Consider the following 144179-nt stretch of genomic DNA (forward strand, 5'->3'; position numbering starts at 1 on the left):
ATGGATGCCTATGTTTACACACAGAGGTTTCTAGGATAAATTATTAGTAACTGGTTTGTCTAGATACTAAAATCAAGAATAATTAATCTCCTCATGCTAGCTGCCAGGGTAAATACTGAAAACCCCAAACTAAGATACCACCAGTTTGGAAGGATTGTTGGAAAATCTTGAAGATACTCAAAACATACTGATGTAATAATGTCCTCTCATTTATTGGGAACAGAAAAAAAGTATCCCCCTAAGATATGGACATATGAAATCCTAAACATCCTCTTCTGATACTTGAGTCTACTTTCGCCATATTAGGATATTTGTGGACATGTTGATCTAGGAGGAATATAAAGGATACTTCTTTAAATCTTAAACTAAGTAAGGCTGAATGATGTAAAGTAGAAACTGTTCAGAAGAATTGGTTGAGAAATTACATATCCACCTCATGGCAGAACTGTATAACCAATCAATTTTAAATCTTCATACAAAAATGCATCTCATAGTATATAGATATCAGGAAAAAGGCTTTGATTTATGTGTCTATAACTAAATATATGAATATTCTAATCTTTACCATTCCTCACCATGTTTTCTCTAAATTCTATATATTATGTATGAGGAAGGATAATTCATACTCAAAGATAAGTGAAATACATTAAAAATACCCAGTAGAAAAAAATAATACTTCATTTAATAAATGGGAGATAGATTTTTCATATAAAAAATGGATTTGGATGTGTGTGTGTTTCCGTGTGCATGTGCGTATACTGAATTGGGAGTGGGCGCTTTTGGGAATGTGTTAAACGTGACTTGTTTGACTTAGAGAAAGTGTCATTGTACACGTGAATGAATTTGTATGTTTTATTCCATAGAAAACTTGCACCATTTTGTAAAGTGGCACATTTTCATTCCAAGGTATGTTTAATCACCACAAAACTATAGTTGTTCAAAACTTAAGTTTGAAAATGTATAGCATATGCAAAAGAGTTAACATAAGTTAGAGAATCTATAGCATCTTAAAACGGGTGAAGGCTTACTGTTGCTGACAAGTACATGAAAAGAGCTATACAGTTTTCAGTTCTCAGAAAAAGAGAAGAAAAGGGGGTATCATTTCAGGAAAAAAATGTACTAATAAGGCAAATTGGTTATCCCTGAAAATTTGTTCTTGTGAAAGTGCTGGATATTTGTATTTGGATTTTTACATGTGAAATAATCTGTCAATCTTAACCCATTTTCAATGTCTGAGCTACACATTAATTATCTTTGGAGCTCGAGTTTGTTGCAGCTGTGTTCCACCTGTCAGTTCAGTGTTTCCGGTTGAAGTTCAATGTATTAGAGACACTGTGGCTGCTCTCTCTTTGTCTGCCTCTTCTGGCCCGTCTACAACTCTAAATAACCACTCCACTCACTCCACTTAAACGATCACTGTCCCTTACCCTTTTCTGCATACACTAACAGAACTACCTATGATTGTTTTTCTGAGTTATTTGCAGTGAGCTGAGCTAATGAACTAAGAATGAGTCAGTGCTGAATATCTGTATCAAATACATATAGGCATACTCTGCTTCTTCCTTTCCTGGCTCAAAGGAAGCTACATTTTTAAATATTTGTGAAAATAAAAACTTTCTTAGATAAATGATTTGCTTTTCATTTATAATTTTTGAATGTGCTTGACTTCAATATTGTTTGATATTGCTACTATAGTTGTATATTAGCTGTTTTTGTCTATGAGTTATTGACATATTAACTCCCATTTTCTTTTCCCAACTGTTCTCAGATGCTAGTAAGCTTATGTGTACATACTTCAGAAATGTTCCATTCTACACACTCATGAAGGAGAACTGTGACATACCTAGGAAAACATAAATGTTTTAAAGTTTTGTTTCTTTAATTGTGTGAAATCTGAGTCGGGTGCCTCAGCATAACCTGTGAACTTGTTAAAAATGCAGAATCTCAGATGCTAACCCAGATCTACTGAATCAGAATCTGTAGTTTAACAGGATACCAAAGCGATTTCTATACGCAAGAAATTGAAAAAGCCCTGATTTAAGTCATACTGAAATTGGACCACTGTGTAACAGTTTTATTTGACCTGTTGCTGGTAATAGTTTGATATATCAGCAGAATAACTTAAGAGAACGAAGCTATGTAAGCATACTGAGATGAGAAGAAATCCATCAGACTTTAAAATTTGCTATAAATATTCTACTAAGTTTTGTCATTTGACTGTTGAACTTGTAAATGCTATTTTCAGATGGTAGTAGAACTATCTATATGGCAGAGTAGAGGGTGAGATAGTACTAACTTTATACTCTCTAAATTTTCTAGAATGTGTTCTTTGATCTGCTTGACAATATTCATGACAAATATTCATATTTACTGCATGTAAAGTAGCAGATAGGTCAGGGCAAGTAAGAGATATTAACACCGGAGATATTCCCCAGAATCAGTCTACATAGTTGAGGACTATGGTCATTATGAAAAGATGGGTCTACATGAAAGGATAGGAAATAAGTGGTGGGTCGTTTTATAAACTCCACCTCCTAAATATTAAAGAGGAGAATTTTAGTTATTGGAGACGTCTGAGGAACTGTCTTAAAATAGAAATCTGGATTGTGAGAAAGTATTAAATATCTTCAGATTTTGATAGAGACCAGGGAGCAGGATTCTAAAAATTTTCTTTCTTCTGAAACTTTTTTGAAATATTAACATACGTTAGTGTTGCACATTTTTCCATAGATATCTGAATAATCATTTAAAATTAAAGGTCCTATAAGATTGTGAGAATTATCTGTATTGATCATCAGCGACTTCCTTTTGCCCATCCCCATTCCCTTCCCACCCCAGCCTGCCACCAGCACACATGTAGCATGTTTCTAGAAGTATAAGGAGGGGTATCAGTGGAGTAACCAACTCAGTGGGCAGTTGAGTCACTAGGATTCAGAAATTTCTTCTACAAATAATTTCTTGCTGAAATGTGTTATTTTTCTGTATTATTTATATTTGCTGTGTTATTAATGAATATTTAGCTCTGGTTCCAGTTGAAGATGGCAACATAGGAAGATCCTGAACTCAACTTCTCCCACACACAGTTCAAATCTACAGCAGCATAAGGAACAATTTTCTCTGAATAAACTAAAAACTAGCTGATCAATTCCATGAGACCCACAAGGGCACAGAAAAACTGAGAAATGACTCTGTTAAAGGGCTCACATGCTCAGGCTCACCTCCCCCAGGGCTAGGTACAGAAGCAGCAGAACAAGAGGCACCCAGACTGTATATGAAAGAGGCTCATTTGCTAACTTTAAAATGTCAGACTGAGGTGCAGGCATCTCATTTAGTACACATATAGGCGCCTGCTGGCATACTTTTGTGGGACAGAGGCTGGTGACACCATCTTCACACTCTTCCTCTGCCCTGTTCCAGCAGGTGGGTGCCACCTCCCCCTCCCTCCATGAGCACCATGCTTATGCACCTCCTCTGCCCCATTCCAGCCAGAAGATGCCGATTTCACACTCTCCCTCTGCAGTGCTAAGAAAAACCACTATCTTCCATAATGGAGTTTTACATGAATTTAATAATTCAGTTTTTATACCTGATGCCCTGGGTTTAGAGGATGATTCCCAGGGGATACCCCTCACCTGGCTCTAGAGGCCAGAGGGCCTTGTGCTCCTGAGTCTCTTGGGACTCTAACAATCAGAGTGACAGTTCTTGGCAGACTACCATGCCGAGAACACTGCACAAACAAGAGACTGAAACACTCCCATTCTTTCTGTGATAGAGGCGTATTTGCTTGCCCTGGATCTTTGACCTGAGGGGCATAGGACCTGAGTCCTATGGACATACTCTCAGGGAACATAGGCTGGTGAACACCAGCTCAGTTTTCTCCCTCTGCCTCACTATAGCTCACTGATAACTTCCAGAAAAGAACTATTTTACTTGTCTGAAGCCCTGATTTTTGCAACTTCCATTCAGAGCACATCTCCAGAACACTTGGTTTTGGAGGCCAAATTGGCATAAAACTATGATCCCACCAGACAGTATAAATCTGCATAATTTAAGAGCTGCAGCATAATTTAAGAGCTTCCAATCAGCCTGAATCTAAGTCCTTGGTGAGTTCCTCCTATTTGGGATGCTGACAGGTCTTGCACACGTGCAACTACTTTGAGCTATTAAAAATAAAATAGGCTGCTTGAACAATCACAAATGTGTCAGAGAAAACCAAGAGCTAGGGCACAGATGAATGATATGGTTCATTTCCTACACAAGACCCCTCCTTTAAGACTGAGAAGGAGGGCTATTACATCTCATGCACAGAAATCAGCACAGAGAAAAAAGCAAAATAAAGGAATATGTTCCCCCCAAAAGAACAAGATAGAACCTCAGAAAAAATCTTCATGAAATGGAGATAAGTAATTTACCTGATAAAGAGTTCAAAGTAATGATCATAAAGATGCTCCTTTAACTCAGGAGAACACAATGAGAACTTCAACACATAGAAAATGTAAGAAAGTACAAAATAAAAGTCACAGAGCTGAAGAATACAATAATTAAAAATACACTAAGGAAAATTTAACATCAAAATAGACAAAGCAGAAGAAAGGATCTGTGAACTCAAAGACAGGGCAGTGGAACTTACCCATCAGAATACCAAAAAGAAAAAAGAATGAAAAAAAAACTGAAGACAGTTAAAGAAACTTATAGGACAACATCAAGTAGACTAACATTTGCATTACAGTAGTCCCAAAAGGAGAAGAGAGAAAGAAAGGAGCACATACCTTATTTGAAGAAATAATGACTGAAAACTTGCCTAATTTGGGGAAGGACACAGACATCCAAATCCATGTATAAAGAGAGCTCCAAAAAAGATGAATCCAAAAAGATGCTGATCAAGATATATTTTAATTAAAATATTAAAAGTAAAAGACAAGGAGAGAATCTTAAAAGCAGCAAGAGAGAAACACCTTGTTCCATACAACAGAACCCCCATAAGACCATCAGCAGAATTTTCAGCAGAAACTTTGCAGGCCTGAAGGGATAACCATGATATATTCAAAGCGCTGAAAGAAAAAAAAATTTCCAACTAAGAATATTCTACCTGAAAAAGTTATCATTCAGAGGTGAAAGAGATAAAAAGTTCACAGACAAGAAAAACCTAAAGGAGTAATTTGCAGATGATATAATACTCTACTTAGAAAATCCTAAAGCTGCCTCCAGAAAACTACTAGAGCACATCAATGAATTCAGTAAAGCTGCAGGATACAAAATTAATATACAGAAGTCTGTTGCATTTCTATACACTAACAATGAAATAGCAGAAAGAGAAATTAAGAAAACAATCCCATTTACTATCACATCATAAAGAATAAAATATCTAAGAATAAAACTAGCTAAGGAGGGCAAAGACCTATGCTTGGAAAATATAAGACATCAATGAAAGAAACTGAATACCACACAAACAGATGGAAAGATATACCTTGTTCCTAGATTGGAAGAACCAACACTCTTAAAATGACCATACTACCCAAAACAATCTAAGATTCAATGTAATTCAATTCAATTTGGTAGATTAATTCTATCAAATTACCTATAGCATTTTTCACACAACTGGAACAAAAGATTTTGAAATTTTCATGGAAACACGAAAGACCCCGAATAGCTAAAATAATCTTGAGAAAGAAGAACTGAGCTGGAGAAACCATGCTCCCTGACTTCACACTATATTACAAAGCTACAGTCATTAAAACAGTATGGTACTGGCACCAGACACATAGATCAGTGGAGCAGGATAGAGAGCACAGATATAAATCCACGCAATTATGGTCAATTACTCTACAAAAAAAGGAGGCAAGAATATACAATGGAGAAAAGACAGTTTCTTCAACATGTAGTGCTTGGAAAACTGGACAGTTACATATAAAAGAATGAAATTAGATCATTCTATAACACCATATACAAAAATAAATTCAAAATGGGTTAAAGAGCTAAATGTTACATCAGAATCTATAAAGCTCCTCAAGGAAAACATAGGCTGATCAAACTTTGACATAAATCATGGCAATTGTTTGTGGATCCATCTCTTAGAGTAATGGAAACAAAAACAAAAGTAAAAAAATGGGACCCAATTAAACTTAAAAGCATTTGCATAGCAAAGAAAGCCATAAACAAAAGGAAAAGACAAACCATGGACTAGGAGAAAATATTTACAAACGATGTGACTGACAAGGGCTTAAATTCCAAAATATAAACAGCTTATACAGCTCAATATCAAAACAAAAACAGAAAAAAACAATCAAAAAATGCACAGAAGACCTATACAGACATTTCACCAAATATGACATTCAAATGGCCAACATCCAGATGAAAAGATGTTCAACATCGTTAATTATTAGATAAATGCAAATCAAAATTACACTGAGGTACCACCTCACACCAGTCAGAATGGACATCATTAAAAAGTCTACAAATAATAAATGCTGGAAAGAGTGTGGAGAAAAGGGAACCCTCCTACATTGTTGGTCAGCATGTAAGTTGGTGCAGCTACTGTGGAAAACAGTATGGAGGTTCCTCAGAAAACTAAAAATAGAATTACCATATGATCCAGCAATCCCACTCCTGGACATATATCTGGAAAAGACAAAAACTCTAATCAGAAACAATATGTGTTTCTGATAGCCCAATGTTCATGGCAGCACTATTTATCATAGCTAAGACATAGAAGCCACCTAAATGTCCATCGACAGATGAATGGAGAAAGAAGATAAACACACACACACACACACAATGAAATATTATTCAGTCATAAAAAAGAATGAAATAATGCCATCTGCAGCAACATGGATGGACCTAGAGATTATCATACTAAGGGAAGTAAATCAGACAGAGAAAGACAAATACCATAAGATACCACATGTGGAATCAAAGAAATTATACAAATAAACTTATTTACAAAACAGAAATAGACTCACAGACATAGAAAACAAACTTATAATGACCAAAGTGGAAAGGGGTGGGGAGGAATAAACTGGGAATTTGAGATTAACAGATACACAATACTATACATAAAATAGATTAAAAAACAAGGACCTACTGTATAGCACAAGCAACTATATTCAATGTCTTGTAATAACCTAAAATGAAAAAGAATCTGAAAAGAATTTATATATATACGTATGTGTGTATGTTTGTGTATAACTGAATCACTTAGAGGTAATGTGAAACATTGGTAAATCAACTATACTTCAATAAAAGAATAAAAAATAAAAAATAAAAATAAAACCAGAAAAAAATAAGAAAATAGACTGAAAAAAAAGTCAAAAGAATAAATTATCACTAAACCAGTCTTACAAGAAATGTTAAAGAAATTTTTTAAATGAAAAACGGGTGCTAACTAGTAACAAAAAAACTTATGAAAATATGAACCCCACTGGTAAAGGTAAATATTTACTGAAGGTAGTATAAAGGTTGAAAGTCAAAAGTAGTAAAAATAACTGTAGCTACAATAATTACTTAAGGGATATACAAGATAAAGACGTAAATCTGACATCAAAAACATAAAGCCAGTGAGGAGAGTAAAAATGTAGAGCTTTGAAATGTGTTCAAACTTAAGCAGTTATCAACTTAATATAGACTGTTATAAATATGTTGTTATATGTGAACCTTTATAGGTATGTTATAATGCTGTTGTATGTAAGACTCATGGGAACCACAAAACAAAAACCTGTAATAAGTTAGGCCAGTATACTGCCTAACTTAGGTGTATACTTAACAGGTGTATATAGAACATTCCATCCCAAAGCAACAGAATTCACATTCTTCTCAAGGGCACATGATCTCGAGAATAGATCATATGATAAACCACAAAACAAATTTTAATAATTTTATGAAGACTAAAATCATATCAAGCATCTTTTACAACAATGGTATGAAATTAGAAATCAATTTCAAGAAGAAAACTGGAAAATTCACAAATATGTGCCAATTCCCCAACATGCTACTGTGCTACTGAACAAGCAATGGGTCAGAAAGTAAAACAAAAGAGAAATCAAAAGACATCTTGAGACAAACGAGAATGGAAATACAAAATACCAAAACTTACTGGATGCAGCAAAAGCAGTTTTAAGAGGGAGTAAATAATGACAAATGCCTACTTCAAGAAATAAGAAAAATCTCAAACAACCTACCTTCACACTTCAAGGAACTAGAAAAAGGAAAAAAAAATGAGGTTCAAAGTTAGCAGAAGGAAGGAAATAAAAACAGAGCAGAAATAAATGGAGACCAAAAGACAGTAGAAAAGATCAGTAAAACTAAGAGCTATGAAATCAGTAATCTAAAACCTCTCACTAAACAAAAGTTCAGGACCTGACAACTTCATCAGTGATTTCTATCAAGCATTCAAACAAGAATTGATACCAATCCTTCTCAAACTCCTTTAAAAAATAGAAGAGGAGGAAACACTCCAAACTCATATTACAAGGCCAGCAAAACCATCATACCAACACTAGACAAGGAAGCCACAAGAAAAGAAAATTACTGGCCAATATCTCTGGTGAATATGGATACAAAAATTCTCAACAAGATATTAACAAATCAAATTCAACAACACACTGAGAGAATTATGCACCATGATCAAGTGGAATATATTCCAAGGACACAAGGATGGTTCAACATGTGCAAATCAATCCACGTAATACACCACATTAACAAAATGAAAGATAAAAAAATCATGATTATCTCAATAGATACAGAAAAAGCATTTGACAAAATTCAACATTTATTTATGATAAAAACCCTTAACAAGGCTAGAGTAAATACACCTCCAACATAATAAAGGCCATTTATGACAAACACACAACTAACATCATTCCCCATGGTGAAAAGCTGAAAGACTTTCCTCTAAGATCAGTAACACGACAAGAGTGCCCACTCACACAACTTTTATTCAACATAGTGTTGGAAGTCCTATCCATAGCAATCAGAAAGAAAAAGAAATGAAAGATACCTAAGTTGGAAAGGAAGAAGTAAAACTGTCACTGTTTGCAGATGACTTGATATTACATAATATCAAGTCCTAAAGACCCTACAAAAATCTGTTAGAACTAGTAAACAAATTCAGTAAAGTTGCATGATACAAAATCAATATCAAAACTGTTCATTTCTTGGGCTTCCCTGGTGGCGCAGTGGTTGAGAGTCCGCCTGCCGATGCAGGGGACACGGGTTCGTGCCCCGGTCCGGGAAGATCCCACATGCCGCAGAGCGGCTAGGCCCGTGAGCCATGGCCGCTGAGCCTGCGCATCCGGAGCCTGTGCTCCGCAACGGGAGAGGCCACAACAGTGAGAGGCCCGCGTACCACAAAAAACAAACAAACAAAAAAACCTGTTCATTTCTATATACTAATAACAAACTCTCAGAAAGAGAAATTAAGAAAACAATCCCATTTGCAATTGCTTCATATTGCTTCAATTCCTACATAGGGATAACTTAACCAAGGAGGTGGGAGACCTGTACACTGAAAAATATGAGACACTGATGAAATAAATTGAAGACGTCACAAAGAAAGATCTTCCATGCTCATTAATTGGAAGAATTAATATTGTTAAACTGTTTATACTACTCAGCAAATTATAGATTCAATGCAATCCCTAACAAAATTCCAATGGCATTTTTCACAGAAATAGAGCAAGTCATCCTAAAATTTCTACTGAACCATAAAAGGCCCCGAATAGCCGAAGCAATTTTGAGAAAGAAGAACAAGGCTGGAGGCACCATACACCCTGATTTCAAACTATACCACAAAGTTATCGTAAGCAAAACAGTACATCATTAGCATAAAAACAGACACATTATTAATGGAACAGAATAGAGAGTACAGCAATAAACCTATGCATATATGATCAATTAATTTATAACAAAGTAGCTCAGAATATACAATTGGGAAAGAATAGTCTCTTCAACAAATGTTGCTGTAAAAACTGGACAGCCACATGCAAATGAATGAAACTAGCCCACTGCCTTACACCATACACAAAAATTTACGCAACATGCATTAAAGACTTGACTATTAGGCCTTAAACCATAAAACTCTTGGAAGAAAACATATGCAGTAAACTCTTTGATGTCAATCTTGGTGATAATTTTTCGAATTTTACAACAAAAGCGAAAACAAAAGAGTAGAACTACATCAAACTCAAAAGTTCCTTCAGAGCAAAGGAAACCAACAAAATAAAAGGGCAAATTATGGAATAACAAAATATTTGCAAATCATATGTGTGATAAGGGGTAAATATGCAAAATACATAAAGAATAAAGAACTCGTAACACTGAATAGCAAAAAACAAAAACCAATCTTGTTAAAACAGTGGCAGAAGATCTGAATAGACATTTTTCAAAAGAGATACAAATGGCCTAACAAGTACATGCAAAGATGCTCAACATCGCTGATCAGGGAAATGCAAATCAAAACCACAATGAGATCTTGCCACACACCTATTAGAATGGCTGTCATCAAAAAGACAAGAAATAACAAGTTTTGGCAAGGATATGAAGGAAAGGAAACCATTGTGCACTGTTGTTGGAAATGTAAATTGAAGTACCCACTATGGAAAAACAGTTGGAAGTTTTTCCAAAAATTAAAAATAAAAATGCCATAAGATCCAGCAATTCAACTTCTGGGTATTTATCTGAAGAAAACAAAACCACTAATTTTGAAAGATATATACATTTCCCATATTGTTGCAGTATTACTGACAATATCCAAGATCAAGAAACAGCCTAAGTGTTCATTAATGAATGAATACAAAAAGAAATTGTGATAGAAATATACATATAGATAGATATATGTATCTATCATCTATCTATCTATATATATATAGAATGGACTATTATTCGGCCATAAAAACTGAAATATTTCCATTTGTGATACCATGGATGGACCTTAAGCACATTATGCTAAGTGAAATAAGTCAAACAGATGAAGACAAACAGAGGATGATCTCATTTACATGCAGAATCCAAAAGGAAAAAAAAAAAAGCTCATAAATACAGAAAACAAACTGGTGGTTTCCAGAGGCAAGGGGTGGGGGTAGACGAAATCAGTAAAGTGTGTCAGAAGGTACAAACTTCCAATAATAAAGTAAATAAATCCTGGGGATGTATTGTACATGATGATTCTAGTAAATAATACTGTATTGCACATTAGAAAGCTGCTAAGATAGTAAATCTTAAAAGTGTTTATCACAAGAATAAAGAATTATAACTATTTATAGTGATAGTTGTTAACTAGACTTATTGTGGTGATCATTTCACAGTGTATAATAACATCAAATCTTTATGTTGTATACCTGAAACTAAGGTAATGTTATAATGTCATCCCTAGGTATCTGCAGGGGATTGGTCCAGGACCTCTATGGATACCAATTCCCCAGGGATGCTCAAGTCCATTACATAAACTGGCATAGGGCCATTGGTCTTCCATGTCTACCATTTGTATCTTCCTATTCAACCAACCACAGACTGAACTCCAAGTTTGGTTGAATCTGTGGATGGGGAACCCATGGATATGGAGAGACAACTGTGTGTCAATTATACCATTTACAAAAAAACTGTATTTAGCACTGCTAATCAGAGAACAAATAACAAGTACAGATGAAACTAAGTGTAGAAGCTAATGTGACTAATTACAGTAGAGCATTTGTCAAAAATAGGAAGGGATGGAAATATCAAGTATACATGAGGCAGTATGTGTAAAGTGTTACATTTATAGGAGGTATAGAGGTACAACATTTGTGCCATCAGTATCACACTGAAAAAACAAAAACAAAATCCATGCTCTCCATCAAGTCACTGGTTGTCTACAGCTGTGGCGATACTTGCCCCTGTGTCTCTCCAATACAACGAGAGAAGATTTTGACACCAAGCACCTTCTGTATTTTTGGCTCCCTTGTTCCTGAATCATGTACTTCAGGATTAAGGTATAATAGGGCTTTCACCCTGCTTGCACCCTGTCCTAAATTTGTAAACCTACCCCACATTTCTCACCTAACTTATCACTGTGTATTTTAAATTTCAGTTTAAAATTATGGTATTTAATCATCTGAAGCTCTGAGATTGTTTTGTTCTAAGACCACTGGGATAGTGATTGGAAGTGTACTTGGAGGACACTGTTGCATCAAGGTCATTTCCTACACAGCTCTGTAGTTCCTATTTCAGAATCAAAAACAAGTTTCTATTTATTTATCAATAGAATAATTTATCATGCAAAATATGAAGAAAATATTCAACAGACTTGTTACATAAACAAAAAGTTACAAACAGTATATTCAGTCTAAGGCCCAGATGGCAAATAATTTCTTTCAACAACCATTTGATAGTAATTGCCTGAAATCATTTGGATGAGAATGATTTAAACTTGTTGAGAAAGATACAGTCTCCAAGATCTATGCAGATCAAAGGCTGTTAACAGTTAGCAAGGTCTATCATGAGAAATGTTAAGTAAGAAAATTCATGGATCCCTTGGGGAAGGAAAAACCGCTAAAGGTAACTATGAAATGGGCAAGATGATGTGTGGCTTTAACCATTAACATCATTAAATGGAATAAAAATTTATGGTCAACTAGTTTAATTCACTGTCACACTGTAGAAATATTTACAAACAAAAACTATCGAAGTTCAGCGTATACTGATAGTAGGGTTCATTTCTAAACATTAAAGCTCCATGTTTGACTCACTTTTATATACACGCTGAATAAAATATTTATTATTGATGAAAATGTGCATAAGGTACTAAAACAGGAATCAGCAAACTTTTTCTCTAAAGGACAAGATACGAAATATTGCAGGCTTTGCAGTTCATATGGCCTCAGTGGCAGTTGCCCTACTCATCTCTGTCACTGCAGCACAAAGCAGTCGTAGACAATACCAAACAAATGGGTGTGACTGTGTTCCAAGAAACATCTATTTATAAAACAGAGGGTGGACTAGAATTGGCCCACCTGCCACAGTTTGTTGATCCCTATACCAGAAGGTGCTTAAAATTTGTAAATCTTCATATCGTGAATAATCATTTTGCGTGGCTTGGTTAGCCCCAAAGTTTCCTATAACACTACAGTTGTACTAACCTATCATAGCTATGTAAAGTATATGTCATGAAGAATTGGGGCTACATGAAATAGATACTTTTCAACTGACTGAATTGCTTTGCCACACCAACAAAGGAACTCTTGACTTTCAGGATTAGGGACCAGTGTTACCATCTGAACAGGGCTGCTCTGCTTGATACAATCTGAATGATTAAATAAGGAGTGTTAACCATATCTTGAATTGGTGGGGCTCTCCTAGTTCAAAACTCATTTGCTCTCTTCTCATATATTCTTTATACTTGTTTGACAATAAGATTTTGATCTGCTTTTCTCTTTATGGGTAGACATTTGCAAATTCAGGCTTTTAATATTTCAAAAAATTGTTCTTCAGTAAAGTATTTTATTATTTTTTTTCTTGTTTCTATTGTGAATAAATTTAAAACTCCAAATCTCCTTTCTCTAAATGTGATGGATAGAAATTTGGTTGTGGTGCCTGGGGTTTGAATTCCAAGCCCACTGCTTACTGTTTGACCTTAGGAAAATTAATTAACCCCTCTATGTCTTAGTGCCCTTATCTGTAAAATGAAGATACTGGTACCTAAATCATGGAGCGGCTTTGAAGACTAAACAAGTTAATTCATGTCAAGTGCTTTCCACAGTAAATGAAAGAGTAAGCACTCAAATGCTAATTAAGACCTTGTAACTGTGGTAGATCATAGCATCTATGAATTGATTGTCTAGTAACTCATATTTCTCCTCTGTCAAAATTGGTAGCCCTGGAAAAATTACTCAAATTAATCAACTTATGGAAAAAGCTGAAAGTTTATTATTACTACATTATACTATTATATCCTGGATTTGAATTTACCCTAGTTATAAGCTAGTAAGCTACCTTAAAATGTACATGGATGTTGGCAGAAGAGACATGACACTCCTGGGAGAGAGACAAAAATTCTCTTATAGCTCAGTAAAAAGCTTGAATATCAGCCTATTTGCTTTCACTTCCCTTGGACCTCAAGTCTCACATGGGAGGTGCAACAAGGTCAAATCGTTATTGTGCACATAGTGGGATTGTACTGCAGATCAGGAAAACTGAGTTTCAGGGATCTACCACTTGCACAGCAAGCAGTAAGCAAGGCCTCTTATGGTTTGGAGGGCAGGAGTGAGGCATTGTATCATCCCTCCAGGTTCACCACTGAAAACATAAGCCCAAGGAAAGGCCCACATAATAAGCGGTTAGGTCCTGTCTTTCTTGGCACACCCAGAAAGACATGTAGGAAAACAATAAGCTCAACAACTACTATTTCTTTCATTTGTACACCAGGCCCAGCAGTGTGTGATACATTAATTTTTCTTTACTCTTTTTAGCTCTATGATAAACAGCTTGGTAAACTTGGGTTTAATGGCTTTAAACTGATTTCTTCTTGGAATGTTTTTCAAGCTCTTAATGTGCTATAAATCTCCAAAAAGAAAAATTTACTGTTCAGTGTTTCCCAAACTTTTATGACCATGGGTTTCTTTTACTTAAGAAGAATTACTTACAAATACCAAGTGCATTTTTCAAAAGTACTGTTGCTGTTGCTATTCTGCTTGCTTCTCACTATTTCCTGATATTTTAAGAAAAATCACTGTAATACACTTAATCTGTTCATGAATATACAGTGCCAAGGTCTAGTAGTTTTCTGGTGACATCCTTAAGATTTTCTATGAATAATATCCTGTCATCTGCATCAATTAATTTGGTAAACTTACAGTTACAAAATTAATATAAAGAAATTTGTTGCATTTCTATACACTAACAACAAAATAACAGATAGAAAAATAAAGGACATAATCCTGTTTACCATAACATCAGAAAGAATAAACACCTATGAATAAACCTAGTTAAGAAGGCAAAAGACCTGTACTTGGAAAACTATAAGACTCTGATGAAAGAAATGGAAGATGAAACAAACAGTTGGAAAGATATGCCTTGTTCTTGGATTGGAAGAATTAATATTGTTAAAAGGACCAAACTACCCAAGGCAGTCTAGAGATTCAGTGTAATCCCTATCAAATTATCAATGGCATTTTTCACAGAAATAGTAAAAAAAAATTTTTTTTAATTTCTGCGGAAACACAAAAGACCCCAAATAGCCAAAGCAACCTTGAGAAAGAACAATAGAGCTGGAAGAATCAGGTGCCCTGACTTCAGACTATACTACAAATCTACAGTCATCAAAACAGTATGGTACTGGCACAAAAACAGACACTTAGATCAATGGAACCGGACAGAAAGCTCAGAATAAACCCACCCACCTATGTTCAATTAATCTACAGAAAAGGAGGCAAGAATATACAATGAAGAAAAGGCACTCTCCATAATAAGTGGTACTGGGAAAACTGGACAGCTACATGTAAAAGAATGAAATTAGAACGCTCCGTAACACCATACACAAAAATAAACTCAAAATGGATTAAAGACCTAAATGTAGGACTGGATACTATAAAACTCCTAGAAGAAAACATAGGCAGAACACTTTTACATAAATCACAGCAGTACCTTTTTGGATCCACCTCCTAGAGTAATGGAAATAAAAACAAAAATAAACAAATGGGACTTAATTAAAGTTAAAAGCATTTGCACAGCAAAGGAAACCATAAACAAAACAAAAATACAGCCTACCAAATGGAAGAAAATATTTGCAAACAATGCAACCGACAAGGGATTAATTTCCAAATATACAAACAGCTCACACAGTTCAATATCCAAAAAAAAAAAAATACACAAAACAAACAACAACAACCACCCAATCAAAAAATGTGCAGAAGATCTAAACAGACATTTTTCCAAAGAGGACATACAGATGGCCAACAGGCACATGAAAAGATACTCAATATTGCTAATTACTAGAGAAAAGCAAATCAAAACTGCAGTGAGGGATCACCTCACACAATTCAGAATGACCACCATGAAAAAGTCTACAACTAATAAATGCTGGAGAGGGTGTGGAGAAAGGGAACCCTCCTCCACTGTTGGTGGGAATGTAAATTGGTGCAGCACTTACGGAAAACAGAATGGAAGTTTACTTTAAAAAGTAAAAATAGAATTGCCATATGATCCAGAGATCCCACTGCTGGGCTTACACCCAGAGAAAACTATAATTTGAAAAGACACAAGTACCTCAATGTTCTTAGCAGCACTGTTTACAACAGCCAAGACATGGAAGTAGCCTAAGTGTCCATCAACAGATGAATGGATAAAGAAGATGTGGTATGAACACACAATGGAATATTACTCAGCCATAAAAAAGAATGAAATAATGCCATCTGAAGTAACATGGATGGACATAGAGATTAACATACTAAGTGAGGCCAGTCAGACACAGAAAGACAAATATCACATGACATCACTTGTATGTGGAATATAAAAAATTGATACAAATGAACTTATTTATAAAACATAAATAGACTTACACACACAGAAAACAAACTTATGGTTACCAAAGGGGAAAGTGGGGGAAGGGAGAAATTAGGAGTTTGGGATTAAAATATACACACTACTATATATAAAATAGATAACCAACAAGGACCTACTGTATAGCACAGGAACTATACACAATATCTTCTAAGAACATATAATGGATAAGAATCTTAAAAAGAACATATATATGCATAGATATAACTGAATCACTTTGCTGTACACCTGAAACTAACACAGCATTGTAAATCAACTATATTTCAATAAAAATTATAAAATTAAAAAGGGAAAACAAAACTTATAAAATAAAGTACCTAAGGCAGAAAGAGGTACATGTAAAGTGCTCAGTATTTGAAATAGTTGCCTTTCCTATTCTGTGGCTTTCACTGACATGCTAACCTTAATCATCTGATCATGGTAGTAACTGTATTGTTTTATTAACTTTTTGTACCATATAACACATTCCTGGACTACACAGCTACCATTTTTAAGTGAATGCTAAACATTCTTTTAATTCCCTGCTGTAACTTTCTGAAATTCTTCTCTTGCTCTTACATGTGGGATATCTTACTAATGATTATTCTTCCTTTACATTCAATACAACCTCATTCTGTGGCAAACTCTATTCACCATTGTACAATATTTATATTACTCTATCATGACATTCAGGAGACATCAATCGGTTAACATCGTGGCAATTTTGCTCATAAAAAGAAGTTAAGGAGTGTCATAAGCTGTGGCAGATACAGTGGTAGCCCCAAGTATTTTGTCCATTCCCCTTCATCGGTCAGAACCCTACAATTAGGAGCAGTTATGCAATAAATTCTGGTTGACTGTCCATGGATGGAAGCGCCACAGAATACTTCTGAAGCACAGGAAGTGCCTCAGAAGCACTGCAGAGCATCCAGGTTCTTATCAGCTGCTGCTACACCTGACCACGTGCAGACGAGATGGTGGGTTCCCATCAGCTTGACTTCCTGGGTGACCGTGTAGAGCACAGCCCCACCAGCTCTCAAGTGTGAGTCATGTGTTATGAGAAAGAAATCAACTATTTTTGTGTTAAGCCATGGAGATTTTGTTAAGTTATATTATCATGAAAAGAAAACCAGTTTTGAATAATAAAAGGGCCCCCCCCCAAAGCTAGAAATTTTTAAAGCCACCAACAGCCTAATTACTCCTTGTGTTAATAAATTTGGAAACCTTGAAGGTGCTTGTTATTGAGAATTAAGATACCCTGTAGTAATGTTTACTAAATGGTGTCCCTTAGAACACTAATTCTTGGGTATAATAGATACTATATGTAAAAAATTGGTCTGCTGGAGAAATATTTGGGAAATACTGCAAACTAAATAGCCCCCTTGAAGAGTCACTAAACATATAAGCATGATATATGTTCCAAGACACCAATATTTCTTTAATCCAATTTTCTAAATGTAAGCATGGAAGACAGTGTTTTCTATTAAAAATTTGGGGTATCCAAGTGAAATAAAATCTATATTCACACAGAAACCTGAATGTAATGTTTATAACAGCTTTTTTCTTCTGTAACCACCAAACACTGGAAACAACCAAGTGTTCCTTCCCTGGAAAATGGATAAACCAACTGTGGTCTATCCACACCATGAAAGAGCACTCAGCCACAGAAAGGAAAAAAGTGCTGATACACCCAACAATATGAGTAAACTTCAAATGTGTTACGCTAAGTGAAAGAAGCCATTCTCAAGAGGCCACATACTGTATAACAACATCCACTTGCATGATATCCTAGAAGAGGCAAAAACTACAAGCATAGCGAACAGATCTGGGTTCACCGGGTTAGCACTGGGGCGGGCTGGGGGGGTGGGGGGCACAAAGAAATTACACGGGTGCTGGAAATTTTCTGCACGCTGTCTGTGCACGAGACTCTAAGAACCTAGTCTATGCATGTGTAAAAATTCATCAAACTGTATACCAAAAAAGTGATTTTAACTGTACGTAAATGTGAAATGTTTAATTCCTATCAAAAAACTTAAAATACTAAAAAAAATATTTGGGGTAGTAACTTACAGAATTCCAGTTTGGAAAAGCCAGCATGAGGAAATGTTTAGTACTTCTTTTCAACAGGGCTGCTAAGTGATAGAGGGACTATGCATCTTTCATATATTTCAGGAGCTCCAGATAAATGCGTACAATATAAGGAAGATAAAGAAGATACATGTTGGCTCAAAAAAGAACCCTCTTTACTCCCTAAGAAAATGCTTGGATGGAAATTAATGAGGACAACCCTCAACTTCTGCTGGCAGCAGTCAAGTTCCAAACTAGAATAGATTATTTGTGGGAGTGCCTAAGGCACCTGAACCTTAACTTCCTAGTCATGACAAAAATTTCCTGTTACATATAAAATTTTGAAGCAGGTGAGCAAAGGGAAGTACAAGGTGCAACACACAAAAACACACATGTGCATGAATACACGTGCATATGTACATACAAGGATACATATGAGTGTGAGGTTACATAGGTATGTGTATATAGATAAGATCATAAAAATGACTTCTTCCCCCTTCTTGTAGAGAGTTAAGTCAGCTTTGCAAAAGTTCAAGTGAAGATTAGGTCTGCCAACATTTTCAGCAGGCCCATGAAATTTACATATTAATCTGGCCCTGCCCACATGAGAGCTATCCACATATACAAAAGTGCTCTCTCTTTAATCTGTCTTTTACACACAGCTCCTACTGCGGCTTCTATAAAACATGTGGATAAGTTTATTTTATATCTTTAATGCAGTAGGTTTACTTTCATTCTGTGGTTTGATTCATTAAACTACATCGTTTAAGTCTAAATTTTAATGACCCTGATAGTCTACATTTCATCTTTAATGGTGTCCTTTAAATTTTCTTTTAAAGGTGATATCAGTAACCTCCATTTTAATCACTCAAGCTTTCACTGGCCTTACCATACCCTGCTATGTCTTGTGCATTCAATATTCTCTTCTTAAATTATGTACACATGTTTTTATTTTTACCCTTGCATGTGAAGACCCTGCTCACAATACAAAGCAGGTATAACCTCCCATTGGTGTAATATTTCTATTAATGAACAAAGCAGCGATTGAAGAAATATGTTTGCTTATGTATATATGCACACAGACACACAATCATGTGTATTATGTATGTGCATAAATACCTGTGTGTAAATCTCTATGGTTAGTTACCCAAAGGATTAAACTGATGAAACATATTTTACCTTATGGTTTTACACTGGTAACTAATGTTTTGAGATACTTTACAGTGTATGTGTACAGGGTATGTGTTACAGGTCTTTAGAATGAATTTTATTTGTTTTATTTAATCTCAAAATAATTCTATTACTTGCCACTTACAGAATGCTGTCATTGTTCATTCCTTCTTTGTTGTATATAGATATCATTTTCTTTTCTAATATCAGGTTATTTAAAATTGTTATTCAATGTGTACAAATGTCTTGAAAACAATATGTAAAGTTGGTATTGATCAAGAACTCGTTTATATATATATATATTTTTTTCTTTTAGAATAGAGTATAGGTTCCTCAGTCAGTCTATCTGGGTTTCAGTCCTTTTGCAAATATTAGCTGTGTGACCTCAACTAGTTCTCTAAAGAACATAGTAAGTGGTATGATAGGTCAATGAGATAACATACGTGAAACACTTATTTGGACAAATGGCAGATAGTAAGGTCCCAATACATGTTCACTCTGTTACTGTATCATCACCGTAATTTATAGGTCTTTGCTTACCCATGTAATTCATAGGTCTTTGTTAGAATTGCAATGCATATAATATTAAAATTCTTTTCATTTGCTGGACTGTAAAAAAAATAAATGAATCTCTTTATAGACTTTATCTACTACATAGAATCTATTGGCTTGGCCCAAAAGTGCATTCAGGTTTCTCTGTAAGATGTACGGAAAAAAATAAACAGAGCACTCTATGACATAAATCACAGCAAGATCCTTTTTGACCCACCTCCTAGAGAAATGGAAATAAAAACAAAAATAAAAAAAAATGGGACCTAATGAAACTTAAAAGCTTTTGCACAGCAAAGGAAGCCATAAACAAGACGAAAAGACAACCCTCAGAATGGGAGAAAATATTTGCAAATGAAGCAACTGACAAAGGATTAATCTCCAAAGTTTACAAGCAGCTCATGCAGCTCAATATCAAAAAAACAAGCAACCCAACCCAAAAATGGGCAGAAGACCTAAATAGACATTTCTCCAGAGAAGATATACAGACTGCCAACAAACACATGAAAGAATGCTCAACATCAGTAATCATTAGAGAAATACAAATCATAACTACAATGAGATATCATCTCACACTGGTCAGAATGGCCATCATCAAAAAATCTAGAAACAATAAATGCTGGAGAGGGTGTGGAGAAAAGGGAACCGTTTTGCACTGTTGGTGGGAATGTAAATTGATACAGCCACTATGGAGAACAGTATGGAGGTTCCTTAAAAAACTAAAAATAGAACTACCATACGACCCAGCAATCCCACTCCTGGGCATATACCCTGAGAAAACCATAATTCAAAGAGTCATGTACCAAAATGTTCATTGCAGCTCTATTTACAATAGCCAGGACATGGAAGCAACCTAAGTGTCCATCATCAGATGAATGGATAAAGAAGATGTGGCACATATATACAATGGAATATTACTTAGCCATAAAAAGAAACGAAATAGAGCTATTTGTAGTGATGTGGGTGGACCTAGAGTCTGTCATACAGAGTGAAGTAAGTCAGAAAGAGAAAAATAAATACAGTATGCTAACACATATATATAGAATCTAAAAAAAAATGGTCATGAAGAACGTAGGGGCAAGATGGGAATAAAGACACAGACCTACTAGAGAATGGACTTGAGGATATGGGGAGGGGGAAGGGTACGCTGGGACAAAGTGAGAGAGTGGCATGGACTTATATACACTACCAAACCTAAAATAGATAGCTAATGGGAAGCAGCCGCATAGAACAGGGAGATCAGCTCGGTGCTTTGTGACCACCTAGAGGAGTGGGATAGCGAGGGTGGGAGGGAGGGAGACGCAAGAGGGAAGAGATATGGGAACATATATATATGTATAACTGATTCACTTTGTTATAAAGCAGAAACTAACACACCATTGTAAAGCAATTACACTCCAATAAAGATGTTTAAAAATAAAAAAGATGTTACGGAAAAACCCGAACGAACTTTTGGGCCAACCCAATACATATAGCTTTACGTTTTAAAATTTAAATCTACCATATGACTTGGTTTTCAGCTTAAGGCTTGTAGTTATTCTCTTTGACAAAAGAGGAAATCAGGAATATGATGACTGTGTGCTGCCCAGTTCACAAAACCCATTATTATTAATAAAGCTGTGGTCAGAACTCGGGCCATGTGATTCTTCTTCTAGAACTCTTATTATGTATCTGTCATCTGCTACTCAAATATGTTGGGATATTTACAATTACTCAACTTACTCTTTTACCTCCTTTACTTCACAAGTGTTAAATTCCATGAATCAGCTTATCTAGAAATAATGTTATAAAGGATTTTCTGAAACCATACAAATGCTAGACGAAAGTTTGTTCACTATTTTTCATATTCTTGGAGAAAGACTTTCAAAACATGACACAATACTTAAAAGGAATTACTGTGAAAATTAATGGCATAAAATTTGAAAATTTCAGTAATTTATAAAAATACAATAAAAATAAACTTTGAAATAGTCAAAAAATTTTTTACTTGTCAACTGTAAGAAGGCTTACTAATTAATAAGGAAGGGATAAACCCACAAGGGGAAAAAAAGATATTATCATTAATATTTTAAAATGTAAATGCCAATATAATTAAGAAAATACGTTAAACTTCACTTAATTAAATATTTACCAATAAATGCTAAAAACTTAAAGTGCAGTATAAACCAGTGTGAGTGATGTATGGAGAGAGGCATTTTCACACATTGTTGTTTACCTGTATGAACTGAAATTTGGTAAAACTCTCCCTATCAAAACAAAGTACGTACTTTCAATCCAGAAATTTCACTTTCTGCTTACTAGTGCCCAAGCACATAAACAAAACTATACAGGCATGAATTTTTAGCATTGTTTTTGTAAGATCAGGGAACTAGAAAAATCAAAAGTTTCATTAAAAATGATACTGGTCATTTAAAAGACTACTACATTTATTATGGACTATTTTTTAATAATGGAAAAAAAAAGAGAGTTAACACTATCAATGATATGAGAATATCTCCAAGGTACTTGATATTAAAAGAGGCAAGTTGCAGAAAGTATGATTCAGTGTATGTAATAGTCCATACACATATGTATATAAGTTTAAAATTCTTAAAATTAATGGAGGGTATGAGGACACACCTGACATCAGTCACTTCTGAGGAACAGAACTGGTGGTTGAACAAGACTTCTCATTTTATACCTCTAAACAGATGAAACTATCTCCCCTCCCATGAAGCCAACATTCTAGTAGATGCAGAGACAGGACAAAAAAAATAGGTCAAATATATGTCAGACAGAGAGACGTAACCTCCAGGAGCTATAGCAAAGAGAGAAAAGGGGAAAGGGACCTATGGAAAGGGAAGCACTTTGTTGCCTCATAATCAGGCCCCTGTCAAGTGTTGCACACAGCTCACCTCAATTAATTCCTATTATGATTCTCTTATTTAGTTTTCTCCATTTTCTGATTAAGAAAATATGAATAAGTAGTTATTTAACTCCTAATCCCCAATCAATATAACTAGTGTTGGTAACATCAGGAGTCACTTATGTCTGTCTGTTTCCAAATTCTAAGTGGTCTTTCAGAAGAAAAAGAAGAGCTCCCAAAGCACTGTGCCTAAGCTGACTTTAGCACGTTGACAGTTTTAGCTTTCACTCCACTGAATTTGTCTAGTGCTCTGGTGGATTTACATAAGGCAAGGTATACCCTCATAAAAAATATCCTTTCAAACTATTGCACATACACAATCTTTTTAAAGTGGAAACCCCAACATACATTAGAAATGGGTACAGCATTTTTCTGCCTTATTGCTCAAGCTGAATGTTTTGCTCAAAATGTAAATATATGGTTGCAGACCATACTAGCTCTGCATTTTCCGGGTCTTGTGTGCTAAGCTACTAAGGAACTGCTGTCTATGGGACTGAACACTTAACAGCTGCCTTTGGGAATGTAAATTTGATTCTTTGGGCTGCTCAGGGGAGGGTGTGACATTTTCCTCTTCAGAGACAGAGGACTGGATGGCATTAGGCCATTGATTACATAGTGATCCAAGTAAATTCAGTGTCAACTTATGCATCTATTTTACATGTATTTTCTTCTGAATCACCTTTCTCTAATAGTCTTCATATTTTCATTATCATTTAACTATCCTTTCAATATGTTTAAGATATGCTGTTTAAAATGGCATCTGAACTCCTGTGTTGGTGGGCTGTTTCTGAATTGTCACACTGGAGGGTCTGCATATGTGTATTTGTGAGAATTAAGGCTGAGAAGGAAATGTATCAAAGCAGATTAAATACAATAAAATAGACATTCTTAATCAAAATAATTATTAAATTAGCCTTTATACTACCTTTTTTTTTTTTTTTTTTTTTTCTTTTTTTGCGGTACGCGGGCCTCCCACTGCTGTGGCCTCTCCCGCTGCAGAGCACAGGCTCCGGACGCGCAGGCTCAGCGGCCATGGCTCACGGGCCCAGCCGCTCCGCGGCATGCGGGATCCTCCCAGACCGGGGCACGAACCCGCGTCCCCTGCATCGGCAGGCGGACGCTCAACCACTGCGCCACCAGGGAAGCCCTATACTACCTTTTTTACTAACATAACAAAGATAAAAGGTCACAGATATAAGGAAATCATCTTTTTAGATTACCTAAAATGTCCATAAGTTACTCTTCTTAAATGAAAAGCATAATGAGATTACACAGGTCAGTTCTACTTTATCGTAATTAAGTGGTCTGACATTGGAAAAAAGAATCTCAATATACCTAAAATTTTTTTATAACTTATTAATTTTACAATAAATGTGTCATTCAAAATACTCTGGAAAAATAATGCAACGCTTGAGGAAGAAGAGTGCTTTGGATTCCTTTCCAGTTGTATTGCACAGCTAGCAAATGAGAGGATCCAACACATGCCCAGAAGTGACAGCACAAGCAATCCAATGAGGACTGGTTTAAATATGACCTAATGAACTAAATGTATTTCTGCCTGTTACTGTTAGGTTGTCTTTCAAGGCTGACTTAGAAGTATTTATTCAGCTGGTCAGAATAAATACAGAAATATCAATTCAAATAAATTCAAAAATATCAATTCAATCTATCTGGTCTATTGTGTCATTTAGAGCTTCTGTTTCCTTATTTATGTTCATTTTGGATGATCTGTCCATTGGTGTAAGTGAGGTGTAAAGTCCCTCACTATTACTGTGTTACTGTTGATTTCCTCTTTTACAGCTGTTTGCAGTTGCCTTATGTATTGAGGTGTTCCTATTTTGGGTACATATACATTTATAATTGTATCTTCTTCTTGGATTGATCCCTTGATCATTGTGTCATGTCCTTCCTTGTCTCTTGTAACATTCTTTATTTTAAAGTCTATTTTATCTGATATGAGTATTGCTACTCCAGTTTCTTTTGATTTCTATTTGCATGGAATATCTTTTTTCCATACCCTCACTTTCAGTCTGTATGTGTCCCTAGGTCTGAAGTGGGTCTCTTGTAGACAGCATATATATGGGTCTTCTTTTTGTGTCCATTCAGCAAGCCTGTGTCTTTTGGCTGGAGCATTTAATCCATTCACGTTTAAGGTAATTATCAATATGTATGTTCCTATGACCATTTTCTTAATTGTTTTGGGTTTGTTTTTGTAGGTCCTTTTCTTCTCTTGTGTTTCTTGCCTAGAGAAGTTCCTTTACCATTTGTTGTAGAGCTGGTTTAGTGGTGCTGAATTCTTTTAGCTTTTCTTTAGCTTTTGTCTGTAAAGCTTTTGATCCCTTGAATCTGAATGAGATCCTTGCTGGGGTAGAGTACTCTTGGTTGTAGATCCTTCCCTTTCATCACTTTAAGTGTATCATGTCACTCCCTTCTGGCTTGTAGCGTTTCTGCTGACAAATCAGCTGTTAACCTTATGGGAGTTTCCTTGTATGTTATTTGTCATTCTTCCCTTGCTGCTTTCAATAATTTTTCTTTGTCTTTAATTTTTGCCAATTTGATTACTATGTGTCTCGGCGTGTTTCTACTTGTAGAAACACAAGTAGAATGGGACTATTGGGACTTGCTGTGTATGTATGGGACTTGTTGGGACTTGCTGTGCTTCCTGAACTTGGTTGGCTATTTCCTTTCCCATGTTAGGGGAAGTTTCTGACTATAATCTCTTCAAATATTTTCTCTGGTCCTTTCCCTGTCTCTTCTCCTTCTGGGACCTCTATAATGAGAATGTTGTTGTGTTTAATATTGTCCCAGAGGTTTCTTAGGCTGTCTTCATTTCTTTTCATGCTTTTTTCTTTATTCTGTTCCGCAGCAGTGAGTTCCACCATTCTGTCTTCCAGGTCACTTAGCCGTTCTTCTGCCTCAGGTATTCTGCTATTGATTTCTTCTAGTATAGTTTTCATTTCAGTTATTGTATTGTACATCTCTGTTTGTTTGTTACTTAATTCTTCTGGGTATTTGTTAAAACATTTCTTGCATCTTCTCGATCTTTCCCTCCATTCTTTTTTTGAGGTCCTGGATCATCTTCACTATCATTATTCTGAATTCTTTTTCTGGAAGGTTGCCTATCTCCACTTCATTTTGTTGTTTTTCTGGGGTTTTACCTTGTTCCTTCATCTGGTACATAGCCCTCTGCCTTTTCATCTTGTCTATCTTTCTGTGAATGTGGTTTTTGTTCCACAGGCTGCAGGATTGTCATTCTTCTTGCTTCTGCTGTCTGCCCTCTGGTGGATGAGGCTATCTAAGAGGTTTGTGCAAGTTTCCTGATGGGAGGGACTGGTGGTGGGTAGAGCTGACTCTTGCTCTGGTGGGCAGAGCTCAGTTAAACTTTAATCCACTTGTCTGCTGATAGATGGGGCTGGGTTCCCTCCCTGTTGGTTGTTTGGCCTGAGGCAACCCAACACTGGAGTCTACCTGGGCTCTTTGTTGGGTATAATGACAGACTCTGGGAGGGCTCATGCCAAGGAGTACTTGCCAGAACTTCTGCTGCCAGTGTCCTTGTCTACACGGTGAGCCACAGCCACCTCCTGCCTCTGCAGGAGACCCTCCAATACGAGCAGGTAGGTCTGGTTCATTCTCCCCTGGGGTCACTGCTCCTTCCCATGGGTCCCGATGCGCACACTTTGTGTGTGCCCTCCAAGAGTGGACTTTGTTTCCCCCAGTCCTGTCAAAGTCCTGCAATCAAATTCCACTAGCCTTCAAAGTCTGATTCTCTAGGAATTCCTCCTCCAGTTGCCGGATCCCTAGGTTGGGAAGCCTGATGTGGGGCTCAGAACCTTCACTCCAGTGGGAGGACTTCTGTGGTATAAGTGTTCTCCAGTCTGTGAGTCACCCACCCAGCAGTTACGGGATTTGATTTACTGTGATTGCACCCCTCCTACCGTCTCATTGTGGCTTCGCCTTTGTCTTTGGCTGTGGGGTATCTTTTTTGGTGAGTTCCAGTGTCTTCCTGTCGATTACTGTCCAGCAGCTAGTTGTGATTCTGGTGTTCTCACAAGAGGGAGTGAGAGCACATCCTTCTACTCCACCATCTTGGTTCAGGGCCCATCCAAAACAAGTTTTAAGTTGTTATATTTGAAAAACATAATTTAGTGATGTATATTATTGTTTTATATTATAGATATCTATAAACTTTTTTCTATTACATATTTTTACCTCCATATATTCTGATAGGTTGGAAATGCACAAGTATATTAAAAGGATTATGGTAAGTTCAAGAAAAAAAATGTGTTGGAGATCTCCTAATCTAGTTATTTAAACATTTTCCACAGAGCCCTTGGGTTCTGTGGGGATGACTTAGAGCCCAAATGAGATGTGACTGGAAGGGGAATGGGCCATAGTTCCCACTTTGACCAGAATAGCTGTTCTTTTAACTATCTTTACATATTGGGATCACATGTAAAATACGTACTAGTCTAATGACCTTCTGTTTCCACATGATGAAACACAACCAGATTTAAATGACTGGTTTAACTAGCTTGGATGTGTATCTGCATTTTACTCATGTATAGGGAATCATGGCTTTATAAACACACCTAGATATCGTGTAAAGTAAGAGTGTGAAAAGGAACTTAATTAATTTTGAAAGCTAAATTTCACCACTCATATTCAACCTGTTGTTGTGTTAATTACACTCAAAACTCTAAAACTGAGTTTTATGGGCAGATACTGTATTTATTAGGTGAGGAAGATTGAGTATCAAAAGAATAATAGTGTGTGGCTAGTGGAAAACAGAGGTGTCTGATCTGATTCCCTATTCTAAGGAAAAATGGAAAGAAGACTTATGGATAGAATAGGAAATTTGTGATACTCACTCATGAGTTAGAAAATGTCATCCAGGTCTTGGCATTCATTTATGGTACAAGTATATATTCTTGTAATCTGAAACTGTTTTAAAGTTTCGTAGTTCACATCCCAGGAAATTTTACCTCTGGGTGATGGCTTTTATTTTTTTATTTTTTATTTTTTTATTAGTTTATTTTTGGCTGTTTTGGGTCTTCATTGCTGCATGCGGGTTTCTCTAGTTGCAGCGAGCGGGGGCTACTTTTCATTGCGGTGCACAGGCTTCTCATTGTGGTGGCTTCTCTTGTTGTGGAGCATGGGCTCTATGTGCGCGGGCTTCAGTAGCTGTGGCACACAGGCTCAGTAGTTGTAGCGCATGGGCTTAGCTGCTCTGTGGCATGTGCGATCTTCCCGGACCAGGGATCGAACCCATGTCCCCTGCATTGGCAGGCAGATTCTCAACCAAAGAGCCATCAGGGAAGTCCCTGGGTGATGCCTTTTCTAGGTGGAGTTTCCCAGGGAACACGGCTGTATCCACACATGGGAATAATTACAGATTCCCTGGGAACTTTCTCTGTTGTTCTGAACTACGTATTGGAGATGCTTTTTAGAGCTCAGCCTCAGTTCCTACCACCAGTGCAACATAGTGCAAAGGCATACTGCTCATTCTAGAAACACTATGAAGATATGACAACAAAAAAAGAAACAGAAAAATTCTATTCTTCCTTCTTTCAAAGAAAGCCCACATGTAGATATACTCACGAATTCTACAAAGGAAATAGAATTTATGATCTATGAACTGATAGGATACAGCTGATATCCCTACAGACTCAAGAAAAGTATGTGATTAGTGATATCTTAAAACATACTTTTTACTTTCTCTACTTGACATAAGTCTTAATAATTAATTTTCTTTCCAGCACCTTTGTTTTCTAAATTTAAGTACTTTAAACAAGCAGTAAATTACTACAGACATCAATATCTTGTCTATTTCTACGAAGAAGAAACAATAAAGAAAAAAGTTTAATCTAAAATTAGCAAATAAAATAAATTTTAATATGTAAGATGCTGCATTGTTAAGAAAACCAAGTAAGCAAGAAAAAATTTTACTTGCTATAAATAACTGCATTTGAGAGAAAAGTGGGGACAAACCACATGTTTTGGTTTTTTTTGTTTGAAGATAAACATAAATGGAAAAGCTGTTGAATAGGATGTGCTGAGTAACCTGAACTTTCTTCTTATGTACTCAGTGCATGCCTTACATAATGTGTTTGTCCCTCTTTTGCTTCAGGTGAATAAAACTACAGGTGACCCTTGAACAAAACAGGTTGAAACTTCAAGGGTCCATTTTTATGCAGATTTTTTTCAATAAAAACTACAGTACTGCCCAATCCACAATGGGTGGTTGGTTGAATCCATGCAGAACCACGGATAAGGAAGGCTGACTATATAGTCATAATGTGGTTTTTCCACTGTGTACAGGGTCCGTGCCTATAACCCCTCTGTGTTATTCAAGGGTCAACTGTATTTATAATTTTGTAGTATGAAGCATAAGGTTAAAGTATGATTATGATAGCAATACTTATTCATGGTGACAAGGCACTGAAGCATAATAAATGTACCCAAGTACGGTAATCACTCCCTTATCCATGGGTGTCGTGGGGTACCTTCCAAGACTTTCAGCATGGCCCTGAAACCATGGATAGCACCAAACCCTAAGCAGTACCCCTTATTCAAGATTTTGCTTTGGACAGTTTTAGTTGCCCTCAGTTGACCTTATGTGACTGTGGGTAACTGAAACCACAGAAAGCAAAGCTGCTGATAAAGCAGGACTACACTCATGTGAAATATGTTCCCTATTCTTAGAGGGAAAAACATGGAAACTTACATCAAGGTAATAAAAGTGAGTCATGCAGTTAAAAACTTGAAAAAGTAGATAAACTCAATCTTTTTCTGTTGAAAATATCAGTACACATGTGCAGGAATGTTAGAGTAACTCTTGTATCATTGCTTATGCATCATTCAGAGTTAGACTAGGAACTGCCTAACCATGCGATTCAACACAATAAATTATTGACACTTCTGTTTTCTGATGAACTTGACTCAACAGCAGTGGGTTGTGTACACTGTCACTTTAGTTTTAACTTTAAAGCAGACAGAGTCTAGGCAGTACGCAGGTCTGCCCATGATTTGATGTCTCTCAGCTCAGCGTTCTTAGAAGTCATAATAATGAGTTTTCAGGTTTAAAGAGGGAGGCACTGAAGAACGTGTTGCCCCCTGGGTTCTCCAGTGGACTTTCTTGGGACTCTTTGCCCCTTGGGACTCTTCCCTCTAGTCCATGGGGATGCTTGAATAAAGGAGAATGATTCTGGTAAAGGTCAGATAGATTGTCAACTAGGTGATGGCATAGAATCCGAAAAGTAGCAAATATACACACGTATATCCATATTAGCAACAACCAAATTATAATTTTTAAATCATTTTATATTCCATCTGTCAGAACTGCAAAGGACATCGGGGTCTCAGGGTTGCCACCACTGTTGTAATCATAGTCACTCTGCTTGGTCTTCCGTGTAAGAATTTGAGTGAAGAGCCAGTTCAGCTGCTTAAATTAAAAACTACAGATCTCATCTTAGCATCTTGTGTTACACATGAGGAATTTGAGGTATAGAGCCATTAAGTGGCAGCATATCAGGCTTTGGTTTCATTTTCAGTCTACCAGTCTCAATTACACCAGGTTGGATCCCTTTATTTTAATGACCACCTTAGGTACAACTTGAAGGTGAAAACTGGGGAATGTTCTATGAAATGGGCATTCAGTAAAATATTACTTGATAAGCTCCCCTGAATATGATCACTTGTATGCAGTACAGGACACCTGGGTGACATTCTCTACTTAGCAATTACAATGATCGTTTAAAAGATTATGTTCCACGAAAATTTTCAGGTGCTGTACAATTATCTACCTGAGAATATCTAGTCATTATTATCAGGTTTACATAACTTGTTCCATCGCATTATGACAACCCTGGCCAAATCCATAGGAGGTAGCCTGTTATTCTTCACCCTCCACCCCCAAGCAATTAATAAAAAGCCCACCCTACTTGCTCAGTGACACATAAAATTCCACAGGAAAAATAAGTCACTTGTTTAGGCTTGTGAGTTTTTCACTTACAATGGAAAAAAAAAAAACATGTGACACTCATGACTATTCAAGCTTCTTAGCCACCAGGACCTCAGTGTGAATCAGTTTGTTTATCCTGACTTACAGTGAAACAGGTAAAGGGAAATCCTAATAGATAAAAAGAGTAAAATATTAATAAACTGCCATGAAAATTTTTTATAACATTTGTCTTTCTGCATTTTGGGGAAACTCTAATTTCCCTTATTTTCTTAGCTATGCTGGTAATAATTCTGAAAAACTAAGTGGTTCCTAAAGTGGAAAGAAATACTAATAAATTCATAAGAGTGGTGTTTCTACCACAACAAAGCTATGGAGAGAAAATCTGAGGCCATAACAAAATATAATTTTTATTACTATATTTGCAAGGTTGACAAAAATATTATGTGTGCCTCTTTTTTGTCTATAGCCTCCATTCTGTTGGCATTTTTGTTTTTCCTGGCCAGGGGCATTTTGAAGTAGGGAATATTTGATTAAAAGCTACAAAGCACAATCTGCTTATCAATGTCAGGTCAACTCCATTTAAAAAAAATCCTGTTGCAACCAAAATAGCTCAAATGAGTATATTTTCAAATATTAGAATAATAAATTCTTTGTTACAATAGGATCTACTCATTCCACTAAAAGTTTTCTTGCCATCTTTATGAAATAAGCATATATCATATAAAGATACCAAAGATAAGATTGACTAGGTGAAATACATACTGACACCATCTGGTTGATTTTAACAGAATTGTCATTAATCAGTTGTCCATGACAAAATGAACAATACTGCACTAGAATATGTTAAAATATATATATTTGAGATTAGTAAGAAAACAAGGCCTATCACAGAAACTAGGCATCCACTACCTTAAATATTTTCTTCACCATTTATCCCCTAGGCCTATATTGTCCCTCCCTCCTCTCCTCTCCTCACAGGTAACCACTAGTTTGTTGTCTATATCTATGAGCCTGCTGCTTTTCTTTTTTCACTACTTTGTTGTATATTTTAGATTCCACATATAAGTGATATCATACAGTATTTGCCTTTTCCGTCTGTCTTATTTCACTTAACACAATGCCCTCCAAGTCCATCTATATCACTGCAAATAGCTAAAAAAATTCTCATGGCTGAGTATTTATTCCTTTGTGAAAATATACCACTTCTTTATCCAGTCATCTGTTGATGACCACTGAAGATGCTTCCGTATCTTGGCAACTGAAAATAATGCAGCTATGAATACTAGGGTGCACGTATCTTTTCACATTAGTGTTTTTGTTTTTTTCACATATATAGCCAGGAGTGGAATTTCTGAGTCATATGGTAGTTCTATTTTCAGTTTTTTTGAGAAACCTCCACACTATTTTCCACAGTGGCTGCACCAATTTACATTACTACCAACAATGAATCAGGGTTCCCTTTTCTCCACATCCTCGCCAACATTTCTTATTTGTCATGTTTTTAATGATAGCCATTCTGACAGGTGTGAGTGATATCTCATTGTGGTTTTGATTTGTATTTTCCTAATGATTAGCAATGTTGTATATCTTGTCATATGCCCATTGGCCATCTGATATCCTCTTTTAAAAATGTCTAGTAAGTTCTTCTGCCCATTTTTAAAATAGGTTGTTAGGTTTGGGTTTTCTTTTGATGTTGAGTTGTATGAGATGTTTATATATTTTTGATATTAACCTCTTATCCATGGTCATAGCATTTACAAATATTTTCTTCCATTCAGTAAGTTGTCTTTTTGTGTCGTCAATCTTTCCTTTGTTCTGCAAAAGCTTTTAAGTTTCATTAGGTCCCATTTGTTTATTTTTGCTTTTATTTCCTTTGCTTTTTGAGACAGAGCTAAAAAAATATTGCTGCGATTTATGTCACAGAGCGTTCTGCCTATGTTTTCCTCTAGGAGTTTTATGATATCCAGTTTTAAATTTAGGTCTTTAATCCATTTTGAGTATATTTTTGTATATGGTATGAGGGAGTGTTTAGTTTCATTGATTCTCATGAGGTTGTCCAGCTTTTGCAACACAACTTGCTGAAGAGAATGTCTTTTCTCCATTGTATGTTCTTGTCTCCTTTGTTGAAGTTTAATTGATCATAGGTATGGGTTTATTTCTGTGCTCCCTATTCTGCTCCATTGATCTATGTATCTGTTTTTGTGGTAATACAATACTGTTTTGATTACTGTAACTTTGTATAATTCTCTGAAGTCAAGAAGCTTGATTCCTCTAGCTCCATTTTTTTTTTCCTCAAGATTATTTTGGTTATTTGGTGTCTTTTGTGTTTCCATAGAGATTTTTAAATTATTTATTCTAGTTTGTGGAAAATGCCATTGGTATTTTGATAGGGATTGCACCAAATCTCTAGTTTGCCTTAGGTGGTATTCTCATTGTAATAATATTAATTCATCCAATCCACGAACACAGTATATCTTTGCATCTGTTTGTGTTGTCTTTAATTTCTTTCATCAGTGTCGTATAGTTTTCCAAGTACAGGTCTGTTACCTCCTTAGGTAGGTTTATTTCTAGGTACTACATTCTTTTTGACGCAATGGTAAATGGGATTGTTTCCTTAATTTCTCTTTCTGATAGTTCATTGTTAGTGTATAGAAATGCAACAGATGTCTATATTAATTTTGTATCCTGCAAGTTTACTGTATTCATTGATGAACTTTAGTAGTTTTCTGGTGGCATATTTAGGATTTTCTATGTATAATATATGTCATTTGCAAATAGTGACAGTTTTACTTCTTCCTTTCCAATTTAGATTCCTTTTATTTCTTTTTCTTCTCTGATTGGTGAGGCTAGGACTTCCAAAACCATGTTGAAGAAAAGTGGAAAGAGCGTACATCCTTGTCTTGTTCCTTATCTTAGAGGAAATACTTTCAGCTTCTCACCATTGAGTATGATGTTAGCTGTGGTTTGTTATGCATGGCCTTCATTATGCTGAGGTAGGTTACCTCTGTGCCCACCTCCTGGAGAATTTTTATCATAAATGGATGTTGAGTTTTATCAAAAGCTTTTTCTGCATCTATTAAGATGATCATATGGTTTTTATTCTTCATTTTGTTAATGTGGTGTATCACACTGTTTGATTTGCAGATACTGAAAAATCCTTCCATCCCTGGAATAAATCCCACTTGATCATGATGTATGATCCTTTTAACATATTGTTGGATTTGGTTTGCTAACATATTGTTAAGAATTTTTGCATCTATGTTCATCAGTGATATTGGCTTTTAGCTTTCTTTTTCTGTACTATGTCTGGTTTTGGTATCAGGATGACACTGGCCTCGTAGAATGAGTTCGAAAGTATTCCTTCCTTTGCAATTTTTTGGAATAGTTTCAGAAGGATAGGTGTCAATTATTCTCTAAATATTTAGTAGAATTCACCTGTAAATCCATCTGATCCTGTACTTTTATTTATTCGGAGTTTTTAAATTATTGATTGAATTTCATTACTCATAATTGGTCTGTTCATATTTTCTATTTCTTCCTGGTTCAGTCTTGGGAGACTGTATCTTAGAACTTGTCCATTTCTTAGTCTAGCTTGTCCATTTTACTGGCACACAGTTGTTCATAGTAGTCTCTTATGATCTTTTGTACATCTGTGGTGTCAGTTATAACTTATGCTTTTTCATTTCTGATTTTACTGATTTGGGCTATTTCTTTTTTTTCTTGATGAGTCTGGCTAAAGCTTTATCAAGTTTGTTTATCTTTTCAAAGAACCAGCTTTTAGTTTTATTGATTTTTTTTAGTTTCTATTTCATTTTTGTCTGCTCTGATGTTTATGATTTCTTTCTTTCTACTAACTGCAGGTTTCTTTTTGTTCTTCTTTCTCTAGTTCCTTTAGGTGTAAGTTAAGATTGTTTAACTGAGATTTTTCTTGTTTCCTGAGGTAAACTTGTATTACAGGAAACTTCTCTCTTAGAACTGCCTTTGCTGCAAAGCACTGGTTTTGGATCATCATGTTTCATTTTCATTTCTCTCTAGGTAATTTTTGATTTCCTCTTTGATTTCTTTAGTGATCCATTGGTTGTTTAGTAACATATTGTTTAGCCTCCACGTGTTTTGTTTTGTTTTGTTTTGTTGCAGTTTTTTTCTTGCAGTTTATTTCAAGTCTCATTGCACTGTGGTCAGAAAAGGTGCTTAATATAATTTCAATTTTCTTAAATTTACCAAGGCTTCTTTTGTGGCCTAGCATGTGATCTATCCTGGAGAATGTTCCAGGTGCACTTGGAATGAATGTGTATTCTGCTGCTCTCAAGTGGAATGTTCCATATAATCAATTAAGTCCATTTGGCCTAATGTGTCACTTAAGGCCAGTGTTTCCTTACTGATTTTATATGTGGATGATCTATATGATGTAAGAGGGGTGTTAAAAATCCTCTATTATTATTGTGTTATTGTCAATTTCTCCTCTTATGTCCATTATTATGTGCCTTATATGTTTAGGTGCTCCTATTTTGGGTGCATATATATTTACAACTATTATATCTTCTTCTTGGTTCGATCCCTTGATCATTATGGAGTGTCTTTCTCTGTCTCTTATAACTGTTTTTATTTTAAAATCTATTTTGTCTTATATAAGTATTGCTACTCTGGCTTTCTTCTGAATTCCTTTTGCATGGAATACCTTTTTCCACCCCTCACTTTCAGTCTGTGTCTTTAGATCTGAAGTGAGTCTCTTGTTCACAACATATATATGGGTCTGTTTTTGTATCCATTCAGCCATTCTGTCTTTTGGTTGGAGCATTTAGTCCATTTATATTTCATGTAATTATTGATATTTATTTATATTGATATTTATGTTCTTATTGCCATTTTATTAATATTTTTGGATTCATTTTTGTAGGTCTTTTTCCTTCCCTTCCTCTTTTGTTCTCTTCTCTTGTAATTTGATGGCTATCTTTAGTGTTATGATTTATTCTGTTTTCTTTTTTGTGTGTATATGTATTATAGGCTTTTGATTTGTGGTTACCATGTGGTTTTTGTATAGCAGTGTATATATACATGTATGACTGTTTTAAGTTGTTGATCTCAATTTCAAATGCATTTTTAAAAACCTGCATTTGTATTCTCCTCCTCTCGTGATGACTTTTTGATATCATATTTTAATCTAGTTATTTTTTGTATTCCTTAACTGCTTATTATTAATTGCTTTTAATTATGTCCAAACCATATATTGATATGCTTTTGAATAAGAAATAAGTAACTGTATTTTGTGAGAGTATATTTACAGAAGTAGTTGCACTCTGGTTAATATTCAGAAAAGTAAAATGATATTTCTTATACATAACTTAAACATAATTGTGTTTAATACTGATACAGGAATATTTGGCAAAACTGGTAAAAAATAATTTTTTGTTTGCTAAACTGCTTTTTAAAATATGTGTAATAATATATGATTGTCTTATAAATATTGATATTTCCTACTGATGAAGTTTTATACTTGACTCTTAAAAAATATTTTCAGAAATGATATATAGGACATACCCCAGTACATGCATAATAAGTTGACTATAGTTTTAACTAAAAATAAAATGACTTGGTATATAGACTTTGCACAACAAGCCAAAATTTAACTCAATCCTAGTTCTTTCTAATTCAGCTTCACACTCACCAACTTTAATTGATAAAGAGACAGAAAACTAGGATAAGGAGTAGCAGATCTGCTGAAGTCCTAAACCAGGGATGGAAAATTCAAATTTCAAGTGGCTTCAAGGGTTTGAAGACAAACTTAACAAAAAATTTTGAAGATGCCAAGAAGAAGATAAAGTGAAGAGAGGGACTACTGGAATTTAAAAGTGTGTGCCTTCCTAAAGGCATGTGTGTTCATTTTCTAAACCTAATGCTGGCCAAATAAAACATATCTGAGTGCTTGCCTCAGCTCTCAGCGTGGTTCAGATGTCAATGGTCTAGATGTTAGTAAGCACAGTGCACACTGGAGAACAAGAACTGGTTCATAAAATGGGCTAGACTACCAACTTACACTGCAATTTCTGTTCCTGCCAAGACCATTATCTGTCTCATCCATGTTTGACAAATAAATATGTAGATTTAATTTCAAATCAAGTTTCTTAGGACAAGAAGTTATTATTTTCCAATGCTTTGTTTTTGTTGCTTAGCTAAAATGCTTATGTTTTACAGTTTAAATAAATTGTCTCATTGTACCATTACAGCTGTTGTCTCAGTATAAAAGACAGAAAAATAGGACATTTTAAGGTACACTTTCTATACTTGCCTGCTATATTGGCTTAGTAATAATATAGTAATTTCTATCTTTTCTGTTACTAACAGATTGCCTATCTTCAACTGTATACATTTAATTGAAAAAAATATTATAAGTTGAATGCCATCTCCTTCCTTGGAATTGCCAGATTTCTTGATACCATTTTTTATACAGTTCAACAGAGACATACAGGTGATGGTGAGGTAACGGTTATCTAATGGTGTGACAGAGAATTGTCATTGCTCAACACACTTCTTATTCTATAAACTGTGCTTCCCTTCTGAATTTTCTGTGTAGAGAGAACAGGGTCAGTTCTAACACACAGACTATAACTTATATTATGGAAAAGTTTTCAGAATAGAAAAGTCACAACAATCTTCCAGTGCATAGCATTTTACATTAAGACTATTTTTTTCTGATACATAATTGATGATCAATAGCTGAATAGTGAACAACTATATTTTTTTATTATTATTAAACAATATTATACATATAGATTCTGTTAGATGGCAGGAGAGATGCAGGAGAGGTGCTAGCATCTATTTTAATAGTTTAATACTTATCTCTAAATTCACAATGGCTAATCCTGAGGAAATAAGAGTTTTCAGACATCAGAAATTTGCTTTTGTATAGAGGCTAAGAGAGAATAAAATAAATATTTATCTCGAGAAATATAAGTTTTAACTGGGGAAAAGCAAATTGTAAAAACATATAGAGACCTATGAAACTCTATAATTGAATTCTAAAGTATAGAATATGGAAAAATAAATGTTATTTAGAAAGAGAACTTTCTCAGAGTACTCAATAACTTCAGGAAGAAGGAGAGACTTGAGTTGAATTTTGAAGAATAAAACTTTGAGTGTCCAAAGTAGACTGCAGTAAAAGTGTCAAAGAACTGGTTAATACGATGGATAAAGTTGTGGAAATGCAACTAAATGTGATGAGGGAAGGAACAATGTAGAAAATGTGCCAGAAATACAGGATTAACAAGAGAGATGATTAGAAAGACAACATGTGGTAAGATTTAGGTAGTTTTGAACATTACGCAGAAGACTGTAATTAATGACATGATAGACAATAATAGTTGGTGTATGTTTTCTGGTAGGGGTTAGATATAACAAAATCTGCATTTAGAGATTGATATCAAATATAATATATACTAATATACTATATATTAAATAATTAATTTAGTGTTATTTAGTGTTACTAAGAGCTTCATATATACAAATTCATTTAATCTTCACAAGTATCTATGAGAAGGTACTATTATTTTACCCATTTTACAGTCACATGACCTTAAATCAACTTGCCAACTCACCTAGCCAAAAAGAGGACGAGTCAGTTTCCAAACCTAGGCAATATGAAAGGAGAGACTTGCTGATTTACACAGCTTTGTACTCTGTAATTCTACAATAGAAAGTGTTGGAAAGTGAGGAGACCAAAAACGGGAAACACCAATATAGGACATGACCACTTTCAAGGAGAATTTAAGACTCCCTTTAGAAAGATCTTTGCACAGTCTGCACATAACAAAAGGCACTCTGGTCTAGCGTGATGGAGTACATAGAACTGATGGGTGATGGGATGCAGTGGGATAGAGGGACTAAACAGGGAGAGAGAGGAGTAAAAAGAACAACTGCAAAATGTCCAACTGAGTTATTGATAGAACTGTATACCTTAGGAGAAAAAGAGAGAGGTTTTATAAGTGGTTTGATATGAACATCAGTGTATGTATCAAAGATCAGAGCTCAGATTTAATCTTTACTATAGAGATTACAGATAAAACTAAGCAGTAGATTTGCTTTCTAAAGAGTTTGAATGTAGAGACAAAGGACTGAGAAATTAGCACACATCTCTGAGTTATGTGCAATCCCAGAGAGCAAAGTGTCTTACCCCTGCCTCAGCAGCACTTAGGTTACTGCTGTTATTTTTACAAATGTATACAAGTTTTAGTACTGAGCAGATTTTGTTTACCACTGAAATCATTGCAGATTACTTGCTTCATTTTATGGACTAATACCAAACTGAGAACGTTATTACCTGTATAAATGTGCCATTAAAAAAGAAGAATTAAATTGCTTAATTTTAAAAGATCAGAAAATCATCTCATGTTGTTATCTAATTTTTAAAGTATAGAGTTGGGACTCTATGATGCCCTCTCATTCTAAAAGATGGCACCTTGACACTGGCAGTTGGAATAGCCTAAAATGGTCCATATATTTTACTTCATATATTTTACTTCATATATATATGTATTTCTTTACTCTTTATTTCCAAGGAATGTTTTTTTAGGGACTTCGTGCTTTTTATGCATTGTATGTGAAAATTTCTTTCCCAGTATTTTAGACTATGATTCCTACTAGATTTGTATGGACCCAGCAGGTTTATGCAATCTTGCTAGATAGACTAAAAGTCAATGGTATGAGCTATCACGAATGTGGAAAGTAGAAACTACCAAAGGACTTCAGAAAAAGGACAAAGAAGGGAATTAAAGATTTCTTTCTCTCAACATGCACAGACATACATATACATAATTCATACACAAGAAAATTTTTTGAACATGGGAAAACTGCTTGTAATTGGTCCAAATCAGAACAAATTTTAGTAGTGAGAGGAGAGGATGAATACTGTTTTCAGTATGTTTCTACTTTTTTAAGGAAGTTTTTATTTCACTAGATGGGGAGTAAATATTAAAATGATTAAATGACAGAAAAAGAATTGTCATAAGATTTTACATGAGCTATTTCCACAGGACTGGTTTAGACAGTAATGTTAAGAACAAAGTAGTGAAAGCAATCTGGGAAGTAAATGAAATGAGAGTTCTCCCTAGAAAGGGTGGATAGAATTTGTATAATAATAGTAGCCAATGTTTATTGAATGCTTATTATACGCTAACACTATTCTCAGTGCTCACATTTATTAATTCTTATAACAACCTATGAGGATAAATATTTAATTACTCCATATTCTGCTTATTTTGACTTTCAAAAATACTAATTTTATACAGTTCAACCTAATATTAATATTTTTATTATACCCATTGTACAGATAAGGAAACAGAGGTACCAAGAAATTAAATAACCTGCCCAAGTTTAAATGGTCAGCATGTGACCAAATTGGGGATCAGACTCATAGCAACTAGTTTCATTGTTAACCACTTCACTCTAGGCTTTGAGTAAAGAAGCCAATGTATTTGATCAGGCTGGGACTAGGACAAGGAAATCTACTCAAAGATTAAAATCTGCTGTGTATGATTCTGTTTCTTGGAACTCTATAAGAGCCTTGAGAAATGGGATATATATATATTTTTACAAATGTATTCTATACACTTCACGCATAAGAAGATATTAAATTTAATAGTTACACTAAAGTTGACCATCACGTTGATGAGTACTGTTTTCCTGTAACAGCAATAATGAAGTGACCATGTGACTAGACAGAAGATACTATTCTCCCAAACATCTGCTTTCAAATTAATGTAGCAAAGAGAAGTTTCAAGGTAAATGGCTTTCAATGCAGCTGCAGACCATGCCACATAAGAGTCATCAGGCTGGAATCCAGTTATTACTAGGGCTGGATAATCTGAACATTTAAAGTCAGGGACACATACTGATGTACTTCTCAGGCAAGTGAGAGGATCTTAAATTATATTACTTTTTCTGTACACATACTTATCACCTTTGTACTTCAAATTTAGTGAAAGATGTGCAAAATAGACCAGATAGCCCAAGGTCAATTTAAAATCAAGGCCTCTTAAATTCACACAGGACATAAAAACTTTTCCTCCTTTTAAAACTAAAGGAACTGGAGATAAAATTAGTCTTAGTACTCAAGTAGGCCAATACAATTTTCTGATACATACGGTAGTGTTACAATCAGAAGAAATTTATTTCTGTTCTGCTGCTTCAATATTTTTTTGTCTCTGAACAAATCATGGTATTATGGAAACTACACAAGATTGGAGTAAAAGGCCTGATTCTCCATTACCTACTACTAAATTGTCATACAACACTGAATCAGACATCTGTTTCTCTAGGACCCACTTCAACCTATAAAAAAAAATGGATGGGGTTAGATGACCCTATCTCTAACAGCTGATAATTCATGCACTGATTTCAACTCTTTGTGTTTCAACTTTCCCATTTAAAAAAAAATATCTATTTATCTATCTATCTATGTCTCCAGATGAACAAACAAGGCAAAATGATTCATGGCATTTAGAAGAAAAAGCATGATACACTTATGATGCCTTTTGATATTAAATGCACAAGCATGATAGTTAGGGAGTTTTCTGTCCTGCCAAGTACATTCTATCACAGTGCCTTTTCAATATAAACATACATTGTGTTCCTCTCATTAAAAACTGAAATAAATATGTACCTTCAGAGGTACATGATAAACACTTAATATTGTATTAGTCCTTAAGATTCTATAGTGTGAGAGTAATCATGTGTATGTGTGTATGCTCATGTGTGTTTTCCCCTCATAAAGTCTCTTGAAATGGGTAAATTAACATAGCTTTCAGCTTCCATATAGATTTCAGCTATAACACTCTGATCATTTAGGGTAAACATCTTTACATTTAGAGGAATAGCAATAATACTTTATCTATGTGCAATTCTGTCTTAATTTTGGGCTTGCTATGGAAATAAGACATTTTAGGAGCAAATAAAAAGATTTCCAAGGACAATTGCTTGTAAAAATTAAGAAGGTCTCACATTGCTTTAGCAGTTCCAATGTACCCAGTGTAAAAGGATGGCAACAGCACAGGGTTTCGTAAAGGCATTATACCCAATGCCCTGTTCTTCTCTAAGGATTCCCCTTATTTTCTACATTAAGCAATAAGTAAAGTATCCTGAAGACAGCTAACTCAATTTGAGTTCTACCAACTAAGTGCAGAGATGACAGAAACAAAAAAATTAGTAAAAACACGGTGTAAAAGAGGACCAGCCTAAGGGTCAGAGACTAGGATCCTCGTCATGATTCTACTTCTAGGTATTTGCCTGGTTACCTTGGGCCAGACACCTGGTTTCTCAGAGCCTCAGCACGCTTTCCTAGAAAATGTGCTAATGTTCAATGTCCTTTCCTGATCCATCATTCTATGAATTGATGCTTGCAGGTGAAGGAAACAAAGAAATCAGATTGTCCCTGTATTCATGGGTCTGATTAGGGTTCATTTTTTGTGAAATACTTTCCTTCCTCTTCTTCTAGCGCTAAGGTAAGTTGGAACTTTATACCTGGGCATCCCTCCCAAGGTACTTACTTGGAAACACTGCCTGCTACAAAGTCACCTTTGTCTGCGTTAGCTACTAGAGCTCCAGAGGCTTCCTGCCCAGAGAGTGAAAGCCTTGCAAGGAATCCAGGAGAGCATCTATGATAACTCCCTCATTTTACAGATACTGAAATTGACCCAAGGGGTTTGGTGACTTTCCACTCAGTGCCAGCTCCTGAAGCACAGGAGAGATTTCTAATGTAGGGTTTTCTGATTCTGTCATTGGTATTTTTTTGTTTGTCTATCATTACTACAAGGGGCATGAATTATTTTAATGGATTTCACAAAAGAATAAAAGGAAAATTTCCTTCATCCTTTTATCTAAAAAGTAGTAACTTAATTGTACTGAATTAGACTGTTGTAATTTTTGGAAACAGGTACTAACAGGTTGCTGTAAATATACTGAGAATTAGGGAAGCCACACTGAGCAGGATTTTGAAGGAGAAAAGTCAAATTTGTATTTTTCTTAATCTAACAAATGTTAAGTGACTTCCCCCTGAAGTATCCAACTTTTGAAAAAAGAGAAAAAGCTTCCAATACCACTAGATTTTTCTCTGTTTTTCTGTATTGCCTTCTCAGTCCAACTCACTGAGGGCAGAAGTTAATGTTCAACCTGATAAGAACTTTTTGGAAAAGATTTAATAAAATTTCCTTAGTAAATTGTGAACTCTCACATAAAGTCACTCTAAAGCTTGCCAACGGTTGGCCTTACAATCAACAGACATGTCTGCAATATTACACACAGATTCTCTGTGTGAAAGATTAACTAAAAGAGATTGCTATCATAATTTGTTGAAAACATTTCTGTTGCAAACATATGGCAGGTTACAAAGGTTCTCATGAGCAAGATACTTGAGCTTAGTCCTTGTATTGAATAATTAAAGGTTTTAAACTCCAACAAGTGCCCGTACCTACTACAAAGAAATAACCCAAACTTGTTTTCTTTTTCATAGGAAGCTGTCCTTGATGAAGGTACAATTGCTTTTAAAAATTGGGTTAAAACAGGCACAGAAGTTTACAGACAGTTCTGAATCTTCGATGTGCAGAATCCAGAGGGAGTGGCAGTTAACAGCAGCAAAATTAAAGTTAAGCAAAGAGGTCCTTACACGTACAGGTGAACGAGTCCCCATAATAAGTGGCACTCTTTCCTTGACCATATGTATTTCTGAAAAAGCTTCCACTTGACAACTGCCATTGTATTGGAATATACTTGTTATTTTCTTACCATTAATATACACTGAAATTTTTGTTTCTGCCTATATAAAACCCTAATCTAAGGATTTAATGATGATAAGAAATATATATTTTATTATGAATTTACCAGCATCAATTAACTGCCCTACATTTAGGAAGTTACAGGAGTTTTACACTTGTGGCATATATTCTCAACAAGTCTAAAATATGCATGCTAAATAGAAAAAAATCTATCACAATTTTACAACCAGAGCACTTTAAAATCCTAAAATTGAAAGCGTAGGTTATATGAGTGGTTCTCCAAGGGTGGCTCCTGAACCAGCCACATCAGCATCTCCTGGGAACTAAGTAGAAATGCAAATTCTCAGGCCCCACCTTAGACCAAATGAATCAGAGACTCTTGCTTTGGAGCTCAGCAATGAGTTTTACAAATACTCTGGGGGATTTCAATACACACTCAGTTCTGAGAACCGCAGCATTAAACTGATTCTACCTAACTACAATACCTGCTAAGGACTTCTATTCAAACTATTTTCCAGGTCTTAAGGGTATTTGTATTTATTCAATAGTTTCATTCTTATATTTTCTTCAGTACTGAGACTAAACAAGCTATACCTTTATCTTACATGCCTTAACAGTTTAATAGACTTTTGAACTCATTCTTAAACTATAAGAACTAAGGGAAGATAATTAGCCAGAACTTTTCAATTGTAAATTTAAAAAACTGATACCAGGGGATTTGAAGTGATTTACCATATTCATACAAACTTAGGACTGATATCTCTTAGACTGTTGAGTACATTTTCTTCTATCTAAATTTTAGACTATGTGTCTTTTCTAACTATCAAAGTAAGGAAAGGAAAGATTGAGGTGCTAAAAACACTAAACCTAACCAAGGATTAGGAATACATTTATGGTGCCCATATGGGAACAGAGTTAAGTCCTGCTATATCATTTGTCATACAAATATGTGATTTTTCCTCAAGAATAATTACAACTAGTTATACACTATGATCAAGCATTATTACAAAATTTCATATTTATAATGGTTTCTTCTAATTCATAGTTTAACTTTCTTATCTGCTTCAGATATTCTACAATTATATAATTTCTTTCCTTTCCATGTATTAATATGTTTCTAGATTGACAACTCACACTCAAATATAATGAAATAACAGTAGTTGGAAGGGTGATGCCTGCTGCCGCAGCACATGATATGTAAGCTGCAGAGCACCTTGGTACCTATTCTGTTCTAGTAATTAACCCCACATCTCCTTGTCTTCAGGCACAGGTCTGCGACTATTCACAACTCTTGTCAAAGAAGACTTGGTTTTCATTGTTACAGAAAAAAATCTTACCTTCAAAAATATTTTTATTTTTTCAGGGTCTTATAGTTCTATGTCATTATCAAAAGCCTATATGAATATCTTGTTCAAAAAATGTTGTAGCTACGATGTGTACCTATGAAAATCTAGAATTCACATATGACCTAATAAGAATCTAGGCATAACTGTTTAAAAATCACAACTCTGTGAACTGACCACATGCAAGAAAAGAGAATAGTTTCTAGAATTTGAGAACTCATCACAGTTTTTGTTTAATTTTTTGTTTGTTTGGAGGGGTTATGATTTTACCTTTAAGGATATTAATTGGAGAATGGGAAAACATAAACATAAGATTGAATCCTGTCCTAGTCTTGCTTGATAGGTTATATAAATTGTATTCTTAGAGGCTTTAACCTATCTCTATCTGGGATGAAAGCAGGGTGGGTTAGATATAATTGATTTACTTGGAGAAGCAATGAACTGAGGGTTAGAGAAGCTGGATTGGCAGCTAAAGTACATAAACAATAAACTCCTATTTACATGACAATGTTAAAGGAAATTATGATCAACTATGAGTCATCTTCTCTCATGATGTCAGCAAAACAGAGTCCTTAGTGTCCGCTTGGATGCCTTAAATAATGGGAAAACGACTGTTTACTTTTCAGAAAAAGTTAATAGTTTGAGAGTCTTCCGCGTGTTGAGGTGATCCTGCCTCTCCACCAGTTACACCCTGAACTCAGTTGAAATTCTAAGTGGAGGAGGATGTCTCTCCTCAAACAGAACCACAGGCTTATTTGGCTTTTGGCTGCTAAAGTGAGCTTGATGAAACTTTGATTGACAAGATGTGACATGGGGCAAAGCATAAAATTGCCTGGATTGAGATCTTAATGATATATATTCCAACCTAGACCATTTCTGTGAAGACCTGGTACCTCCTTCAGAATATTCTCAGATTCAACATAAAAAATAATAATAATTTAAGTTACTTTGCTTTGACAGGCATACATAGAAAGCAATACTGGGCTAAATCTGAGGCAAATTCCTCCCTTTGACCTTATTAACCAACACGTTCTAAAAGCTGTATATATTCTCATTTTTAAACCAAAAATTGAGTGATGATGTTCTCTCTTTAAAAGTACATTCTAAGCACAGGCCTCAGTTTGAAGGATTTTTCCCTTAGTGAGCGCCATCTACTGGTATAGCGTTTTAAGTACAACCAAGTAAACTAGAATTTGGGTCACAATTATTTTTGCTATTATTTCAACTACTACATATATATCAATCTTCCTGAAAATTACAGTCTTTTAATTTTAAATATTAATAATATGTAACCTAAGTTTAAAATACAATTATCTAAGAGAAAAGAGTAACTGACTACTAATAGACTGTCCTGGCTGCTGTTTCAGATTTTTATATTCTTTGTATGTCTACAGTACTCCAAGAATAGTAAATAATAAAGCTTTGATGAAATTATATTAGAAATAAGATATTTCTATCTTTTTGTGAATTCCCTTTTTAAAGAATATGAACAATTAATTTATTTATTTATTCAAAAATATTTACCATATACCAGACAGTGCTTGGGGATACAAAACACACATAATACCTATCCTATAGGAATTTACTTTTTTATTATACCTGATTGAAATCAGGTCAGGTTTTCTTTGGTTTGCTTTGGTTTTTACACTTCAGTTTCATGTTTTTTCAGTCTTTACCTTAGTTAGATAACAACAGATATCTACTGTAGCCTCACAAAGCAGACATTCAAATATATGATAGAGCAATGAATACCCTATTTCATCTCAGTAAATATCTTGTACTTGCAAAAGATTTTTTTCCATAATAATCACCCTTCACCTCATTCCTAAAAAGCAGTTGGTATTTTCCAGGAGCTTAGAACTAATACAGTATACAGTATATGGGGCAGGGATAGAGAGGAACTGATCTCCAAAGTGGAAATTGTATTCCATTAGCTATCTTTAATTCTCATTAAAATACTGGAAATTATGGAAAAGCCAGTACAGGAAAGTCTGTGCACTTTGAACAGTCTTTCTAATATAAGAAAACGTGCTCTTACTGTTCCCCTGTTTAAACCTCTCTGCTGTCTCCTCCTGACTCTCAGGATAAAAGCTAAACATTTAAGTATGGGATGCAACCCTTTCACGTTCCAGATGTTGCCTATTACAGTCGCTTTATTTCCACCACTCTCCTTACTCCTTAAACCAACTATATTGAAACATCTGCATTTCTAAAATTACACCTGGTTCCTACTTCTTACCTAATACATGCTATTTTCTATGCTATTTTACCCAACTAAACTTCTCTTTGTCATTCAGACCACTTATGTGGAATTGTATCTTCTTTTTTTTAATTTTTATTGGAGTATGGCTGCTTTACAATGCTGTGTTAGCCTCCACTGCACAACAAAATGAATCAGCCATACACATGCAGGTACCCTCCCTTTTGGACTTCCCTCCCATTTAGGTTACCACAGTGCATTAGGTAGAGTTCCTTGTGCTGTACAGTAAGTTCCTATCAGTTGTCTATTTTATACATAGTATCAATAATGCATATATGTCAATCCCAGTCTCCTATCTTGTCCCTTATCCCCACCACAACCAACCCAAGCCTGGGTTTGTTCCTGTTCTGTGTTTTCCCACAGAATCTGTGTAACCCACTATAATAACATGTATTCCCTCTCCTCTGCTAGGCACATCTAAGATTCCTCTTCTCAACTTTGCTAGAGGTTCAGCATTGGCCTACTGATCATTTTAACCTACTTGTTTAGCCTAATTTCTGACATAGTCTATGCATTCAAAAATTATTTGTTGCATGAATAAACAGCATTTGACACTTAATGTTCACTTGCAACAATTATTTTGAATTTTATTTACTTTTGTTTTTCAGAGTTTGTTATCTAGCCAAGGAAAATATAACGTGGGACTCTGAGACCCACACGGTCTCTTTCCTACAGCCCAACGGTACCATCTTTGAACCCTCACTGTCAGTTGGAACCGAGAATGACACTTTCACTGTTCTCAATCTGGCTGTAGCAGTGAGTAGACAAACAGCGAAATTACTGGTTTTGAAATACTCTAGAATCCTCTGTAATTAATCTCATGATTAGAACTATCATTAGATATCATTTATTTTGTCATTTTTATGAAAATGTGTTCTTACGGCATTATTTTGAATTATGGCCCTTTCTTTTATTAAGCTAAATTCTAGTATTTTCCATTTATTTATTAAAAATCTGATACTGCAATTGGTGTCTTAAACCGTGATTTCATTTTTGGAGACTGCACCCCATCTCTATCCAAATGTATTTATTCAAGGAGTACTCAATTTACTTATCAAAAGATCAAGCTCTTCTATGTTTCAAAAGAGAAGTTTGAAAAAACTATTGTGGGGCTATAAGGAGCCATTCTTGAGCTCGATTCCACACCCTATTACTACTACAGTTGGTGTGTTTTATCCTGTGAGTACCAAATATGAATGTCGATATTGTTAGACTTTAACTGGATAAATATGGTGGCATTGGCAATTCATAATTTTATTATTTAGTGTGTATTTCTGATCTGGGAATACATATTCTAATTACTTAAAAGTCTCTATCTCACAGGAACTCAGCTATACTAGTTGGGAAAATTTATGTATCTGAATTTAACAATTAAAATTAAGAAGCTGACATTTAATCAAGTTTCCATTCTTTGACAAATACATAAATTGTCTAAAATTAGATGGTAAGCTGGTAAGGCTTTGAATACAGTTTTGGCTTTGATTTCCTATCTATAAATAATCAAGCTTAATGACATATATTTGTGTTAAATGTATTTATCATATCATTCCTGCTTCTCTAGACCTCTTACAAATTTGTTTTAATGTAACCTTAAAAGTTACTCAAAATTTACATGAGAATGATAACTCAGCAATGTCATATGTTCATAAAATTAGTTGATATGAACTCCTAGTAATCTACAAATGTCATGAAATGGCAGTTAGGAGATTTTTAAAAATGTGAACTTGGTGATATATTTAGTTATAGCTTAACATTATGAGTCACGAATAGAACAAGATGACTACTGAACTGAAAAACTGAGTATGATTTCACTTGTCACTATATGAGATATTTGTTATATTTTCTAATTCATTGCTGTTATTATATTTTAGATGGTTTTTAGGATTGCAAGCTTATATATCAATTAAATATAAGTATAGAAAGCCTTGAGGAATAATTAATTCATTTACTATTATTTAACTCAAATACTCTTCTTTCCTTGGCTAATTCTGTTTTTAATTCTATGTACCTAATCTTTAGTAACCACTTATTAGAGATCATAACATTGAGAAAACTTCCAGAAATCTGTCATTGTTCTCGTAGGTTTTGTTCACTATCCCCTCATCTCAATATAATAGGAGTAGTGATCACAATGGCCTTTCTGGCTTAATTACATCAAACAGTGCTGGAGTTCGATCACGTCAGTTTCTGATATTTATTTTCTACCTTTGTCTCAGCATCTACAGCTATTTCTAGGCACCTTTTACATTCTGTCTTTTTAAAATGTGGAAGACCAATAATTTTAAAACTTTATTGCATATATATTTCAAATCACATAAAATAATTATGAACAACCAGTGTTTGAGAAATGCAAAAGTGAGTTAATTACATATTTTATAACTTGGAAAATATGGCTTGTTCTAGAGGTAATTTTTTCTTGTACATATCTTTTCAGACCACAATACTTCAGATGGAGTTTATAAAGTTTTCAATGGAAAAGACTACATAAGCCATATTGCCATAATTGACACATTTAAAGGCATAAAGTAAGTATTCACACAAAGTGTGTGTGTGTCACTAGGATACTCTAAGGCAGGCAAGAAACTTGTTTAACAACTGGTAAGGCACAGGCACCAACCTATGAAACAGATCTGCCTGTATCTCAGTCCTAGAAACTCCCGTTCTGCCAGGCGTTAACCCTTTAGTTGCAACGACCGGTCCTACTAGTGCATAGGTGCTGAGTATCAGCCCCACTTGAGGGTTGACCTTTATGCACAGGGTCTCTTACATAAAGAAATCTAAAGGGACTACTTCCATCCCTGCTGCATAACCAGCGTTATTGTGCACTCATACAATTACATAACTGCAAATGAAAAGGAAGAAAGTCAAAATGTCAACTTATCATCCAACAGGTAGGAAAATATATCTTACTGTTGTTTTATTTCTTTACTGAGCATGAAATATAAAAATTGTTCATTCCAGGGACATGACTAAATATGTCTATAAAGACGGAAGCTAAATGAATCCATGCCAATGCTTTCATGACTTTCCCCTTCAAATTTTTCTTGAAATAATTTTATATATTGATAACTCAGCTTTTTAAAACTTTATCAATATGAAAATGGAATTACTATGTCCTGCTCTAACATTGACATATTAAACTTGATAGAGAGCATGCCTCCTGTGAAGTAGCAGTAGAATGAGATATGTTCATATAGCCATGATTTCCTACTTTTCCCTAGCTCCTGACTGTTTATCTGGAGACACCTAATTCATATGTCTAAAATAGGAAGAATCCCAATAAATATCAAGAAAAAGCCTTTTCTCCTCAAAGTTAAAATGAGTTTTACATCAGTGATTTCTTGATGAAGAATAAAGTAATCAAAATCATAAGAGATGAAATCTTTTTATTAATTAAGTAACCATTACCTCACACTGAGTTCCTATCTAAAATTTGCATAAAACATTTAAATACTAACTCATGTAACCCTTTTTCTTCTACAGAGTCCATAGTCACTTTTTTTTTTATAGAAAAGTCTAATGGAGGAAAACAAACACTTCTAAATGCTCATTTTAGGGGATATCACATAGTGTTTGTATACTGACGGAAGTGAGAATTTCTTCCATTTCAATATCACAGAGATGTTTTGAGGAGAGTTACTATATGCTCCTAATTGGAGTAAGAATTTCACATGAGTTTAAGATTATGATAAGGTTAATTTAACTGACCATGGCAAGACTGAGCATGATTAATAGCTTACTCTGTTTAAAAAAGAAGCAACAGCTTGCCTTGACATCTTACTGGATGGTATGTTAGGAGTTTGAAAAACCTGTTTTCCATCATCAAAAAGTGGCAAACTATCTCTACTGTTATATGTATATATACCAGGAAACAATACAAACATCTTAAGTAGATACCAAAGTATAAATTAATAAACTTTGTCCTACTTTAATGTCAGTTCATGCAAGAGTTAAAAGAGGGGAAAAGTATAAATTGATTATCTGCATGTTTCCAATAGCTATTGATCAAACATCTGCTTCTTTCTGTCCTCCTCCACACTGCCCTCTTCTCCCTCATACTGAGTTTGCATCAGTTATCCACTTAATATTTTCCTCCTATTCAGTTGAACACTCAACATACTATGATACAATCCACTTCTCCCATTGCAACAAAAAAAACTTAACGTAAGAAGAGATCTAAATTTCTGATAAATATTTCTCAACCTTTTTTGAAGAACTCTGGCTGCTCCAAATTGTTTCTAACTAACAACATTTGGCAGTTTTTATTTTTTAATCTGGCCATTTAATGGTAACAGGCACTTCATTTATCTCAACAAGATGAAAACTTCAAACAAAACATAGACCAAATGATTTAGAATATTTCTTAAACTTAGCATTTGTCACATCTAGTCTAATCAATATTTATTATTTTAGCAGAAGTACTGAATTATAATAGACAAAGTAATGTGATATGGTGTTCTTGGAATGACAATGTTCATTTCCTTTTTTTTTTTTATTTTTTATTCCTAAGGCATGTCTCTTAGTGGGCAAGCGATTGTGACATGATTAATGGTACAGGTAAGGGCATTTCTTCTGTGGCAATAATCACAGTGAAATCACCTCCTTTCTCCCATAAATCCACCATCGTACCTACAATGTTCTGGAGGGGTATGCATTTACCTGTCTTTATATCCCTACAACATAATTCAGAATCTCTGTTCTTATACAGGCTTAGTAAATGTCTGTCTAATGTGACTGAATTTCTCAAGATTAACCACTGAGGATAAACCTTTACTGCACTCCTAGGGAAATGTTTGCTTTGTAAAAACTTTACTTAATTAACTGCCTTCCTGGCTGCAGAAGTAAGGGGTTAGAAAAACTTAGAGTAGTAGTTACTGTTCACATGTTTTGTATATACTGTATAGATAATAATTTAAAACTGAAAGAATTTAAAAATCAATATAATTAAAAAAGGTAAACATACATCCAAGGGGAGGTTTCAATATGAAGTAGAATCAGTGAATTTCCAAGTAGAGCCATCTATTTTGAATAAGATGATCAGAATTACAGAGAAAAGAACAACAGAAGCAACAAAAACAAGGTTACATACGTACTAACCAAGGTACTAACCATGAAAAATGTATGCACAAATGAACATTCTGAATTAGAGTTGGGAAGAAAGAAGGTGCTATGAACTTAGATTTAAAGTATAGTTAGATCCAACTTATTATTCTCCTTGAAGAAAAGCAAAGTACACATATATCTATTAGTTTAAGAATTAAGGTTTAAAAAGCAAGGGGAATCAAAATGAGGTAATTAAAATCAGAGGCGAGCTTTCAGCTACTAAGAAATATCAACAGAAGCAGAGCATAATGTTTACAAAGCCGGTGAGGCAATACTTTATAGGAAAATATATAATGAAGATGAAAAATGTTAAAACAAAGTTATGTAAAAAGTAGGGAATAAAAAGGAAACACAGGGAATGTTCATTTTCACAAAGGTATTGCTGAGTTTTGCATGTTTAATTTTGTTAACACTCTTCTAGGAAAAAAAAAAAAACAGCAAAACCACTGATTGATTGATTTGCAGAGCTTAGAACCATGGGGATGGGTGAAGAAATTCCTTTCCAAGTGATGCATTTCTGTGAATAATGTCCCAATACCAATAAAGGTGTCCCAATACCACTAACTTTAGTAATTTCCTAAGAATAAACTTCAATCCTTCGATACAGAGAAAAATATACTGTGCTTCTTTTAAATAGTATTTATCATGAGTTTAAAAAATGTATTTAAAAACTTTGCCCAAAACTAAGAAGTAGTGAAGTTTTAAAACAGGAATTGGAGGATTCATTAATGACCATAATATAAATATATGAGCATCAGGCATGAAGTTAAAAGTATCTAAGAGGAAAATAGAAGTAAAACAAACAAGGAGCAGGGGTAGTTTGGACAGGCCAGGGACTCAGACAATCTGTGTAAGAGAGACTGTTGGTTATAGCACTAGGAAAATAGACTGATAAAATGGAAAAATTCCAACATTTTTATCATGATTTAGAAGTACTTCCTATACCTTCTTTAATAAGCTTAAAGAGACATAAAATGAAAATATTGATTTACATTTGAATGTATTTTTTTAAAAAAAGAGTCCTGCTAGTATCCACTATCTTACGGTCATGACCTTTATGGTGTCATTATGACATACTTTATGGTGTCATTATGACATCATCTTCGATAATACTTCAGGTGATTTTTAAGGCTTTTTGATGTATTATTTTCCTTTAATGGCTAAGGTGTTGGAAGGCAGTTGTAGACAATGCCCATCTTACTGTTTTGAACAAACACATTCAGTGGTGGCTCATTTTACTGATATTCATTTGTGGAGTAAATGGAGGAATTATCTAGTTATTTCTTCTTATATCCAGTGTGTGCCACGGATCTTAACAATTGTAGAGGTTCAATAAACTCAAAAAATGCCCATTTTGATGTATACATTTTCAAACTATTTGCATAAAATTCTGTTTAGTGAGAGAACTTCAATAAATGATTTAAAAAACATTAATCAGCATAAGGTTAGGTGAATGAATCACAATCGACAGTAAGAACATTTACTAAAAGAACTTGTAAAGGAAGCTCAAGGTAAGGAAATTGCCACTCTACTGATTGGATAGAAAAACACAATCACAGTTTTAAAAACATGTGATTTTGCCATTGTTTTTTTTTTAAACTTTCATTTATTTTTAAGGAGTGGGAAAATTTAATACAAAATTGAATACCATTGAATAGTATAGTACACAGACTTGTTGAATATGGTAGCAGCTAGTAACCTGTCACTATTAAGTACCTGAAATGTGACTGGTACAAACTGAAATGTGCTATAAGTATAAAGTACACACTGGATCTTTAGATTTTGTTAATTTTTATATTGATTATACATTAAATGATATTATTTTGGATATACTGGGTTAAATAAAATATAACTGATATTTTTATCAGTTTTAAATGTGGCTACTGGAGGATTTAAAAATTACATGTGTACAAATTTCTGGGTTGATTGGCTGGTAAGATTGCAGGATAGAAGGACGTGAGCTCACCCCTTCTTTCAAAAACACCCAAATCACAACTAACTGCTGAACAACCACCACCAAAAAAAAAAAAAAACAAAAAAACCAAGAGACTTTCAAAAAAGATATCCTACATCCACAGACAAAGAAGAAGCCACAACAAGACAGTAGGAGGGGCACAAATGCGATAAAACTGAATCCCATACCTGTCAGGTGGGCAACCCACAAACTGGAAATAATAATACCAGAGAAGTTCTCCCTCAGGATTGAAAGTCCTGAGCCCCATGCCAGGCTTCCCAGCCTGGGGGTCTGGCAAAGGGAGAAGGAGACCCCAGAGAATCTGGCTTTGAAGGGCCATGGTGTTTGATTGCAGGAATTCCACAGGACTGGGGGAAAGAGAAGCTCCACTCTTGGAGGGCACACACAAGGTCCCAGGCACACCAGGACCTACAGAAAAAAGCAGTGGCATCATATGACTCTGGGCCAGACCTACCTGTTAGTATTGGAGGGCCTCCTGCTGAGGTGGGGGGCAGCTGTGGCTCATGGTGGAAACAAAGACACTGGCAGTGGCAATTCTGGTGAGTACTCATTGGCATGAACCCTCCTGGAGGCCGCCATTTCCTCCCCAAGGCCTAACCTGATCCAACAGTCTGTAAGCTCCAGTGCTGGGACGCCTCAAGCAAAACAATGAAGAAGGCAGGAACACAGCCACAACCATCAGCAGACAGGCTGCTTGACGTCTTCATGAGCATGGCCCTGCCCACCAGAGGGACAAAACCCAGCTCAACCCACCAGTGGGCAGGAACAAGACCCTTCCACCAGGAAGCCTGCATAAGCTGCTTAGACAGCCTCATACACCAAGGGGCAGAGAGAAGAAGCAAGAACTACAATCCTGCATCCTGCAGAATGGAAATTGCAATCACAGAAAATTAGACAAATGGAATGGCAGAGAAGTATGTCCCAGATGAAGGGACAAGATAAAACCCCAGAAGACCAACTAAGTGAAATGGAGATAGGCAATCTACCCAAAAAAGAATTCAGAGTAGTGACAGTGAACATGATCCAATATCTTGGAAAAAGAATGGAGGCACAGATCAAGAAGATGCAAGAAATGTTTAACAAAGAACTAGAAGAACTAAAGAACAAACAAACAGAGATGAACAATACAATAACTGAAATGAAAACTACACTAGATGGAATGAATAGCAGAGTAACTGAGGGAGAAGTACAGGTAAGTGAGCTGAAAGCCAGAATGGTGGAAATCACTGCTGCAGAACAGAATAAAGAAAAAAGAATGAAAAGAAATGAAGACAGTCTAAGAGACCTCTGGGACACCATTAAACACACCAACGTTCGCATTATAGTGGTCTCAGAAGGAGAAGAGAGAGAGAAAGGACCCAAAAAATTACTGGAAGAGATAATAGCTGGAAACTTCCCTAACATGGGAAAGGAAACAGTCACCCAAGTACAGGAAGCACAGAGTCCAAGGCAGGATAAACCCAAGGAGGAACACACTGAGACACATAGTAATCATATTGACAAAAATTAAAGACAGAAAAAATATTAAAAGCAGCAAGGGGAAAACAACACATAACATACAAGGTAACTCCCATAAGATTATCAGCTGATTTCTCAGCAGAAACTGATTCAGCTGATTTCTCAGCTGCTTTCTCTGCAGGCCAGAAAGGAGTGGCATGACATATTTAAAGTGATAAAAGGGAAGAACCTACAACGAAGAATACTCTACCCAGCAAGGCTCACATTCAGATGCAAGAGAGAAATCAAAAGCTTTACAGACAAGCAAAAGCTAAGAAAATTCAGCATCACCAGACCAGCTTTGCAACAAATGCTAAAGGAACTTCTCTAAGTGGGAAACACAAGAGAAGAAAAGGACCTACAAAAACAAACCCAAAACAACGAAGAAAATGGTCATAGGAACATACACATCAATAATTACCTTAAATGTGAATGGATTAAATGCTCCAACCAAAAGACACAGGCTTGCTGAATGGATACAAAAACAAGACCCATATATATGCTGTCTACAAGAGACACACTTCAGGCTGGAGTAGCAATACTCATATCAGACAAAATAGATGTTAAAGACTGTTACAAGAGACAAGGAAGGACACTACATAATGATCAAGGGATCAATCCAAAAAGATAAAACAATTGTAAATATATATGCACCCAAAATAGGAGCACCCTAATATATAAGGCAAATACTAACAGCCATAAAAGGAGAAATTGACAGCAACACAATAATAGTGGGGGACTTTAATACCCCACGTTCATCAATGGACAGATCATCCAGAAAGAAGACCAAAGGAAACACAGGCTTTAAAACACAAATGAGACCAGATGGACTTAATTGATATTTAGAGAGCATTCCATCCAAAAGCAGCAGAATATACTGTTCCAAGTGCACATGGAACATCTTCCAACATTGATCACACACTGGGCCACAAAATGAGCCTCAGTAAGCTTAAGAAAACTGATATTATATCAAGCATCTTTTCCAGCCACAATGCTATGAGATTAGAAATCAACTATAATAAAAAAAAAACTGTAAAAAAACACAGTTTGAGGCTAAACAACATGCTACTAAACAACCAATGGATCACTGAAGAAATCAAAGAGGAAATAAAAAAAATACCTAGAGACAAATGAAAATGAAAACCTGACAATCCAAAAGCTATGGGAAGCAGCAAAAGCAGTTCTAAGAGGGAAGTTTATAGCAATACAATCTTACCTCAGGAAACAAGAAAAATGTCAAATAAACAACCTAACCTTACACCTAAAGCAATTGGAGAAAGAAGAATAAACAAAACCTGAAGTTAGTAGAAGGAAATAAATCATAAAAGTCAGAGCAGAGATAAATGAAATAGAAATGAAGAAAACAATAGAAAAGATCAATAAAACTAAAAGTTGGTTCTTTGAAAAGGCAAACAAAATTGATAAACCTTTAGTCAGACTCATAAAGTAAAAAAAGGGAGAGGGCTCAAATCAATAAGATTAGAAGTGAAAAAGGAGAAAATTTACAACAAACACCACAGAAATACAAAGAATTATAAGAGACAACTACAAGCAAATATATGTCACTAACTGGACAATCTGGAAGAAATGGACAAATTCTTAGAAGGGTACAGTCTCCCAAGACTGCACCAAAAAGAAATAGAAATATGAAAAGACCAATCACAAGTACTGAAATTGAAACTGATTAAAAACTTGCAAGAAACAAAAGTCCGGGATCAGATGACTTCACAAGCAAATTCTATCAAACATTTAGAGAAGAGTTAACACCTCTCCTTCTCAAACTATTCAGAAAGTTGCAGAGGAAGGAATACTCCCAAACTCATTCTATGAGGATACCATCAACCTGATACTAAAACCAGACAAAAACACCACAAAAAAAGAAAATTACAAGCCAATATCACTGATGAACGTAGACACAAAATTCCTAAACAAAATACAAGCAAACCAAATCCAACAATACATTAAAAGGACAACACAACATGCTAAAGTGGGATTTAACCCAGGGATGCAAGGATTTTTCAATATCCGCAAATCAATCTGTGTGATACACCATGTTAACAAATGGAAGAATAAAAACCATATGATCGTCTCAACAGATGCAGAAAAAGCTTTTGACAAAATTCAACATCACTTATGATAAAAAAAAAAAAACTCTCCAGGAAGTGGCTATAGAGGTAACCTATCTGAACATAATAAAGGCTATATATGACAAAAATACAGTTAACATCATACTCAATGGTGAAAAGATGAATGCATTTCCTCTAAGATCAGGAACAAGACAAGGATGTCCCCTCTTGCCACTATTATTCAACATAGTTGTGGAAGGCCTAGTCATGGCAATCAGAGAAGAAAAATAAATAAAAGGAATCCAAATTGGAAAAGAAGAAGTAAAACTGTCACTGTTTGCAGATGACATGACACTACACATAAAAAATCCTAAAGATGCTACCAGAAAACTACTAGAGCTCATCAATGAATCTGGTAAAGTTGCAAGATACAAAATTAATACACAGAAATCTCTTGCATTTGTATACACTAACAAGGAAAGATCATAAAGAGAAATTAAGGAAACAATGCCATTTATCATTTCATCAAAAAGAATAAAATACCTAGGAATAAACCTATTGAAGGAGACAAGAGACCTATACTGTGAAACTATAAGATGCTGATGAAAGAAATTGAAGATGACACAAACTGATGGAAAGATATACCATGTTCTTGTATTCAAAGAACGAATATTGTCAAAATGACTATACTACATAAGGCAATCTACAGATTCAATGCAATCCCTATCAAATTACCAATGGCATTTTTCACAGAACTAGGACAAAAATTTCAAAATGTGTATGGAGACACAAAAGACCCTGAGTAGCTAAAACAATCTTGAGAAAGAAAAACGAAGCTGGAGGATCAGGCTCCCTGACTTCAGACTATACTACAAAGCTACAGTCATCAAAACAGTATGGTACTGGCACAAAAACAGAAATATAGATCAATGGAACAGGCTAGAAAGCCCAGAAATAAACCCACAGACCTGTGGTCAATTAATCTATGACAAAGGAAGCAAGACTGCACAATGGAGAAAAGACAGTATCTTCAATAAATAGTGCTGGGAAAACTGGACAGCTACATGTTAAAAAAAAAGTGAAATTAGAGCATCCTTTAACACCATAGGCAAAAATAATCTCAAAATGGATTAAAGACCTAAATGTAAGACCGGATACTATAAAACTCTCAGAGGAAAACATAGGCAGAACACTCTCTGATGTAAATTACAGCAATATCTTTTCTGAGCCATCTCCTACAGTAATGGAAATCACAAGAAAAATAAATAAATCCTAACTGAACTCAGAAGCTTTTGCCCAGCAAAGTAAACCATAAACAAAACGAAAAGACAACTCACAGAATGGGAGAAGATATTTGCAAACAATGCAACCAACAAGGGATTAATGTCCAAAATCTTCCACAGCTCATGCAGCTCAATATCAAAAAAACAGGGCTTTCCTGGTGGCACAGTGGTTGAGAGTCCACCTGCCGATGCAGGGGACACGGGTTCATGCCCCGGTCCGGGAAAATCCCACATGCCACGGAGCAGCTGGGCCCGTGAGCCATGGTTGCTGAGCCTGTGCGTCCGGAGCCTGTGCTCCGCAACGGGAGAGGCCACAACAGTGAGAGGTCCGCGTACCAGAAAAAAAAAAAAAAAATCATTAAATATCAAAAAAACAAACAACTCAATCAAAAATTGGGCAGAAGATATAAATAGACATTTCTCCAAAGAAGACAAACAGATGGCCAAGAGGCACATCAAAAGATGCTCAACATCGTCAACTATCAGAGAAATGCAAATCAAAACTACAATGAGATATCACTTCACACTGATAGGAATGGCCATCATCAAAAAATCCACAAATAAAGCCTGGGGAGGTTGTGGAGAAAAGGAAATCTTCCTACACTCTTGGTTGGAATGTAAACTGGTACAGCCACAATGGAGAACAGTATGGAGGTTCCTTAAGAAACTAAAAATAAAGCCACCATATGATCCAGCAATCCCCCTCCTGGGCATATATCCGGAGAAAAACGTGGTTCAAAAGGATACATGAACCTCAATATTCATTGCAGCGCTGTTGACAATAGCCAAGACATGGAAGCAACCTAAATGTCCATGGACAGATGAATGGATAAAGAAGATGTGGTACATATATACAGTGGAATATTACTTGGCCATTAGAAAGTATGAAATAATGACATTTGTAGCAACATGGATGGACTTGGAGATATCATACTAAGTGAAATAAGCCAGACAGATAAAGACAAATACCATGTGATATTGCTTATATGCAGAATCTAAAAAAAAAATGATACAAATGAATTTATTTACAAAACAGAAACAGACTCACAGCTTAGACAACAAACTTAGGGGTTATGGTGGACACGTAGTAAACAATGGAGCGTAGGAGACATACAATAAACACCCACATGCATGGACCCCAGCAAGTGAGCAGCCTTTCTCTCCAGGATTAAGCTTTGGAAGATTGAAACTTTATGTTTATTTCATTTAAATTGGGCAAAAATAAAGGATTTGAGGGAGTCATATAAATATTTAGTCCATAGAGGAAACTAACTATGAGAAATGTCTTCAATATAAATACTCTCTGGTAGTTCATAAGCAAAAAATAATCTGAGAAGCTTCTGAAAACAAAGATAAGAATAGCTCATACTCAAGTACAGTTCTGCTAAGCCTTAAAATTTCCCAAGATTTTTTTTCCCTAAGATTTAAGCATGAATTCTAACAAGATTATATCTAATTTTTGTAAGTTAAAGCAATGATATAAATTTAAAAATAGGAAAAGATGGATCTCCAGAATGAAGTTCAGTTTCCCAGAATGAAGCTCTTTCTTATCTGTGTTTAGATCATTCTATGCTGTGTTTGAAGGCAAAATTGATCTGATAGGAATCCCTGTGTGTAGATTCATTTTTCCATCCAGGGCTTTTGCATCTCCACTTCAAAATCCAGGCAACCATTGTTTCTGCACAGAAACAATTACCTCCAAAGACTATACCTTATATGGTGTGCTAGATGTTAGCAAATGCAAAGAAGGTGAGTACAAGTTCTCAGTGTCACTATCCATGGCATAATTTGCATTATTCTTTAAAATGTAAACTTCACCCGGGATTCCTTTCCACTAGAAATTTAAAGTGAGAAAGCAATAAGGGCAGAAAGTTAGGGTGATGGTAGGATATTTTTGTTCTGATTTTTGTACCGCTTTCAAGCTCCCAGTTGTTTCAGTGTTGCAAAACTTAGTTACTGTTAGGTAAAACCATACTGATATTTCCCTGTGCTACTTTGGATAATATAACTTTAGGTCCTCCATGCATTTTTTAATTGGATTATTTATTTTTTTGAGTTGTGTGAATGCCTTGTATATTTTGGATGTTAATCACTAATGGGATATGTGGTTTGCAAATATTTTGTCCCATCCCATAGGTAGCCTTTTCATTTTTGATGGTTTCCTTTGCTGTGCAGAAACCCTGTGCTCCTTTTAGATTTAGGGTAAAATGAAAATAGTTCCCAGAATACTTTTTGCATCCCAATTTATCCAGCTGACATTTTTCTAACTTTTTCTACCCTAGAAAATGGTAAATAAAAATAAGTATATTTCAGGATGTCTCTGAAAGAAGAATTGACTCAAACACGAAATTTGGAGTCTATCTTATTTTGCTCACCTCCTTCATGTTGGAGTTAGTGTGACTAAAGAGAGAAAAACCTCTTCAATAAATTCTCAGTCCATAGACATATTACTGCCTGAAACATGAAGGTATATGGTTGTAACTTTGTGTTCAACAGCTAAGCTTTGCATATTTAAAATAAACACCAAAGCGATGAACAACAGACATCAATTGACTGGTTACTAGGAGAAGTTTAAACTTTATTTTTGTTCAAAAGTGATTAGATGTTATAATCTTCCCTTACCCTGACCCTCCAATTAGTATTCAAAGCCAAATTTGCATTTCTTTTTTAACTTAAAAAGCTTTATTTTCAAGGAAATCTTTTCTGAGAGGTATGTGTAATGAGGAAAATGATTTATCCCGATTGTCTGTTAAAACTTGTTTTCAGGAAAACCTGTGTACATTTCACTTCCTCATTTTCTACATGCAAGTCCTGAAATTACAGAATCTTTTGAAGGCTTAAGTCCAAATGAAGAAGAACATAGTATGTACTTAGATGCTGAACCTGTAAGCAACTACATTATTGATCTGATTTAATACTGTTTTCTAAAAATGAAGGAAAAATTATATTAGCTCCATTTTCTCAATCATATTTATTGATCATATTTATTACATCAAAATCTTGATAAATTACTTACTTTTACCTCAATGAAAATTACATTGATCTCTTCCTATTGTTGCTTATGAAATGTCACAGTAATTCTAGCCTAGGTTTTTAGCATGTGGAATTTTATAGACTTTTTAATTGTTCACAGGTCAGGGAAAGCAATGATGGAATGATTCTAACTGGCTTAAAACAATTTGGTATAAATTACAATTTTATGCTCATTTTATACTTAACTACAAGCATTGCTTTTATGAATTGACACTGTAGATTACAAAGGATTAAAAGAGATTTTATGGGTATATGTGTATTTGAGGCAAGATCTATTATACTTAGTGTCAGGAAAAAAATCTATTAAATTTCCAATAGTGTAACAGTTTCACCTTTTAATTTATTTTAATATTCTCCTTTTCAAAATTTAAACGACATGCCAGAATTTTAGCAGGCATGTTTCAGTTTAAATAATGATAGAAGTAGTATTATAATTATACTGATGATTCACAGGTTCTGGCTGATATATGGTTGAACATGCATAGCTCAGGATTTAAATTGACTGTATGAGTTCTAGGTAACAGTATTGTTGTTGTTGTTGTTGATCCTCCAAAACCAGATCAGAAAAATACCACAAATCTAACTAAAGCTTAGACACGAGGCTGGGAAAAGGAATTGTGTGCGTGCATGCATACGCATATGCGTATACATCTGTATATGCACAGGCATATACAAATAAAATTTAATTATGGAGAGTTATGTATGTGATATTTAATATGTTCAATTAACTATTTAATAAATTTCATAAGTTTCAAGTAGTACAGTTTCACCTTAGGTTCTACATAACAGTAAAAATAAATTTTGGATTTATAAAAGACTTTTTTTTTTAAAGGAAGTGGGTAATTATTTTAGTTTGTTCTCTTTTTAGGTATCTGGATTTACTTTATGATTTGAAAAACAGCTGCAGATCAATATACTGGTTAAGCCAGCAAGAAAAATTGAGTGAGTCTCTTGAACGAGCTTCATTATGATTTTTAGTATTTTCTTCTAAGAATATGAGTATATCTATGAAAGGAAGGGGAAAGAACATAAAATGTCAACTTCTCTTTGGCTTAATGTCATTAAATAATTATTAAATGCTTGTAACTTTCATTTGTAATTTAGAATTATATATATTTTCTATTGAAATGGTATTTACACACATTTTGGAATGAGTATATGGTGGCATTGCTCATTTTGCTAGCTGTCCAAATATTTCCATGACCATAGTTTCTAGAATTCATATTTTAGTTTCCTGGCATAATTTGTGAAAGGGAAAATATATGCTTAGAAAAAGTTAATTTAATTAGAAATCTGTATTAGAAAGATTTATAAGAGTGAAAGATGTCTGAGAAACATCCATATTAAAATTTAAATGATTTATTACAGGGAACAAAAATTAGTTGCAAGAGCAACTAATTTCTGAACATTCATTTACACTAGTAATTACTAACATTTCTGTTATACATGTGTAATGTATTAGTATAAATTTTCATAATTATTTTCAGTGTATATAACAGAGCATTAAGGGGTCTGACACAGACTATATGATGCCTGTTCTTTGGCTTAATGAGGTTAGTATTTTTTAATCTATTAGTCACTAAAAACAGTAAACTTCTTTGTATATAGAAAAAGCTTTTGATGTTTGAAAACTGAGTAAGTATGTATAGTATTTGAAGTATGAGTTTCCATTACCCATATGGACAAGTTCATACATTATTAATTATATAATTAATTATTTTGAGAGAACCAAGACACACAGAAATGTCAGGATTATGTTAGATTTCAGTGTTTTTATTTTAGAATGACAAAGTACTTCCTATCACTTAAGATTATTTTCATAATGCATCTATTAAACACTGTTTCTTGTCATACTGCCTGTGATGGGAAAGAGGCAAACGTGAAACTCCAAATAACTCAATGTGAATTCTGACTGCTAATAAAAGCCAACCAAGTTTATAAAGACCAGGTCTGAGTAGGTATAGGCAGTTTATCTATTACCTGACAAGATATTTTTAGTGTGAATCATGGAACTGATTAGGCACAGAATTAGGACACGCATTTCATAAGCCTTTAGAGGAAGGAAACTGTTGATATTTGCCATTTCCCTCTGTCACTAGGAAACATCATTTGGAAAACTGGAAAATATTTCTGTAAGACCATTGTATTGATCAGTGAAGCCAGTGTATTGAAAACTGCTATATAACATGTTTAAAGGGAAGAGGATTATATTTCTCTCTCTAAATATTCCACCTTGGCATTTATTACCTTGTTTGACATGCAAAAGGACTTCCATTGGTTTGTCTTACAGATAAAGACGACTAAAATGTATGCAGTGTTTTGAAAAAAGACTGATACATAAGTGGAGGGTTTTGACTATTTTGCTCCACTAAACTACCCAAATAATGCTAAAAATTATTAACTTGATTACAGACTGGCACCATTTGGTGATGAGAAGAGAGCAATGTTCATAAATCAAGTGACTGGAAAAATAAACCTTCTTGGTCTGGTAGAAATGATCTTAATGAGTGTTGGTGTGGTGATGTTTACTGCTTTTATGATTTCATACTGTGCATGAAGATCAAAGTAAAATAAGTAAGTATATAACAAAAATTATATAGAGCTTCAATAACAGTAGTTTATATATTAGCTGTTTTCATTTTATCAAAAAGAGGTTATAAATGAGGCTGCAAATATTTCTGAACATATCTGGTCAACTAATGTTTTTAATACATCTGTGAAGTTTTGAGATGCTTAATGTAAGTTAAAATATAAATGAAGGCTGAATGAGTAATAAGGCGTATTAATATCAAGCATATCACTATATTACATGTTTATTCTGGGAGGAATGGGCTAAAATATGAAATTGTCTCCCTTGAAAAGTTAGACTGTTGCACAAAAGCTATATATGTGCTAACTTTTCATTTCTTGATTATTTCTAGCTAATTATTTTAGAAATCACAAACAATTTATTATGTCACTGACTAGGAAAGGTTATGTAAAAATGAAAATGGTAGATATTTCGGGAGACTGAAATTTACAAGAGAAAAGAAAATAAAAAGCAAAATTCAATAACCTAGAAATTAATGAGAAATAAAAACTCAGTAAATGATAGAGATAAAATAGGATAAATATGCTATTTTAAAATGAAGATAACATATTAATACAGAAACAGGATTTTAGCATATAGACATGCCGTCCAAAATCACGGTGTGCACCCTATATGTTTAAATGTGGATGCCCTGATGAATGATTACAATTCATGAACTAAAACTGAACACAACAGTACAAGAAAATTGAAGAAAAACAATGTTCAACGCAGGAAAACTGAATTACTCAGAGTTTACAGGAAAAAATCAGGTAAATGTGGACAGTAGGAGTTTTAGCAAAACTGTAGAGGTGGTTCAGGCCTCTGTGTTTTAGACATTACTGCCTGTGGCCCCTTGTACATAGAGGAATGACTGTCTGACCTTATCTCCCCTAAATGGAAGCCTTTCTTTAATAAACATACGTGGAATAAGTATGGCCTGCGGGGGGTAATTTTCCACTTAACCATAGTTTCCATCCTTCCTCCCTTCCTAGGAACCTCAAAAAATATATACAAAAAAAAAAAATATATATATATATATATATATACACAATCAAAATAAAAGCAATATACTTAGTATGAAAATCACAACTTTATAACAAGTCTTACACCCAATCCAAAAATGGGCAGAAGACCTAAATAGACATTTCTCCAAAGAAGATATACAGACTGCCAACAAACACATGAAAGAATGCTCAACATCATTAATCATTAGAGAAATGCAAATCAAAACTACAATGAGATATCATCTCACACCAGTCAGAATGGCCATCATCAAAAAATCTAGAAACAATAAATGCTGGAGAGGGTGTGGAGAAAAGGGAACCCTCTTGCACTGCTGGTGGGAATGTGAATTGGTTCAGCCACTATGGAGAACAGTATGGAGGTTCCTTAAAAAACTACAAATAGAACTACCATATGACCCAGCAATCCCACTACTGGGCATATACCCTGAGAAAACCAAAATTCAAAAAGAGTCATGTACCAAAATGTTCATCGCAGCTCTATTTACAATAGCCCGGAGATGGAAACAACCTAAGTGCCCATCATCGGATGAATGGATAAAGAAGATGTGGCACATATATACAATGGAATATTACTCAGCCATAAAAAGAAACGAAATTGAGCTATTTGTAATGAGGTGGATAGACCTAGAGTCCGTCATACACAGTGAAGTAAGTCAGAAAGAAAAAGACAAATACCATATGCTAACACATATATATGGAATTTAAGAAAAAAAAATGTCATGAAGAACCTAGGGGTAAGGCAGGAATAAAGACGCAGACCTCCTAGAGAACGGACTTGAGGTTATGGGGAGGGGGAGGGGTGAGCTGTGACGGGGCGAGAGAGAGTCATGGACATATACACACTAACAAACGTAGTAAGGTAGATAGCTAGTGGGAAGCAGCCGCATGGCACAGGGATATTGGCTCAGTGCTTTGTGACCGCCTGGAGGGGTGGGATAGGGAGGGTGGGAGGGAGGGAGACGCAAGAGGGAAGAGATATGGGAACATATGTATATGTATAACTGATTCACTTTGTTATAAAGCAGAAACTAACACACCATTGTAAAGCAATTATACCCCAATAAAGATGTTAAAAAAAAAAAAAAAAAAACAAGTCTTACCCTACTTCCAATCAGATTACTGACTGTAAGCTGTCTTATACAGAAATTCTGGAGCTGCCACTGATAATTACTGACCTTCTTTTATGCACCAAAATTATGCTGTTTTACATGAATTATCACAACTAATCTCTAATAAAATTTTATGTTTCCAATAGCCAGGGATTCATCAGCAACCATTCTATTTGAGACATTCCAGAAAATTTAAAATTTTAACAGTGAAAAACTGTCCATTTTCAAAATGTGAATCTAATCTAATATTAAAAAAATAAAGTGGAACATTTGGAACAATATTTGTGAGTATGTGAGACTGAGAGCTCGGGCCTAGGAAGGCAACTCAATCTTTTGTTCTGATGCTTTCTGCCTATATTTATTCACTAAAAAAAGGACTGAACAATTCTGCCTACAATCCTTTGAACAGAATATATTCAAAATGCTAATCTAATATATTCACATTATAATGAAGGAAATACTGCATCACCTTTAAAACCTGTCATTAGTCAATTAACAGATAAGTTATGATTAAACAAAGTAATTCATATGACTGTTTATATAATAGATAGAAAAGATTATCCACTTAAAAGCCAAATTACAACAAAACCTTGTTCTAGTGGGAAAATATGTTTTTCAAAATGAAGTATAGTAGTTGTAAAACTTTTCTGATACTATTCTCTACTAAAATTATATGATCTATTTCATCAGTGCTTAATGAGCCCTGAATGTCCAATATCTTGGGTCTCTATGTGGCTAAATTAAGGTGAAAGATTGAAAACTTTCTAGAGTGTCTTTGTCAACAAGTATATTGACTTGGCTTAAACATTTGACAGTTACAAGGAAAAGTTACTGCTCTTTACACAATGATTTGCCTCTTTTTTTCTTTACAGATAGAGAAGAACACTGTTCTCTGTAGATTACATGATTTACTAGATTTAGAAGAATCACAGGTATAGATTTCCTTAAACAAGCCTCAGTTTTAGTATTGTTATAATTGTGCCTTTGGGCAGACTTACACACAATTGAAAAAATAAGGAAATGGGTGTACAAGAGGGAATAAAGCAAAGATGGTGGAGCTAAGGTGTGCTTTTACTCCATGAATCACAAAGAGAGTAAGCCAATAGTCCTTTCGAAAGTAGCAGTATATACACCGCTAAATGGAGGATGGTCTGAAGGGACAGCAAAGAGTGGAAATGTTCATCCAGAGCAGATTTAACGAGCTACCCCTCCTTATCTGGCCAGACGCAGCTCTTGAGAGCTGGGAAGCAGCCTTCCTTGTATCCTGGAATGGGAAAATAACTGCCTTATCCATGAAGTTCATCAGAATTTTTCTCTGTAGCTTGAGAAACTGGGCTAACTTATAGAAAATATGATATCTTATATATGTAGAGAATTTGAGTATTACCTGTTTTATTTTTTCACAACTTTCTGATAAGTACTAAGTACTTACCTCTCTTCTACTTTCCAGGAAGCAAATGAGTCTTCACATTCATGCACCAAATACGTCAGGACCATTCTTAATATCGACCTACAAAATGAAGATTTGTATGCTTTATTTTTGCAAAACACACCTTATCTTATAGTTGAAGAACTGGGGGCACTTTTTTTTTGCACTGAGCATCAGCACATTTCTAAAGGATTATTAGGATGCCAGTGAAGTCCATACTTTGAACAAAAATAGGTACCTTTTAAAATTCAACAGGTACACACAATCGAATTGATTTAAGTTGCTACAGACTTCACTTATTCATGATCCCATTATTCTTACTTGGTATTGATTCACTAATTAATTCCCTGCTGGCAAATTTGGCAGAGGAGTAGGCAATATAAACAAATCCTGGACCCTGAACTCTTGTCTTCCTCATCAAAGAGGAAATAGCATTACCTTCATCAGTGCCCCTGCAACACACAGACCCCAGGACTGTCAGGGCATTGCATTTCACAAGCATCAACTATTTTGAAAGACATTTAAGAATGGTAACCAAATGTTTGGCCTATGAACCATTTATTATACATTACTTAAGTTTCCTTCTCTATGGAATCCTTTGTACAGCATCAGTAGGCACTATAACCATGCTCTTTACAAGAATATGGCTTATATTTTTGTCAATGATTCTGCAAATGGACATGTATAAGGACTTTGTCATTTTCCATGTTCTGCAGCTCTTCTGGAAAACTGAGTAGATTTTGATCTTTTCATTCAGTTGCATACAACTTATGCTTGGCAACTTCAGAATGCTGTGCTAGTATTAAGAGATATAAATGATAATAAAGAAATTATTGTGTGGAAGAGTACAAAGTGTAGAATGTGCATTCATAGTTATTTGTTGTAATATTTCTTTCTTTCATAGTAACTGCAGAAAGACTGGTTTCAATCATTAAAAGATGTCCTTTCTTAAATCCCTGTGCTTTGCCTAGTTCCTGTTATGTCACAAAACAGTCTAATTTTATGTCTGCAGTAGTCTATTTGAACTTTTATTTCTTTATGCATCTATATTCTTTTCTGAAACATTTTCTTCTGAAACATTCTTTCTAAATTCACTCTTGACCACTAGGCTAATTTTTAAAGCAAGTTGGGGGAAAAGGAATAAAAGATACCTGGTTACAGCTTACCAACCAAGTATCTTTTACCCCTTGGTTTCATCCTTTTCAGCAGCAGGACTTAAGCTCTAGACTGTGAAGGATAACCCTACTTTCTTCAGCAGGGGTTCACTTTTGGCAGAGATCACGAGTTCTCCTAAAAAGCTCCCCATAGAAAGGGAAGATGGACCACATTCTGTCTTATGTTTTACAACCAGAAATTTATAGGACAAAGTATTTGTAACTGATTTGTTTGGCTACTAAAATCAAGAATAATTCAGTCTCCTCATATTAGGTGCCACAGTAAATACTGAAAACCCCAAACCAAGATACCACCATTTCCGAAGGATCTTTGGAAAATCTGAAGATACTCAAAATATACTGATATAATGTCCTTTCATTTAATTGGGAGGGGAAAAAAGTATCCTCCTAAGATATGGACATGTGAAATCCTAGACATCCTCTTCTGATACTTGAAAGTCTACTCCCTTTGCATTAGGATATTTGTGGACATGTTGATCTAGCAGGAATATAAAGGATACTTTTTAAATTCTTAAAATAAGTAGGGCTGAATGATGTAAAGTAGAAACTCTTCAAAAGGAGTGAGAAATTGCATATCCACCTCATGGTAGAACCATAAAACCAATCAATGACTCAGATTTTTAAATCTTCATACAGAAATGAATCTCATAGTATTTATACATCAGGAAAAAGATTTTGACTTATGTGTCTTTAGTATTATTTAACTAAATATATGTATATTCTAATCTTCATCATTCCTCACCATATTTTCTTTAAACTCTAGAAATTATGAACAAGATGAAAGAAAATCCATACACAAACATTAGTGAAATACATTAAAAACACCCAGTAGAAAATATGATACTTTCTTTAAAAAATGATAGATTTTTTAATGAAAAATATATTTGGACGTGTGTGCATGTGAGTGAGTGAGTGTGTGTGTGTGTGTGTGTGTGTGTGTGTGTGCGCACGCACTGAGATGGAATGAGGCACTTTTGGGAATGCATTCAATGTATGACTTGTAGTTTGCCCTACAGAAAGTGTAATATAGCATCTGCAAAGGCGTTAACACAAATTAGAGAATCTATAGCATATTAAAATGGGTTAATGTTTACTCTTGCTGACAAGTACATGAAGAAAGAGAATAATGTACACAGCTTTCAGTTCTCAGAAAAAAAGAGGATTTCATTTCAGTAAAAAATGTAGCTATAGGCAAACTAGCGATCACTGAAATTTTACACTTGTGAAGGTGCTGGATATTTGTGTTTAGATATAATCTGTCCCATTATCAATGTCTGATCTACACATTAATTATCTTTGGAGCCTCAGTTTGTTGCAGGTGTGTTACAACTCTCAGTTCAGTGTTTCCGGTTGAAGTTCAATGTATGAGAGACACTGTGGCTGCTCTCTCTTCATCTGCCTCTTCTGGCCCGTCTACAACTCTAAATAACCACTCCACTCACTCCACTTAAATGATCACTGTCCCTTACCCTTTTCTGCATACACTAACAGAACTACCTATGATTGTTTTTCTGGGTTATTTGCAGTGAGCTGAGCTAATGGACTAAAAATGAATTAGCGTTGAATATTGTTATGAAATACATACAGGCATACTCTGCTTTCTCCTTTCCTGACTCAAACGTAGCTGCATTTTTAAATATTTGTGAACATAAAGACTTCCATGATTAGAATAATGATTTACTTTTCCTTTATAATTTTTGAATGTGTTTGACTTCAAAGTTGTTTGATATTGCTACTATAATTCTATATTAGCTGCTTTTGTGTATGCATGAATTATTGACATATTAACTCCTATTTTCTTTTCCCAACTGTTCTCAGATGCTAGTAAGCTTATGTGTGCATATTTCAGAAATGCGCTGTTCTACACACTCATGAAGAGGAATTGTGACATAGCTAGGAAAACATAAATGTTTTAAAGTTTGGTTTCTTTAATTCTGTGAAATCTGAGTCAGCAGCCTCAGAACACCTGAGAACTTTTTTAAAAACAGAATCTCAGATGCTAACCCAGACCTACTGAATCAGAATCTGTAGTTTAATAGGATCCTCAAGTGATTCACATATACAAAAAAAAATTGGAAAAGTCCTGATTTTAAGTCATACAGAAATTGGACCACCTATGTAACCGTTTTATTTGACTTGTTGCTGCTATTACTTTGATTTATCAAGGACTTAAGAGAGCAAAGCTATATAAGCCTACTGAGACAAAAGGAAACCCATCAGACTTGAAAATCTGCTATACATATTCCACTGTTTTGTCGTTTGCCTTGTTGAGCCTGTAAATGGTATTTTCAGATAGTATTAGAGCTAATCTATATGGCAGGGTAGAAGATGAAGTGCTACTAACTTTATTGTCTCAATTTTCTGGAATATGTTATTTGATCTGCTTGACAATATTTATGACAAACATTCATACTGACCGCATGTAAAGTAGGAGATAGTATCTCTTACCTGCCTCTGACCTAACACTGGAGATAGTTCCCAGAATTTATCTGAGATGGAAATCATCCACTGGAATAAAGGGACTCTTCAGCATCCAGGAGTTTTACATATTATATAAGTTATAAGGAATATATTAACAGCTATAGAGCTTTACTCTGGGCAAGATAATGGGCAGGATTGATAGTTTGGAGGATGTCAAGAGTGGGATAAGGAGCGGGAGAAAAGGAGAAGCATACAAAGATGAGGGCTTATTTCTAGAGAAGAATGAGTGTCTATACAGTTATAGAAGAATAAATAAGGCCAGTGTGGAGGAGAGAACTATCTAGGCTCAAAGAGCCAAGTTGACAGCTACTGTTCTTCTCTAATCCTACCCTCAGCCTACATAGTTGAGGACCACGGTCATTATGAAAAGATAGGTGTACATGAAAGGATAGGAAATAAGTGGTGGGTCATTTTATAAACTCCACCTCCTAAATATTAAAGAGGAGAATTTAGTTATTGGAGACTTTGAGGAACCATCTTAAAATAGAAATCTGGATTGTGAGAAAGTATTAAATATCTTCAGATTTTGATAGAGACCAGGGAGCAGGATTCTAAAACTTTTCTTATTTCTGAAACTTTTTGGAAATATTAACATACGTTAGTGTTGCACATTTTTCCATAGATATCTGAATAATCATTTAAAATTAAAGGTCCTATAAGATTGTGAGAATTATCTGTATTGATAGTCAGCCACTTCCTTTTGCCCATCCCCATTCCCTTCCCACCCCAGCCTGCCACCAGCACACATGTAGCATGTTTCTAGAAGTATAAGGAGGGGTATCAGAGGAGTAACCAACTGAATGGGCAGTTGAGTCACTAGGATTCAGAAATTTCTTCTACAAATAATTTCTTGCTGAAATGTGTTATTTTTCTGTATTATTTATATTTGTTGTGTTATTACTGAATATTTAGCTCTGGTTCCAGTTGAAGATGGCAACATAGGAAGATCCTGAACTCACCTTAACTCACAGACACTTCAAATCTACAACTATGTAAGAAACAATTTTCTCTGAATAAACTAAACGCTAGCTGAGCAATTCCTGCACATAGAGCAAGTGAGAAAAATCCACATCAAAGCAGGCAGGAGAGGCTGAGACACAATCTTGTCAAAAATTCCACCCCCAGCATGGCAACCAACATTCAGGAGGAGACTTAAAACCCATATCTCTTCCCAGAGGAGCAAAGAGTTTGAACCCTACATTGAGCACCTTAGCTTTTAATATCTGCACCTGAAAGATGAGCCCCCAGAACATCCAGCTTTCTAAGCCAACACGTCTTGCATCCACGAGACCCACAAGGGTATAACAAACTGAGAAATGACTCTTAAAGGGCTCACACGCTCAGGTTCACCTGCCCCAGGAGCAGGTACAAAAGTAGCAGAACAAGAGGCACCCAGATTGTATATGAAAGAGGATCATTTGCTAACCTTAAAACGTCAGACTGAGGGGCAGGCATCTCACTTAACACACATACAGAGGCCTTCTAGGATACTTTCTGGGGACAGGGGCTGGTGACACCATCTTCACACTCTTCCTCTTCCTTGTTCCCTACCCCCACCGTGGACACCATGCTTATGCTCTCCCTCTGCCTCACTCCAGCCAGCAGATGCCAATTTCACATTCTCCCTCTGCAGTGCTAAGGAGAACCTGTATCTCAGAGACGGGAGCAAGTTTACACGAATTTGGTGATTCTGCTTTTATATGTGGTGCCGTGATTTTGGAGGCTACTTCCCAGGGGATACCCCTTAACTGCCTGACTCTAGAGGCCAGATGGCCTTGAGTTCCCAAGTCTCATGGGACTGTGACAAATTGGAGAGACAGTTCTTGGTTGACTACCGCCCCCAGGCCACTGCACAGAAAACAGACTGAAACACCCCCATTCTTTCTGTGACAGAGGCCTATTTGTTTATCCTGGAGCTTTGCTGAGGGGCAGACCTCAGGACTGGCACACATTTAGAGGCCTACGGAAATACTCTCATGGAACATAGGCTGGTGAATGCCAGCTCAGTTCTCTCTCTTTGTCTCACCACAGCTCACTGGTATCTCCCAGAAAGGAGCTTATTCACTTGGCTGAAGCCCTGATTTTTGCAACCGCCACCCAGGGGAACACCTCTGGAATATCTGTCTTTGGTAGCCAATGGTGCTTACAATTGTGGTCCCACAGGATAGTATGAATTTGCATATTTTAAAAGCTGCAGCCTGAGGTCTGGCTTCCAGTCAGCTTGAATCTAGGTGCTCACTGAACTCCTCTTTTTTGGGACACTATAGGTCTTGTACACCCCCAAATACTTGCAGCCATTAAAAATAAAACAGGCTGCTTGGACAATCACAGATATGTGAGAGACAAACAAGAGCTAGGGCACGAATGAGTGATATGGTTCATTTCCTGCACAAGATCACTCCTTCAAGACTGGAAGAGGTGGCTATTTCATCTAATGCACATAAACCAGCACAGAGAGTCAAGCAAAATAAAGAATTAAAGGAATATGTTTCACAAAAAGAACAAGATAAAACCTCAGGAAAAAAAACCTTAATGAAATGGAGATAAGTAATTTACCTGATAAAGAGTTCAAGGTAATGGTTGTAAAGATGCTCACCGAACTCAGGAGAACACAATGAGAACTTCAACACAGAGAGAGAAAATGTAAGAAAGTATGAAATAGCAGTCACAGAGCTGCAGAATACAATGACTGAACTGAAAAATACACTAGATGTGTTAAATATTATAGTAAATGAAGCAGAAGAAAGAATCAATGAACTCAAAGACAGGGCAGTGGAACTCATCCAGTCAGAACACCAAAAAGAAAACGCAATGAAAAAACTGAAGATAGTTTAAGGGACTTATGGAGCAATATCAAGTGGACTAACAGTTGCATTATAGTGGTCCCAGAAGGAGAAGAGAGAAAGGCGCAGAGACTTTATTTGAAGAAATAGTGGATGAAAACTTTCTTAACTAGGGGAAGGAAAGAGACATCCAGATCCAGGAGCACACAGAGCTCCAAATAAGATGAACCCAAACAGACCCACACAAACACACATTATAAAACATCAAAAGTAAAAGACAAAGAGAGAATCTTGAAAGCATTAAGAGAGAAACATCTTGATCCATACAACAGAATCCCCATAAGACCATCGGCAGAACTTTCAGCAGAAACTTTGCAGTACTGATGGGAGAGGCATAATATATTCAAAGTGCAGAAAGAAAACAAAAAATCTTCCAAACAAGAATACTCTACCTGGCAAAGTTATTATTCAGAATTGAAAGAGAGATTTAAAATTTCCAGGCAAGCAAAAGCTAAAGGAAGAAATTACCTTTGAACCAGCCTTACAAGAAATGTTAAAGGGAACTTTTAAGATGAAAGAAGGGTGCTAATTAGTAACAGGTAAACATATGAAAGTATAAATCTCACTGGCAAAGGTAAACATTATATATGGTAAAGCTAGTATGAAGTTTAAAAGTCTAAAGTAGTAAAAATAACCATAACTACAATAATTACTTAACGGATATATAAGATAAAAACATGTAAAATGTGACATCAAAAACAAAATATTAGGGAGAGAGTGAAAATGTAGACCTGTAGGATGTGTTCAAACTTAAGTAGTTATCAAGATAAAATAGACCAGTATAAATATAAGTTGTTATATGTAAGCCTCATGGGAACCACAGAGCAAAAACCTATAATAGATGGACAAGAGAAAGAGAAAAAAAGCTAAGCTTACCACTAAAAATGTCATTAAAACAAAAAGGAAGGGAACAAGAGAAGAAAGAGAGAGAAACTACAAAATAGTCAGAAAACAATTTACAAAGTGACAGTAAGTACATATCTATCAATAATTACTATAAATTTAAATAGACTAAATTCTCCAATCAAAAGCAAAGAGTGGCTGAATGGATTAAAAAGAGAAAGGTTCATCCATATGCTGCCAGCAAAAAACTTACTTCAAATATAAGAATGTATACAAACTAAAAGTGAAGGAATAGAAAAACATATTTCATGCAACTGGAAACCAAAAGAAAGCTGGGGTAGTTATGCTTATAGCAGACAAAAGAGACTTTAAAACAAAGACTGATAGAGACAAAGGAGAGCATTACATAATAATAGAGGGGTCAATCTAAAAAGGATGAAGCATTGTAAATATTTATGCATCCAATACAGGAACACCTAAATACATAAACTAAATATTAACAAAAGTAAATGGAGAAATAGGTATACAATACTAGTAGGAGACTTTAATATCCTAGTTACATCAATGTATAGATCATCCAGACAGAAAATCAATAAGGAAACATTGGGCTTAAGTGATAAGTCAGGCAAGATGGACTTATATATAGATATGGATATGGATATAGATATAGATGTAGATAGAACATTCCGTCCAAAAGCAGAATACACATTCTTCTCAAGTGTACATGGATCTCCAGGATAGATCATACGTTAAACCACAAAACAAATTTTAATAAATTTAATAATACTTTAAGAAGATTAAAATAATATCAAGCATCTTTTCTGATCACAATGGTATGAAACTAGAAATCAATTTCAAGAACAAAACTGGGAAATTCACAAATATGTTCAGATTCCACAACATGCTACTATCCCAATGAACAACCAATGGGTCAAAGAAGAAATCAAAAGAGAAATCAAAAAATATCTTGAGGCAAATGAGAATGTGTTTCAAAATATGTACAAAATACCAAAATTTATTGGACAGCAAAAGCAGTTTTAAGAGGGAGTTCACAGTGATAAATTTCTACCTCAAGAAACAAGAAAAATCTCAGACAACCTACCCTCACACTTCAAGGAACTGAAAAAAGAGAAAAAAAATGAACTCTTAAGTTAGTAGAAAGAAGGAAATAAAATCAGAGCAGAAATAAATGGAGACTAAAAGAAAATAGAAAAGTTCAATGAAACTAAGAGCTGATTTTCTGAAAAGAGAAATAAAATTGATGAATATTTAGCTACATACACCAAGAAAAAAAGAGGATCCAAAAAAAAAAAAAAACTAGAAATGAAAGAGAAGACATTACAGCTGATACCACAGAAATACAAATGTTCCTAAGAGACAACTATTGACGATCATATGTCAAGAAATTTGAATACCGAGAAGAAATGGATAAAGTCCTAGAAACATACAAACTGCTAAGACTGAATAATGAAGAAACAGAAAAACTTAATAGACCAATTACTAGTAAAGAGATTGAATCGGTAATCTAAGACCTCTCGCCAAACAAAAGTTCAGGACCTGACAACTTCATTGGTGATTTCCACCAAACACTGAAAGAAGAAATGACACCAATCCTTCTAAGATTTTTTCAAAAAATAGAAGAGGAGGGAACACTCCAAGCTCATTTTATGAGGCCAGCATTACCATGATACCAATACTAGATAAGGAAGCCACAACAAAAGAAAATTACAGGCCAATATACCTGATGAACATAGATGCAAAAATCCTCAATAAAATATTAGCATAGCAAATTCAACAACACACTAAAAGGATCATACATCATGTTCAGTGGTATTTACTCCAGGGGTCCAAGGATGGTTCAAAATATTCAAATCAAACCCTGTGATATACCACACTGACAAAATGAAAGATAAAAATCTTATCACCATCTCAATAGATACTGAAAAACATTCACAAAAGTCAACATCCATGTATGATAAAAACTCTTAAAGTTAGAGGGAACTTACCTCAACATAATAAAGGCCATATATGACAAGCCCACAGCTAAAATGAAACTCAACAGTGTAAACATAAAAGCCTTTCCTCTAAGACTGGGAATAAGACTAGGGTGCCAACTCTCACCTCTTTTATTCAACATAGTATTCCAAGTCTTAGCCACAGCAATCAGACAAGAAATAAAAGGTGCAAAAAGGAGGTGAAAAACCTGCACACTGAAAACTGTAAGACAATGAAGAATGAAACTGAAGAAGGCAGAAAGAAATGGAAAGATATTCCATCCTCATGAATTGGAAGAATTAATATTGTTAAAATGTCTGTAGTACCCAAAGCAAACTACAGATTCAACACAATCCCTATCAAAATTCCAATGGCATTTTTCAGAGCAATAAAGCAAATAATCCTAAAATTTGTATAGAACCATAAAAGATCCTGAATAGCCAAAGCAATTTTGAGAAATAAGAGCAAAGCTGGAGATATCATGAACCCTGATTTCAAACTATATTACAAAGTTATAGTAATCAATGCAATATGGTATTAGCATAAAACAGACACATATATCAATGGAACAAAATAGAGAGCCCAGCAATTAACTCATGCATATATGATTGTCTAATTTACAACAAAGGAGACAAAAATATACAATGGGGAAAGGAGAGTCTCCTCAGTAAACAGTGCTAGAAAAATTGGAGAGCCACATGCAAATGAATCAAATTAGCCCACCATCTTACAGCATACACAAAAATTAACTTAAAATGGATTAAAGACTTGAATGTAAGCCCTGAAACCATAAAATGTAAGCCCTGAAACCATAAAACTCCTAGAAGAAAACATAGGTTGAAAACATTGGTGAAGATTTCTTTAATTTGGCAACAAAAACAAAGGCAACAAAAGCCGAAACAAACAAATAGAACTATATCAAACTCTACATCTTCTGCAAGGCAAAGGAAACCAATAAAATTAAAAGGCAACCCTCATAATGGGAGAACATATTTGCAAACCATATATGTAACAAGGGATTAATACCCAAAATATATATAGAACTCATGAAACTGAATAGCAAAAAAAGCAACCTGATTTAAAAATAGGCAGAAGATCTGAATAGACATTTTTCAAAAGAAGACATAAGGATAGCCAACAGGTACAGGCAAAGATGCTCAAACATCACTAACCATAAGGGAAATGCAAATCAAAACTACAGTGAGATCTCACCTCACACCTGTTAGAATACCAACCACGAAAATGACAAGAGACAACAAGTGTTGGCACGAATATGGACAAAAGGGAACCCCTGTGTTCCGTTTTTGGAAATGTAAATTGTGCAGCCACTTGGGAAACAGTTGGAGGTTCCTAAAAAAATTAAAAATAGAACTACCATACTATCCAGCAATTCCACTTCTGGCTATTTATCCAAGGAAAACAAAAACACTGATTTGAAAGATATATGCACTCCTCATGCTCATTGCAGCATTACATACAAAAGTCAAAATCTGGAAATAACCTAAGGGTTCATCAGTGAATGAATGCATAAAGAATCTGATACACACACACACACACACACACACACACACACACACACAATGGAATATTATTCAGCCGTGAAACTTGGAATCCTGCCATTTATGATAACACAGATGGACCTTAAGGGCATTATGCTAAATAAAATAAGTCAAACAGAGAATGACAAATACCATATGCTCTCACTTACATGTGGAATCCAAAAGAAAAAAGAAAACAACAAATTCATGAGTACAGAAAACACGTCAGTGGCTGTCAGAGGCAAGGGATGGGTGTGGGGGAAATGTGTGAAGGGAGTCTAAAGGTACAAACCTCCAGTTACAAAATAAATAAATCCTGAGCATGTAATGTACAACATTATGACTCTAGTTAATAATAATGTATTGCATATTTGAAAGCTGCTAATATAGTAAATCTTAAAAGTCTATCATAAGAAAAAATATTTGTAACCATTTACAGTGATAGCTGTTAACTAGACTGATTGTGGTGATCATTTTGCAGCATATGCAAATATCAAATCATTATGTTATACACCTGAAACTAAGGTAATGTTAGACAGTCATCCTTAGGTATCTGCAGGGGACTGGTCCAGGACACCCACAGACACCAAAATTCAGGGATGCTCAAGTCCCTTATATATAAAATGGTATATAGTACAGTTGATCCTCTATGTCCATCGTCCACACCCCCAGATTCAACCAACCACAGACTGAACTCCAAGTCTGATTGAATCTGTGGGTGGGAAGCCTGTGGATATGGAGCAGTGACTGTCTTCAATTATACAAGTTTTTAAAAGTGTATTCAGCTATGCTAATAAGAGTAACAAATAACAAGAATAGATGAAACTAAGTGTGAAAGGAAGAAGCTAGTGTGACTCATTAAAGTTTAGCATTTTTTGAAAAAGGAAGGGGTGGAAATGTCAAGTACACAAGAGTAAATAAATCTGTAAGACATTATATTTGTAGGAGACACAGAGGTATCCTATTTGTCCCCTCTCCGTATCACACAGGGAAAAAAAAAAAGTAAAAACTATGCTGTCCATCAGGTCACTGGTTGTCTGCTGCTGTGGCAATACTTGCTCCTGTGTCTCTCCAACACAACAAGGGTAGAATTAGACACCAAGCACCTTCTGTATTTTGGACTCCCCTGCTCTTGAATCATGTACCTCGGGATTCAGGTGTAGTGAGTCTTCTGCCTTGCTTGCACCCTGTCCAAAGTTTGGAAACCTACCCCATCTCTCTCTCCTAATTTCTCACTATGTATTTTAAACTGATTTTAAAATTACGGTATTCAACTATCTAAAGTTCTCTGAGATTTTTTGTTCTAAGACCTCTGGGAAACTGCCTCAAAGTGTATTTGGAGGCCACTGTGTATTTTAAACTGATTTTAAAATTACGGTATTCAACTATCTAAAGTTCTCTGAGATCTTTTGTTCTAAGACCTCTGGGAAAGTGCCTCAAAGTATATTTGGAGGCCACTACTGTGTCAAGGTAATTTCCTACCCAACTCTATAGTTATGTTGTGATCAAAAACAAATTTCTGTTTATTTAGAGTAAGCCAGCATGCAAAATACAAGGAAAATATTCAACACACTTGCTTAATAAACAAAAATTACAAATAGTGTATACAGTATAAAGCCCAGATGGCAAATAAGTTTCTTTTAGCAATGGTTTGATTGTAGTTGCCTGAAATCATTTGGTTGAGAAAGACTGAAACTGGCTGAGAAAGATATATAGACAGTCCAAGATCTGTGTAGACCAAAGGCCACGAACAGATAGCAAGCTCTATCGTGAGAAATGTTAAGAGAAAAATCCCTGGACCTCTAGGGAAAGGAAAAGTCCCTAAAGGTAACTATGAAATGGGCAAGTTAATGTGTAGGTTTAACCACTGACATCAGTAAATGAGATAAACATTTATGGTCAAATAATTTAATTCACTGTCACACTGTAGAAATATTTACAAATAAAAATTCTCAAAGTTCAGCATATACTAATAGTAAGGTTCACTTTTAGATATTAAAGCTGCATGTTTGACTCACTTTTATATACACGCTGGAGAAGATATTTATTATTGATGAAAATGTGCTTAAAGGACCAGAACAGGAGCCAGCGAACTTTTTCTGTAAAGGACCCGATAGGAAATATTGCAGGTTTTGCAGGTCATATGACCTCTGTGGCAGTTGCCCCTACTCAGCTCTGTCATTGTAGCACAAAGCAGTCATAGACAATACCCAACAAAGGGGTGTGACTGTGTCACAATAAAAATTTATTCACAAAACAAAGGGTGAACTAGAATTGGCCCACATGCCAGTTTGTTGACCCCTGTAGCAGAAGGTGCTTCAATTTTGTAGCTCTTGGTAGCATGAGTAATCATTTTGAGTGGCTTGGTTAACCTGAAAGTTTCCTACAACACTACAATTATGCTAACCAATCACAGCTATGTAAAGTATATGTTATGTTGAATTCGGACTACATAAAACAGCTATTCTTCAGCTGACTGAATTGCTTTGCCACACCAACAATGAACTCTGGACTTTGGGGATTAGAGGCCCATGTTACCATCTGAATGGGGCTGCTCTGCTTGATACGATCTGAATGATTAAATAAGAAGTGTTAACCATATCTTCAATCAGTAGGGCCCTCTCTTTTAGATCAAAACTCATTTGCTCTCTTCTCAGGTATTCCTTACACTTGTTGGACAATTAAATTTTGATTTGCTTTTCTTTTAATGGGTAGAAATTTACAAATTCAAGTTTTTAATATTTCAAAAAATCTTTCTTCAATGAGATCTTTTATTATTATTTTTGTAACAATTGTTCTGGTTTCTACTGTGAATAAATTTAAAATTCCTATATCTCCTTTCTCTTTATGTGATGGATAGAAATTTGGTTCTGATACCTAGGTTTGAATTCCAGGCCTACCACATACTGTGCGACCTTGAGAAAATTAACTCCTCTGTGTCTTAGTTTCCTCATCTGTAAAATGAAGATACTGGCACCTCCATCATGGAATGCCTTTGAGTAATAAACAAGTTAGTGCATATGAAGTCATTTCCACAGTAAATGAAAGAGAGCAACCACTCAAATGTTAATTAAGACCTTGCCTATCAAACATTTAAAGAAGAATTAATACCTATCCTTCTGAAATTATTCCAAAAATTGCAGAAGAAATATTCTCAAACTCATGCTATGAGGCCACCATCACCCCAATACCAAAATCAGACAAAGATACTACAAAAAAAGAAAATTACAGGTCAATATCACTGATGAACATAGAAGCAAAAATCCTGAACAAAATACTAGCAAACTGAATCCAACAGCACATTAAAAGGATAATACACCATGACCAAGTGAGATTTATCCCAGGCATGCAAGGATTTTTCAATATCCACAAATCAATCCATGTGATACACCACATTAACAAATTGAAGAATAAAAACCATATGATCATCTCAACAGATACAGAAAAAGCTTTTGACAAAATTCAACACCCATTTATGAGAAAAAGTCTCCAGAAAGTGGGCAGCGAGGGAACCTACCTCAACATAATAAAAGCCATATACATCAAAAATACAGTTAACAACATACTCAATGGTGAAAAGATGAAAGCATTTCCTCTAAGTTCAGGAACAAGACAAAGAGGTCCACTCTCACCACTTTTATTCAACATAGTTTTGGAAGTCCTAGCCATGGCAATCAGAGAAGAAAAAGAAATAAAAGGAATCTAAAACTGTCACTGTTTCCAGATGACATGATACTATACACAGAAAATCCTAAACATGCTACCAGAAAACTACTAGAACTCATCCAGAAAATCGGTAAAGTTGAAGGATACAGAATTAATACAAAGAAATCTCTTGCATTTGTATACACTAACAAGGAAAGGTCAGAAAGAGAAATTAAGGAAACAACCCCATTTACCATGGCATCAAAAGAATAAAATACCTAGAAATAAACCTACCTAAGGAGGCAAAAGACCTGTACTCTGAACACTATAAGATACTGATGAAAGAACTTGAAGATGACACAAACAGATGGAAACATATACCATGTTCTTTGGTTTGAAAAATCAATATTGTCAAAATGACTAAACTACTCAAGGCAATCTACAGATTCAATGCAATCCCTATTAAATTACAAGGACATTTTTCACAGAACTAGAATAAAAACTCTTAAATTTGCATGGAAACACAAAAGACCCTGAATACCCAAACCAATCCTAAGGGGGGAAAAAAAGGACCTGGAGGAATCAGGCTCCCTGACTTCAGACTGTACTACAAAGTTACAGTCATCAAAACAGTATGGTACTGGCACAAAAACAGAAATACAGATCAATGGAACAGGATAGAAAGCCCAGAAATAACACCACACAACTATGGTCAATTAATCTACAACAAAGGATGCAAGAATATAAAATGGAGAAAAGACAGTCTCTTCAATAAGTGGTGCTGGGACAACAGGACAGGTACATGTAAAAGAATGAAACTAGAACATTCTCTAACACCATACACAAAAATAAAATCAAAATGGATTAAAGACCTAAATGTAAGACTAGATACTATAAAACTCTTAGAGAAAAACATAGGCAGATCACTCTTTGACGTAAATCACAGCAATGTCTTTTCCGAACTGTCTCCTAGAGTAATAAAAATAAAAACAAAAATAAATAAATGGGACCTAATTAAACTTAAAAGATTTGCACAGCAAAGGAAACCATAAACAAAACAAGAAGACAACCGACAGAACAGAAAAAAATATTTGCAAACAAAGTGATCGACAAGGGATTAATTTCCAAAATATACAAACAGCTCAATATCACATAAAAAACAAACAACCCAATCAAAAAATGGGCAGAAGATCTAAATAGACATTTCTCCAAAAAAGACATACAGATGGCCAAAAAGCACGTGAAAAGATGCTCAACATCACTAATGATTAGAGAAATACAAATCAAAATCACAATGATGTGTCATCTCACACTGGTCAGAATGGCCATCATCTAAATGTCTACAAAAAATAATTGCTGGAGAGAGTATGGAGAAAAGGGAACACTCCTGCACTGCTGGTGGGAATGTAAATTGGTACAACCATTATGGAGAACAGTATGGAGGTTTCTTAAAAAATTAAAAATAGAACTACCATAAAATCCAGTAATCCCACTCCTGGACATATATCCAGAGAAAAGTCTAATTCAAAAAGATATATGCACCCCTGTGTTCACTGCAGCACTATTTACAATACTCAAGACAAGGAAGCAAACTAAATATCCATCAACAGAAGAATGGATAAAGAAAACATTGTACATATATACAAAGGAGTATTACTCAGCCATAAAAAGAATGAAATAATGCCATTTGCAGCAACATGGTTGAACCTAGAGATTATTTTACTAAGTGAAGTAAGTCAGAGAAAGATAAATATCATATGATATCCCTTATATGTGGAATCTAAAAAAATGATACAAATGAACTTATTTACAAAACAGAAACAGACTCACAGACTTCAAAAACAAACTTATAGTTACCAAAGGGGAATGGTGGGGGGAGGAATAAATTAGCAATTTGGGATTAACATATACATACTACTATATATAAAATCAATAATCAACAAGGACCTACTGTATAGCACAGGGCACTACAGTCAATATTCTGTAATAACCTATATGGGAAAAGAACCTGAAAAATAATGTATACATGTATATGTATGACTGAATCACTTTGCTATACACCTGAAACTAACACAACATTGTAAATCAACTATGCTCTAATATAAAAAATTAAATTAAAAAATTAATAAAATGTGATATTGACACACACATTAAAAAAGGCCTTGTAACTCTGTTAGATCATAGCATCTGTGAGTTGGTTGTCTAGTAATTCATATTTCTCCTCTGTCAAAATTAGTAGCCCAGGAAAAATTACTCAAATTAATCAACTATGGAAAGAGGAAAAATTTTATTATTACTACATTGTAGTATTGTATCCTGGATTTGAATTTACCCTACGTACAGGCTAATAAGTTAGCCTAAACTGTTCAGGGATGTTGGCAGAAGGCACATGATACTCCTGGGACAGAGACAAAAGACTTTGTTACAGCTCAGTAAAAAAGCATGAGTATTAGCCTACTGGCTGTCAGTTCCCCTTGACCTCAAATCTCACAGGGGAGATGTAACAAGGTCAAATGGACTGTGCACATAGTAAGTTTATATCATAGCTGAGGAAGACTGAATATCAGGAATCTACCACTTTGAAAGCAAGCAGTAAGCAAGGCCTCTTTTTGTTTCTTTCAGTTGTATGCCAGGCTGAGCAGGGTATATATAATAGGTTAGTTTTTCTTTATTCTTTCTGGCTATATGATAAAAAGTTTGGTAAACGTGGGTAAAAGACACTAAAGTGATTTCTTCTGGGAAGACTTCTCAGAGCGCTTAATGTGCTATAAAATATCCAAGAGGAAAAGTTACTGTTCAGTGTTTCCCAAAGTTTTATGACCATGGTTTCTTTTTACTTAATACTTATAAATGCCAAGTACAGTTTTTAAAAGTACTCTTGGTTACTGCTATTTTGCTTGCCTCTCACAATTTATTTTGTCTTTTTTTTAAAAAAAGAACATTGTAATATATTTAATCTATGCATGAATATAAAGTGCTTAGGCAGAAAGCAGTACATATAAAGTGCTCGATATTTGAAATTGTTGTTTTCCCTATTCCGTGGCTTTCACTTACATCCTAACTTTAATCATCTGATCATGGTAGTAACTGCATTGTTTTATTAACTTTTTGTACATGACACATTCCTGGACCACACAGCTACCATTTTTAACTGAATGCTAAATATTCCTTTAATTCTCTGCTGTAAATTTCTGAAATTCTTCTCTTACTCTTACGTGTGAGATAGCTTACTAATGATTTAATCTTTTTTTATATTTAATATGTCCTCATTCTGTGACAAATTCTATTCATCATTGTACAATATTTAGATTAAGCTATCATGACATTCAGGAGACATCAATCAGTTAATGCCATGGCAATTTTGCTCATAAAAAGAAGTTAAGGAGTGTTATTAGCTGTGGCAGATACAGTGGTAGCCCCAAATATTCTGTCCACTGCCCTGCATCTGTCAGACCCCTACAATTAGGAGCACTTATGCAATAAATGCTGGCTGATTGTCCGTGGATGGCAGCGCCACAGAATACTTCCTCAGAAGCATTGCAGAGCATTCAGGTCCTTATCAGCTGCTGCTACACCTGACCACGTGCAGATGAGATGGTGGGCTCCCATCAGCTTGACTTCCTGGGTGACCGTGTGGAGCACAGCCCCACCAGCTCTCAAGTGTGAGGCATGTGTTATAAGAAAGAAATCAACTGTTGTTGTGTTAAGCCATGCAGATTTTGTTAAGTTACATGATCATGAAAAGAAAAAGTTTTGAATAATAAAAGAACCCCCAAAGCTAGAAGGTTTTAAAGTTGTCTTTGAAGTAACCAACAGCCTATATACTACCTGTGTTAATAAAATTGGAAATCTTGAAGTTTCTTATATTTGAGAATTAAGATATTCTGTAGTAATGTTTACTAAATGGTGTCCCTTAGAACACTAATTCTGGGATATAATAATAGATGCTATATGGGAAAAGCTGGTCCTCTTGTAAAATATTTGGGAAATATTACAAACTAAATAGCCCTCTTGGGGAGTCAATAAATATAAAAGCATGATATATGTTCCAAGACACAAATATTCCTTTAATCCAATGTTTTCTAAATGTAAGCATGGAACATGGTTTTTTCCATTAAATATTTAGGGTAGTAACACAGAATTCTAATTTGGGAAAGCCAACCTAGAGAAATGTTTAGTACTTCTTTCCAATAGGGCTGCTAAGTGATAGAAGGATTATGCATATTTCATATATTTCAAGAGCTCCAGATAAATGGGTACAATATAAGGAAGACAGAGAAGATACATGTCGGCTCAAAAAAGCAGCCCCTTTACTCCTAAGAAAGTGCTTGAATGGAAATAAGTGAGGACAACACTCAAATTTAGCTGGCAGCAGTCAAGCTCCAAATGCAGATTATTTGAGTGGGTACCTAAAGCACCTGAACCTTAACTTCTCAGTCATGAGAAAAATTTCCTATTACATGTAAAATTTTGAAACAGATAAACAAATGGAAGTACAAGTGCACACAAACGCATGTGCGTGCACACACATGTATATGTATATATATGTGTGTGCATATATGTGTCTGTTTATATATGTATGTGTATACAGATAAGAACATAAAAACTGTCCTGTTTCACACAATATTTGGTTTCTCAAACAAGCATATATCCTAAATTTTATGTGTAATAAGTTTGGAAAACCTGAATTTAACAAAACTCAGCCAGAAAATATTTACTGAACACCTATTATGTGCCAAATATTATTCCAAGATCATCAGATTCTAGTTCTTGTTTCTTATTAAGCTTACATTATAGCAAGTGATATAACATTTTTTTTAAAAGGCATGTATAAAGAATTCAATTAAGGTGATATGATAAAGTGGCTGAGTAGTTCCTTCATATTGGGTAATCAGGGAAGGCATGATTTGGAATTTGCAATAAGCAGTGTGGCCCTCCAAAGTTGCCTATGCTCTAATCCCTAGAACCTGTATGTTTTGTTATATGGCAATGGAACTTTGCAGATGTAATTAAGGTTACAGACCTTGAAATAAGGAGGTTATCCAGGTGGGTCTGAACTAATTGTGTGAGTCCTCAAAGCAGAGAATTTTTTCTGCCTGGAGGCAAAAGTAATGTAGCAGGAAACATCAGAGGGAAGAAGGCAAGCACATTTCATTCAGGGTTTGGTAAACTGAGGTGAGGAGTTAGATTTCTTTAAGATAGATTCTCTCATTTTTTATAAGGATATACCAAGAATCACCACAAACAAGCTATGTTGTGTAATATTTCTGAAACATATTTTTTCGGAACAACCTGCAGAACGAGTATTGTGTAGAACAGGCCCTAGGAAATGGTCATCCAGACAAATTATGATCCATATATGTGAAGGGGAAAGAAGAACTGGTTGAAGAAAAATAGACCAGCTGCCAAATTTAGTGCTAACTTCCAATAACTTTCTGAGTGGATTTGATTTGCTTCACCTGTAAACTGAAGTAACTGAGCTAAACTAAGTGCTATTTATCTTGCAAACTCTAGATTTTCTTAAAGAAGCCTATCTGCTTATAATACACTGGTACAGAAATACACTAAACAAGAAAATTGGTAAACAAGAACAACAGTGATTATATTTTGAAAGTAATCTGATTGAAATTATTCAGGAGAGATAGGCCAAGATAGTGGACTAGGAAGACCCTGAGCTCACATCCTCTCACAAACACACCAAAATCGCAATTATTTGCAGAAAAACCATCAGTAAGAAGACCAGAACCTACCAAAAAAGATCTTCTACAACTAAAGACAAAGAACGAACAAAAACAAGATGGGTAGGAGGGGCAGACTTGTGATATAGTCAAGTACCATACATCCCCAGATGGGTGACCCACAAACTGGAGAGTAATTACATTGCAGAGGTTCTCCTACAGGAGTCAGACTTCTAAGCCCCACGTCACGCTCCTTAGCCCAGGGGTCCTGCACCAGGAAGACAAGGCCCCAGAGAATTTGGCTTTGAAGTCCAGTGAGGTTTAATCTTGGGAGTCCCACAGGACTTGGGGAAATAAAGACTTCATTCTTAAAGGGCATAGAAAAATCTCACACACTCTGGGACCCAGAGCAAAAGAGTTATTTGATAGGAGCATGGGCCAGACCTACCTGTCTTAGAAAGATCCCCAGAGAGGCAGGGGGTGCCTGAAGCTTACCCTGGGGACATAAGCACTGGTGGGATCCATTCTTGAGAGGTCCTTCTACTATGTAAATGTTTGTGCTGGTGAGTGCCATTGTAGAATCCTTCCTCCAGGCCATTAGCATGAAGACCTGGTCCCACCCAACAGTCTCTAGGTGCCAGTGCTGGAATGACTCAGGCCAAGCAATTAACTGGGTGGGGACACAGCCCCACCCATCAGCAGACAGACTGCCTAAAGATCTCCTGAGTCCACAGAAGCTTCTGGACATGGCCCTGCCCACCAGAGGGTCCAGGACCCAGATCCACCCACCAGTGGGCAGGCGCCAGCCTCAGAGTCCTCTGGGCCCAGCACTGCACTCAGAAAGTTTTATCTAGCCTCTGGACCAGCTTCACCTACCAGGGGGCAGAGACCACATGCAATAAAACCACAATCCCACAGCCTGTGGACCCAGCCTGCCCACAGCAGGCCAGACACTGCCCTAGGACCAGCCAGGTCCCAGCCCTGCCTACTAGCAGGCCCATGCAAGCTTCATACACCCACGACCCCATTCCCAACTGTGTCAAGAACCACCCTTCCCCACCAGTTATCTGGCACTAGCTCTAGGATCCCAGGGTCCTGTAACCAAACTCCAGGACCTGGCTCTATCTGCTAGTAGTCCAGCACTAACCCCAAGAACTGGCTTCACCCACCAGAGGGTGGGCAAGAGCGCCAGAATCTTCTGGACACTGACTCTGCCTACCAGTGACCCAGCACTAGCCCTGGGGTCCCCTGAGGTTCTGCAGTCAGCCACTTCATGACCTGTCCCACCAGCCAGCAGCCTCTGAACAAGGCATGGCCTGGCAACCAACCAGACCATGCCTCTGAACAAGGCATGGCCTGGCAACCAACCAGACCAAGAGTCAACCAAGCCTACCAGACCTCCCACATAGTCAGCCTGCCACAACATAAGGACCCATGCAGCTCTCATCAGGAGAAACTCTAGAACATACAGCTTGTATGACAAAAGGGGAGTCCACTGAGAGAATGCAGAGGATGTCACCAACAAAAGGGCACTTCTCAAAGGCTGGGAAACATAATTAAGTTACCAGGTATATAAAAATACAAACAGTAACTCAGTAAAAATGAGGCAACAGAGGAACAAGTTTCAGATGAAGGAACAAGACAAAACACCGGAAGAAGAATGAAATTAACTGAAGATAGACAATCTACCTGAGAAAGAGTTCAGGGTAATGATCATAAAGATGATCAAAGAATTTGGGATCATATATATATGTATCCATATAAAAACCTCACGGTAACCACAAACCAAAAATCTATAATAGATATACATGCAAAAAAGATAAAGGAATCCAAACATAACACTAAAGATAGTCATCAAATCACAAGAGAAGAGAACAAAAGAAGGGAAAAAAGAACTACAAAAGCAACCTCAAAACAATTAAAAAGGCAACAAGAACATAAATACCAATAATTACCTTAAATTTAAATGGACTAAATGCTCCAATCAAAAGACAAAGAGTGGCTGAATGGATACAAAAACAAGGCCCATACATATGCTGCCTATAAGAGACTCACTTCAGATCTAAAGACACACACAGACTGAAAATCAGGGAATGGAAAAAGGTTATTCCATGCAAACAGAAATCAAGAGAAAGCCAGAGTAGCTATACTTTTATCAGATAAAACAGACTTTAAAATAGACATCAATGGACAGATCCTCAAGAAAGTCAATAAGGAAACACAGGCTTTAAATGACACATTAGATCAGATGGACTTAATTGTTATATATGGAGCATTTAATCCAAAAGCAGCAGAATACACATTCTTTTCAAGTATACATGAAATGTTCTCCAGGCTAGATCACATGCTAGGCCACAAAACAAGTCATGGTAAATTTAAGAAAACTGAAATCATATCAAGCATCTTTTCTGACCACAGCACTGTAAGACTAGACATCAACTTATGTGGAGGCTAAACAATATGCTATTAAACAACCAATGGATCACTGAAAAAATCAAGGAGGAAATGAATAACTACCTAGAGAAAAATGAAAACAAAAACATCCAAACTTATGGCACACAGCAAAAGCAGTTCTAATAGGTAAGTTTACAGCAATACAATCTTACATCAGGAAATAAGAAAAATCTCAAATGAGCAATCTAAAATTACACCTAAAGGAATTAGAGAAAGAAGAACAAAAAAACCACAAGGTTAGTAGAAGGAAAGAAATCATAAAGAGCAGAAATAAATGAAATAGAGACTAAAAAAATACAAAAGATCAATTGAACTAAAAGCTGGTTCTTTGAAAAGATAAACAACATTGATAAAACTTTAGCCAGACTCATCGAGGAAAAAAAAGAGAGAGGGCCCAAATCCATAAAATCAGAAATGAAAAAGGAGAAGTTACAACTGACACCATAGAGATACAAAGGATCAGGACTTCCCTGGTGGTCCAGTGGTTAAGACTTTGCCTTCCAATGCAGGGGGTGAAGGTTCAATCCCTGGTCGGGGAGCTAAGATCCCACATGCCTCATGGCCAAAAAACCAAAAAACATAAAACAGAAGCAATACTGTAACAAATTCAATAAAGACTTAAAAAATGGTCTGCATCAAAAAAATCTTAAAAAGGAAATACAAAGGATCATAAGAGACTACTATGAACAATTATATGCCAATAAAATGGACAACCTAGAAGAAATGGACAAATTCTTAGAAAGATACATTCTCCCAAGACTGAACCAGAAAGAAATAGAAAATATGAAGACCAATTACCAGTAATAAAATTGAATCAGTAATTTAAAAACTCCCAACAATCAAAAGTCCAGGACCAGAGAGCTTCACAGGTGAATTCTATCAAACATTTAGAGAAAAGTTAGCAGCTGTCCTTCTGCAATGATTCCAAAATTAGTGCAGAGGAGGAACACTTCTGAACTCATTCTAGAAGGTCAGCATTACCCTGACATCGAAACCACACAAAGGTATCACAAAAAAACAAAATTACAGGCCAATATCACTGATGAACAAAGATGCAAAAATCCTTAACAAAATACTGGCAAATCAAATCCACTGAAGGATCATACACTGTGATGCAGTGGGATTTATCCCAAGGATGCAAGGATTTTTCAATATCAACAAATCAGTCAAGGTGATACATCACACTAACAAACTGAAAAATAAAAACCATATGATCATCTCAATAGATGCAGAAAAAACTTTAGACAAAGTTCAACATCTACTTATGGTTAAAATTCTCCAGAACATGGGCATAGAAGAAACATACCTTAACATAACAAAGGCTATATATAACAAACCCACAGCTAACATCATAATCAACAGTGAAAAACTGAAAGCATTTCCTCTAAAATTAGGAAGAAGACAAGGATACCCACTTTCATCACTTTTATTCAACATAGTATTGGAAGTTCTAGCCACAGTAATCAGACAAGAAAAAGAAATAAAAGAAATGCACACTGGAAAGGAAGAAGTAAAACTACAACTATCTGCAGATGATATGATACTATATATTAAAAAATCCTAAAGATACTACCAGAAAACTATAAGAGCTCATCAATGAATTTGGTAAAGTTGCAGGATGCAAAATTAATATACATAAATCTATACACTAACACTGAACTATCAGAAAGAGAAATTAGGAAAACAATCCAATTTACCATCACATGAAAAAGAATAAAATACCTAGGAATAACTGTACCTAAGGAGGCAAAAGACCTGTACTCTGAAAACTGTAAGACACTGATGAAAGAAATTGAAGATGGTACAAACAGATGGAAAGATATACTGTGTTCCTGGATTGGAAAAATAACTGTACTACCCAAGGCAGTCTACAGATTCAATGCAATCCCTACCAAAATACTAATGGCATTTTCACATAACTAGAAAAAATAATTTTAAAATGTGTATGAAAACATAGAAGGTCAAGAATTGCCAAAGCAATCTTAAGGATAAGGAACAAAGCTGGAGGCATACCCCTTCTAGACTTCAGACAATACTACAAAGCTACAGTAATCAAAACATGTTATGGCACAAAAACAGACACACAGATCAATGGAATGGAACAGAGAAACCAGAAACAAATGTGGGTACTTATGGTCAATTAATGTATGACAAAGGAGGCAAGAATATACAATGGAGAAAAGACAGTCTGTTCAATAAGTGTTGTTGAGAAAACCAGACAGCTAAACATAAAAGAATGAAATTAGAACATTCTCTAACTCCATAAACAAAAATAAACTCAAAATGCATTAAAGACCTAAAATAAAGGTCAGAAACCATAAAACTTCTAGAGGAAAACATAGGCAGAACACTCTTTGACATAAATCATACTAATATTTTTTTGGATCTGTCTCCTAATACCAAGGAAATAAAAGCAAAAATGAACAAATGGCACCTAATTAAACTTAAAAGCTTTTGCACAGCAAAGGTAACCACAGACAAAACAAAAAGGCAACCTACAACAAATGGGAGAAAAATTTGCAAATCATATGACTGACAAGGGGTTAATATCAAAAATATACCAATAGCTAATACAATTCAGCATCCAAAAAATACCAAATAACTCAATTGAAAATGGGCAGACGACATGAATAGACATTTTTCCAAAGAGGATACGCAAATGGCCAACAGGCAGATATGAAAAGATACTTGACATTGATAACCATCAGGAAAATGCAAATTAAAACCACAATGGGATAACACCTCACACCTCTCAGAATGGCTATCATCAAAAAGAACACAAATAACAAATGTTGGCAAGGATGCAGAGAAAAGGGAACCTTAGTGCACTGTTGGTATGAATGTAAATTGGTATAGCCCCTGTGGAAAACATTATGGAGCCTTCTCAAAAAATTAAAAACAGTACTACCATATGACCCAGCAATTCCACTCCTGGGTATATACCCAAAAATAACAAGACCACTAATTCGAAAAGATACTCAGCCAGGAAAAAGAATGGAATTTTTCCATTTGGAGCAACATGGATGGACTTGGAGCACATTAGGCTAAGTGAAATAAGTCAGACAGAGAAAGACAAATACTGTACAATATCACTTATGTGTGGAATCCAAATAATACAACAGACTAAGAAATATAACCAAAAATAAGAAGCAGACCCACAGATACAGAGAATAAACTGGTGGTTACCAGTGGGGTGAGGGAGCGGGGAGGGTCAATATAGGGGTAGGAGAGTAAGACGTACAAAGTATTATGTATAAAATAAGCTACAAGGACATATTGTACAACACAGGGAATACAGCCAATACTTTATAATAACTATAAATGGAATATAGCCTTCAGAAACTGTGAATCACTATATTGTACACCTGTAAATTATGTAAAACTGTACATCAACTATACTTTTTTTTTTTTTTTTTTTTTTGCGGTACGCAGGCCTCTCACTGTTGTGGCCTCTCCCATTGCAGAGCACAGGCTCCGGACACGCAGGGTCAGTGGCCATGGCTCACAGGCCCAGGCGCTCCGTGGCATGTGGGATCTTCCCGGACCGGGGCACGAACCCGTGTCCCCTGCATCGGCAGGTGGACTCTCAACCACTGCGCCACCAGGGAAGCCCAATAAAATTTTTTTAATAATAAAAAACCAAATCATTCAAAGCATTTTATTATTTTACATATCTGTTGAGATTTGACTATTTTGAAATTTGCCCTCTCACTCGAGACAGTATTTTCTCATATTTAAGCTTTTGTTCAGACTAAAACTGATTCAAATAGTCCTCAAAGACCACATGGCTTCCTTACATGCCCTGGAAAGACATCTTGGTCTGATAAATGGTTCATGGGTTAGTTTGGTGCTTCCCAAACTTTAATGAGCATCACATCACCTAGGGATCTTGGGAGGATGCAGATTCTGATTCTTTAGGTCTAGGATGTGGGTTCAGAGTCTGCATTTCTCACAAGCTCCCAGGTGATCTCTTTTTGTTGGCTGCATTGGTTCTTTGTTGCTGCATGCGGGCTTTCTCTAGTTGTGGTGAGCAGGAGCTACTCTTCATTGTGGTGCGCGGGCTTCTCATTGCAGTGGGTTCTCTTGATGTGGAGCACGGCACCTGTGCTTCAGTAGTTGCAGCATGCGGGCTCAGTAGTTGTAGCTCACGGGCTCTAGAGCACAGGCTCAGTAGTTGTGGCACACAGGCTTAGTTGCTCTGCAGCACGTGGGATCTTCCTGGACCAGGGCTTGAACCCGTGTCCCCTGCACTGGCAGGCGGATGCTTAACCACTGTGACACCAGGGAAGTTCTCCCAGGTGATCCTGAAGCTGCTACTCTGCAGGGAGTAGCACAGATTTGAGTTTAATTCATTTTCTACAACCGCCTGCCTTTGTGAGATTGATCGTCTAAATATTTCTGTTCCTTTGTTTATTCATTGGCAAAGAATGATAACAATACCATTTCCAAAGTCCTCACAGAGCTGTTGTGAAGATAAAATGAAATTTTATGTAATGATTAAATAAAATTTTAAAATATTTTATCTATGTAAGTTAATTATGTAGGCTCAATGGTTCTCTCAGTGGGTATTGTTTTCCTCTTTCCCATGACATATGTGACATACATTAACCATCTTTTAAAACATCACTTGTTGATTTTCCACATAATTCTGGTCTTCTAATAGCTCACTGATCTGTAGGAATTATCTGAGTAAAGGTAGGGTAGAGTTAGGTATGGGAATAGGGGAAGAGTATCAACAAATTTTTAAAAAACATACTGATTTTTTACTGTTATTAAGTCAAAATGTAGCATAGTGCCATTTAATTTTATAGCTGACAGGGATTTTAACCTCATTTTGTAGAAGAGTAAATGGAGAGTCAAAAAAAAAGTAAAATAAAGTAAGGAGAGAGATAATTATCCTAGGTCACATAAGATATTAGTAGTCAAGAACTAGGTTGTACAAAAATTCAAGGTGATAGAACACTTACTAATTTTTGATATAGGAAATAATCTGCGCATACAAGTGCTTTAAAAGTGTAAGGTGAACATAAAAAATTTGATGAAATTTCAGAAGTACATTGGACAGCCTACTGCAGGGAATGACTCCTTAGTTTTTACATGTGGTTTATCAAAACTCCACTAGATGGCAGATGAAATCCAATGTTAAATATAGTGAGCTTGAAGGGGGACGGCGGGGGTGGGGGTGGGCGGATGGACAACCAAATATTTCTTTTTTCAAAGAATGAGCTTCTGACTTTGACATGTTTATTCAATTTATTAATAGACTCCTATCACTAATCTACAGAGATATACTTCATATGAAACACTTTCTATACGTTAGTTTAACACTGAACCAATGGCATGGCTATACAGACAAGGGTATAGTGGAAAGTGTATAAAAAGAGGCTTGGGTCCTAGTAAAAGTTTTGAGGAACTGTATTATCTTCTCTCAATCTCATTTTTTTACCCATAAGTTGGAAATAATAAATACTAAAGCACTACCTAAATTAGAGGGGTTTGGGGGGTTGTATGGAAGATCGCTTTGTAAACTATAAAGCACTAAGCAAGTTTTGATTACTGTTATTTCAAAGCCTTTTCCCCCCTTTTGTGATTCAGATGGTGGGGCTGAGGACCTCAAGTCATGTAGGCTCCCCTTAACCAACCCCCATCCCTCCTGTGGGAAGCACCCTCAGTGCCCTCAAGCTCCAGTGGCAGGTATCTGTATTTGATTTCCAGATTTCTATGGATATTCTCAAGTTTCTCTACTCCAGGTAAAAGATTCTACTGGTTCTCATACTGTATATCACAAGGATGCTTGCTCTATGAGTTAAAGCCCTTACTTGGCTCTCATGAGAGAAAAACAGGAAACTGATTCAAAGTCACATTGCTAGAGTCATTTAATTTTCACATATATGGAACAGAAGCCAAATGGTGTCACACTTGTCCCCTCACACTTCCCTCTGCCTTTTAGTAGCCTTTCTATAGAGGCTTTGCTTCCCTGCTGGTACTGTCTACACTCTAGTCATTCAGACTCAGTAATTTCCCCCACTCTCTCTCTCCCCAAGAAAACCATAGATTCACACTTGCAAACAACATCCCTACAATAAAGCTTAGTTTCAGATTCAAATTAATTACCACAGTCTGAGGAGACATGGACTATGACCCAGAGTTCTAACTAAGCAGGAAACATGTGAAGACAATTGTGCTCTCCCATATGTGAGAGGGAATGTTTCTCGTCAGATCTGTAGCTGGTTAGCACAATATGTTGTAGAACATTCTCCAACAAAGGTTGTCTTGTTAAGTGTGACCCAAGTGCATGAATCAGAAGGCGATCTAGCCAGTGCTTGCAGGAATAGTGGAGTCTTTGAATAGTCTGCAAAACTTCTAAGCAATAAACTCTAAATTTCAAATAATGAAACATTTACCTGAAATTTACAGGCTATTTGAAAGATGTGTTCTATCATGAAAACTTTTCCTCCATCTGTTTTGTTAATAATTTTTCACAGTAACAGTTTAACACCTCACTGTTAATGTCATTATCAAGATAAGCTTGTCCTCATTTGTGAAGGAGGTGCTGTTGATCCATTGTGATTCCTCTCTGGTCACATGCCTCTCCCAATTTCCAATAATGTCCCTACATTTACGCTTTTCCGTTTTAAACCCATCAAATTCTACCTCTCAGACCTGCATTTACACAGGATGATAAATATCTGGTAAGTTCAGATTAAATTAAACACTCCTTCCAAAGCTTTTCACATCTCAAAGGAATCTGAACAGAACGAAGCAGGAAGAATGGTTGGGATTTTAACTGGTTTCCAAGGCCCTTAAAAAAAAAATGCATTAGACTGAGGCCTCCTAGCATCTTTTACTCGTCTATATAATGCCTTAAGTTTCCGTCTTTTTCTTATGAAATAGAGACAAATGACTAGATTGAGTTGTAAAAAATTGGAAGGTTATGTTTGGAATGATTTGACTTGAAAGAGACTACATGAATGGTATGAGCATGTATGGGTTGATACATACTTAAGTATGTATCAACAAGTTAATAAAGTGCAACTCTAGATATGGGAAGAGGAACAAGGGAAAACATCTCCTGTATAATAATAGACTGGTAAAGACAGGCGATCCAGAGAATTTTAGATTATCAACAGGGCCTAATCCAAAAATTAACACATTGAGTGGCCTATCAAGAGAATCTTTGCTGATCTAGGAATGAGCCTTCCTAAGTGCTATAGGACAAAACTGGTCATGAAATGCCTCCCAAATGTTAGTTGAATTCATCACCAAGAGGATGCACTGTGAGCAAAGAATGTCACCTGCCATATCCATAAACAAAGGATGTTGTCCCCATTAAGACATCAGCTACCACAGGTGTCCCCAGATGGTGCACCCTGAGGGGATTCAGGATGGAGAAAACAGGATACTGGCCCTAAATAGTTAAGGTGCATATCAAAGGAATGATTTCAATGAGCCCAGACTCTTACACCTTCCCACACATATCTATCCTTCAAGATCCCAGGTGATCAGTCCACCATCCACCTTTAACTCTCTGACTTTACCTTCTGTTCCTCTCTCCCTATGTCACTCAGTTCTAGCCTCAATGACTTAACCCATAACCCATTCAACCTTGTTGCTTAAAAATCACCTTTCCAAGAGACCTTCCCTAATCACACTATTTAATTTTACATACCATTCCTAGTCCCTTCATTTTTGCTCAGGAAATATATGTTGAACGAAAGAAATGGCCATCTTGGTATGGATTAAGAGAGCAGGTAATTATGGTGGAGAGGAGTAGATAGGTTTGAGCAACAAGTAGGAGACTGAAATGTCAGGATTGGTGAGTGACTGGAAATGGCTTGTTAGATGAGAATGAGCTGTCAAAGGAGAAGAGGCAAACAAAAAATCCAGGAGAGCGTCAGCACACAGGTCCACCTACCATGGGGCCCCAGGCCTCAGGAGCAGGGGTGGGAGCTTTGAGACTAGAGCGGCACAAAAGGTGTGTGGATGACAGGCCCTTGGTGCTCCACCCAGGCGTCAGGGCTGTGCCTCTGAGGTGGGAGAGCCAAGTTCAGGACATTGGTCCACCAGAGAACTCCCAGCTCCACGTTATATCAAATGGTGAAAATCTCCCAGAGATCTCCATCTCAACACCAAGATCCAGTTCAACTCAACGACCAGCAAGCTACAGTGCTGGATACTCTATGCCAAACAACTAGCAGGACAGGAAAACAACCCACCCATTAGCAGAGAGGCTGCCTAAAATCATAATAAGCTCACAGACACCCCAAAACACACCACCAGACATGGACCTGACACCAGAAAGACAAGATCCAGCCTCATCCACCAGAACACAGGCACTAGTCCCCTCCATCAGGAAGCCTACACAAGCCACTGAACCAACTTCAGCCACTAGGGGCAGACACCGAAAACAATGGGAACTACGAACCAGCAGCCTGAGAAAAGGAGACCCCAAACTCAGCAAGTTAAGCAAAATGAGAAAACAGAGAAACACACAGCAGATGAAGGAGCAAGGTAAAAACCCAACAGACCTAACAAATGAAGAGGAAACAGGCAGTTTACCTGAAAAAGAATGCAGAATAATGATAGTAAAGATGATCCAAAATCTTGGAAATAGAATGGGGAATATACAAGAAACATTTAACAAGGACCTAGAAGAACTAAAGAGAAAACAAACACTGATGAACAACACAATAAATGAAATTTAAAATTCTCTAGAAGGGATCAAGCAGAATAACTGAGACAGAAGAACGGATAAGTGACCTGGAGGATAATATAGTGGAAATGACTACTGCAGAGAAGAATAAAGTAAAAAGAATGAAAAGAAATGAGGACAGTCTCAGAGACCTCTGGGACAACATTAAACACACCAACATTCGAATTATCGTGGTCCCAGAAGAAGAAGAGAAAAAGAAAGGTATTGAGAAAATATGTGAAGAGATTATAGTTGAAAACTTCCCTAATATGGGAAAGGAAATAGTTAATCAAGTACAGGAAGCACACAGAGTCCCATACAGGATAAATCCAAGGAGAAACACACCAAGACACATATTAATCAAACTATCAAAAATTAAATACAAAGAAAAAATATTAAAAGCAGCAAGGGAAAAACAACAAATAACATACAAGAGAATCCCCATAAGGTTAACAGCTGATCTTTCAGCAGAAAATCTGCAAGCCAGAAGGGATTGGCAGGACATATTTAAAGTGATGAAAGGGAGAAAAATACAACCAAGATTACTCTACCCAGCAAGGATCTCATTCAGATTTGATGGAGAAATTAAGAACTTTACAGACAAGCAAAAGCTAAGAGAATTCAGCACCACAAAACCAGCTTTACAACAAATGTTAAAGGAACTTCTCTAGGCAGGAAACACAAGAGAAAGAAAAGACTTACAATAACAAACCCAAAATGATTAAGAAAATGGTAATAGGAACATACATATCGATAATTACCTTAAATGTAAATGGATTAAATGCTCCAACCAAAAGACATAGACTCACTGAATGGATACAAAAACAAGATCCATATATATGTTGTCTACAAAAGACCCACATCAGACCTAGGGACACATATAGACTGAAAGTGAGGGGATGGAAAGAGATATTCCATGCAAATGGAAATCAGAAGAAAGCTGGAGTAGCAATTCTCATATCAGACAAAATAGACTTTAAAACAAAGACTATTACAAGAGACAAAGAAGGACACCACATAATGATCAAGGGATCAATCCAAGAAGAAGATACAACAATTGTAAATATTTATGCATCCAACATGGGAGCACCTCAATACATAAGGCAGATGCTAACAGCCAAAAAAGGGGAAATTGACAGTAACACAACCATAGTAGGGAACTTTAACACCCCACTTTCACCAATGGACAGATCATCCAAAATGAAAATAAATAAGGAAACATGAGCTTTAAATGATACATTAAACAAGATGGACTTAACTGATATTTATAGGACATTCCATCCAAAAACAACAGAATACATTTTCTTCTCAAATTCTCATGGAACATTCTCCAGGATAGATCATATCTTGGGTCACAAATCAAGCCTTGGTAAATTTAAGAAAATGGAAATCATATCAAGTATCTTTTCTGACCACAACGCTACGAGACTAGATATCAATTACAGGAAAAAAATCTGTAAAAAATACAAACGCATGGAGGTGAAACAATACACTACTTAATAACCAAGAGATCACTGAAGAAATCAAAGAGAAAATCAAAAAATACCTAGGAAAAAAAAGACAATGAAAACACAACAACCCAAAACCTATGAGATGCAGCAAAAGAAATTCTAAGAAGGAAGTTTATAGCAATACAATTGTACCTTAAGAAACATCTCAAATAAACAACCTATCCCTACACTTAAAGCAATTAGAGAAAGAAGAACAAAAAACCCCCAAAGTTAGCAGAAGGAAAGAAATTATAAAGATCAGATCAGAAATAAATGAAAATAAATGAAGGGAATGACAGTAAAGATCAATAAAACTAAAAGTTGGTTGTTTGAGAAGATAAACAAAATTGATAAACCATTAGCCACACTTATCAAGAAATAAAAGAAGACTCATATCAATAGAATTAGACATGAAAAAGAAGAAGTAACAACTGACACTGCAGTAATACAAAGGATCATGAGAGATTACTACAAGCAACTATATGCCAATATAATGGACAACCTGGAAGAAATGGACAAATTCTTTGAAATGCACAACTTTCCAAGACCAAATCAGGAAGAAACAGAAAATAGGAACACACGAATCCCAAGCATGGAAATTGAAACTGTGATTAAAAATGTTCCAACAAATGAAAGCCCAGGATCAGATGGCTTCAAGGTGAATTCTATTAAACATTTAGAGAACAGCTAACACCTATCCTTCTTAAACTCTTACAAAATATAGCAGAGGGAGGAACACTCCCAAACTCATTCTACAAGGCTACCATCACTCTGATACCAAAACCCAACGAAGATGTCACAAAGAAAGAAAACTACAGGCCAATATCACTGATGAACATAGATGCAAAACTCCTCAACAAAATAATAGCAAACAGAATCCAGCAGCACATTAAAAGGATCATACACCATGATCAAGTGGGGTTTATCGCAGGAATGCAAGGATTCTTCAACATACGCAAATCAATCAACGTGGTCCACCATATTAACAAATTGAAGGAGAAAAACCATATGATCATCTCAATAGATGCAGAGAAAGCTTCTGACAAAATTCAACACCCACTTACGATAAAAGCCCTGCAGAAAGTAGGCACAGAGGGAACTTACCTCAACATAATAAAGGCCACATATGACAAACCCACCGTGAACATTGTCCTCAATGGTGAAAAACTGAAACCATTTCTACTAAGATCAGGAAAAAGACAAGGTTGCCCACTCTCACCACTCTTACTCAACATAGTTTTGGAAGTTTTAGCCACAGCAATCAGAGAAGAAAAGGAAAAAAAAGGAATCCAAATCTGAAAAGAAGAAGTAAAGCTGTCACTGTTTGCAGATGACATGATACTATACATAGAGAATCCTAAAGATGCTACCAGAAAACTACTAGAGCTAATCAATGAATTTGGTAGAGTAGCAGGATACAAAATTAATGCACAGAAATCTCTGGCATTCCTACACACTAATGATGAAAAACCTGAAAGTGAAATTAAGAAAATACTCCCATTTACCATTGCAACAAAAAGAATAAAATACCTAGGAATAAACCTACCTAAGGAGACGAAAGACCTGTATGCAGAAAATTATAAGACACTGATGAAAGAAATTAAAGATGATACAAATAGATGGAGAGATATACCATGTTCTTGGATTGGAAGAATCAACATTGTGAAAACGACTCTACTTCCCAAAGCAATCTACAGATTCAATGCAATCCCTATCAACCTACCACTGGCATTTTTCACAGAACTAGAACAAAAAATTTCACAATTTGTATGGAAACACAAAGACCCCGAATAGCCAAAGCAATCTTGAGAACGGAAAATGGAGCTGAAGGAATCAGGCTCCCTGACTTCAGACTATCCTACAAAGCTACAGTAATCAAGACAGTATGGTACTGGCACAAAAAACAGAAAGATAGATCAATGGAACAGGATAGAAAGCCCAGAGATAAACGCATGCACATATGGTCACCTTATCTGTGATAAAGGAGGCAGAAATGAACAGTGGAGAAAGGACAGCATCGTCAATAAGCGGTGCTGGGAAAACTGGACAGCTACATGTAAAAGTATGAGATTAGATCACTCCCTAACACCAACACAAAAATAAGCTCAAAATTGATTAAAGACCTAAATGTAAGGCCAGAAACTATCAAACTCTTAGAGGAAAACATAGGCAGAACACTATGACATAAATCACAGCAAGATCCTTTTTGACCCACCCCCTAGAGAAATGGAAATAAAAACAAAAATAAACAAATGGGACCTAATGAAACTTCAAAGCTTTTGCACAGCAAAGGAAACATAAACAAGATGAAAAGACAACCCTCAGAATGGGAGAAAATATTTGCAAATGAAGCAACTGACACAGGATTAATCTCCAAAATTTACAAGCAGCTCATGAAGCTCAATATCAAAAAAACAAACAACCCAATCCAAAAATGGGCAGAAGACCTAAATAGACATTTCTCCAAAGAAGATATACAGATTGCCAACAAACACATGAAAGAATGCTCAACATCATTAATCATTAGAGAAATGCAAATCAAAACTACAATGAGAATCATCTCGCACTGGTCAGAATGGTCATCATCAAAAAATCTACAAACAATAAATGCTGGAGAGGGTGTGGAGAAAAGGGAACCCTCTTGCACTATTGGTGGAAATGTCAATTGATACAGCCACTATGGAGAACAGCATGGAGGTTCCTTAAAAAACTAAAAATAGAACTACCATATGACCTAGCAATTCCACTACTGGGCGTATACCCTGAGAAAACCATAATTCAAAAAGAGTCATGTACCACAATGTTCATTGCAGCTCTATTTACAATAGCCAGGACATGGAAGCAACCTAAGTGCCCATCGACAGATGAATGGATAAAGAAGATGTGGCATATATATACAATGGAATATTACTCAGCCATAAAAAGAAACAAAATTGAGTTATTTGTAGTAAGGTGGATGGACCTAGAGACTGTCATACAGAGTGAAGTAAGTCAGAAAGAGGAAAACAAATACCATATTCTAACACATGTATATGGAATCTAAAAAAAAAAAAAAATAGGTCATGAAGAACCTAGGGGCAAGATGGGAATAAAGACACAGACCTACCAAAGAATGGACTTGAGGACACAGGGAGGGGGAAGGGTAAGCCGGGACAAAGTGAGAGAGTGGCATGGACATATATACACTACCAAATGTAAAATAGATAGCTAGTGGGAAGCAGCTGCATAGCACAGGGAGACCAGCTCGGTGCTTTGTGACCGCCTAGAGGGGTGGGATAGGGAGGGTGGGAGGGAGGGAGATGTAAGAGGGAAGACATATGGGGATATATTTATATGTATAACTGATTCACTTTGTCATAAAGCAGAAACTAACACACCATTGTAAAGCAATTATCCTGCAATAAAGATGTTTAAAAAAAAAAAAAAGCCAGGAGAGTGAGGACATAATGAGAGGCAAAGAATGAACTCTTCCTGGAGTGGGGAACAGTCAGGAGTATCAAAGAAGATAAAGACCATTCTATTGGATATGGTGGCTTGAAGAACTCTGTGAGAGTAAATTTGATATATCTACAAGTGTTCTTTGATCACTCTTGCACCCTGCTTCTTCCCACCAAACAAGCCTCCTCTTCCCTCTTCTCTTCTGACCAGGACACATACTATAAATTCACACAGCATACACACAAAGCATGCAGATACTTCTTCACTGGGTGTGATGACTTTAAAACATACCCATAAATTCTTTCATATTTCTTCAGTGAAGGGGTAGAGTCAAATTCTCCTCCCTTTGAATATGGGTTGGCTTCAGTGACTCACTTCTAACCAGTAGAATGTGGCGGACTTGATGCTGCATGGCTACCAAGGCTAAGTCCTACAAGGTGATGCAGCTTCTGCATGGCTTTGTCTCTCTATTGAAACATGTCCCTTTGGAGCACTGGGCCACCATGTAATAAGGCTGGACACTCTGAAACCACAATACTGGAGAGACCAGGATGAGAAAACACAGAGAGATAGAGAAACACCTATGAAGCCCCAGTGCTTCCAGTCTCAAGCTGTATGACTCTTCTTAACCCACTCCAACATGGGAGTGAGGAAGCTTTGAGGATGACTCCAGTGTCAAATACCATCTGACTCTAACAACAATAGAGACCTTGATCAATCAGCTCAGGCTACTATAACAAAATACCATAGACTAGGGGGCTGAAATGAAGAAATTTATTTCCTCGCAATCTCGAGGCTGGAAATCTGAGATTAGGCTATCAGCATTGTTGGGTTTTGGTGAGCGCTCTCTTTCTTGTTTGTAGACAGCCACCTTCTCGCTGTGTCCTCACGTACTGTGGGGAGAGAGAGTGCAAGCTCTCTGATGTCTCTTCTTATAAGGGCACTAATCTCATCATGAGAGCTCCACCCTCATGACCTAATCTGCTCCTAATTACCTCCCAAAGGCCCCATCTCCAAATACTATCACATCATTGGATAAGGCTTCAACATATGAATTTTGAGGGGACAAAAACATTCAGTCCATAACAGAGATCCTATTCTAAAATGCCTGCCTCAGGCTGGCTCACACCAGAACCATGAGCGATGATAGTAGTAACAAATGACTATTGCTGTTTTATGCCACTAAATTAGGGATAATTTGACATTCAGTAATAGAAAACCAGAACACTGGTGACTCTTATTAATCTTTCAGGCTTCTGCCAATTATTTCTGCAGAGAAGAATTTTCTGCACTTTCCTTCCCCATTTCTCCCACCCAGGTATAAGGTAACTATTCCTCCTATGTGCTCTCCAGAATTCTTTATTTCACTTTCATATGGCATTTATCACAAATGAGTATAATTGCCTGTGTCCCCTACAAGAGTCTCTGAGGGTAGACAGTATAAAAGTTATTTTAAAAAAAAAAGTTTGTTGAAAGGATAAACATTTAAAACCCATGCACATATGGTAACTCTGAGCAGAACACTTGTAGGAAGAGAGGAATTAGGGACAGCACCAGATGTGGAAGAAGCAATATATTACTCCTAAAGAAAACAACATCAGTGTTACCCTCCACCTTCACACACACACACACACACACACACCCGCCCAATAACTCTGTGTGTGTGTGTGTGTGTGTGTGTGTGTGTGTGTGTGTACAAGGTTGTCTTAGCCAAGCTGACCTACAAATCTGGGTGAATTTTAAAGAGGCAGAGACCTAGAGGAGAGCATCACCAAAGGTAGCATGCTTATTTTTGATACAATTATACACAAATGATTACATGGAGCCACAGATGGTGATTAACACAGCAAACATTAAACAGAAGAAAGATCCAAATGTACTCAATTAAAGCATATTTATTGAACATCTGCTGTGTGCCTGAACTATCTTATTTGCTATGGGAGAAATGAGAGAAATATAAGGAAGCCTTCAAACAAGTAATTATCTAATTATTGACATAAGATGTAAACACAAAATAAATTTAATAGAGGAGATAAATGGCTTATTTGAGCATATTAAGATCTAATGAAACACAGCAGGAAATAACCCATGTAAATAAGTGACCAATGCTTTGTTCAAAACTATTTTTCAAAGGTGGGGCATTTAAGATTTAGGAATATGAGCTATACTGAGCTGAAACATAAGAGGAATAACTTATATTTATACATTTTACTAATACCACAATTATAAAAGTTAAGAACTCTCTATTGAATTTCCTAATTAAGAAAAACAGAAGTGGTCTCCTTTGGGATCTAACAATAAACACACTCACTGATTGATTTTTCTCTTTTAACTTTGTATCTAAAGGATATTTACAGATTTCTCCCTGGTGTTTTAAGGCCTCAACACTTTTAACATTTTTCTAGTGACCTATGGAAAAATGCTGTATCAAATTTAATTCAGGCCATCATGTAATAGATGAAAATTTCTTGCTATCCTTCTCCCTGAAATTCATAACTCCAATTCCAAACAATTACTGCTTATTTTTGTAGGCTTTGAAGTTCAACTTGCTAATTTTTCTCAACAAAAATTGCACTGTTTTTAGTTTTATATATAATGAGAAGTTAATATAAATGCAAAATCAGAAAAAAATACACTGGATGCACAATGGAGAGATTAGAGAAATCAGAAATGTGTTAAACTAAGTACACTTTCCTATCCTATCCTTTTCCTTTATTCCCTATATTAATGAATGATTCCATCACTTACCCCACTATAAAGAAGATCAACTAAGTTGCTTTCAATTTAGTGGGGACACAAATAAGTAAATAGAAAATTGTAATAACACTGTTTACTGTTATAATCAGGTCAGGACAGTAGGCTATGGGTCAATCAGACTGAGAGAAATGGAAAAAAAAAAACCAGGAAGGATCAGAAAATAAATTGTTAATGAAATCAAAACAGGGAGAGTTCTAAGCAGAATTAACATCACATGAAAAGATTTACAGAGAAGGAAGATTCACCCGCAGAAGCAAAAACAAGTTCCATGTGTCTACAGTTTCAAGGGCAAGCTAGGGATTGGCAAGAGTGGGGCTGAGAGACGAACAGTAAAGAATCTGTGAAGCAAGCTAAGGAGTACTGGACATACTGAGGACAAGTCAGAGACATTGAGGGTTTTAGGTAAGAGAGTGACACGACCAGATAGTATTTTAGGAAGATCATTGTGGCTACTGTGTAGAGAGTCAATTGAAGGATGTTATAACAAACTTAATGAAAGATATTAGTGACTTGAACCAAGGTAGTTCAAGTTTGAAAGGAATGTGGAAAGTAGTCGAGAAATATTAAGGGAATGGAATTGACAGGATCTGTTGATTAATTTGTGGGCTATAAGAGGACTTAATTTAAATGGCTGGGCAACATGATGGATGGATATGCCAATCTCTGACATAGGTAACACAAAAGTAGGTATGGTTTTGCTGGGGTGAAGTGATGTGCTCAGCCGTAGAAGTGCTATTTTTTCAGTTGCATATGGGATAAATAAGTGGAACTCAAGAAATGGAGCTAGAGCTTTAATTAAAGTCATGGAAGTGAATGAATTCATCCAGAGGAAGTGTATAAAGTAAAAACACAACCCTAAACAAAATCCCAAGAAGCACTAACTTTAAAGGATTGGCTGGGAGAGGAAGCCTTTCCAAAGAAACCTAACAGGAATGCCAGGAATGGTAGAAGGAGAACCACCATGGAAGCCAAGAAAAGACTGTGCTTTAGGAAGGAAGCATCAGTGATTAGCAGCCCCCATCCTTAAGCTGAACCTTGTAGGGGAGCAGGGGCAGAACCGTGGTGGAAACCAGATTGCCCGAGAGTGAGTGAAGTGTTAGGAGTTATAAAAAAAACATGTATGTAACTCTTTCAAGAGTTCTAGCTGAGAAAAAGAGGTCAATAACTGAATCTCATCATATACATTAATCAAAAAACTAAAAGGAGGTAGCAAGAATGTTGTGACGTGTTAAAACTGCCAGATTGTGCCTCTTTTGCTGCAGCCTCAGTGAGCACATTGTCTTCTCTGCAAGCAGATTGTCTTGATGAGCTTTAGAAAGCCTATAAAGTTCAACTCAACCCTAATGTAGAGGTGCACGTTCCTGTATGTGTCCCTCTCCTGTTCACCCAACTGAGGCTGCAGTTCCTAAACCTTTTGCCTTTCTCTTCTACCCATGACTAATCAAAGATTAGATCCTGTAGTGACTGGGGTAGTGTGGTATGTAAAAGGGATCACTTAGCTTAAGTGACTAAATAACTTTGGAGAATTAGAACAAGGAAGTTTTCTAACTGCATGCCAAAGAAGATGACAATAAAATGGGAAGTTTACAAGACTACAACTTTAATAACTGCATCATATGCAAATAGTGGTAATTTCTGGTCAAAGCTGTAATTTTTATGCTAATAGCAAACGTTTCCAAAAGCTGGAAGTGTTATAAATACTGCTGTCACGTCTGTTATAAATTTATGTATTTATTATTACCAAGCAACTCCAGCCTACAACTGAATTCTCCCGTGACCTAACTGTCCTCTTCTTGTATATGTAATTGACTCAGTTTGGCTTCTCAGAATCCCTGGGGTACCCTTTGGCTCTCTACTCACACAGAGACCCTCACACAGCACACTGCACATCTCGTTGTCAGGCACACCCACCTGGACCCTTTCTCCTCCTGACTTACATGTGATACTGCCAACTTCTTCACCATCTTCTTGAGTCACTACTCCCCTGTGGTCTTGCATCTGGCCCAGGGACTTGGAGAATCAGGAGTCAGGCCCAGAATTCCTGGATATTTCTTACTGACAACTGGGATTAACATTTGGGTTAGACTACCATGCTTTCAGTTTCTACGAACTGAGGAGTGCGATGGACTAAGCATGTCCAGCCTGATAGCTGACCAAGTCTTAAAGCCCTAAGCAAAGGTTAAGCCTCCTTCAGCACACAGCCAGGATTTAGATTTCTTAATTTTTATCCCTCCTTCTACTTCACTACGATATTCCCATTTTCTTCTTTATTCTAACTGTTGGAAAATGCAGTTAATAAAACAATATAATTGAAAGAACTTTATCTTGTTAGAGGATTAAAAGCCAAGGTACAATAATTTTAAAGCAATATACAAGCTTTCTACTTTAGCAAGGACTATTTTGCTTTGGACATAACTCACTTTTAAATGGTCGAGAGCAGTGTTCTCCAAAACATGATCTTGGAATACTGTTCCCAAAGAAGGTTGATGCTATGTACTCAGAGAAAAAAAAGGAGGAACAGGCTGTGAGAGTAACTCTGAGCAAAGCTGGATGGAGTATACAAAATTAAACAGGTTGCTTTACTGCAGAATTCTTCAGCTGTTAAATATTAGTGAAGTATGAATGTTTAAGAAGACAGGAATGCAGTGTGCAGCATGGCTTGCTGGAGCTGCCTGTGGCGGGGGAGGATTAGTATTCCACAGAGCATGGTTAGGAAAAGATGCTCCTATAAGGGCATCACTACTGACAGGCTCACACAGGTCATGCATATGTATGAGTTATCAATTCACCCATGGTTTTGAATTTGCTTTAGCTCCAACACTGGGGAGGACCATCTCCTGAACTTCTCTCAGGTGTTCTTGTGTCCTCTTGTAGAATAGAAAACTTAAGTACAGTTGACCTTAAACACAGGTTTGAACTGTGCGGGTCCATTTTTACACAAATTTTTAAAAATAAAAACGTACAACAGTACTACACGATCCAAGGTAGGCTGGCTGAATACACGGATGTGGAACAGCAGATGTGGAGGGCTGACTGTAAAGTTAGACATGGACTTTTGACTGTGCAGGGAATTGGTGACCCTAACTGCTTCATTGTTCAAGGATTAACTGTAGTTGACTGACTGCATTAGGTCACGGGTACCAAAGGCATCAATTACCTAAACATGCTAATATAAATTTCTACTTGCAGTTTCTTTTTCTTCTTTTTTTCTTTTTAAATTAATTAATTAAATTATTTATGGCTGCATTGGGTCTTTGTTGCTGCACGCGGGCTTTCTCTAGTTGGAGTGAGTGGGGGCTACACTTCATTGCAGTGCGCAGGCTTCTCATTGTCGTGGCTTCTCTTGTTGTGGAGCATGGGCTCTAGGCGTGTGAGCTTCAGTAGTTGTGGCACTCAGACTCAGTAGTTGTTGCTTGCGGGCTCCAGAGTGCAGGCTGTGGCGCATGGGCTTAGTTGCTCCACGGCATGTGGGATCTTCCCGGACCAGGGATCGAACCCGTGTTCGATTGAAAGTAAAGCAAAGTTAACCATCTCCTTGGCCCTACCTCACACTTTAGCAACTTATTGCCCTTCATGAGTCCATATAAATAGGAAATTTGAGAAAGAAGTTATGTCCAAGCAGGTATAGTATCCTTTAAAAAATAAAAATAAAAAGCTGGTATTCCTCATCTAGTGACCAGATTTTCTGTATGTATTTCCAGAATCAACTGATACTCTGAGGAATGTTGAAAGCACAAAATGAGATCATGGTAAACTATCTTCTTTCAGTAACATAGCTGAGTATGATTCATCTTAGAGAGCCACAAAGGTGAATAGACTCTATTGCCATTCTTGTGGTAAGGGGCAGAGTGGTGGGGGAGCAAAGCTGAGGGAACAATCTGCCCTTCTTTTCTCCCAGGGGTGTATTGTGTTCTGAAACAGAATATCAGGTTCTCTTATCTATGTGTGAAAAGGTTTTGAATTCTTAGAAAGAAGGGTATCACATGAGCCAAAGGTTTTAAAAATAATTTTGACAGTGTTCTGCTCATCTCATATTTGAGGAACAGTGTTATCTTGGGACTTATGGGTACCCCTATTTCAGGACCTGGTGTCCTGATACTAATGAGTTGCTACACTCTGAGCACTGGGGTTATTTAACCATGTGCCTCAAAACAGCATCTACTGTTACAGATTGACAAGGGCATCAACAGCTTCTTAGAGCCCAGCAAGCAAAGGATCCAATTTTCTCCTTCCAAATTTAGAGGACATAATATAAAAGAGATGAGGAATGAAAGCTCTCAAATTCAACAATCATTGAGGGTGATTTTATTATCCAGACAACTGATGGGAGCAACAATGTGAATACTATTAGCTATAGTAATATACTAAATATTAATATAGTGACAGATTCTTTATATAATTCATATAATATAAATATATCTATATATTTACTATATAACATATTATAAACAATTTCATATATTTACTATATGAAATATTTATGAGAAACCATTAGATAAAAATATAAATTAGGAGTAACATCACCACAAGAACAATGTTAAGCCCTTCTTGACTTTGTTCCCCCTCATAAAAAGAACTAACAACTATTCATATATAAAGCACCACTGAGAGAATCCTAGAACATGAGGCTGAGGCTGAAGTACCATCCCACACCACAACATAGACCACATCAGAAGAGTAAAAGGAATGGCTACACACTGACCACATTGCCCCTCCTCCAGCCTAATACAGCACCATGCTGAGAGATCACCCCTGAGCCTACAGTACCTCCAGTTGGAAAAGAGAGCCTAGTGGACACCAGCTCTCCCAGAATTGTGGGCTGCTTCTTGGGAGCCCCCACTCCAGTCTTGCCCCTTAAGAACTGTGGGGAAATCTCTAGGACTTGACCACTGGAAATCTGATTGTTATGGAGAAGTCATGAGGGGCTTTCAGTAACTAGTACTTGGATGGTGGCAGACCAAGTTCCTACCTGCAGGGCACATGGTGTACTCCCAACCAGTAGCTTTGCTCATCTGTGGAGCCAAGACAGTGGTACAGTCTGACCAGGGAACTCAGCAGGGTGAAGGTCTGCCTGATTCAGGTCCTCAAATAAAGAACTTTGCCAATCCTGGAGCCTGATGTGCCCCTGCCCAGGCAGGGGAGCTGAATCTTAGCCCAACACACTGCTGAGTACTGTAGAGCTCCTAGCCCTTCCTGACAAGAAAGCATGTTTGGGGACACATGGAAATTACCTAGGTGAGCAACGCTTGAGCACATAGTCTCGTAGGCAGAGTTGAATGTTCTCAGAGCAAAGCCAGTACACCGTTCAGCCAGGGAACTTGAGGAGTGAGTTGGCTTGAGTCAGGACCACAAAGAGCCTTGTCGAGCTTGAAGGTGGTTTCTCCACTCTGCCCAAGCAGGGAAACTAATTTGTAGCCCCAGCTATCACTAAACACAGTTTTCAACCCCTCTGACAAGGAGCACATGGGAAACTGCATAGCACATCCAAAAGCCCTGCTTACAGAGGCACTTGAACAGAAAGTACAGCCCGTCACTTTCCCCACTTGCAGAACAAAATTGGTGACCTGTCTGGCCAGGGAACTCGGTGCATAGTCTTGCTTGATTTGGGTCCCTGAACAATGAGCCATGTAAACACACTCTGGTGTCCATTCTGTTGAATCCCCCCACCACCATGCCCAGAGCAGAACAGCTAATTTATAGCCCCACCTGTGGCTGAATATAGTACCAAGTCTGATTATCTAGTAAGCCTAGATAATCTAGAGAAGAATCTGATTATCTAGAAAAGCCAGGCAACCACAGAGCCCCTCCTACAGCCTTACTTGGACAGGGAACCAATTCAACAGTCCTATCCAACTGTTCTTAACAAGCAGCATCCCCTACTCCCACTCACGACCTTAGAGCTTGGGCAAGGCAATGGCCTTGCCCAGACCTCAATAGTAAGCCCCACCTGTCCAAGGACATTACCAGCAGACATGTCCAGAAAACTAAACCATAAAGTTTGGAAAAGAAGACCAAGGACTCAAATGAACAGATACCAAAGTGAGGAATCAAGAATTATAATAAATCAGGTAAACGTGACACTATCAAAGGAAACTAATAAAGCTCCAATAACTGACCAGAAAGAAATGGAGATCTATAAACTATCAGATAAAGAATTCAGAATAATCCTCTTAAAGAAGCTTAGTGAACTTAAAGAACACACAGGCAACTAAACAAAATTATGAAAACAATGCATGACCAAAACAAGAAGTACAGCAAATAGAAACCATTAAAAAAATAAATCAGAAACCCTAAAGCTGAAAAAAATACAATGACTGAAGAATTCAACAGAGAGCTTTGAAAGCACACTCCACTATGAAGAAAAAGAAATTAGTAACCTCAAAGACAAAACATTTGATAGTACCCAGTCAGAAAAGCAAAAGGAAAAAAGAATGAAGAAAACCTACAGGACTTATGGAACATAATTAAAAACAAAACAAAACAAAAAAACAGCTGCACTGTGGGAATTCCAGAAGGAGAAGAAGGAGGAGGGAAAGTATTATTTAAAGCATTAATAACTGAAAACTTCCCAAACTTGGGAGGAGAAATGGACATCCAGATCCATGAGTCCCACAGGACCCCCAAAGAGTTTGAACCTAGATAGCACTGTACCGAGACACAAAATTATTAAATTGACAACAGTACAGAAAAAGAAAGAATTTTGAAAGCAGCAAGAGAAAAGAGAGAAGTTACATATAAGGGAACCACCATAAGACATTCAGCAGATTTCTCAACAGAAGCTTTTCAAGCCAGGAGAAAACAGGATGACATATTCAAAATATCAAAGAAAAACAACCCGGGCTTCCCTGGTGGCGCAGCGGTTGAGAGTCTGCCTGCTGATGCAGGGGACACGGGTTCATGCCCCAATCCGGGAAGATCCCACATGCTACGGAGCAGCTGGGTCCATGAGCCATGGCCGCTGAGCCTGCGTGTCCGGAGCCTGTGCTCCGCAACGGGAGAGGCCACAACAGTGAGAGGCCCGCATACCGCAAAAAAAAAAAAAAAAAAAAGAGAAAAAAAGAAAATAACCCTGTCAACCAGGAATTCCATTCCCAGCAAAGCTGTTCTTCAGAAAGGAAGAAGAAATAGACTTTCCCTAACAAACAAAAGCTGAAGGAGCTCATCACCACTAGACCTGACTTGCAAGAAATGCTAAAGATTCTCTGAGTGGAAGTAAAAGAAGGCTTATTAACATCATAAGAAGTCAAAGAACACTGATACCAAAAGACATCAAAACACAAAGACAACAGAATAAAAAATAAAAACAGTGGGTCTGCAAAACAGTGAGAAAACAATGAATAAAATGGCAATAGTAAATCCTTACCTATCAATAATTACTTTAAACAAAAATGGATTAAATCCTCCAGTCAAAAGACAGAATGGCTGAATGAAAAAACAAACAAACAAACAAAAAACCAACAAGATCTAACCATATGCTGCCTAAAAGAGACTCACTTTAGTCTTAAAGACACAAATATACTGAGAGTGAAGGGATGAAAAAGATATTTCAAGCAAATGGTAACCAAAAAACAGAAAAAAAAATGAGTTGCTCTACTCAGACAAAACAGACTTTAAACTAAAAATGGTAAAAAGGGCAAAGAAGGTCATTTTCTAATGATAAAGCATTCAGTTCTTCAAGAAGATGTAACAATTGTACAAATATATGCACCCAACATTAGAACACCTAAACATATAAAGCAAAAGCTAACAGAGCTAAAAGTAGAAATAAATAGCTATACAACAGTAGTTGGGTACCCCAGTCTCAACAATGGATAGAGCAATGGGACAATCAATAAGGAAACAGCAGATTTGAACACTATAGACCAAATGGACCTAAAAAGCATTCAAAAACCATCCTATCCAACAACAGAATACACATTCTTCTCAGGTGTATATAGAACATTTTCTATGATATACCATATGTTAGGTTAAAACAATCCTTAGCAAATTCAAAAAGACTGAAATCATAGCAAGTATTTTCTCTTACCACAATGTTATGAAACTAGAAATCAGTAATGGGGAAAACTCATGCATACATGGAAATTAAACAACACTCTCCTGAATAACCAATGGACCAAAGAAGAAATTAAAAAGTATTATGATATAAATTAAAATAGAAACACAACATATCAAAACTTAAGCGATGCAGAAAAAGCAGTTCTAGGAGGTAAGTTCATAGCAATAAACACATTAAGAAAAAAGAAAGATCTCAAACAATTCACCTGTATGTTTCCAGGAACAATATAAAAAAAAAAGAACAAACTTAGCCAAAAGTTAGTAGAAGAAGAAAATAATAAATATTAGCCATAAATAGATAAAATTGAGAACAGGAAAACAGAAAAATTAACAAAACTAAGGGTTGTTTTTTTGAAAAGGTAAACAAAATTGACAAAACCTTAGCTAGAATAACCAAGTAAAAAATAGAGAGGATGCAAATCAACAAAATTATAAATCAAAAAAGAGACATTGGAACTGATACCACAGAAAAGCAAAGGCTCACAAGAGCCTACTATAAACAACTATAAGCCAACAAACTGGACAACCTAGGAAAAAATGGAAAAATGCTTAGAAATGTACAACCTACAAAAACTGAATCAGGAAGAAACAGAAAATCTAAACTTATCAATTACTATTAAGAATACTGAATCAAAATACTCAACAAAATACTAGCAAACCAAATCCAACAACACATGAAAAAGATCGCACACCATGACCAAGTGGGTTTCATCCCAAGTTCACAAGGACGGTTCAGCATATGCAAATCAAAGTGATAAACGACATCAACAAAAGAAAAGACAAAAACCACATGATTATCTCAATAGATGCAGAAAAAGCATTTGACAAACTTCAACATCCATTCATGACAAAAACTCTTACCAAAGTGGGTACAGAGGGAACATACCTCAAAATAGTAAAAGCTATTTAAGACAAACCCACAGCCAATATAATACTCAATGGTAAAACGTTGAAAGCTTTCCCAATAAAATCTGGAGCAAGATGAGAATGCCCACTCTCACCTCTTCTAGTCAACATAGTATTGGAAGTCCTAGCCACAGCAATCAGACAAGAAAAATAAAACGTATCCAAACGGGAAGTGAAAATGTAAAATTGTCATTATATGCAGAAGATATGATACTATATATAAAAAACCCTAAAGATTCCACACAAAAACTACTAGAACTGATAAACAAATTCAGCAAGGTAGCAGGATACAAGATTAACATACAGAAATTGGTTGCATTTCTTTACACCAACAATGAAACATCAGAAAGGGAGTGTAAAAGAGCAATACCTTTTAAAATCACAACTCAAAAAATAAAATACTTAGGAATAAACCTCACCAAGGAGGTGAAAGACTTATACTCTGATAACTATAAAACATTAATAAATGACATTAAAGATTATTCCAAGAAATGGAAAGATATCCCATGCTCTTGGATTAGAAGAATTAATATCGTTAAAATGCCTGTCCTACCCAAAGCAAGCTACAGATTTAATGGGATCCCTATCAAATTACCCATGACATTTTTCACAGAACTGGAACAAACAATCTTAAAATTTCTATGGAACCATAAAAGACCCAGAATTTCCAAAGCAATCCTGAAGAAAAAGAACAAAGCAGGAGGCATAACCCTCTCAGACTTCAGACAATACTACAAAGCTACAGTAATCAAAACAGTGTGGGACTGGCACAAAAGCAGACATATGGATCAATGGAACAGAATAGAGGGCCCAGAAAAAAGCCCACACACCTATAGTCAATTAATCTTAAACAAAGGAGGCAAGAAGATACAATGGAGAAAAGACAGTCTCTTCAGCAAGTTGTGTTGGGAAAGCTGGACAGCCTCATGTGAATCAACGAAACTAGAACACTCTCTCATACCATATACAAAAATAAACTCAAAATGGATTAAAGACCTAAATTTAAAATTGGATACCATAAAACTCCTAGAGGAAAATATAGGCAGAACACTCTGTGACATAAATCACAGCAATATTTTTTTGATCCATCTCCCAGAGTAATGGAAATAAAAATGAAAATAAACAAATGGGACCTAATAAAAAACACATAAGCTTTCACACACTAAAGAAAACCATAAACAAAATGAAAAGACAACTTACAGAATGGGAGAAAATATTTGCAAAGGATGCAACCAACAAGGGATTAATTTCCAAAATATACAAACAGTTCATACAACTTGACAACAAAAAAAACAAACAACCCAATTGAAAAATGAGCAGAAGACCTAAACAGACATTTCTCCAAAGAAGAAATACAGATGGCCAATAGGCACATGAAAAGCTCCTCAACATCACTAATTATCAGAGAAATGCAAATCAAAAGTACAGTGATGTACCACCTTACACCAGTCAGAATGGACATCATTAAAAAGTCTACAAATAACAAATGCTGGAGAGTGCGTGGAGAAAAGGAAACCCTCCTACACTGTTGGTGGGAATGTAAGCTGGTGCCACCACTTGGAAAACAGTATGGCGGTTCCTCTGAAAACTAAAAATAGAATTACCATATGATCCTGCAATCCCACTCCTGGGCATATATCCAGAGAAAACTCTAATTCAAAAAGATATATGCACCCCTATGTTCACAGCAGCACTATTCACAATAGCCAAGACATGGAAACAAGCTAAATGTCCATCAACAGATGAATGGATAAAGAAGATGTGGTACATATATACAATGGAATACTTCTCAGCCATAAATGAAATAATGCCATTTGCAGCAACATGGATGCAACTAGAGAGTATCATACTAAGTGAAGAAAGAGGAAGACAAATACCATATGATATTACTTATATGTGGAATCTAAAATATGACATAAATGAACCTATCTATGAAACAGAAACAGAATCAGGGACATACAGAATAGACTGGTGGTTGCCAAGGGGGAGGGAGATGGGAGAGGGATGGATTGGGAGTTTGGGGTTAGCAGATGCAAACTATTATATATAGAATGGATAAACAACAAGGTCCTCTGTATAGCACAGGGAAGTATATTCAATATCCTGTGATAAACCATAATGGAAAAGAATACCAAAAAGAATTAAAAAAAAATTTTTTTTTTAATATTGAATCAGTAATCAAAAATCTCCCAATAAAGAAAGCTCAGAACCAGATGACTTCATTGGTGAATTTTACCAAATGTTTAAAGAATTAATGCCAACTCTTTTAAAACTCTTCCAAAAAAAATCAGAGTAAGGGACACTCCCAAACTTATTTAACAAGGCCAGCATTTCCCTGATACCAAAGCCAGTAAAAGGACACTACAAGAAAAGAAAACAACAGGCCAATATCCCTGATTAACACAGATACAAAAATTCTTAGTAAAATACTAGCAAACTGAATTCAGCAGCACATCAAAAAGATCATTCAACATGATCATGTTGGATTTATACCTGAGAGGCAAGGGCAGTTACCATACACAAATCAATTAATGTGATACCTCACATAAAGAGAATGAAAGAAAAAATCATAGAATCATCTCAATAGATGCAGAAAAAGAATTGACTAAATTCAACATCTGTTCATGATAAAAACGTCTTAACAAATCAGCCATACAAGGAATATACCTCAACATAATAAAGGCCATGTATGAGAGGCTCACACTTATTATCATACTCAATGATGGAAAGCTGAAAGCTTTTCCTCTAAGATCAGGAACAAGACAAGGATGTTCACCCTCTTCACTTTTATTCAACATTGTATTGGAAGTCCTACCCAGAGCAATTAGGCAAGAAAAAAGAAATAAAAGGCATCCAAATTGGAAAGGAAGAAATAAAACTGTCACTGTTTGCAGATGACATTATATATAGAAAACCCTAAAGACTCTACCAAAAACTGTTAGAACAAATTCAATAAATTTGCAGGATACAAAATCAATACATAAAAATCTGTTGTTTCTATACATTAATAATGAACTAGCAGAAAGAGAAATTAAGAAAACAATCCCATTTACAATTGCATTAAAAAGAGTAAAACATGTAGGAATAATTTTAACCAAGGAGGTAAAAGACCTGTACACTGAAAACTGTAAGACATTGATGAAAGAAATTGAACGTGACAGGAAGAAATGGAAAAATATTCCATGCTCATGGACTGGGGGAATTAATATTGTTAAAATTTCCATACTAATCAATATAATCTACAGATCAAAACAATCTGTATCAAAATTCAAATGGCATTTTTCACAGAGTAGAACAAACAATCCTAAAATTTGTATGGAACTGCAAAAGATCTCAAATAGCCAAAGCAATCTTGAGGAAGAACAATAAAGCTGGTGGCATCCATGCTTTGATTTCCAACTATATTACAAAGCTATAGTAATTAAAACAGTATAGTACTGGCATAAAAACAGACACATAGATCAATGGAACAGGGCCAAGAAATAAACCCACACACATATGGTCAATTTCTTCATGACAAAGGAGTCAAGAATATACACTGCAGAGAGGATAGTTCCTTCAATGAATGGTATTAGGAAAACTGGACAGCTTACATGCAAAAGCATGAAACTGGACTTACCTACACACAAAAATCAACTCAAAATGTATTAAAGACTTCAATGTAAGACTGGAAACAATAAAACTCCTAGAAGGAAACCCAGAAAAAAATATCTTTGACCTGGGTCTTGGTGATGGTTTTTTGAATATGACAGCTAAAGCACAAGCAAAAAAATAAAAAATAAGCAAGTGGGACTACATTAAACTAAAAAACTTCTGCACAGCAAAAGAAACCATCAGCAAAATGAAAAGACAACCTACAGACTGGGAAAAAATATTTGCAAACAATATATGTGATAAGGGGTTAGTATTCAAAATATATAAAAACTCATACAACTCAGTAATAAAATAACTAAAGAATCCAATTAAAAAATAGGGAAAGGACCTGAATAGGCCTTTTTACAAAGTAGAAATATGAATGGCCAATAGGTACATGAAAAGGTGCTTAACATTACTAATTCAGGGAAATGCATATCAAAACCACAACGAGATATCACTTCATACCTGTTAGAATGGCCACCATGAGAAAGAGATAAATGCTGGGGAGAAGAGGAAGGAAAGGGAACCCTTGTACATGGGTGGCGGGAATGTAAACTGGTGCAGCCACTACAGTACAGAAAACAGTATGGAGGTTCCTCAAAGAATTAAAAATAGAACTGCCATATGATCCAGCAATTTCGCTTTTCAGAATATAACCAAAGGAAATAAACACATTATGTGGAAGAGATATCTGTACCACCATGTTCATAGCAGCATAATTTACAATGGCCAAGACATGGAAACCACCTAAGTGTCCATTGATAGATGAATGGATAAAGAAGATGTAGTAAATATATACAATGGAATATTATTCAGCCATAGAAGGAAGGAAATACTGCCAACTGTGACAAAATGGATGGACCTTGAGGGCATTGCGCTAAGTTAAATAAGTCAGACAGAGAAAGACAAATATTGTATGATTTCACTTAAATGTGGAATGTAAAAAAAGAAAAGGAGATCAGATTTGTGGTTATCAAGATTTGTTGTTACCAGAAAGGGGATGAGAGGAGGGGGAATTGGATGAAGATGGTGAAAAGGTAAAGACTTCCAGTTATAAGATAAAGAATTAATAGATATGCAATGTACAACATGATTACTATAGTTGACACTGTAGTATATTTGATATATACATACATCACATATATGATAATTGTTAAGACGGTAGATCCTAAGATTCTCATCACAAGGAAAATAAACCTTTATTTTATTATCAATATGAGATGAGAGATGTTAACTAAATTTATTGTGGTGATCATTTTACAAAGTATAAATCAGATCATTATGTTGTACACCTTAAACTTATACAGTGCTCTATGTCAACTATACACATCATTGACACGTGTACAGAAAAAATTAGAAAAATAAAATAATGCACATGTTCCTTTTAATGATTCTTATTTCCCCAAATCAATTCTAATAATTATAATTTAAGTTTCAAAAGACCAAGTACAACATTGTGTGTGGATAGTTTTTTAAAATTTGGCATAAAGGTTTAGAGAGAAAAAATTATACTGAAATTATTGTTTATTTTCTAAACCCTTTTTTTCTATTAGTATTCAGAATTAGAGATATAAACATGTGAATCTAGGTGTCCTTTACTTTTCATATGAATATTTGTCCTTCTCTGTGAAAAGGGTAAATATTGGGGGCAATAGTGATAAAGAGGCCAAAGTGTCTGAAACTGAATCCTGGTCCTGCCACCTCCCATTGCGCAGACCTAAGCATGTTAGTTAGCCTCTCCAAGCATCAAGTAATTTTTCTCTAAAATGAAGATAACATGGTGCCATCCCCCTATAGTTGTTGCAAGGATTAACTGAGTTATTACATATAATGTGACCATGTACCCAACATTTAAGTGTGATGGTAGATTCAGCTATTATAATGATCATGATGGTGATGGTGACAATGATGTAGCAGGCAATGATGATGATGGATATATTATGGAGAATGGAGATAAAAAGGAAAACTTCTCTTACCTCTGAAAGGAGGAAGAAGATGGAGAGAAAGTATTTAATTTTAATACAAAACCAAAACAAAATGTGTAGAAATATAAATAGGGTGACCGTCTGTCCCAGCAATGATCCAGTTTATCCCCGTTCTAGCATAATTACCAATTTCATTTAGAATTGGTGCAATGGGATGAAATAAAGTAAGTCAAAAACACTTGACACAAGAGGCCAGGGGATGAAATTAAAGCCTCAAGGAGGAAAAGACTTTTGACCTGATCCATAAAAGGAATGGTTAGAATAGGAAAGCCATTTCTCTGTTCCTTGCCAAGCTCCCCCTGAAAGGGAAATGGGCAGGGGAAGGCTAAGTTTTCCTTGAGTTTTCAGCAAAGCAGAAAGCAGAAAATTCTAAATGAGACTATTTTGATCTCTTCTTGCTACTGTAGCACTGAACACTAAATTAGTGCCTTAAAGCAATGCAAATAGTCTCTCCTACAATTCAGGAGGTCAGAAGTCTAAAATGGGTCCACAGGCCTGCATGTCATTGGGAGGCTTCCGGGGAGACTCTGTTTCTTTGCCTTTTCCAGCTTCTAGAGGTTGCCTGCGTTCCTTGCCCCGTGGCCCCTTCCTCCACCTTCAAGACCTGCAGCCTAATCTCTTCTCTCTGAATTCAGCTTCCACCCTTACATTTTCCATAAATATTAGAATCCTCCTGCCTCCCTCTTCTAAGGACCTTTGTGATTACATGGGGCCCCACCTGGATAATATAGGATCATCTCCTGCATTTTAAGATCCTTAATGTAATTACATCTGCAAAGTTCTTTTCACCATGTCAAGTAATATATCCACCGCTTCCAAGGATTAGAACATAGACATCTTTAGGGACCCATTATTCAGCCTACAGTGAGAGCCACTGTTTTCATTGTTCTGGTGTCAAGAGTACAGCACTTGGAACCAAATACCATTCTATTGAAGATGAAAGGTACAATATTTTAACAATCTCAGGCACATGACTAAGTCAGTTAACTACAATTGCCAACACCAGAATCAGGAACACATTTACTAAGAAAATAGGGCTCCAAACTTCAATATGACTTCTACATGTATGTTTAAACTAGGAGAATACCAATGTAGGAAATCTTCATTATCTGAGAATAATTAAATAAAAGGCTTTTAAGGTGAATCCCTTTATAAAGGGGTGGGGGTGGGGGGTCCATAATAATTAATGATAACCAAGAATGACTGGATGTTTTCTTGACAAATAAAATTGAAAAATTTTAAAATACATATGTTGAACAAAACACATTACATTTCAATTGTGGTCTAATGTGTTGAATAAAGATTAAAGTAAGTTGACTCTTTTGGTATAATATTTTTTTAATGTGATAGAGTATGACTGCATTTATATTTGGCTTTTATGGAATGATCTTAAAGAGGCATTTCTGAAAATATATTTGAGGGCATACCAAATTTCTCAAGCACCTCACAATTATTCACTTCTGAATAATCTATTTTGTTACCAATGTTATAAACATTTTTCTTTGTTAACAATTCTTATTCTATCAGATTTTCATTTCTTTATTGGATTTGATTACAATATTTTTCCAACATTATTTTCATCAACTGTGTTATATCTTGTATTCTCAATAACATTGGTAAATTTACTTCAAAGTTGATCTGAAACAAATTTGCATAGAACATCAGGTCATAAAATACAAATACAATAATTAAAAGCCTGGATGGGCAAGGATATTGCTGTCATGGTGACACAATATAGTCCTATTAACAGAAGAAGGATGTTTGAGCAGGGACTAACTGAATTGAAAACTCTAAATGAATTTTTCATCATATGATGACTTTTTCTTCCCTATGCAATATTCTTTACTATGGAGAGCTAAAACAATGAATACCCAGGTAACCAATTAAGACTTTTACTTAAACAGAGTTGTAAACATTGGGGGGAAAAATGGGGAAAAAAATCACATTAAATTTGCCTTAAAATTTTGTTCTTTATTTTATTACTATATTTACTACATTTAATGGCCACTTGACTAATTTCTAATGATTTTTTTCTTACAGTAACTATGTCTATATTGTTCACTATTGTGTCCCTAACACTAAGATAGTACCTAAAATAGAGCAGACATTCATCTGGTTTAGGGGAGAAAGCACAAAGTAAAAATTGTTTAAAGGTGAATATGTTGAGAGAGCATTCATTAAACCACAATATTTATCATGGAGAATTTATTATATCCATTTAAACAAAGAGTTCCTTGTAGAAAGTAGGAATATTTGATTAAAATATTTTATTACCAATATTTAATGTAAAAAAAGTATAACATTTACCTCCTTCTCCTTTTACTATGAGAACATTCTTGGTCATAATTCAAAGTCAGTATTTCCCATAATGTTTACACTAAACATAGTATTATCCAAGATAAGCATTTGGGAAACAGGGAAATTTTTGTCCAAAAAATGGAAAAAAACAGCATACTGTACAAAGCAAAACAAAACATTTTTTACAACATTTGCTGTATTTAATTGATAAGGAAGACTCTGTCCCTCTCAAAGACCTACAGGAACACAATGAGTCTATTTAGAACTACTTTTGGAAGCACTTCTTTCTTTTTCTCTTCTTCCCACCCCATCTCTTCTCTACTACTTTGAGCTTTAAGAATTTGGAAAGTAGATAATGAAGTTCTAAAAAATAGGGAAGTAAGTAAAGAAAGGAGGAGAAAAGAAGAGTAGAAATGTTCAAGAAATATGGAGTTGATGAGTAAACAAGAGGCACGGTTGCCTGGAGAGTAGAGACTTGGAGGTAAAACTGCTGGAAGAAGATGTGGGCGGCTCATCACCCACAGGAAGCCTTTCGCGTGAGGAAGCTCTCCCAGCATGTGATGACATGGTCACAAATACCTGTGATTGTTTGCAGAGAGGAGGGAGGTGGTGATATTTTGGTCTTTCCTCTCTCAGAAAGCCCCTGAGATTCTTATGCAAATGGTTCTTCACCTCCCTAGAGTTTTGCAATCCAGGGAGTCAATAGAGAGCCATGAAGATTTTCTGACTAGACTTGCACTTATATAACTAAAGAACCCACTTAAATGAGTCTTTAAAATTTTTTAAATTATGAAATTATATATGTTTTTATGTAAATGGCTGTGCACAAAACAAATAATGAATATGTTTGGGTTAAAGAGGAATAAAATAAACACTTTGTTCTCTATACTATATAAGTTCACAATATCTGTGGACCCTCCCATATGCCTGTCTCTGGTCACAGTTCGCTCCATCCCCTCAAGAGCTAACTAGGATCCAGAAATTTGTGTTTATTATTTGTGTTTCTCTATTACTTTACCACACATGTACATATCCTTTAGCCATATATTGTTCAGTTTTTCATATTTCTGAAATGATATATGGCCTCAAACTGCATGTGTTCTGTGACTTGCCTTTGTTGTTGTTCAACATCTTTTGTGAGATTTATCCATGTTGGCACGTGTAGCTCTTGTTCATTTATTTTCACTGCTGAATTTTAATCCATTCCATGACCGTATCATGATTTATGTAGTCATTCTCCATTGCTGGATATTTCGACCATTTCCCTTCTTTTGCCAATACTGCCACGAACATGCTTTCTTGAGCATATACTTAAGAAGTGGAATTAGTAAGTATAAGCAAGTTCACATCTTGAACATTGCTAGATGTTAAATTGTTTTTCAAGGTGGGTGTGTAAGCAATTTGTACTCCTACCAGCATTCTCTAAAGCTTACAGATTACTCACATCCTCAAGAGCACTTGGTATTGTTAAACTTGAAGCCAATTTGCAGCAGGGCAGCAAAGTTTACTCCATGATCAGCTGCCAGCAGGCAGAGCCTGTGGAATTTTGAGCTCACCCTCTAAGAACATCTCTGCGGTCTCGCTCCCTTGTGAGTCAGCATGAGTTGAGACCCAGCCACTGTGGTATGGTGTCCTGTTATAGGAAACAATGTCTGAGAAAATATTTATCTAAGATATGTATCCTTGAAGCTGAAAGATGGTCACAACTCTATGCTGATCAGTTATCAGAAGTGACAAGGGCACCCCTGCAGGAGGGGAGAAACATCATCTGACTCTGTCAAACGCCCATGAGCAAACCAATGGTGGATGTGGATTAATCTGACCTTATAGTCCTCTCTTCCTGTCTGGTATTTGGAAGCAGAACTAATCTCCTTGGTAGTCAGTAAGCCCCTTTGTTCTTAGACAGTTCAGTGTGGGATTGGGATGGGAATGTAGGGGGACATCTTGAAAAGGGAAATAGAGGACATTACACTATATAAGGAAACTTGAAAACTCAAACAACTAACTGGAAAATAAAAGTGTGACTATTTATATTGCAAACAAGTTAAACAGGTGATACCAAATTCATATTAATTGCTGATATAAGACCCCTCCTTTTACCTCCTATTTCATACTAACCCCAATTTAAACTTCTCTGGCAAACTGCACCCAAATCCAGCCTTCTTATAATTAGCCAGGCTTATTTCTCACAACCTCGTCCAAAATTTCACCTTGTCTTATCAACCTGGTCTTCTCAAAACCTTATGAATATGCCAAAGTTTAATTGTCAATATTTTCCTCTCTCTGGAATAACCTCTCCTCAATTCTTTCTCAGTATAATTAGTCTGAGGTCACACTTAAAACTGTACCTTAAATCATAATAACTGTAAGTCTGTACAAACCTTGCTTATAGAAATTCCAGTATTTGTAAGGACTACCGTTTTCTATAAATTTCCAACATTTGCTTACAGTGAATTATAAAATATTTGTCACTGGTCTTACCCTTCAGACTCCAAGGTAGGAATACCTCAAATAAAGCCCCCAGAGGTCGAACTCCATTTCTAAACCTCTTTCTTCCATCAGTTGTCCGTGGCCCATGTACCATTGACAGTGACTGATTGCTGTTCCTCCCAGTGATGCAACTGGACATAAAATGTCACTGCTAACTTTGCTGGAAGCCCTAGCAACTCTTCAAGTCTGTGGCTTACCTAAACATCAATCACCTCTTCCTGAATCCCTACTGCCATGCTCCCCAAGATCCTGATGTTTTCAGCCAGTGGCCTCATCCATTCCTTTCCTCCTTCTTATAGAAAGGATGGCCTATCCATTAGTGGAAACCTTTCTCCAAAAGAAACCAAATACAAATTCAAGCTGATATAAGTAAGTAATCAAATAAGTAAGTAAATGAGTGAAGTATTGACTCATACACTTGGAAAGTCTAAGCACGTGGTAGACATTGAGCACATTTAGATCCAGGGTTTCTGAAAAAGCTGTCACACTCAGTTCTCTATCTCTGGGCTCTCCTTACCTCTATGTGATGATTTCCTTCTTATGCGAGCTTTTCCACAAGGTAGCAAAAATGGCTGCTGTCAGCCTCAGGTCAGTATCTCCATAGTTTATGAACCAAAAAACAATGAGAGCCTCTCTCTTTCCCAGTGTCTATCCAATCTCATGGACTCAGGTAGGTCCTGCTTGGGTCGCATGTCTACTCCTTGAACTATCGCACTCACTGATTAGGGAGATAGATTATCCTGATGAGCCAGGCCAGATGTGGAGCCCAGCCTTTTTGCTAGGAAATGGTGGCACTATGTGATTGACAGGTCCCCTCAGAACCACACTGAATGGAAGAGGAACATTCCCCAATGGAAACAGTAGTGATAAAGCATGAATGCATTCGTGCACACACACACACACACACACACACACACACACACACACACACAATGTCCACTAGGCCACTCTAAACTAGTCCTATTTAGGGGACTTTATGTTCATCCCTTTACTAATTATTATTGTTATAGTTGATTTTACTTTTTTGTCTTTTAATCTTCATGCTAGCTTCTTTAAATGATTGATCCTTTGTCTTTACTAGTGGGATTTTTCCTTTTCTATAGATTATTACTTCTTGTTATAGTGTTTTCTTTTCCACTTAGAGAAGACCCCTTTAACATTTCTTTTAGCAGTGGTTTAGTATTGATGAACTCTTTCAGTTTTTGCTTGTCTGAGAAATTGTTTCTCTCTCCTTCTCTTCTAAATTATATTCTTGCTAGGTAGAGAATCCTAGTTTGCAGGTTTTTCCCTTTCAGCACTTTAAATATATCATGCCAGTCCCTTCTGGCCTACAAATTTTCTGCAGAAAAATCAGATGATATCCTTATAATGGTTTCCTTTCTACATTATTCTTTGTTTTTCTTTTGCTGCCTTTAGAATTCTTTATCTTTAAATTTTGCCATTTTAATTATGATATGTCTTGTTCTGGATCTGTCTGGATTCATCTTGTTTGGGACGCATTGTGCTTCCTGGACCTGGATATCTCATTCTTTCTTCACATTTGGGAAATTTTCAACTGAATTTCATCACATACATTTTTGACCCTCTTCTCTCTGTCTCTTCTCCTTCTGGGACTCCTATAATGAAAATGTTGATATTGTCCTAGAGATCCCTTAAACTGTTGTCATTTTTTAAAATTTGTTTTTCTTTTTGCTATTCTGATTGGGTAATTTCCATTATTCTTCCTTTCAGACCACTTATGTGTTTTTCTGTATCACCTAGTCTGCTGTTTATTCCTTTTAGTGTGTTTCTCATTTCAGGTATTGTATTCTAATTCTTTTTTATATTTTCTAGTTCTTCGTTAAAATTCTGGCTGTGTTCATCTATTCTCTTCCCTAATTCAATTAGCATACTTATTACTAATGCTTTGAACTCTTTATCTGATAAACTGTTTATTTCTGTTTCATTAATTATTCCAGGGTTTCCTTTTGCTCTTTAAAAAATTTTTTTCTGTCTTCTAATTTTGCTTAACTTTCTCTGTCTCTATGAAATTAGGTGAAATAACTGTCTACTGCGGTCTTGAAGTAGTGTCCTTGTGTAGGAGCATCCCTATATAGTCTAGGTATGTCCACTGCTTTGGTGGGAGAACTGGACCGGACATGAATACAAGTCATGTCTTTCCTCAGGGTGTACTGGCAGCTATCACCTTGGTAGGAGGTAGGGCTGGAGATGGAGGTGCTGGGGCCAGAGCCAAGTGTGAACCAGGACTTCTCCTCTGCTCATTGGCTGTCACCACCCTATAGGTGGTGTGGATTGGTCTCAAGTTGCTGGAGCCGAAGCCCTGAGGTTTGGGTCCATGCTGCTCTGTTCCTTTTAAGTGTGTTTTGTCCCCTCTCTGAGCACTGGCACTCTTGCCCCAGAGGGGAGCAGTGCTGGGACAAAGGGAGCTGGCAATGAGCACCCGGTGTGAGTCAGGGCACGGGCTGCAGCAGTCCAGCTGGGGTCAGAGACCCAGACTGCTTCCAATACACTGCCTCTGTAAGCACCAGAAATGGCTGTCCCCACCCTGCTCAGACACTGCTTCGGGTCTGAACCTCCTTTGTTCCTCATAGCTGAGATCTTCCTTTGGCCTCTGCTGCCATTGCCTTGGTGTGGAGCCATGACACAGGGCAGGTGGGGCCAGTGCAGGTGCTCAGCATGGGTTGGGGCATGGGGTGTGTTCATCTGGCTGCAGAGATTGGGACTGCTTCTGATGCGCTGCCTGTGAAAGCACCAGAATGGCTGCCCCTGTCCCACTCAGACACCATTTTGGGTCTGAGCCATCTCTGTGTCTCACAGCCCAGCTCTCTCCTTGGCCACAGCAGCCCTTGTCCCCATGCGCAGCTAAGTCATGAAGCAAGCAGGGCTGGAATGGTCATTTGGCCCAGGCTGTGGCACGTGCTGGGGCAGTCACAGGAAAGCTTTTGGTCCACTCCTTTGGAAAAGGGGCTGTTCTCTATAAACTGGCTGAAAAAGCCTTTGGCCTGGCTCCTCCTGGACCAAGCTATCACTGTAGATCTGGCTAGTATTAGCTTGAAAGCTGTTTGAATTGAGCTGTTTTTCGCTGTAACCTGTTAAAACTGTTTGAGAATTGTTCTTTTACTCTAGAGAAAAACCTCTGAGAAATGGGATCCTAGTTATCTATGTATTTTGAAGACATCCCCCCCACCCCATACAGGAACTTTAGCCAATTTTACCTTTATAAACCATTGTCCTTTCTCAGGTACCTTTCTCAGTAAATGGACTGATCTGACTAAAGGCAATGTAGAATGCCAATGGCCATTATGGGAAATTTTTGAAATCCCCAAACTTAATTTCCTTAAAACTTAGTACTACAATTGCTCAAAAATTTCCAGAACTGAATAGTATGCCTATTTTGACTGGGATTTTGAGGCTTCCAGGCATGATCAGGAGTCTAAAATTGTCTCCCTGCAAAATTAAATTTCAAGATTAACTGAAGCAAACAAAGGTTTAAAGTAAGATTAAATGGCTCCCAAAGCCTCAGGCTCTCTCCTCCTTGTTTCTTTGTCTCAGGCTCTGCCTCTGGCACCATTTTTTCTCTCCCCCTAAGCTTCTCATGGTCAGACTCCACCTCCAGTGCCATTTTCCTCCTTTCCTTCTATGCTCCTTCTACCTCCGCTATACCCTCAAGTCACCCATATAAATTCTCTTAACAAACTTCTTTTCTTTGTCACTCTCCTCACTCCTTTTTCCTCTGAACTCATCAGAAACTATTTCTTTAAAATCAAGCCTTCTGAGGGTCCAGAGACTAAACCATTAATTTCTTAGAGCGCATGGACAAAAGCTGTGAGCCACAGACAAAGATTTTCCCAAAGTAGCTGAAGATCCACACAGATTTGCTGAGGAATTTAATACAGTCATTCAAACTCACCACCTGGTTTCTCTGACTTATATCAACTAGTTCATATGCTTGTCAGTAAAGGCCAGGCCCAGTGTTGTATGAAAACCGCTCACTGGGAAAAACCCTGAAATGTCTCCATGTTTACAACCAGGAGACCAGCCCACTAACTAATTTATTGTATGACAGGCTCTGGCGATCACTAGGCAACATCATCAAGTAATTCCTAGGGCTTTTCCAAAGTCTGTTGAATGTTACAAAATTCAGGCTTGCACACAAAAATTTGATGACCCTTTTCACAACTACTGCAACTGATTTCAGAGTGTTTTTAAAGAAAACTCTCATCTTCCTTCAGATATTGATTCCACCAGGTAGTTTTTAACTTTATGTTTACTAATGGGCTGAACTGCGACCTTTCACTTCTAGTAAAAAGGACCAGGATGGAATGAGAAACTTGTCCCATTCCACTCCAGATTTAGTCAATCTGGCAAACAAGCTTTCTCACTCTAAATGAATCACCCAGAAGGAGGACTGCCAAAATTCTTAATCTTCAACTCCAGCAAATGAAGTCTCCTAAGTGAAACCAGAGCACTCCTAGTTATTATTCAAGACACTGCAAAAGAAATTGTTACAAATTTAAGTACACTAGGTGCCTACAGCCCTCTAACCAGCCTTCCCAGCATTCTCCCTGTTCTCAATGATGGAGCTCCAAGAACTACAGGGGCTCTTTCCAGTCCTCCCTCTTAACTGGCTTGGAGAAACATTTTTCTGGATTGGTGATGAATCTCTTTCAGTCCTAGTTGACACCAGAACACCACTCTCAGTTCTCAACCCTACTACTATAAAACAGCCCCTTCCTCAGAATAGTACTAAAACAGCTCAAATAGTGGGGATCACTAATGAACCTCAAGAGGTTCCTGTCTCTGAACCTACTCCCTTTTGTTTAGGCCCTTTAGAGAAACACATTCTTTTCTCTTTAGTTCCTCTGCCCCTTCCAGTTTATTAGGCTGAAACTTCTTAGAGAAATATCATGCCAGAATTTCTTTCTCCTAAAAGGGGGAAATCATTCTAGAATTTGACGGTAGTCATCAATGTAATCAACTAGGTGAATTAAATGACCCTTGCGTCTCTGATTGTACTAGATTTGATTCTGGAAACACTGATCATTTTGTCCCTATTGAATCAGCTACCATCCTCCTTATGGGCAAAATCTCCAACTGATACTGGCAAAATTCACAAGGCACCTCCCATCAAGATTCATACAGATCCCTCAAAACCTCTTCCCAGAAATAATCAACACCCTATAAGTAAAGAAGCCCTTCAAGGCATCAAGCCCCTAATAGAAGATTACAAGGCTCAAGGCCCCTTGGCCAGTCCCTTAATACTCCTATTTTACCAGTGAGAAAACCTAAGGGCCAAGGCTGGAGGTTTGTCCAAGACCCTGAGCAATAAGCAACATTGTTATCCCTCTACACCCTGTTGTTCCTAACCTTCATACACTACTAAAATCCATTCCCACTGGAAGCAAATTCTCTACAGTAACTGGTTTGTGCAGTGCATTCTTTAGTGTTCTAGTTGATAAAGCTAGCCAATACCTTTTTGCCTTCACTTGAGAATAAAAACAACTCACTTGGACTATAATGCCTCAGGGTTTTATTGAGAGTCCTTCTTATTCTTGCAAATTCTGAAGGCTGATGTGGGTGATGTAAAGTTCCCTAGAGATTCTGCTTTGAAGACAGCATCCAATTGCTAAAGCTTTTAGCATTAAAGTGTCATAAGGTCACAAAAGAAAAATTTCAGTTTGCCCAAACTCAGTTAAATATTTAGGGCATATGATATTAGAACAAGAGTTACACCTAGATCCAGAGAGACTTCATGGAGTCCTAAGTTTCCCAAACCCAAAACTAAGCTGAGAAGTATTCTCCGGCTAGCTGTTATTGCTGAAATTAAATTCTAAATTTCTCTCAAGGCCAGATCTCTGGCCTTTTTTTACTAAAATTTTTACTAAAATTAACATCCAGACCCAATTTTATGGGAAGAACTGGACAACATAGCTTTCAAGACCTTAAAGGAGAGTTTGAAGAACCCACCTGCTCTTGGGCATCCCAATTATCAGATCTCTTTTACCTTTTTGTATGTGATAAGGAAGGGAATGTTCTTGGGGAACTCACCCCAAAACATGGGACCACCATCAACCCATAGGGTATTATAGACAGCAACTGGACCCTGTGACACAGGGCTACCCCTCTTGTCTGTGCCGTTACAGCCACTGCCCTTCTGGTTAAGACCACTGTGAAAATCATTATTTTTGCACTTCATACAGTAGTAGCTCTCCTGGATTCTCAATCACACAAAACATTTCTCTGTCAACTGCCTCACCTCCTATGAAATCCTTTTTTTATCTGCTCCTCACATAACTTTTATAATAACATTATTCTGCTACTCTTCTCCTCTCTGTCACCAATGAAGTCCCTCATGACTGCTTAATACTGACAGATCACCTCCAGACTCCTTGGGATGATCTAAAAGGTAGATCACCTTTGGGTAACACTGACTTCTCATGGTTCATTGATTTAAAAGGTGACAATGGCAAATATTGTGCTAGGATTGGAAATTCAACAATTGCTGGTTTGACAAAAAGAGAGAGCTTTGGTTTAGACCAAATAACAACCCAGTCCTACTAGAGACTCTAAAACTCTCACTCCTCCCCACCATACATGCATTAAACTATTGGTCTCCTGACAAAATAATAGCCTGCATGAATCAATATTGATGGGAAAACATTAACAAGAGTGCAGAAAGTGCCTACATCATTTGTCCAGCTTGTCCAAAGTACAACCCAGGGAAGCCTGTCTGTACTGCTCCCAGACATTTTAAACTGCCGAATGGACCACTCAAGGTCTGGAAAATGGATTTCACACAACTTTCTCCATCTCATGGATGTAAATACATGTTAGTCATAGTCTGTATGTTTTCACACTGGACTGAAGCCTTCCTGTGTAGACAGGCTACTGCCTCTTCTATGGTTACAGTCATTTTGGAAAAGGCCATCTTTACCTGCGGAACTTCTCTTGAACTTTACGGTGACAGAGGAACCCATTTTACTGGTCAGAAATTTGGACAAATCTGCACTATTTGGCAACACTTTCACTGTGCTTACCACCCTCAAATCTCTGATTTAGTCAAGCACACTAATGGCCTTATTAAGACTCATTTGGAAAAATCTGTAGAGGCCCTCCAACTACCTTTACGCTTACTCCTTCTAAATCCTAGATCTATCACTTTTGGACCTCAGAAACTCTCACCATTTGAGATAGTCACAGGATGCCAAATGCACTTGCTTCCTTCTTCTTTTGACTCGCAACTGATAAAAGGAGAGACACTCCAATATTGCAAAAACCTAATTACTTTCTAAATACAGTCACGTTTGGGTAGAGCAATCTTCTCTCTGTGCGCTCTTGGGAGACGAAGACCTTAAGAATCACACTTTGAAAACTGGGGACTTTGTCTATTGGAAAAAACACCTCCAAAAGAATTCTCTTCAACCTTACTGGAGAGGTCCCTATCAGGTACTGCTAACCAACCCTCATGCCAACAAACTCCAAGGAATAGACTCTTGGCTTCATGTGACACACTTATAGAAAGCATGGAACCCCAACTGGACCTGCACATCATCTAGTGACCTGAAAGTAAAGATTTCCTGGAATTGAAGTAGACAGCATCTGATAAGACAGCTTTCCCAAAATATCCAGACCATGACTGTTGGAATTTTGTCACCAAACCTTTCATGATGACATAATGCTTCAGATGATCTCCAATGTTTATAATCTTAATAACATATGGACTTTAGATAAAAAGTGCCTGAGAGTTCTCCCTTTTACCCCTCTTTGTTACTCTCATGTGACATCAATAGGTTGGCAATATGTACATGTGCGCTTGGACATGAGACGCTGCACCCAGTAAAGCTCCTTCCTGACACTGAGGGGAAAAAAGGCACTGAAACTAGAAAACCTGATTCTTCATCAGCAATGCTTTCAGAAAAGATCTTGATCAAGATGGGGAAATGTAAAAAATTAATCAACAGAAACCTCAATTAAATAGAGTCTGGAGACCGGAATGGGAAGCTCTCATATCCTGCCATGATAGTAGAGCCCAACAGGAAGAAGAAAGAACCCTCTTCTTTTTGGGCAAAATCTCAGCCAATGAAAAGCCATGGACCCTTTATTTACTACAGCTCCTCCAGCTTTCTTTTTCCCATATAAAAGTGTTCTCTCCTTGCTGTGTGGGAAAATTACACATGGCTCGCTATGGTTGCAGACCCCAAATTGCAATTCCCTGCTGATCCTGAATAAACCCATCTTTGCTGGAAAAATATCTAGCATTCTACTTATTTCAGGTCAACAACAGTTACTTCACACAAGAGGGAAATAAAAGGATTAAAGTGTCAGGATGGTTTAAGAAAAAGCCCATTTAACTGGGAGATCAGTCATCTGGGTCCTATGCCTATCATAGCACATTGAATGCACTACTTTCACTCCTGAACTTTATAACAAGTTCATTACTTGTTTACCTTTAATTTTCTATTTGGATATGTTTCCTGTTTTGAGGTTATCTTAAATTCATCCTTTCATTTACTCAATAAAATTTTATTGAAAACATATTATGCATAGGCTCTGTGCTATATCTAGGAATGAAAAATTTACAATGAATATATAGACAATACCTTCTTTAATTTTCTAGTCCACTGGGAATTTCGGGAAGTAATTGATGAATGAGTAATGGTGAGGTGACGAACTGTCAGGAAGCAGTGTTCCAAACAGAGAGAATAACATGTGTTCTGCTGATAGGAAGAGAGAGAAAACACTGGGTTCAAACTAATATACTAAACTAAACGTCAGTATTGCTACAGCATAGAAGGAATTTGGGGAGAGTATAGTGAATGGATGAAGCTGGAGCTTATGAACAACCTTGCAAGTCATTTTCAACAGTTTGGACATGATCAGATTTGCATTTTAGAAAGATAGCACCGGGGTGGGGGGACTCCAATCAAGCTGGCAGAGTAGAAGGACATGGAACTCACCTCCTCCCACAAATACATCAAAAATAACAATTCAAAATAACAATAACAAATGGAACAATTCTCACAGAATACCTACTGATCACTAGCAGAAGACCTCAAAAACCTGAAAAGATAAGAAAGATCTCCACTTGAATGGGTATGATGAAAGGAAAAAAAAGAAAAAGAGGAAGCAGACGGGACCTACCCCCTGGGAAGGAGCTGTAAAAGGGAAAAGGTTACCACACCTCTCACTGGTGGACAGATAAGCCAGGACAGAAAAGGAGCCTTAAAGGCTCAGAGGAGAGCACAACAACCGGCCTGCAGCAAGCAGAACAGAGAGAGAACTGCACAGACAGTCAGTGCCACTGCCCTGCGCACCCCAGCCTAAGACACCTGTCCGCTGGTACGAGTGGGGCCTGGGTGCTGAAACTCGGGGTTTAGAGGACAGACCTGAGGAGGGGAGAAGACTGGTGTTGGCTGTGCAGAGAAAGCCTGAAGGGGCTGGAGTGTGGCATGTCCACAACCAAGAATGTTCACAGAAGAAGCCTGGGTCCACCAAAGAAGCAAAGCACCGATGTTAAGTGGTTGGCGAAGGGAGGGCCAGGGCCGCCACAGCAGCCTCTTTCTCTGCACACCAGCCCCATCTCCATGGGCTATGGGAGTGCATGCCCCAGCTGCCACCTTGGCGGGTTCCCGCATCTCAGCTACCACCTCTGCAGGCTCTGGGAGCAGAGGCCAGCAGGTTGCCCATCCACAGGGGTTTCGGGGGTAGGCTGAAATCATAGCTGAGGCCCAGGGGCCTTACAATTTAGGAAGTGGGCTGAAATCTCTCCCTGCATCTGCATGAGCCATGGATTTACACCTCTGCTGCTGGCTTTGTAAATTCAGCACCTGCTCGGGACATCTGAGTGGATAACAGGTGCTCCTGCTGCAGGGACTGGTCTGGCCTCAGCAGCAGTGGGCTTTGTGGGTGCACGCACTCAGGGGCCAGGGTCTGCGCTGTCTCCATACTCCCACAGTGAGTGGGTCCAGGTGCATAGCTACTGTAGTCCTCAAACCTGACTTCAGTGGATCTGTACTAGTAGCCTTGTGAAAACAATGCCTGAGGGACACCACGGCTGACTGCTGGCATTCCCACGGTTGAAGCGGGTTGAAGCAGGGCCTAAGGCAGTGACAAAAACAGTGTATTTTATAAGCCTGCACAATGGGTGACAGGTGACACAACAGAGTGCACTCAGCGGTGGACAGCTGTGCCAAAGGAATACTCAGTGGCTCCTCTCCCAGGGAGGAACATTTCTATCCTGCCTACTTCATACTGCAGCTCAGAAACAAATCTGGGGGCTTGTGCTCCAACAGCTAGGGAGGAAACCCTGCCCCTCACAGCACAGTGACAACCACAGAGCAAAGAGGAGGCCCTGGTCAATATCCAGGGCAGGCTCTGGTCACCCCAACACCAGTCACACCTCCTATCAAGGGGATAATGGCTAGCATACACTGAGGAAAGAGGTGGCAGACATCCATACTAAAAACAGCCCTCACACCAAAAATATTAAAACCACACAGGCTACATACAGACACTCTCATATAAAAATAGCATTCCAAGACCGCAGTAGATAACTGTATCTCCTAAACTCATACAGCAAGAGAAATATAAGTAAAATGAAGAAGCAGAGGAATCACTCCCAACTGAAAGATTAAGAGAATTCCCCTGAAAGAACAAACAATAAAACAGACCTCTTCAGTCTTATAGACACCAAGTTCAAAAAGGAGATAATGAAAATACTGAAGGAATTAAGAAGGGCTATTGATAGAAATGCAGATTGCTGTAAAAAGGAATGAGAAACTATGAAAAGGAACTAAGAAAAATTAGAGAACTGATTCACAGAAATTAAAACTGAGCTAAAGGCAATGAATAGCAGAATGAATGATGCAGAAGAATGAATAAGCAATCTGGAAGATAAAATGACTGGATGTCAGCAAATCAGAACAGCAGACAGAAAGCCAAATGAGAGACCAATGGGATAATGTAAAGCATGTCAATCTACACAGAATAGGGATCCCAGAAAGAGAAGAAAGAGAAAAGGGGATTGAAAATGTATTTAAAGAAATTATGGCTGAAAACTACCCAGACCTAAAGAAGGAAACAGATATCCAAGTACAGGAAGCACAGAGGGTCCCAAACAAGATGAACCCAAACAGACCTACACCAAGACAAATTTTAATTAAAATGGTTAAAGTTAAAGAGAGGATTCTAAAGGCAGCAAGAGAAAAACAAAGAGTCAATTACAAGGGAACCCCCATAATGCTATCAGCTGATTTCTCTACAGAAATGTTGCAGGCCAGAAGGGAGTGGCAAGATATATTCAGAGTCCTGAAAGGGAAAAAACCTGCAACCTAGGATACACAGCAAGATTATCAATTAGAATAGAAGGAGAAAAAGAACTTCTCAGACAAGCAAAAAAAGAATACAGCAATACTAAACCTATCCTAAAGGAAATATTGAAAGGTCTTCTCTAAATAGAAAAGTAAGAATCTATAGGAAAGAGAAAATCACAGTTGGAAAGTAAATTATTTAAATAAGCCAGTACACAGATTTTTTTAAAAAAAAAATCAAAACATTTCTGTGAAAGCGATGATAACCACAATGAACAGCAAAAGGATGAATATAAAGATGTAAAACAGGATATCAAAATCATAAAACATGAGAGGAGAGTAAGAAAATGTAGGCTTTTTTTCTAGAATGTGTTTGAGTCTATATGACTACCAGTCTAAAGCAAGTAGATATAGTAAATGGTTAACATACTTCAAAAACAGGGTAGCCACAAATCAAAAACATACAATAGATTAACAAAAAACAAAAAGAAGAGAATACAAGCATAATACAAAAAAAAATCATCAAACCACACAAGGAAAAAAAGAAAAAGAGAGGGAAAAAGAAGAAATATAAAATCAATGGGAAAATAAGGTTTAAAATGGCAATAAATACATAGTCATCAATAATTACCTTAAATGTCAACAGACTAACTGCTCCAATTGAAAGACACAGAGTGGCAGATTGGATTAAAAAAACAAGAGCTTACAATATGATGTCTAAAGGAGATCCACTTTAGGGCAAAGGACACACATAGATTGAAAATGAGGGAATGGAAAAAGATATTTCACGCAAATGGAAATGACAAGAAAGTGGGGGTCACAATACTCATATCAGACAAAATAGCCTTTAAAACAAAGGCTATAAAGAAAGATAAAGAATGACACTATATAATGATAAAAGGATCAATACAAAGAAAGGATATTACATTCGTCAACATAGATGCACCCAGTAAAGGAGCAATCAAACACATAAAACAAATACTACCAGACATAAAGGGAGAAACTGACGGGAATACAATAATGGTAAGAGACTTTAACACCTCACAGACAATGGACAGATCAATGGACAGATCTTTGAGACAGAAAATCAATAAAGCAAAAGAGATCCTAAGTAATACAATAGAACAATTAGACTTTATTGATATTTTCAGGACATTACATCCAAAACAAGCAAAATACACATTCTTTAAAGTGCACATGGAACATTCTTTTCAAGTGCACATGGAACATTCTCTAGGATTTATGACACACTAGGGCACAAAACAAGCCTCAACAAATTTAAGATTATAGAAATTATTTTAAGTATCTTTTCTGACCACAATGGCACAAAACTAGAAATCAACCACAGAAAAAAAACAAGGAAAAAAAAAAACAATTACATGGAGACCAGACAACATGCTATTAAAAAACCAATGGGTCAACAATGAAATCAAAGAAGAAATTTTAAAAATGCCTTGAGGCAAATGACAATGAAAACACAGCCATACAAAATTCTATGGGATGCTGCAACAGCAGCTCTTAGAGGGAAGTTCACAGTGATACAGACCTTCTTTAAGAAACAAGAAAAATCTCAAACAACCTAACCCACCATCTCAAAGAATTAGGAAAAGAAGCAGCAAAGAAAACCTAAAGTCAGTGGAAGGAAGGAGATAATAAAGATCAGAGAGAAAATAAATTGAGATTTAAAAAACAATTTTAAAAAATCAATAAAACCAAGAGCTGGTTCTTTGAAACGGTAAACAAAATTGACAAACCTCTGGCCAGGCTCACCAAGAAGAAAAGAGAAAGGACCCAAATAAACAAAATAAGACATGAAAGAGAAAAAATCACAACTGATAGTGCAGAAATACAAAAAACCATAAGCGAACACTATGAACAATTATATGCCGATAAATTTGACAACCTAGAAGAAATGGACAACTTTCTAGAAACGTACACCCCACCAAAACTGAATCAAGAAAAAAATAGATAACTTAAATGGACTGATCACTAGAGGTAAAATAGAATCCGTAATTTTTAAAAACTACCTACAAACAAAAGTCCAGGACCTGATGGGTTCACAGGTGTATTCTACCAAACATACAAAGAAGAACATATACCAATCCTTTGCAAACTCTTCCAAAAGACTGAGGAGGAAGGAGCACTCCTAAAGACATTCTATAAAGCCACCATCACCCTGATACCAAAACCAGACAGACACACTGCCAAAAAGGAAAATTACAGGCCAGTATCTTTGATGAATATAGATGCAAAAGTTCTCAACAAAATATTAGCAAACTGAATTCAGCAACACATGAAAAGATCATACACCACGGACCAAGTGGGATTCATCCCAAGTACAGAAGGATGGTTCAGCATACACAGATCAATCAATGTGATACACAACATCAACAAAAGAAAAGACAAAAACCACATGATCATCTCAATAGAGGCAAAAAAATCATTTGATAAAATTCAACATCTATTCATGATAACAACCCTTATGGAAGTGGGTACAGAGGGAACATACCTCAAAATAATAAAAGCTAGTTATGACAGACAGTCAATATAATACTCAGTGGTGAAAAGCTGAAAGCCTTCCCACTAAAATCTGGAACAATACAAGGATGCCCACTTTTACCACTTCTAGTCAACATAGTATTGGAAGTTCTAGCCACAGTAATCAGACAAGAAAAAGAAATAAAAGGTATCCAAACTGGAAGGGAAGATGTAAAATTGTCATTATATGCAGCCGACATGATTCTACATATAGAAAACCCTAAAGACTCCACACAAAAATTACTATAACTGATAAACGAGTTCAGCAAGGTAGCAGGATACAAGATTAACATACAGAAATCAGTTGCATTTCTTTACACAAACAATGAAATATCAGAAAGGGAATGTAAAAAAGCAATACCTTTTAAAATCACAACTCAAAAAATAAAATACTTAAGAATATACCTCACCAAGGATGTGAAGGACATATATTGAGAACTATAAAATATTAATAAAGGAAACTGAAGATGATTCAAAGAAATGGAAAGATATCCCATGCTCTTGGATTGGAAGAATTAATATTGTTAAAATATCCATACTACCCAAAGCAATCCTCAGAATTAATGTGATCCCTATCAAATCACCCATGACATTTTTCACAGAACTAGAACAAAGAATCCTAAAATTTATATGGAACCATAAAAGACCCAGAATTGCCAAAGCAATCCTAAGGAAAAAGAACAAAACAGGAGGCATAACCCTCCCAAATTCAAATAATACTACAAAGCTACAATAATCAAAACAGTGTGTTACTGGCCTAAAAACAGACATATGGATCAACGGAACAGAACAGAGAGCCCAGAAATAAGCCCATACACCTACAGTCAATTAATCTTTGACAAAGGAGGGGAGAATATACAATGGGAAAAGACAGTCTCTTCAGCAAGTGGTGCTGGGAAAGGTGGACAACCACATGCAAATCAATGAAGTTAGAACACTTCCTCACACCATACACAAAACTAAACTCAAAATGGCTTAAAGACTTAAAGATATGACACCATAAAACTCCTAGAAGAGAACACAGGCAAAACATTCTCTGACATAAATCATACCAATGTTTCCTTAGGTCGGTCTCCCAAGGCAATAGAAGTAAAGGGAAAAATAAACAAGTGGGACCTAATCAAACTCACATGCTTTTGCACAAAATGAAAAGACAACCTATAGACTGGGAGAAAATATCTGCAAATGATGTGACTGACAAGGGCTTAATTTCCAAAATATACAACCATCTCATACAATTCAATTAAAAAAAATCCAATCCAAAAATGGTCAGAAGACCTAAATAGACATTTCTCCAAAGAAGACATATAGATGCCCAACAGGCACATGAAAAGATGCTCATCACTGCTAATTATCAGAGAAATGCAAATTGAAACTACAATGAGGTAGCACCTCACATCAGTCAGAATGGCCATCATTAAAAAGTCTACAAATAATAAATGCTGGAAAGGGTGTGGAGAAAAGGGAACACTTTTACACTGTTGGTGGGAATGTAAATTGGTGCAGCCGCTATGGAAAACAGTATGGAGGTTCCTCAAAAAACTAAAAATAGAGTTGCCATATGATCTAGCAATCCCACTCCTGGGCATATAGCCAAACAAAACTATAATTCGAAAAGATACATGCACCCCTATGTTCATAGCAGAACTATTTACAATAGCCAAGACATGGAAACAACCTAAATTTCTGTCGACAGTTGAATGGATAAAGAAGATGTGTTATATATATACAATGGCATAATACTCAGTCATAAAAAATAACAAAATAATGTCATTTACGGCAACATGGATGGACCTAGAGATTATACTAAAAGAAGTCAGTCAGAAAGAGAAAGACAAATACCATATGATATCCCTTATATGTGGAATCTAAAATACAACACAAATGAACATATCTATGAAATTGAAACAGACTCACAGACATAGAGAACAGACTTGTGGTTGCCCTTCGTGGGGGGAGGGGCAGGGGAGGGAAGTACTGGGAGTTTGGGATTAGCAGATGCAAACTATTATATAGAGAATAGATAAACAACAAGGCCCTACTGTATAGCACAGGGAACTATAATCAATATCCTGTGATAAACCATAATGGAAAAGAATATGAAAAAGAATGTAAATATATGTATAACTGGATCACTTTGCTGTACAGCAGAAATTAACACAGTATTGTAAATCAAGTATACTTCAATACAATATTTTTTAAAAGATAACACTGACTACAATGTGGAGAATAGATTGGAAAGGGATAAGTTGAAGAGCAAGAAAATCAGTAGTAAAGTCTGTTTAATAAGCCAAGGGGTAGTGGGCTGATTTTTAAATTGAATGTAAAACTTTACAAAATGGGAGCATGTCATAGCTAAGCTATTCTGGCAGCTGGTCCACACCCTGTTTGGCTCTGTGCACTTCAGCCAATGGGATAATGAGGAAAAGCAGGGAAGCGGGATCAACAGAAAAGGACAACAGGAACAACCACAGGTTAGTCTGTGCTGAACACGCAGCAAGTGGTTGACCTACAACAGTGTCTCTCCATCCTGCTGCTCATCAGAACCACCAGAGCACTTTTAAAATGCTGATGCTAAGGCAGAGATTCTGATTTAATTGACCTGAGTTGGGGTCTTAAAAACATCCCCAAGAGGGATGAGTAGGCAGGACTGAGAACCAACGAGAACCAATGAGTCTACCCAGAAATTCAGGCCTATCTATTCCAGCTTTATTAATTTATGTTCCCGAATCTAAGGCAGTTGTTCTCAAACTTTAGTAGGCATCAGAATTCCATGGGGAGCTTGTCGAAACTCTGATGGGACCCCCGTCAGAGTTTCCGATTTAGTAGGTTTGTGTGGGACCTGAGAACTTACATTTATAACAAGTACTAAGGCTCTGCTTCTGCTGCTGGTGCAGAAACCAGGCTTCAAGAACCACTAGTCTAAGGCAATCATTTTGGAAATGAGAATTTTACCAAGTGGGGGTGGGAGGGTGGGATGAACTGGGAGATTGGGATTGACACATATACACTAATATGTATAAAATAGATAACTAATAACCTGTTGTATAGCACAGGGAACTCCACTTCGCTGTACACTAGAAACTAACTCAACATTGTAAAACAACTATACCCTCCCCCCCAAAATTTTTTTAATTAAAACAATAAATTATTAGAGAATTTAGTCTTATAAAATAAAGTCATATTAGTTTTCATTGTAAAAAAATAAAAATATGATTTATTTTGTGCTGGAGGAACTAACTTTTGTTATTCTTTTATTCATTTAGATATGTAGAGTCTTTTTAGTTTCACACCTTGTGTGTTAGAAAAACACCAAAATGGAAACA

At 36.4% G+C, this 144179-nt stretch overlaps 1 long non-coding RNA gene across 3 annotated transcripts; it reads left to right on the forward strand.

The window, feature by feature from the left end:
• The first annotated feature begins 26670 nt into the window (after positions 1–26670).
• On the forward strand, positions 26671–69522 carry LOC132431389 (uncharacterized). Of its 3 annotated transcripts, none has more exons than XR_011246591.1 (9): positions 26671–26808; positions 48127–48274; positions 49953–50043; positions 52029–52075; positions 62209–62327; positions 63344–63417; positions 64888–65049; positions 68051–68110; positions 68629–69522. It is a non-coding gene; the product is annotated as an uncharacterized lncRNA (long non-coding RNA). The 3 variants fall into 3 exon arrangements; XR_011246592.1 differs by having other exon boundaries at positions 62209–62304; XR_011246593.1 differs by lacking the exon at positions 26671–26808 and adding an exon at positions 27010–27179.
• The last annotated feature ends 74657 nt before the right edge of the window (positions 69523–144179 follow it).

Source organism: Delphinus delphis, chromosome 9 (assembly GCF_949987515.2).
Source record: "Delphinus delphis chromosome 9, mDelDel1.2, whole genome shotgun sequence".
Taxonomy (NCBI): Eukaryota; Metazoa; Chordata; class Mammalia; order Artiodactyla; family Delphinidae; genus Delphinus; species Delphinus delphis.